At 48.8% G+C, this 141,966-nt stretch overlaps 3 protein-coding genes across 16 annotated transcripts; all 3 read right to left on the bottom strand.

Annotated features, from left to right (window-relative positions):
• Window positions 1-1,928: 1,928 nt before the first annotated feature.
• On the bottom strand, window positions 1,929-18,647 carry MBD3 (methyl-CpG binding domain protein 3). Of its 3 annotated transcripts, none has more exons than XM_053372960.1 (7): window positions 18,531-18,647; window positions 10,243-10,402; window positions 8,685-8,822; window positions 6,501-6,591; window positions 4,893-5,070; window positions 3,228-3,428; window positions 1,929-2,418 (listed from the first exon to the last, which is right to left on the bottom strand). In XM_053372960.1, the coding sequence occupies exons 1-6, from the start codon at window positions 18,605-18,607 to the stop codon at window positions 3,233-3,235; spliced, it is 840 nt and encodes a 279-aa protein (XP_053228935.1). In that variant the 5' UTR covers window positions 18,608-18,647; the 3' UTR covers window positions 1,929-2,418; window positions 3,228-3,232. The 3 variants fall into 3 exon arrangements, with proteins under 3 accessions (XP_053228935.1, XP_053228934.1, XP_053228936.1); XM_053372959.1 differs by lacking the exon at window positions 18,531-18,647 and adding an exon at window positions 16,070-16,352; XM_053372961.1 differs by lacking the exon at window positions 18,531-18,647 and adding an exon at window positions 16,166-16,349.
• A 4,298-nt stretch (window positions 18,648-22,945) lies between these two features.
• LOC128405924 (cytochrome b-c1 complex subunit 10) lies at window positions 22,946-26,592 on the bottom strand. Its single transcript, XM_053372970.1, has 3 exons — window positions 26,464-26,592; window positions 24,953-25,102; window positions 22,946-23,119 (listed from the first exon to the last, which is right to left on the bottom strand). Exons 1-2 carry the CDS (start codon window positions 26,511-26,513, stop codon window positions 24,982-24,984), a joined length of 171 nt encoding a protein of 56 aa, XP_053228945.1. The 5' UTR covers window positions 26,514-26,592; the 3' UTR covers window positions 22,946-23,119; window positions 24,953-24,981.
• Window positions 26,593-34,462: 7,870 nt separating this feature from the next.
• Window positions 34,463-123,128, bottom strand: TCF3 (transcription factor 3). 12 transcript variants are annotated; one of them, XM_053372886.1, is made up of 20 exons: window positions 122,887-123,128; window positions 110,800-110,900; window positions 105,062-105,134; window positions 76,050-76,123; window positions 75,074-75,167; window positions 69,575-69,633; window positions 67,874-68,003; window positions 64,144-64,193; window positions 60,700-60,802; window positions 59,570-59,709; window positions 58,299-58,425; window positions 54,003-54,061; window positions 53,788-53,866; window positions 52,871-52,944; window positions 51,289-51,483; window positions 49,600-49,729; window positions 47,871-48,018; window positions 36,977-37,203; window positions 35,591-35,735; window positions 34,463-35,278 (listed from the first exon to the last, which is right to left on the bottom strand). In XM_053372886.1, exons 2-19 carry the CDS (start codon window positions 110,869-110,871, stop codon window positions 35,593-35,595), a joined length of 1,977 nt encoding a protein of 658 aa, XP_053228861.1. In that variant the 5' UTR covers window positions 110,872-110,900; window positions 122,887-123,128; the 3' UTR covers window positions 34,463-35,278; window positions 35,591-35,592. The 12 variants fall into 12 exon arrangements, with proteins under 12 accessions (XP_053228861.1, XP_053228855.1, XP_053228856.1 ...); XM_053372880.1 differs by having other exon boundaries at window positions 75,074-75,170; window positions 76,050-76,126; window positions 122,887-123,127; XM_053372881.1 differs by having other exon boundaries at window positions 36,977-37,200; window positions 75,074-75,170; window positions 76,050-76,126; window positions 122,887-123,127.
• Window positions 123,129-141,966: the final 18,838 nt, after the last annotated feature.

Here is a 141,966-nt window from a genome sequence, read left to right as displayed (position 1 = left end):
GTGTCCAGAGGAGGGCAACCAAAATGGTCAAAGGCCTGGAAATGATGCCTTATGAGGAACGGCTAAGGGAGCTGGGCATGTTTAGCCTGGAGAAGAGGAGGTTAAGGGGTGAATTTTTAAAAAGGCAAAATGCTTGGTCCTTTTCTCAGCAATGTTCCTGCACCTCCCGATCCTTTTCCAACTCCACAGCCTCGGGGTTGCACGACAACTTGCATTCACGCTCGACGTTTTCTCCCCAAGCGTTGAAACACACTGGAAGAACGTACGCAAAACATCGTTTTCTTTTTTCCTTTTTAATTACAAAACTAATAGTCCCCCCCCAAACAAATATTACAAATATGATCACAGCTGAAAGGACATCATCGGTTAGTGCTAAGGAGGCGAGGCGGGGAGAAGGGGCTCCCAGATCGCTGCGAAATATCTAAAAGCTGCAAAACCGCGCTATACCCCACCCTGCAAAAAGCAGCCGATACAAAAGTCGCTTCGAGGAATAAAAGAAACTCGCTTCGGACGGGGACCACCGGGTTGTGATGAGGCGCCGCAAAAATAAGTTGTCTGTGCGGCAGGCATGAGGTTTCTACCACGGCAACATCGCAGGGAAAGAGAGAAGCTTGCTTACTGCCCGCGAAAGCTTAAGAGGAAAAGGGTTTGCGTGGAGTGATCTGAAAAGGTGGAACCGCAGGTGGAGGAAAAAAGGAGACGGAGGAAAGACAGGCATCTCTGTGTGTGTACAAAACTGGCAAATCCCTCCATTGCAAGAATTCGCCTCTCCTAACATTCCCTACCCAAAAGGGAGTCTCAAAAACTGCTTCGGAACGGAGTCAAAATCCGTGCTTCTGGGATTAACACACACACACACAAATCCGAAATGGACAAAATTCAGTAGCAGGGATGGCCAGTGAAGCAGGTGTAGGGGTTTCCCTCTCTAATGGGGAAAAGCGGCGTATCAGAAGAAGCAGCCGAGCCCCATTTTCCCCCCACCCCAAAGAAACAATCCCATATGTTGGTTTAGAAGCACCAATGGGGAGCTGGCAGGTGGGATGGCACTGGAGAGGGGATTCGGGGGGGCAGGTGCTGCTGCGCTGACCCAAAACCGAAAACTGCATGGGTCCCAGGCGGCGAAAACAAGCCAGGATTTTTCGTCACAGGTTTCCGTCATTGTGTGTGGCTCCGGAAAGAAATGGTTTAAATAGGTTCAGAACAAGCCTGGGTACAAGTAAAAGCCACGGGTTTCTGAATGGCAATGGTGCAATTTAAACCAACAGATTTTTGCATGGCAGCGGTGCAATTAAAACCCGCAGATTTTTGCACGGCGACATGCTGGCTCCTCAGGCAAGGGTTGCACTAATTCCAAGCAAGTCTGATTTGGGGACAGCTTTGTGTTGTGGGGTGTACTCCGATGCTGAACACGTCTAATAAGCCAGACTCTGCAATCGTTGCAAAACCAGATCAGTTCAGCTCGCCTCTTCTGAGGACACGCGCCGCTTTCGATCTATCGCTTTCAATTGTGTGAGACGAGCAAAAGGCCACATCTGCTGCCCAAAAGCAAATGATTTGAATCTAGTAAAACGGATTTGGGGAGGTCAGTATATGCCCTCCTCCTCACTATGCACAGGTTGTGAAAAACACACAAATGATACAGCACCCTTAAGCTTACGAAAGTTTTCTCCGAAAGGGTCTCACCCACCCCCACGATATTGCCACTGGATAAATGGACTTTGTGTGCGTAACCCCAAATGTTTGCACTTTCGAGAGTTCCACACAAACGGCTGGCAGCTTTTGGGGTGCCCGAGACGGTCACCGTTCCCCTCATATGGGAAGGAACCCCCCTGTTACACCTCTGGGAAGACTGGACAGTCTGGAAAAGTTAAGATGAAAACACACAAACGCACACACAAATCCCATAGCGAGATTTCACAGAAGGAAGGATTATCTACAACTGGAGCAACCAAACCAAGTACGGGACAGGTGGTCCCCATTTAAAAATGGCGCCTCTACCTTAAGCCGAAAGAGGACGTTAAGTTTGGGTACGTGTGTGCTACCTAATAATAGAAAACCAACAACCAGGGAAGAGGCTCAAATTGCATCCTTGCGCCCTGGAAATGAAAGACGGAGCAGTTAACGTTTGCAGTTTCTCTGCGTTCCTTCCCTGTTAACACTTGAGGAAATTACAATTGGGGTACAGGGGGTTGAGAGAGAGGAGAGAGAGAAAGAGTACGGGTTTTAGTAAAGTCCATCTTCAAGCTACCCAGGATCTACTGAGCCACTGGATTCTCAAGTATCCGGCAAATAAAGGCTGAAGACGGCCGGAGGCTGAAGGCATCTCCAGACGGCTGCGGAGACGACATGCGACGCTGTCCGGCGGAAGCTCGCCTCTTCGCGGGGCGAGGAAAGGCTAGGATTCTCAAGGGGGACTCCCTGAAGGAAGAGAGAGACTTGATCCATTAGAGAGGACTAGGTAAAGGTAAAGGTAACCCTGACCATTAGGTCCAGTCGTGGCCGACTCTGGGGTTGCGGCGCTCATCTCGCTTTACTGGCCGAGGGAGCCGGCGTACAGCTTCCAGGTCACGTGGCCAGCATGACTAAGCCGCTTCTGGCGAATCAGAGCAGCGCACGGAAACGCCGTTTACCTTCCCGCTGGAGCGGTACCTATTTATCTACTTGCACTTTGACGTGCTTTCGATCTGCTAGGTTGGCAGGAGCAGGGACCGAGCAACGGGAGCTCACCCCGTCATTGCAGGGATTCGAACCGCCGACCTTCTGATCGGCAAGTCCTAGGCTCTGTGGTTTAGCGAGATAAGCTTGCCGTTGAATGCGAACTGAATCGGCTGCCTCCTCGGTGGCTGATCATTGACGGGACTCTATATCCGGGGCAGCCGACAGTCCAATCTTTCCACCGACCGAGATGAGAAAGCAACAAGGTGGAAAGGGGAGAGGAGGCCGAGGGAACGCTCCACAAGGGAGGGGGTTCAGAAAAAGGGCGTGGGGCTGCCAGCTCTGCAGGCAAAGGGAGGGGGCCCTAACTGGGCTCCTGAGCCCCCCAGGGATGCCACAGGAAGAACGCAATTGGTCAAGGGAGCCGTGGACCCAAAAATGTTGCAAACCTCTGGCTTGCACTGACTGGCAGCAGTCCTCTAGGGATTCAGACATGGAAATAGCCATTCCTGCTTGCATGTTTTGCCACGGAGCGACAGAGTTTCCCTTGGGGCAACCGAGGGTGTTGTTACCTGGACTATACGCTCTCCACCTCTGGCCCGCGATCCACGTCCTCTTCCTCCTCCTCCTCCTCCTCCCCGTCTTCGTCCCCCAGGGCCTTCTCCTCGGGCACCTCGCCGTCCCGCGCAATCTCCTCTACGTGAGCCAGCATGTCTGCCATCAGAGCTTCTTCCAGCCTCTTTCGCACTTGTTGTACGAGTTCTTCCTGTTTCCTGTCCGGGGAAGGGAAGCTGGATGAGGCTGGGGGATGGCGGCATAGCCCCCTCCCCAAACAACCGCCTGTCTTGGCAGCTGCTCTGCAGTTTCCGCCGCACGCCTGGGAGACCACCGCGGAGACCCCTTTGCGGTCAAGAGGGTGGAACCCTCAAGGTGCAATAATAATAATAATAATAAATTTTATTTATATCCCGCCCTCCCCAGCCGAAGCCGGGCTCAGGGCGGCTAACAACAATAAAATAGTACATTCTAAAATCATTTCATTATAAAATTAATTCAAATCAAACTGATGGCAACCATTGGGCTAGAGTTCTGTGAAGATTGCCAAAGGAGGGAGTCAGGCTGCGCCCTGGCCAAAGGCCTGGTGGAACAGCTCTGTCTTGCAGGCCCTGCGGAAAGGTGTCAAGTCCCTCAGGGCCCTAGTCTCTTGGGACAGAGCGTTCCGCCAGATCGGGGCCACGACCGAAAAAGCCCTGGGCTCTGGTTGAGGCCAGAACAGAAGAACAGAAATAATGGCCATGAGAGGAAGAAAATGTTGGTGTTTGGAATACTGGGCACAGTTAAGGCCAGCTCAGCTAAACAAGGATATTGTAGAGATTGAATAATAATAATAATAATAATAATAATAATAATAATAATAATAATACAGTGGTACCTCGGGTTAAGAACTTAATTCGTTCCGGAGGTCCGTTCTTAACCTGAAACTGTTCTTAACCTGAAGGACCAGTTTCACTAATGGGGCCTCCCGCTGCCGCCGCGTGATTTCTGTTCTCATCCTAAAGCATAGTTCTTGACCTGAGGTACTATTTCTGGGTTAGGGGAGTCTGTAACCTGAAGCATCTGTAACCCAAGGGACCACTGTAATAGTAGTAGTAGTAGTAATAGTGAAAGAGAGAGAGGATGAGAGAGATAAAGAAAGAGAAAGACAGAGAGAAAGAAAGAAAGAAAGAAAGAAAGGGGGAGAGAGGGAAAGATAAAGAAAGAGGGAGAAAGAAAGAGATAAAGAAAGAAAGAGAGAGAAAGATAAAGACAGAAAGAGACAGAGAGATAAAGAGGGGGAGAAAGAAAGAAAAGAAAAGAAAAGAAAAGAAAAGAAAAGAAAGAAAGAAAGAAAGAAAGAAAGAAAGAAAGAAAGAAAGAAAGAAAAAGAGACAGGGAGAAAGAGGGGGAGAAAGAGGGAGAGTGAAAGAAAGAAAGAAAGAAAGAAAGAAAGAAAGAGAAAGAGGGAGAGATAGAAGAAAGAAAGTAAGAAAGAAAGAGAAACAGAAAGGGGGGGAGAGAGAGGGAGAGATAAAGAGACAGACAGACAGACAGAAAGAAAGAAAGATAAAGAAAGAAAGAGACAGAGATAAAGAGGGGGAGAGAGAAAGAAGGAAGGAAGGAAAGAAAGAAAGAAAGAAAGAGGGAGAGACAGGAAGAGAGAGAGAGAACTTCTCCCTGCTCCGGGGAGCATCACTGACCTGATGTCCTCGTCGGTCACCATGAAGGCTTTGCAGAGGGGCTGGGAGGTGTTGAGCCAGACCCCGGGGTTCTTCTCCACGGCGGCCGAGAGCTGCCCAGTGATGGGCATCGTGCTGGTGTGGAGGGCGCTGGCGATGGCGGAGAGGAGGGTCTCGTCGGTGCAGCCAGGCCCCACGCCTGCGGGAGGAGGGGTGCCAGAGGAGAAACGGGGCACGCGGTCACTGCACGGCTGCTGACGTTCATTCCCCCGCCCCAAAAAATATAGTCCGGCCCCCCACAAGGTCTGAGGGACAGTGGACCGGCCCCCTGCTGAAAAAGCCTGCTGATTCCTGGTCCAGGCCTTATAAACCTAGGACCAGATATTTTGGACCACAGCTGGAGGGCACCAGGTTGACGAACGCTGTTTTAGGTGTCTACATATAGGGCGGTCGACCCCAAAGCAGGCAAGGGGGGCACAGGAGGTGTAAATGACCAGCAGGCTTTGAAAAGATCTGCTAACACCAGATCGAGTCTGTCGGTGTTTGTTGACTTAATTAAACTACAGTGGAACCTCTGGTTAAGTACTTAATTCGTTCCGGAGGTCCGTTCTTAACCTGAAACTGTTCTTAACCTGAAGCACCACTTTAGCTAATGGGGCCCTCCGCTGATGCCACGCTGCCGGAGCACGATTTCTATTCTCATCCTGAAGCAAAGTTCTTAACCCGAGGTACTATTTCTGGGTTAGCGGAGTCTGTAACCTGAAGCGTCTGTAACCCGAGGTACCACTGTCCATTGTTGTAACTGGATCTTAAATAAATGGGTTACCGTTTTAAATTTTGCCGCACTGTTGCACAGTGGTACCTTGGGTTACATACGCTTCAGGTTACAGACACTTCAGGTTACAGACTCCGCTAATGCAGAAATATTACCTTGAGTTAAGAACTTTGCTTCAGGATGAGAACAGAAATCATGCTCTGGCAGCAGCAGGAGGTCCCATGAGCTAAAGTGGTGCTTCAGGTTAAGAACAGTTTCAGGTTAAGAACGGAACTCCGGAACGAATTAAGTACTTAACACGAGGTACCACTGTATTTCATAGTGGGTTCCACAAACTGTCGTTCTGAATAATGCTTTTTTATATATTAAGGTAAGGGGCACCCCGGGGGCGAGTTTACGGTGGCCCAATAAGGTTCTGCAACTGCTGTTTTTGGAATGCTTTATTATGTTTTCGTATATATTGGAAGCTGCCCAGAGTGGGAGGGGTGCAAATAATAATGCGAGGAGTGAGGTTACAGGGAACCAGGCAGAGGGCCTTCTCAGTGGTGGCTCCCGCCCTGTGGAATGCCCATCAGACGTCAAGGAAATAAACAACTATCTGACTTTTAGAAGACATCTGAAGGCAGCCCTGTTTAGGGAAGTTTTTAATGCTTAATGCTGTATTGTGTTTTTAATACTGTATTTGGTTGGGAGCCACTCAGAGTGGCTGGGGAAACCCAGCCAGATGGGCAGGGCATAAATAATAAATTTTTATTATTATATTCCCTCTGATGGTATCTAGTTGACCCCAGAGGCAGGATGCGGGACGAGGTGACGTATCGTTTATTTGCAGCGATCAAAAAGGGGCACAGTACCTTGCAAACCTTTTGGGAGGTCCATGGTTTTCACCAGCTCCTCTGCGATATCAAAGGCGTTCAGGCCACTGAGCTTCTTCTCCCAGAAGAGCTGGGAATAGGAGAGAAAAAAGAGAGAAAGAACGACCCATTAAGCACATTTCTCTGAACATCGTGAGCGCCACAAAAACACCAGCTGCCCGCGTATTTAAAAGCACATGGCGCGAATCCTTGGGAAAGGGTTGTTTGTTAAGGGCGCTGGGAACTGTAGCTGTAAAAGTGGGAAACTTTATTTCCCACGGTTCTTTCCTTTTTTTGGGTGCAGGTGGAGAGAAGCCATGTGCTTTTAAGTCTATATATGCACACAGTCCAATGCTGGCTCTCAGGCAGAAAGAATCCTTTCCAAGTGTCATTTATTTAAAATTATTAACTCCTACTTGCATGCCAACTTGCATACCAACAAAGGTCCGTATAGTTAAAGCCATGGTTTTCCCAGTAGTGATGTATGGAAGTGAGAGCTGGACCATCAAGAAGGCTGATCGCCGAAGAATGGATGCTTTTGAATTCTGGTGCTGGAGGAGACTCTTGAGAGTCCCATGGACTGCAAGAAGATCAAACCTATCCATTCGGAAGGAAATCAGCCCTGAGTGCTCACTGGAAGGACAGATCCTGAAACTGAGGCTCCAAGACTTTGGCCACCTCATGAGAAGAGAAGACTCCCTGGAAAAGACCCTGATGTTGGGAAAGATGGAGGGCACAAGGAGAAGGGGACGACAGAGGACGAGATGGTGGGACAGTGTTCTTGAAGCTACAAACATGAATCTGACCAAACTGCGGGAGGCAGTGGAAGACAGGAGTGCCTGGCGTGCTCTGGTCCAGGGGGTCACGAAGAGGCAGACACGACTAAACGACTCAACAACAACACTTGCATGCCAGTTGGATTTTATGGGTAAAGCAAGGGGAAAATATTTAACGGTTTGGAACAACAATAGCTTCCCCCTCCCCACAAAACCCCCCAGAAGATAACCACTAATGATCTTTTTCATCAACAGCTTTGAGGTTTCATCGCAACCAAGAGGAATGCAAATCGTGTGAAATAAAACACACTGCTGACCTTTTTCTGATTCCGTAACATCTGTAGTCAACGTTTACCTTTAGACAGACAGCCGTCAGCGGCAAGAATTACTAGATGCTATTCTGCATCCGTAAAGGGGTGTTATCCCTGCCACTAAAGTACCGTATTTTTCGCTCTATAAGACGCACCAGACCACAAGACGCACCTAGCTTTTGGAGGAGGAAAACAAGAAAAAAAATATTCTGAATCTCAGAAGCCAGAACAACAAGAGGGATCGCTGCGCAGTGAAAGCAGCAATCCCTCTTGCTGTTCTGGCTTCTGGGATAGCTGCGCAGCCTGCATTCGCCCCATAAGACGCACACACATTTCCCCTTACTTTTTAGGAGAGAAAAAGTGAGTCTTACAGAGCAAAACATACGGTACTTCTGAAAGGATTGGAAGGGGAAATACTAGTAATTTGCACGTTGCTGTTCTAGGCCGATGTTTCTGAAGCGACTCATGGCACAGAGGAAGCATAATATGAGGACAGGGTGTCGGTTAAAGCATATTTTCATACTGATCGATTGAGGACAACTTACTCCCAAAATAGGTAAAGGTAAAGGGACCCCTGACCATTAGGTCCAGTCGTGACCGACTCTGGGGTTGCGGCGCTCATCTCGCTTTATTGGCCGAGGGAGCTTCCGGGTCATGTGGCCAGCAGGACTAAGCCGCTTCTGGTGAACCAGAGCAGCGCACAGAAATGCCGTTTACCTTCCCGCCAGAGCGGTACCTATTTATCTACTTGCACTTGGACGTGCTTTCGAACTGCTAGGTTGGCAGGAGCAGGGACTGAGGAACAGGAGCTCACCCCGTTGCAGGGATTCGAACCGCCAGCCTTCTGATGGGCAAGTCCTAGGCTCTGTGGTTTAACCCACAGCGCCACCTGCATCCCCTATTCCCAAAATACAGGTATTCAAAAACTTCATTGGAAGGAGGACAGGAAGAAATGCCATGGACACACAGGAAATCCTGAAAATGTCCTGGGACTGGACATCATGAGCTCAGAATCCTTAATCCAGACTCCAGCTCAGGCAAACACAGACTCACTGAATACATATCACACAGGTGTGTGCCCACCAGGACCCGTTTACCTGGCGGGGTTGGTCGACTGCCTTTTGGGGGTCCGTCTTGACTTTATTGTTTGGGTGGTTTGTAATTTTGGTGACGGGTTGCTTGAAAATCGACGCCGTCTGCCGGACGGGGAGCGCCGTGTTCAGGTCGGGTTTGCCCTGGAAACAGAACGAGGGAGAGGCAGGTGACGCCAACAGATCGAAAACAGCGCACCTTGATGCTTCACCTTGCCCCTTCTCCCACTTCCTGAACTCGTGCAGCTGTCGATAAACTCGCGAGCAAGCCCTTCCTAGCCTGCGAACCCTCCACCACCCCATCGTAAATCGATAACAATAATGCCACCTCTGGACTTTTCACCCAGTGGTTTTTCTGTAATCTCCTTAATCAACCTTTGCCAAAAAATAATAATTGTACAGTGGTACCTGGGGTTAAGTACTTAATCCATTCTGGAGGTCCGTTCTTAACCTGAAACTGTTCTTAACCTGAAGCACCACTTTAGCTAATGGGGCCTACCGCTGATGCCACGCCGCCGGAGAACGATTTCTGTTCTCATCCTGAAGCAAAGTTCTTAACCCAAAGTACTATTTCTGGGTTAGCGGAGTCTGTAACCTGAAGCATCTGTAACCTGAAGCGTATGTATCCCGAGGTACCACTGTACATATTTACACACCCACCACATGTGAACGTAAGTCCCTGTTTCCTGGCATCCAAATTATCACACAAATATTCCTTGTTTCTTTGATTTGATCTGACTGCTGTTCAATACCATCTCCAAACTAAACTTATAGCTGTTTTAGAGAGGAACCTTGGATCTCAAACATCTCTGTTGACGAACAATTCAGAACCCGAACACTGACAACCCGGAAGTGAGTGCTTCCGTTTTCAAATACGCCTTGGAAGACGAACGGCTTCCGAGGTGTGCGTCTCTATTTTTTCAATGGATTTTGTCGACTGCCCTTTGATTTTCGGACATTATTCATTCATTCAATTTATATACCACCCTATACCCGGAGGTCTCAGGGCGGTTCACAAACAAGACCACAACATATAAAATCAAACCAAAAATAATCACCCAATTAAAAAAAAAAAAAACCCAAAGAACCACATTCCAATAAGATGTCAATAAGATCAACCAAAGGCCTGGTTAAAAAGGAACGTTTTTGCCTGGTGCCTAAAGGTGTATAATGAAGGTGCCAGCCGAACTTCCCTGGGGAGAGCATTCCACAGACGGGGAGCCACTGCAGAGAAGGCCCTGTTCTTCCAGAACGTTGGAAAACCGAGGTTCCACTGTATCCTTAGGGACAACTTTTTCAAAGCGCGTTTCTTGGAAGAAAGGGAAGATTTGTGCTTCTGCAACAAAACTCCAGCCCCACGCCCTCCCCAAATCTCCTCCTCCTCAAGAGGAGAGGAGCGAAGATTTATGGAGACTGCAGAGTTTAAGCATCCTTGCAAGTTTGTTTCTGTTGTTGCCTGCAGCGTAGCAGGGCTGCCTTTCGCACAAAAGGCCTGGGGAGACTGGCATGGGGAGGGTCAAGCGCTAAGGGGCTCCGGGGAAGGGGGAGAGAGCCCGGGACTCACCTTGGCCTGGCTGGAGCAGTCATAGCGCATCCTCTGCCTGTTCTTGTTCACTTTGCTCATCAGCATCTTTCCCGTCCGGAAGTCGAAGGTGCTCAGGTCCATGGAGTTGCCGAGATAACGGGCCAGCTGCGGCTTGCTCCGGAATTTCTTCCCGCTTGGGCTGGGGGGGGGGGGAGAAGGGACGGGGAGGGAGAGAAATTATGGCTTCCGGGGGCATTAGCACGAGGGCGAACCGGGTGCGGCGAAACAAAATCCGTTCGGGGCAGAGCTGCCCTAGGAAAACATCACAGCCGCAAAGCAAAGAAAAAGCAGAAAATTTCTTCCGTCTCTTCCCATCGCAGGGAACTTTTTGAGGGCCGCATGGCTCTAGGGGGCAGGGCCGTAGGCAAATTTGTCGCAGCAATGGGTGAGGCTCTTACCGTTTTTATTCTTTTGCAACGGGAGACATCCCGGCGGCACAAAACGAGGTTTCTGGACGCCAAACCCTCGTCCTTTAATCTGGGCGAGCGAGAGGAATGATCGCCGGTTAGGTGCGCATTCCAGCCAGCCAAAAGCAGAGGAGCAGGCCCAGCGAGGGGGTGGGAGTCCCAAGGGCCAGGGAAAAAAGGCTTGGAGGGCTGCATCTAATCCCTATGTCCCTCTGGCAGGTGTGCTCAAAGCCCACAAGCTCGAAAGACAAGTGCTTTACTGCTAAAGCAACTGACGGAGGGAGATTGCTGAGAGTCATTGTTCGAAATTAGCCAGGGGCCAGGCGCGTTTTGCGCCCAGCTATTGGCCGCTTGTGTGGGACACGGGTGGCGCTGTGGGTTAAACCACAGAGCCTAGGACTTGCCAATCAGAAGGTCGGCGGTTCGAATCCCCGCAACAGGGTGAGCTCCCGTTGCTCAGTCCCAGCTCCTGCCAACCTAGCAGTTCGAAAGCACGTCAAAGTGCAAGTAGATAAATAGGCACTGCTCCGGCGGGAAGGTAAACGGCGTTTCCCTGCGCTGCTCTGGTTCGCCAGAAGCGGCTTAGTCCTGCTGGCCACATGACCCGGAAGCTGTACGCCGGCTCCCTCGGCCAGTAAAGCGAGATGAGCACTGCAACCCCAGAGTCGTCCGCCACTGGACCTAAGGTCAGGGGTCCCTTTACCTTTATTGGCCGTCTGCGACCAAGCAGAGATGCCCCGGCGCCAATTGTCGCCTGACGCCTCCGCCATCTGGTGGTGCATGCCTGGGGATCCTCGGTTCTGGACCGTTTTGAAACACTTTGACCCCCCTCCTGTGGAACTCGCGTTATGAATGGCCCACGTCACTTTTAAGAAGAAGCGGGTCAGGCCGATATATAACGTTTGCATCAAAACGATTCCCAATTCGCTGTTCCTGCTCAGGCTGCGCAAAAGGATTTTCGCTCCCGAAATTCATTTTGATTGTCCAGATGAAACAGAACGGACAGAATTCTACAGGGTGGGGTCTTAAGTGTGTGAGAAAAGTCAGGATACAAGGTTCTCCAGGCATGTAACTCCAAGATGGCAGAGACACCCAAGAATCTTTACTTGATGGCCACTGACTTCTCCCCTCTCCATAAATCTGCAGGAACAAGTTTGCTGTTCAAATATGTACACAAGCATCGCCTTACTGACCTCCTAGGACCGATTCAACTCTTCCAAATGGGCTGAATTTTCAGCGCTTGTTTCCAGAGCTCTCAATTCACAACCCCCTAGACACACACACACACACATCAACACCCCACAAAAAGCCAAGCAAACGCAGAATTTTGTGCGAAAAAATAAAAGTGCGTAAAAAGCGTCCGAAACTCGAAACCCGTGCAACTCTGAAGTTTCGGACGCTTGGGGGGGGGGGGTTTGGAAGCAAGGGAATATGTCTCCCTTTTGTGAACAGCAAGCGCAAAACGACTTTTGCCTGCGCGACTCCCTGCCCCCCGGAGCCTGAAACCACTATTTTTCATTGTAAAGAAAAAGGAGAAAGCAGCTGAGAAACGATTCTGCACGCTCCCCTCCCGCTCCTCGAAGTACGCTCGCTTTGTGAGGTTTTCAATGGCTTGCCCCAGCCGCCAAGGAACAAAATATAAAAAGCGGGTTAAACCTCCCCCCCCCCTTGCAATTCTTTCGCTCTTTTATTTAAAGCGCTCAACTTGCAAATTCAGACTTTTGGGAGCACGGGGCGGGAGATTAAGATGAATGCAGCCCCTATTCAAGGTGCCCAGACAACTTTCCATATGTCCCAACTCTGCACGGGCAAGCAGAAATCTCTTTGTTCCCCTCTTTAGCGAGGAAGGGAAAAAAAAAAAGGTTTTGCAAATGGATCCCGGCTCCTATTATCAATAAAAGCCAGCTTCGTTGCACCTCCCCTTTCTGGCTCCAGACACCAGACGTTTTTCAGAGCCTAGAAAAGAAAGAAAAAACCACACGAGGGGCTTGCTTTTTTGAAGAACACCCGCCGCCACTGCAAAAAACAACAACAAAAAACCCTGAGAATTAAACAATGGATTATGCAGAGGGGCCATTTCCAAACTTTCTTTCTGCAAGGAAAGCCCTTCTGCGTTGCAGAGGATTCTGGGAAAGGCTCCATGACAGCGGCTGGATGCGGCCCCCGGGCTTCCCGTTCTGGCCCTTGGAAGTGTCTTCCATGCTCGGGTGGAAATGTTCTTGCAGGGCGAACCGGGTGGGTGAGTGTGCATCTTGCATGAAAATTATACTGGGCAAAGGCAAAAATTGCAAGCCTTTGCCCCGCCCACTTCCGCCCCTGGCCCCGCCTACCACTGCATGTGGCCCTCGGAAGGCTGCCAGGAAGGAAAGGCGGCCCCTAGGCTGCGAAGAGCTCCCACAGCCCCTGTTCTACGTCCAAAAACATAAGAGAAGACTCGACGGCATGCAGAGTTCGCCCGTGGCCCCATATCCCATCAGGTTGCATACTCCGGGCTCCCAAATCACATCCGAATAACCTCAAACCCATGGCTTCAAGTTACAAGAGATTCCGACTCGACACCAGGAATAACTTTCTGACAGTGAGAGACAGTGGAACGGTCCCTCTATTGTGGTTGTGGAGGTTTCCAAGCACAGAGGTTGGGTGCCCATCGGTCACGGATGCTTCAGCTCAGATTCCTGCTTTGCAGCGGGTTGGGATGGATGACCCCTGGGGTTCCCTCACAATTCTACAATTCAAACGCTTATTACGCCCGGGCTGGAGGATAGAGAGGTTCGCAAGTGCTTTGCCACGCTGCAAAAGGCAAAATTCGCATTGGTTCGCTGCAACCCTGGCTCCGGGAAGGCTGCGCAAAGGAGACTGCAACCTTTGGGTTGGAGAACATTCCCGACCGCGGTACAAACGACATGATTGTTGCACGAACGCTGCGGTTAATCGGAACAAACTTTGCTGCAAACCGGCAAAGGCACACCAAGGCAGCCCCCGCCACCCACCCAAAGTTTCCTGTGCAGGCAAAACATTGCAACCCGCCACCCCACAGAAACAACAGGAAACTATGCGATTTGATGAACTTCAATTTCACTGTTTACTAAAGGTAAAGGTACCCCTGCCGGTACGGGCCAGTCTTGACAGACCCTAGGGGTGCGCGCTCATCTCACTCTAGAGGCCGGGAGCCGGCGCTGTCCGCAGACACTTCCGGGTCACGTGGCCAGCGTGACAAGCTGCATCTGGCGAGCCAGCGCAGCACACAGAAACACCGTTTACCTTCCCGCTAGTAAGCGGTCCCTATTTATCTACTTGCACCCGGGGGTGCTTTCGAACTGCTAGGTTGGCAGGCGCTGGGACCAAGCGACGGGAGCGCACCCCGTCGCGGGGATTCGAACCGCCGACCATGCGATCGGCAAGTCCTAGGCGCTGAGGTTTTACCCACAGCGCCACCCGCGTCCCTTAACTGTTTACTATTATATGCCTAATGGATGAGTGAATATTTCTTTGTTTTAAACTTACTGTGACTTTTTTGGGATTGGATCAGATTGTTATCATTAACGTTTGATGTTTTATTATGTTTTTATGCGTGTTGGAAGCTGCCCAGAGTGGGGCATTAACAACAACAAGAGACACAACAACAACAACAGCCTTGAGTGCTCTCCAGGGTCGTCACAAACCCAGCCTGATTGGCGGGGTCTAAAATAATAAAACAAAAATGGAACTTATTAAGATTTTGAAGCGCAGAAATGAAGAAAACAATCAAATCTAGCGCGTGGATAAATATAATTTATCCAAATTATATCATTAGGTATTTGAACGACCGGTATTAATAATTGTATCGTAAACTGGCATTGTTATAACGAGGGCGTTGTTGAACCGTAATGGAAAACTAATAAAAATCATTATATTAAATTTTTAAAAAATCATTGTTATTCACAGCGGGGTATCCTTGAAAAACTTCAGCCATAGAAAGATGCTCTTTAACAGACCCCTCTGAATGCAACAGGCTGACACACACACATACCCCTCCCCAAATAACAAGAGGCTGCAATTGCTTCTACTGCCTGCTGGCTATAATGGTTCTTATTAGAGAGGAACCTCCCCCCCCAAAATGCCCCACAGCGCACCTATAGCCTGCACACAACCGCATATCTAACCTGCAACAGCTGCAGTCCCACCCCGCAAAAAACCTGGATGCAATAGTAATTTGAGACACCCACTTCCCGGCGAAACAACCCACACCAGGTTGGCTGGGGAAATGGGACCCCTATGAACAGTTCAGCCCCCTCCCCAGCCTGTCCAGGGGGGTCCATTAGTGGGGGATCCACCTGCCTAGATCAGCCCCCTCCCCAAAGACCCTCACCTATGCAAGGGGGGGGGGCGGAGTCCAGCACATGGCAAGGGAGCCAATGACGGAAGACAATCTGCAGCGACAGCTTCCCAATTTTTTATTTTATTATCTAAGGGTTGCATTCCTCCTTTCTAATACACAGAACTTGGTTCTGTTCCTGACCCCCCCCCCAATAATAAACCTTGGTGCAAGCAGCACCGGGGGGGGGGGGGCAGGGCTTATTATTTCCTGCATTCATCTGTCAATCCGTTGCTATGTGAACGGCTCCCGAACTGTCACAGTGTCCCCATGCAGCTTGAGTCACTATTTTCTAGGCGGAAAAGCTCCGCGTTTATGTTGCCCCTCCCCGGGGGGGGGGCGCATGCACCAGAGACACCCCTCGGCCAACGCAGACACCCCGTAACCTCAATGCAAAAAGACAGAGAAATTATATTTTCGTGGCAAGCCCGCTGCAAGAATATTCTCACTCTCCCTTCCAAGACCAGCGCAACGGGGTTGCAACCCTCAAAAGCGCACCCAGGAAATAATTCCATGTATTCTCTCCCCCCGCATTAAAAAAAATCAATAGGGTGCCCATTCAATCTGAAACTCACCCTCCAACCCGCCTGCTTCCCCCCCAAATCTTTTGCAAAATCAAAACTAGCAGTGGGTGGCGGCGATTTGCAACAGGACTATCACAAATTTTCTCTTTTCCTCCTTCCTTCTCTCTCCCTCTTTTTTCTTTTTCTCCCCCCCCCCATGGAAGCTGCGATCCCCCTGCAATGCCTCCCGCAGAACAGCCCCGATTCGTGCCAGCGCAACTGGGGGTCGCCCCCGCCACCCCTCACAGCACCCCCTTCTTGCATAAGCAAGCGGGAAGAAGCAGATCTCGCTGGACCCCCCGCCACCGTCTGTAAGCCGACCCCCCCCCCCGGCCATGCAAGGGTTGCAATGAAAGGCCATGTTCACGGTTGTTGTCTTGACAGCAGCGAGGAAGGCAGGCAGGAAGAAAGGCCGGCTGCAGGCAGCGTAAACACCCCCCTTTCCAACCCCCCCTCCTTCCTCCCGCCCCCCCCACATTCACCTATAATAATAGACATCACTCTTGCCAGCGGAGAGCCCCGATTTCCTGGTCACTTCTTCCCTTTTCCATCCCTGCGGGAGAGCTGTGCACTCCCACCTCTTCCGATCCATCGCTTCCATGAGGCCCGGCGGGTCGGATTCGGCCTCGGCCCAGCCACCTCCTCCTCCTCTGGCTCCTGCCTGCCTGGCAGATCCGTGGTCTCGCCCTGCCAGGGTTGCAGCGGTGCTTGGCTCGGCTTGGTTCTGCTTGCTTGCTGCAGCTGCTGCTGGCGACTGCAAGGTCCGCACGGGCTTGCAAAGGCCAGCCTGGCTGCTGCTGCTGCCGTTTGCAAAAGCGCCTCCGACGGCTGCAAACGGGAATGGAACGTTCCCCGGGAAAACGCGAGCTGTCAATCACGCCGTGCGCTGCTCCACCTGCTCGCTAGGGGGCGCTGCGGCGACGTACGCGCCCGACGTACGCAACGACGTGCGGTGCGTGCGCCCCCATTGGCTCGTCTCGCCCCGCCCACCTCGGCGGCTCCATTCATCATCCCGCGCGCGATTCTCAAGCGCTCCATCCTCTCGCGTGAACTCGCCCTCCGCCGCGGGCGCGCGCACGAAAAGCCGTTGGCGGACGGTTTTTTTATACCTGTAAAGCGTCCGCCTTGTTTTCCCGCCAATTCGCTCGAGGCGCTTTCTTCGAAGGCGGTATCCCTCCGCTCCAGGCAGGAAAATATAGTCCCAGGTTGTTTTCCCCTCAGGGAAGGGAAAACACGTGTCTAGCCGAAGACACGTGAACGCGCGACGAAACACACAAACACTCTTTCCCCCTCAGCACACACCGGGAATAAAAAGCACGACAACCGCCTCACATCAAAACGCCCCGACGCGCGTGAACGAAGCCGCTTACCATTAAGGCACAAAGTCCGACACGGGTGTAACGTCGGAACGCGACCAACAACGGCCCAAGACGAGTTTCGCCTTTTCCCTCACACAAAGGCGGGATACGCGTGTATACGACGTCGGGACACGCGAAGACAAGTCCCCATCCCCGCATACGACACGTATTCGACGTCGGGACGCGCTCGCGTGTCTCGCTTTCCCCCTCAGAAGTCTCTCCCCCCCATTAGAAAGCCGGACACGTGTACAACGTCACGACACGCAAATCTCGCTCTTCCCCCTCACGAGTTCCGCCTCGCAATATTCTTCCGCTCGACGCGAGAATCCCGAACGTGTGAATGCGACCACCGGCTCCCTGATACTCGTACTAAAAAAGAAACCCTCGCCCCAAAGCAAGCCCCTTCTTCTCCCCACATTTAAATTCAATAAATAATAATAATAGTCTCCCCGCCCCAGTTTTGCCAAGAAGGCTTTTCTGGAATCCCCACAGCCCCGCTATAGGGCTGGTCCACCCCACACTTCCCCGCCCCAATCACCTTCCCGCCCCCTATGGCTCCTCCCCACGTCCCCACAACTCTCCCCATGGGCCACCTTCTCCCCTAGCCCCATAGAAACCACAACTACCCCCTTGATATTAAACACCCCCCACCCCACATCTCCCTAGACCCCCTCCCTCTGCCGCCCCCTAACTGCCCCCTTGGCTTAAATGGAGCCCCTACCCATAGCCCCCTAACCTCCCCCTTCCATCCTCTGCCCCACAGATCCCATGCCCGCTTGCTCCCCCCATCGCCCGCCCCCCAACACTTGCCAGACCCCCACAAAACACCCCCACCAGCTTCCCCCACCCACCTGTTCCCTCTCCCCATAGCAGCCCCCCAACCCGCCTGCCCCCCTTGCTTCCACCCTGTAGCCCCCATCTCCTTCCCCTATAGCCCCCCACCCCCTTAGCAGCAGCCCCACATCCCAAACAAGCCCCCTGGATCTGACCCCCATATCCTTTGCCCTGGACCTCTTGCAACTCCCCTCCCTCCCAGTAACTCCCACCTGCCCCATATCACGCTCCCCCGACCCACCCCTGCCCCCCACTTTTGCAAGACCCCCTCCCCTTGCATGCACAGTGACCCACCCCCTAGATCTGACCCCCATATCCCTCGCCCTGGACCCCTTGCAACTCCATAACTCCCACCTGCCCCATAGCACGCTCCCTCGACCCACCCCTGCCCCCCAAGCTCCCTCCAGACCCACCTCCTGCCCCCCACCTTTGCAAGACGCCTCCCTTGCATGCAGTGACCCACCCCCTAGATCTGACCCCTATATCCCTTGCCCCGGGTCCTTTACAACTCCATAACTCCCACCTGCCCCATATCACGCTCCCCCGACCCACCCCCTGCCCCCAAGCTCCCCCTCGACCCACCCCCTGCCCCCCACTTTTGCAAGACCCCCCCACCTGCATGCACGGTGACCCACACTGACCCCATTGTTTGCAGCGGGACCTTCGCCCCCTTTGCATGCATGCAATGCGTGACCCCCCCAGCTTGCAAAAGTGCAACCCCCGCGCGCCCCCCAAGTTATTGCAAGCTCACCCCAAAGGAGGGCATCGGGGGCCCCCTCCTCCTCCGCCTCCTCTCGGCCCCCCAGCTCCCCCCGGCGCCTTGGCCATCTTCCTCGCCCCCCCAACCCCCGGCAGTCGCCGCCACGTGGTCCCAAAGCACGCGACCCCCGCCCCTCTCCGCCCCACAAGCCCCGCCCCACGGCAACCAGCTAGCCAGCCAGCCAGCCCCGAGGGGGGGGTTGGGGGGCAGAAGAAGCAAGAGGGTGGGATGTGTTTTGGGGGGAGAGAAGCACCCCATTCTTTAACACCCCCCTAAGAATGGGGGGCTAGGAGCTGACACCTGCAGGGTGTCAGGGACCCACTGAATTCAGTAGCCATTTCAGTGGGGCTCGTTGCAACTTTAATGGAATGGGAACCCCCCCCCCCAAAGTGGGAGAGAAGCCCCCCAAAGCAATAGGGTGGGATTCGATGGGGGGCGGGAAGGAGCACCCCACTCATTTTTTACCCCCCCCTAAGAATGGGGGGCTAGACGCTGACACCTGCAGGGACCCACTGAATTCAATGGCCATTTCAGTGGGGCTCGTTGCAACTTTAATGCAATGGGACCCCCCCAAAAGTGGGAGAGAAGCCCCCCAAGTTTCTGTTCTGCGCCCCCCAACCAAAAAAAATTACTTTCCACCTAATATGCAACATTTTGGTCTCTTTTTTTAGGGCAGGAAGTAATTCAACAGGTGAATCCATCAGTTCAACAGGTGAGGTTTCCTTCTCTCCAAGGGCAAACCATCTCGGTGCTAAGGGGGTAGACCCACTGAATTTGAGAGCCAATCATTTCGGTGGGGCTCGTTCCCCAAAGTGAAAGAGGAGCCCAAAGTTTCTATTCTGCACCCCCCTTCAAAAAAAAATATAAAAGCCTTTTCACCTAATATACACTATTCCCCCCCTTTTTTTAGGGTTCCTGTGCTGTCAGAGCAGGAAGAAATTAAACAGGTGAGGTTTTCCCTCCAAGCGGTACTTAACCGGTGAATTTCTGCCTTTCCCATATACTAGGTGCAAATTCTCCTGCTTACCTTGACCAGCTCAATATTAGTTACATCCAGAATTCCCCCCGATTCTGCCGTCGGAAACTGTTTTTGGCAATTTTCCTTTTACAAAAAGCTTAAAATAAAAATAAAAAAGGCATTTTTTTCACTAAAAAGCTGTTGAGCCAAAAAATAATAATTACAAAAGCCTTTGTGTCTGGATTTTCACGTTTTGAAATATGGAAAAAAACCCTAAATATTGGCAAAACCCGCAGTTTCCATTAGGTGTTTTATGCCTCCTGTTAATTAACAACACCATTTAATACTTATTATTATTACCCCTAAATGTTGCAATAGACGCACAAATGCAACTCAGAATGTGAAAGGAAAAAAAAAGGCTTTCTGGGACTCTTTTTACAGTGCTACTCAAAAGTAATGCTCAAAAAATGTGTCTCTTTCTTACCCCAGAGTGTCAGCCCTGTGGAACTTACTCACGAGTAGACGTGCTTATTCGGAGTGGTCTGCCAATGCATAAATTGTACGCGTTGCAATTTAGGAATTATGTGGCCTTAGCATGATGGAATCACTCTAAATTATGTATAGAAATGCTCCAAAACAAGAAAATTGTCATATATATATATATATATATATATATATATATATATATATATATATATATTTTTTAAAAAAGCTTTTGTGATGGGACAGTGATATACCCCCACATCTCGCCCAGCGACCCCCAAATTTGCAAAAGCGTCGCCCACAACTTGCCAGAGAAAAACGTAACAAACTCCATTTAAAGGACGTCCTGGCAAAAGAATAATGGGAACTAGTTTCTTACGTCTTCTTGAAGAAGCAAATATATAAACCGTAGGAACAAAAACTATATGCAAGCAATGTTCTATATCCTTACAAAAATTAAACTTAATTTATATTTTTGCTATCTCTTATTTTCTTATCTGTTTGCTAAGGTAAATTAAAATAATGTTTTAATTTCAGTTGTTTTATACCTGGTGTTAGCCGCCCTGAGCCCGGTCTTGGCTGGGGAGGGCGGGGTATAAATAAAAATTATAATTATAATTATAATTATTATTAGTGGTTGAGGCTCCTAGGCCCGCAAAAAGCAGAGATTTTTGGCACACCTGTTCGTGCAAAGCAGGTGAGAAATGCACCTAAAGGGCCGATGGCTTGAGAGCCCCATTTTGGACACCTTGCTCCCCTAAATCTGCCTCTGGGTGGAAAAATGTCTCCCCAAACATTGCTGGCTTAGAACTTCCTGGCCGTGGGCCATGCTGGGTGCAGGGGCTGATGGGAATTGTAGTCTTCCGCTGCTTTTGAGGCCCCCAAGAGATTTCTCATCAATTCTGGATTAACCAATTTACGCGCGTCCGTTTTGATTAACCAAATTTACGCTCTCGGGTTCTTCTTAAAAATGTGATTTGAAGCAAGAAAAGATGGCCACTTGCCGTCGTCCTGCGGGACAGGTCAAATGCCGCACTAGGATTGATTCTCCAGATACAAATAATAATAATAATAATAATAATAATAATAATAATAATAATAATAATTTATTATTTATACCCAGCCCATCTGGCTGAGGCCCCCCCAGCCACTCTCCTGGCTTTAAATTCAACCCAAACCCCAAAATTTCTGCGTTCAAAATCCGCCACGCACATTTCACACCCAGCTCTAAGCCCCCCTTGCGACCTGACGTCTCCGCCATCCGCAAGTGGCCTGCCTGGTGGATCCTCGGATTTGGGCCGTTTTCACGCACTTGCAATACACACTCTGTAGGATTCTACCTGCGATATTTTTACCGGGACAAATTCCAGGAAGCAAAAAGTTGTGTTGGGAAGTAAGTCTTTGGAGCAGGAGTCAGCAGAATTTTTCAGCAGGGGGGCCGGTCCACCGTCCCTTGGACTTTGTGGGGGGCCGGACTCTATTTTGTAAAAAAATATGAATGAATTCCTATGCCCCACAAATAACCCAGAGATGCATTTTAAATAAAAGCGCACATTCTACTCATGTAAAAACACGCTGATTCCTGGACCGTCCGCAGGCCGGATTGAGAAGGCGATTAGGCTGGATTCGGCCCCCGGGACTAAGTTTGCCTACTCATTATTTACACCTAGTATTATTTCATGTTAGAGCAAGATTCTAGAGACTAGATTATGAGTCTTTGTAAATTGTGTTTCTAAAGGACTTTTTGCTATCGCCAAATGCCAATGTGTTTGCATGATTCAGTTTGTTATGAATAAAAAATCATGTTAAGTTGGAGCTTAATAATTATTTCACTATGAATATACTTCTTAATTGAATTTCACAGTTAATATACTTCTTCTTAATTGTATTTCAGTTCAACAATGACTTGGATAAAATACATATTTTGTGGTGTGCAAATGGCTTGAGATACCTGTTAGGTCCGTAAATGACCATATAGCATATATTCAAAAACAGTGACAAATTGTTGTTGACAAAGGACAGCTGGACATAGAAAGGGCCTCATTACCTTCAGGAGCTGAGGGCCACATCAAACCTAAATCCGGCCCCTGGCCCTTCTGCATGGAGGCGGAAGGATCGACACCCGCACACTTTCACGAAAAAATGCATTTTAAATAAAAGCAGACGTTCTACTCATGTAAAAACACCAGGCAGGCCCCACAAATAACCCAGAGGTGCATTTTAAATAAAGAGATTACTCATGTAAAAACAGGCTGATTCCCGGACCGTCTGCGGGCCGGATTGAGAAGGCAACTGGGCCGGATCCAGCCCCTGGGCCTTAGTTTGCCCCTCCATGCTTTAGAGCAGCCGTCTTGCCCCTAAATGGCAACTAGACCTTGTGTTTTGGCCACCGCAACCCTGGTTTAAAGAGTCATTTGGCGCCTGGCTAATATACCTGAGTTTCTACCGCCGTGAATCCAGGATTGTAACGCTTCACGGGTATCGTGGAAGTAGCAGAGGCGCAAGGTGCCCTCTGCATTTAAGGCAGCGTCATAAGCAGGCATGGCCTCCTGCAAAAAGAATACCGGGAACTGCAGTTGTTAGAAGACGTTTATTCCCCCCCACAGAACTAGGATTTCTGGAATATAACTCCTCTGGAAACTCCAGCTCTGCCAGGGGAACAGGGGTCTCCTAACAGCCCTTTTCAAACTACAGTTCCCAGGACATTTGGAGGGCAAAAGCCTCAATGATTCCGCTTTATATGTAAAGGACAGATGGGACCTAAATTGCTGAAATTCTGATGGGAGGAAGAAGGCTGCGCACCCCAGTCGGCAATGTAAAAACAGGCAACCGCACAGTGGCAATTTCGAACCCCAGACCTGTGCGCAAAAAGGCTCCCACATCAACCAACGTGTGAGATTTTTGCGCCATGATTTGTGCGACATTTGACTCTGCAGGGAAGCAAAACGTCTACAAGAACAGCACATTTTCCCGTGCACTAAAAGAGGCTTTATTCATGGTGACATTATCGGTGCAGCATCTGCCCATTGGTGAGAGGAAAAAGGAAGGTTTCGGCGCCGCCGGGCAGTTTGAAGGATTCACAGTTTCGAAGCGCCAGCAGGCAGAAAAAGGAAGCTTCTCTGAGACCAAACGGGTTGCTCTGCAAAGGGAGGGAAAAGGAGAACAATTAAAGGATGTCACAAAAATGCTCTGGTGCTTTGCAGGAATCGCTCAGACAATAAGAATAGCCGAAGCAGATTTGGCACAGCCGGTGTTCAAAATGAGCATTTTGCCCCTGGCTATCGGGTGGCGCTGTGGGTTAAACCACAGAGCCTAGGGCTTGCCGATCAGAAGGTCGGCGGTTCGAATCCCTGCAATGACGGGGTGAGCTCCCGCTGCTCGGTCCCTGCTCCTGCCAACCAAGCAGTTCGAAAGCACGTCAAACTGCAAGTAGATAAATAGGTACCACTCCAGCGGGAAGGTAAACGGCGTTTCCGTGCACTGCTCTGGTTCACCAGAAGCAGCTTAGTCCTGCTGGCCACATGACCCGGAAGCTGTACGCCGGCTCCCTCGGCCAGTAAAGCGAGATGAGCGCCGCAACCCCAGAGTCGGCCACGACTGGACCTAATGGCCAGGGGTCCCTTTACCTTTATCGGGCACCTGTGAAGTGAAGATGCCCTTTGGAACGGATTCCTATGCCCCACAAATAACCCAGAGCTGCATTTTAAATAAAAGGGCACGTTCTACTCATGTAAAAACACACTGATTCCCGGACGTCTGCAAGCCGGATTTAGAAGGCGACTGGGCCGGATCTGGTCCCCACTCCTTAATTTGCCTACCCATGTTCTAGTAGCAGGTGGTTCCCCAGACTTGCTTGCCTGAACTGAAGCTCAATATGGATAAGAAAGTTCTAGTTCAGGGATCAGCAAACTTTTTCAGCAGGGGGCCAGTCCACTGTCCTTCAGACCATGTGGGGGGCCGGAATATATTTTGAAAAAAAAATAACGAATTCCTATACCCCACAAATAAACCAGAGATGCATTTTAAATAAAAGCACACGTTATATTCATGTAAAAACACCAGGCAGGTCCCACAAATAACCCAGAGATGTATTTTAAATAAAAGGACACATTCTACTTGTGTAAAAACACGCTGTTTCCCGGACCGTCCGTGGGCCGGATTTGGCCCCCAGGCCTTAGTTTGCCTACCCATGTTCTAGTAGCAGGTGGTTCCCCAGACGATGCAGCTGTCCCATACAGGGACCAAACCTGCAACCTTGACATCATCAGCACCTACGCTCCAACCGACGGAGCGATCCAGTTTCCCCATGCGCTCGTTCGTTTCTCAAGAGAAACACAAGCCGCAGACTCCCCTCGCTTTCTGCCTCGCAGCTTGCAAAGGGGCCTCGCTTGGGCTCCATGCCTAATAATAAATACCGTATTTTTCGCTCTACAAGACGCACCAGACCACAAGACGCACCTAGTTTTTGGAGGAGGAAAACAAGAAAAAATATATTCTGAATCTCAGAAGCCAGAACAGCAAGAGGGATCGCTGCGCAGCGAAAGCAGCAATCCCTCTTGCTGTTCTGGCTTCTGGGATAGCTGTGCAGCCTGCATTCGCTCCGTAAGACGCACACACATTTCCCCTTACTTTTTAGGAGGGGCAAAGTGAGTCTTATAGAGCAAAAAATACAGTAATAATAATAAATTTAATTTATACCCCGCCCTCCCCAGCCAAGACCGGGCTCAGGGTGGCTAACACCAAATATAAAAACAAATGATTGAAATATAGCTTTAAAAACAAGACTAAAATATAACATTAAAACACAGATGGGGAGTTGTTCCTGGCGCTGCAGAACCCCATTTGTGGGGACGTATCCTGGTCCCAAAGATCACTGCCTAGGAAAGTCGTGGTTTCCCCCCCCATAACCGAATCCAAAGCGCGAGAGTCGCAGCCGCAAAAGGCCGAGATTCATTATCCAAAGAGGACCCACCTTCTTGCGGAGAAGGGCTTGTTTTCTGCTCAGTCGTCCTTCTTAAACTTGCCGTTGATCCAAGGCACGTAGTCGAGGATCAGCCTCCAGTCCGTGGCCCAGACCAGCCCCACGGCGCCCACGGTGCCCCATGTGCTCAACGTAGGCACCCTGCGGGAAGGAGAGAGAACAGAAGCGGCGCTCGCGTACCTCTGGGCATGCTTGAGGCGGAAGCACGGGTGGTTTGCAATGAGCTTTTGGAACCGTAGGGGTGTTGGGAGGGACCCCCAAAGGTCATCCAGTCCAACCCCACCAGAATCTTGGCCAAAGCATCCCTGACATAGACGGCCACCTAACCTCTGTTTAGAAAGCCTCCAAGGAGTAGTAGTAATTTATTATTTCTACGCCACCCATCTGGCTATGTCTCCCCAGCCACTCTGGGCGGCTTCCAACAGAAAATTAAAAATACACTAAAATCTGCTATGCATGCAGAGGGTCTTGGGTTCAAATTCCGGCATCATCATCATCATCATTTATTATTTCTACCCTGCCCATCTGGCTGGGTTTCCCCAGCCACTCTGGGTGGCTTCCAACGAAAGATTAAAAATACATTAAAACATCGGTGATTAGAAACTTCCCTAAACAGGGCTGCCTTCAGATGTCTTCTAAGAGTCTGGTAATTGTTTATCTCCTTGACATCTGATGGGAGGGCATTCGGGTGCCACCACTGAGAAGGCCCTCTGCCTGGTTCCCTGTAACCTCACTTCTCGCAGGGAGGGAACCGCCAGAAGGCCCTCGGGAGATGGACCTCCGTGTCCGGGCTGGACAATGGGGGTGGAGACGCTCCTTCAGGTCTACTGGGCCGCCACCTCCCTCTGCACGGCCGGATGGCTCTGACTCAGAAAACTCTTTCCGGCGTTGAGTCGGAATCTCCTTCCTTGTCACGGGTGAAGCCACGGGTTCGAGTCCCACCTTCTGGAGTGGGGCAAAAAACAAGCTGGCTCTCCCGTTCTGTGAGATATTTGAAGACGTCTCTCTTACATCTTTTCTGGGCCAAACTACCAGCGAGCTGCTGTTTCCCCTGCCCCACCACCCTGCTTTGGGGAGCAGGAAGGGGACCTCGAAGGAATGCTAAGGAACCCGCTTCCCAAGCCGCCAAAGCTGACAACGGTTGCTTCTTGTGGCAGGGAGTTCCGCAGGTTAACTGGCTGGGGGGAAAATGTCATTCCTGGCCCTGAATTTCCCAGCAAGCCACTCCACGTGTGTTCAACTTCTTCCAATTTAAGGGGGGGCTTAATTCTGGGAGTGGGGGGCTTAATTTTGGGAGTGGGGGGCTTAATTTTGGGAGTGGGGGGCTTAATTTTGGGAGTGGGGGTTTAATTCTGGGGTGGTAAATTTAATTTTGGGGGTGGGGGATTTAATTTTTTGGGGGTGGGTGACCCCCCACTCTTTGGAGCAGGGCTGGGAGGGGCCAAAGCGAGGCCCCGCCCCTCCTCCGACCTTTACCCCCCCACCCCCTGCCCCCCCCTCACCAGTGGCGCAGGAGCTGCCCGTAACGGGGACCCATGAACTTGCTCAGCATCCTTCCTCGCCCCCCGGCTCCGGCGCCTTTCCGCCTGGAAGGTCACCTCTCCCTCGCGCCTGCGCACTGCCGCCCCTCCCCCCCCCCGACGTGCGTGCGCTTCCTTCCTTCCGGCGTGCGTGCCTTCCGCGCGGCTCCGTTGTTACGTCGGCGCGTGCGCGGCGTCACCACGTCGCCTGCGCCGCTCCTCGTACCTATAGAGCTTCTCTGAAGAGTCGCCAACGCGCCGCCGGATTGCGAGCTTGCTTTTCGCGCGCCATAGAACGGAATCCAGCGCCATCTAGCGGCCAAAGCCGCGTAATGGCACAAGTCCTAGGCGAGCACGTTGAGCTGGACGACAGCCCTGCAGTGTAGTCTATTATTATTATTATTATTACTACTACTACTATTATTATTATCATCATCATTATCATTATTATTATTATTATCCTATGATAATATGCAGCTTTATTATATTTATTTATTTCTGCTTTTGTTTGTTGTTATTGTTACTATCAGCCTATGATAGAACATCTCAAATACAGCTATAATAATAATAATAATAATTGGTATGAGCTTTCCTGTGCATGCACAAGAAAGCTCATACCAATAACTAACTTAGTTGGTCTCTAAGGTGCTACTGAAAGGATTTTTTATTTTATTTTATTTTATTTTGACTACGGCAGACCAACACGGCTACCTAAAAAGGTAAAGGGTAAAGGGACCCCTGACCATTAGGTCCAGTCGTGACTGACTCTGGGGTTGCGGCGCTCATCTCGCTTTATTGGCCGAGGGAGCCGGCGTACAGCTTCCGGGTCATGTGGCCAGCAGGACTAAGCCGCTTCTGGCGAACCAGAGCAGCACACGGAAACGCCGTTTACCTTCCCGCCGGAGCGGGACCTATGTATCTACTTGTACTTTGACGTGCTTTCGAACTGCTAGGTTGGCAGGAGCAGGGACCGAGCAACGGGAGCTCACCCCGTCATTGCGGGGATTTGAACCGCCAACCTTCTGATCGGCAAGCCCTAGGCTCAGTGGTTTAACCCACAGCGCCACCCGCGTCCCACATGGCTACCTACCTGTAACTAATAATAATAATAATAATAATAATAATAATAATAATATCATCATCATCACCAACTGCCTAGTCTCTGGCCCAAAGGATGTAGTGCATTGCCAGCATTTACTCATGTTGCCTTTGATGTTTTCATTTGCGATAACATGATTTTGTTGTTGAGTCGTTTAGTCATGTCCGCCTCTTCGTGACCCCCTGGACCAGATCACGCCAGGCCCTCCTGTCTTCCACTGCCTCCCCAGTTTGGTCAAACTCATGCTGGTAGCTTTGAGAACACTGTCCCACCATCTCGTCCTCTGTCGTCCCCTTCTCCTTGCGCCCTCCATCTTTCCCAACATCAGGGTCTTTTCCAGGGAGTCTTCTCTTCTCATGAGGTGGCCAAAGTATTGGAGCCTCAGCTTCAGGATCTGTCCTTCCAGTGAGCACTCAGGGCTGAGTTCCTTAAGGATGGAGAGGTTTGACCTTCTTGCAGTCCATGGGACTCTCAAGAGTCTCCTCCAGCACCAGAATTCAAAAGCTTCCATTCTTCGGCCATCAGCCTTCTTGATGGTCCAGCTCTCACTTCCATACATCACTACTGGGGATAACATGATAGAACATCACAAATACAGCATCATCATCATAATCAAATAATATAATAAACCGAAATCAAATCAAATCAAAGCATGCTAGGAATATATTAGCATTAGCATACATCAGCCATGGACTTTCAGACTCTGCCTGCAATAATAATAATAATTATAATTATAAGATTTATTATTATACTGCCCTATTCCCCAAGGTCTCAGGGCAGTTCACAAGATAAAACCACAATGGAGATTCATTGACATTGTCTGGGGATTGTTGATGAATCCCAGGCAAAAATCTCCAAAAACCACTCAGTTTGGCAGCAAATGCCCCAAATCTGGTATTCCTTTGATCTGAACGTTAGACGCTTTTAAGTATTTCTAAAATGCAAAAATATACGTTTGCCGCCTACTTTTTTGAATGGGAGAGAGAGACCACACGCAAAAATATATATACTGTATCTATATAGATATATTTTAAAATCAAGCTCGCAAGAAGACTGTAGGCGCGCGACTCTATTTAAAGAAGATCTATGGTCAAGCATTGCCCGCTTTGCTTTAACGCGCCTGCGCGGCGCTGACTTTCTGCCTCATTCCATTGCCCTCCTCGTCGAAGGTCCCCCGCCAAGTTGTTTTGTTTTCAAGGCGAGCGGGGAGTGCGCTGTCTACTGCAGTGCCTGATTAATATCAGGGAAGGGCTCCCTTTAGATATAATAATGTTGAATTTCAGCTACAACCTCAAACTCCTTAAAGCAGTATTAAGGGCAGCAACACTTAACAAAATGCCTGCAAAAGTAATGCACCAGGCATAATTTCCAAATATCCTTTTGAGGTTTCAAAACAATGAGAGCAGCCAGGATCCCACCAGCCATTTCAAAAGCTCCACATTTGTAAATCGCACCAAATGAACTTGTGCAAAGTTAATTTAAATATATATTGGTGCAATACACACACCTTGTGAAGCTGGGCCACTATTTAATTTAATTTCAATATTTAAATTAATATTTAAATTAAATAGTGGCTCAGCTGCACAAGGTTAAGTGCAACTGGTTAACTTTGCACAAGTTCATTTGGTGTGATTTACAAATGTGAAGTTTTTGAAATTTCCGGTGGGATCCTGGCTGCTCTCATTGCTTTCAAAACTCAAAAGCCTATTTGGAAATTATGCCTGATGCATTATTTTCCCAGGTGTTTTGTTAAGTGTTGCTGCCCTTAATACTGCTTTAAGGAGTTTGAGGTTGTGGCCCCATTTTAGGTAAAGGTAAAGGGACCCCTGGACGCGGGTGGCGCTGTGGGTAAAAGCCTCAGCTCCTAGGGCTTGCCGATCGAAAGGTCGGCGGTTCGAATCCCCGCGGCGGGGTGAGCTCCCGTTGCTCGGTCCCAGCGCCTGCCAACCTAGCAGTTCGAAAGCACCCCCGGGTGCAAGTAGATAAATAGGGACTGCTTACTGGCGGGAAGGTAAACGGCGTTTCCGTGTGCTGCGCTGGCTCGCCAGATGCAGCTTTGTCACGCTGGCCACGTGACCCGGAAGTGTCTCCGGACAGCGCTGGCTCCCGGTCTCTAGAGTGAGATGGGCACACAACCCCAGAGTCTGTCAAGACTGGCCCGTACGGGCAGGGGTACCTTTACCTTTACCTAAAGGGACCCCTGACCATTAGGTCCAGTCGTGGCCGACTCTGGGGTCGCGGCGCTCATCTCGCTTTATTGGCCGAGGGAGCCGGCGTACAGCTTCCGGGTCATGTGGCCAGCAGGACTAAGCCGCTTCTGGCAAACCAGAGCAGCGCACGGAAATGCCGTTTACCTTCCCGCCGGAATGGTACCTATTGATCTACTTGCACTTTGACGTGCTTTCAAACTGCTAGGTTGGCAGGAGCAGGGACTGAGCAACGGGAGCTCACCCCGTCATTGCGGGGATTCGAACCGCCAAACTTCTGATCGGCAAGCCCAAGAGGCTCCGTGGTTTAACCCACAGTGCCACCTGGGTCCCTTCCAATCCCCATGTTACACCCCCCCAAACTACATCACTCATACATCACGGTTACATCATGAAAGGGGAGGTCTGGTGGCCGTAATCTGAGCATCCTGGACCCTGCCCCATGGTTCCCCTTGCCCTCCACCAAACACCCATCAAGTGAAATAAAAGAGATATTCACATTTCCCTGTTTCCCAGCCAAGTTCATCCCACCCTTTTGTCTTCATCTGGGCTTGTTATTTCTGGAATGGCTACCTGTCTGGCACTCAGGTATCAGGATGCCAGGAATTATCACTCAGGCAGAGGGGCTGCTGAGGAGCTGAGCTCACCTGTCTATATGAATTTCTGAAGTTTCCCCAGTGATCCAGTACAGAGATACATTTATCAGTGAATTCTTACATTTGGTATCGTGCAGCAAAGGCCCTTTGAATAGATAGGAAGAAACTGCGATGAAGTGTTTCGTGGGGACAAATCACAAAAGTCACAAAATTGATTGTGCTGAATTTGGTAGTGGGCTGCATGTGCATGACATCTGCTGGAGGGGCAACCCCCCCAACCTATACATAAATTCCTGCAGCAGTGGGAAATTCCCTTATTCCAAATAGGATCCCTTGCAAGAAAAGAGAAAAGTTGACAGCTATGGGTGGGAACCGTTTATCCTAGAGCAAACTGCCAGTTTCAAATGGGAACTTTGAACTTCTTGAAAACCGGGAACTTCTGTATTTAATAGGTCTTGCTCCCAGGTAAATGGGAGTCAGGGCTGCAGCCCTCAAAAGTCTTTTAAAATACAGATTCTTTCACGGACAAAAGGAAATCCTTCTTCTTGAGTTGCCAAATAATGTCCTGGATTAAAGCGGCGAAAATGACATCCGGGTGATTTTCGTAAAATCGACAAAACGAGATTTTTCTTTTTTAAGGAAACACAAAGTTGTTGAGTTTGCTAAACTCAGCTCTGCTGAACAAAAGTGATTCCAAACAACTTCGAAATCCGGGACATTTTGCCGATTTAACAGGCTGCTTTCGCCGCTTGAATCCCAGACACGTGGCAACCTTAGATAAAAACTCCCTGAAACATCATCTACTCAGGAGTAATTCCTATTGAGTTAAATAAGTGGAATCTAGGATGGCAGCCTTTTATTCCCACCTAAAAAATAAAAGGAAGAACTGAACATTCCCGTCAAGGTTAGGAATGAGAGGGGTGGTGGAGTGAGAGAACCAGGAAAAAAATACGATTTTAGTACAAGGTAGAACCTTTATTACAACTTTTTCGTTGATAGGTATACAACATCTGAGAGACAGATACGGGGAGGGGGGGGAAGGTAATATTGTTATAAAATGTCAAATTTATTGCTACATTACTGTTATATACAGGACAGTTCTCAAAATTCTACTTTTAAAAAAGTTAAGGATTATTTAAAAATTCCAAATAATCCAGCCAGCTGTGTTTTTTTCTTGACACTTGTATAAAATTATTATTATTATTTTTTTAAAAAATGAACACAATCCATATCTTGAGGCACTCGGAAACACAATTTAAAACCCCGTGCTACCCCAACCCCAACCGCCCGATCCCAGAAATTTGTGATTTCAGTCCAAAAATGTGGGTCCATCCCCTCTATTCTGTGTTGCCCTCCCCACCCACCAAATACTCTTTTTCTTTCCATTTTCCTCCTCCTCCTCCTCCTTTTTTTTTTAAACGGGGGTTAGGCATATATATATATTTATACCATATATATATCTTTCAAAACTATAATGTGTATCTGATTTAATAACAAGGATTCTCAGCCACTTACGTACAGCTGGATTTTACAATGTAGGCAGCAAAAAGAGGGGGATAAAACAACACCCCATAGCGGCCCCCGCTCCCCAAATCCAAATTTCAGCTAGGCATGACTTAAAACCGCCCCCCCTTGTCCATTGAAAGCAAAAAAAGAGAGTTTCGTCGAGTCCATTCATTTCCCATTAAGACTTAAGTCATGGCTAACTGTACCTGGATCAGGGCCACTCACCCCTCCCGCCCCCCATGAAAAAGCAAGGATCCATTTTTATCTTTTTTTTTTAATATATATATAAAAATCCCCGATAGCAACAAAGAGAGAGAGAGAAAGAGCCCCCAAAACAATCTAAACAGGCTGAAAAGGATACACAGCCTTGCCCATCCCACCTAAAAAAATATAGCTTAACGGGAACCAAGGTACAATTTGTTCTCTGCAGTGCGCAAACCTCTTTTTTTAAACAAAAAGTTAAGATTCCCCCCCCCACGGTGCTGTTTCTCCTAAAACGCTCCCCACCCGGCACGAAAAAAATTAAAAATATGGGGTCCCCCTCCTGTTTTGTTTCATTTCGCTGGTTGTCCCTTTCTTAAATTTCCTAACCCCCGCAACAAAAATAAACATCCCAAGATCATTTGGGACATATCTATATTACAAACTTTAAGAAAGAAAGGAAGAAAAAGGAAAAAAAAAAGTTTCAAACCCGTTTTTAAGCTATCGTAGCGACCCAAATGCAGAGGGCGTTTGGGGGGTTGCAAGGAGCGGGGAGGGGGGGGCGCACGACGCAGGGAAAGAGGGGCTGCTTCTCTGGCCAAAGGATCTCTGAGCGCACCTCGCGGAAACAGCAGGATTCCTTTTTTAGATAGTTAAAACTGGTCTGAAACTGGTTTAAGAGTTTGTAGTGTAGACACGCCCCGACCAAAAAGGCGAGCTTCTCTCTCCCCCCCCCGCCTTTTCCCGAACGGAACAAAAACACAATAAAAACAGAACCAAATTGTTCAAACAAAATACAACTTTGAAAAGGAAGGGAGGCGGAGAACTTGTTTGGAGCTGGTGGACTGGAAGCTGGTTTTTTTTTTATTCGAGGGGGGGGGCATTTGAACTGGAAAAGGAAGTTGTGGCGACTCTCCTTTAGAGAGAGATTTAGTCAAGGTGGGGTGGGAACGAGGAGATCTTGTCCTCGGCTCCTGCAAAGTTGCTTTGACCCGGGCCGACCCCAGAGAAAACACCCCCCTCCCAAAAAAACTCCCAGTTTGGCGCAGAACCGCCAAGCAGTTCTGCCAGAAATCAGATTTGCAACGGGAGACAAACCAAGCTGGGCGATGGGTGGAAAAGGGGGGAGGACTGTGGCTGAGCGGCAGGTGGCACGGGGACACCCGCACCGCAAAAACAGGTGCCCTGTCCCCACCCTAGCAAGGACCTTTTCCCACCCCCCTGCATGGATCTAGCAAGGACTTTCCCCCGTCTCTGCTGGTAAAGCGCCCCCCCCCGGATGCCACGCTCTCTGCCGTTGGGAGTTGTGTGAGTGTGTGTGTGTTTCTAGCAAGATTTGCCCAAAGTCAACTTGCTGGGATATTTGAAACCTCCGAGGTTGCAGCACCCATGGGAGAGTCTCCAAAGATTTGCCACAGCCCCCCCGGAGGGCAAATTTGGGAGGATGAGATACCAGGACAAGTCGACGCGCTCTCCCAAAATCCGAGGCCGTGGCGGCCATCTCCTCTCGCTGGAAACAGCAGCCTTCTCCGGAGGGGCGCAAAGCTGCTTTCCGTCCACAAACTGGCGGGGGGCCGGAAGTATTCGCCCCACCGGCCGGCAGCTCGCAAAATGCAAAGCGGGTCCGTCTTCGGTTTGAAGTCCTGCGATTGGCCTTGGGGGGCTCGAGTGTCTCCGGCTTGGAAACCCTAGCGTCTCTCTCGCGCACGCACTCCGCACCCCACCGCAAAACCTCGCCGTCTCGCCTTTTCCTCGTTGCGGCTCGTTTGTTCTTCGTTCTGCCTCCGGCAGTTCTTTTTAACATTTTAAAAGAATCGCGCCCAACCTCCCTCCTTTTCCGTTTGTTCCGCGCTGGTTTTGCTCAGGTGCTTCTTTCGAAAAATGGAGAAGGAATTGGTGGGAACGTGAGCCGGTCCTCCAGTCGCCATCCTGCTTTTCAAAGACGGCGCTTTCTTCCAAAGTTCTCCGCTTCCCGCTGTCTTGAGATCCACATCTTCCGTAAAGAGGACTTCGCTTTCCTTGTAGTGTCTTTGCTTTCCATTAAAGGGGGACCACAGATGGCGTTTTTTTGGGGGGGTGAGGTTTAAGATGGAAGCAAAGGGCACAATATAAGACTTTTTGAGAATCGTGCGGGATGGAGGAAACTCTTCCGAATCGCTTTGCTGTCTCTTTCCCCCATCCCCTTTCAAAATTCGACAGAGACGGTTATCAATACGGTTACCCTTCGCCGTGGAAGCTCTTAGCCAAACGAACCTGCCTATTTCAATTCACGCTTGCGACATTTTCGCAACACTCTCACCGTCCGTGTCTCCCCCCCCAATTCCGTCCTCGAATCCAATTTCCGTTTTTGTGTTTCGTTTTCAAACATCCAGTCCTCTTAATACAAACTTTTAATATTTCTGGTTGATCTTAATTTTTTAAAAAATAATATGCAACATTAACTATAGAAACAGCAGCAGAGAAAAGATATAAGAGGGAAGGGGGGCGGAAATAAAAAGCGGTTCGATTGGGGGGGGAGAAACAAATCTCTTCGTTTTTTTTACACGTCTTTTTCCCTCCCCGTCATTGCTTACAAAACATATACGCAAAAGAAGCTAAAAAAACAACCCAAAACGAAACAACAAAACCCCCCCAGCTCCACAAAAGGCATTACTATGTTTGTTCTACGTTTAAAAAAAATTATTGTAACTAATGTTCTCTTTTTTAAAAAAAGAAAGAAAGAAAATAAAAATAAAATGCGTAGGCACAATTTCTTTTTTCTTTTTGCTGGCCTTATGTGAACACAAGCCATTTGTAATGTTACACATCCCCGCAAACAACCCCCCCCCCCGAAACTTGGTAACTGAAGGATATGCACTCAAAGTTCGAGAATATAGACTTAAGGCAATCTTTGCTGTTGATTTTTTTTTTCCGTTTTGAAAAAACTTGTTGCTTTTCCTTTCCTTTAGAGAGAGAGAGAGAGAGAGAGAAAGAAAGAGAAAAGTTCCTTCTAGCACGCTGAACTTTTCTCTGCCCGTTTCCCCCCTCCCCAAAAAAAGGACCGCACGTCGGTATTTGAAACAGGACTAGAGTTTCTGGTGCTGACAGGTGGTGGTTGTCGGGGAATGGAGGAGAGGGGGATGTGTGAGAGATCCAGCTTTCTCTTCTTCCTACAGATGTCTGCTTGCAGGGCGAAGAAAATAAATCACCTGCGGAGAGAGAGAGAGAGAGAGAGAGAAAGGGTGAGAAGAGAAACGGTGCAAAAGCCTGGAGGTTCGTCACGCAAAAACACAAGTCTCAAAAGCGACGTCCGCAAACTCCACCATCCTAGGCTGCGTCCGACCCAGCCCTGAATCGCTTAGCCCGGGGGTCAGCAAACTTTTCCAGCAGAGGGCCGGTCCACTGTCCCTCAGACCTTGTGGGGGGCCGGAGTAGATTTTGGAAAAATAATAATGAATGAATTCCCGCTGCTCCCAAGTAAAGACCCAGAACAGGTGCAGAGAGAGAGAGAGAGAGAGTACCTTTACATATGTCCTACAGGGTTGTGCCCATCTCCTAGACCTGGATGAGATGCCGAGAGCGCCATTTGAGGGTCCCCGACGACGCCAGACACTTTCTCCTCTTCACGGCGCTTTAGGCAGGCTGCTTTTGGGTTCAGGTTACGTTCTGAGATGAGAGGAGAGAGAAGAGGAGGGGAGGAGGAGGAAATCTGGAGGGTCTGGCAAGAGCCACCGCCAACCCCAACCCAACCCAACCCAACCCAACCTAACTCAACCCAACCCAACCCAACCTAACTCAACCCAACCCAACTCAACCCAACCCAACTCAACCCAACCCAACCTAACTCAACCCAACTCAACCCAACCCAACCTAACTCAACCCAACTCAACCCAACCCAACCCAACCTAACTCAACCCAACTCAACCCAACCCAACCCAACTCAACCCAACCCAACCCAACCTAACTCAACTCAACCCAACTCAACCCAACTCAACTCAACCCAACCCAACTCAACCCAACCCAACCTAACTCAACTCAACCCAACCCAACCCAACCCAACCTAACTCAACTGAATCCAACCCAACCTAACTCAACCCAACCCAATTCAACCCAACCCAACTCAACCCAACTCAACCCAACCCAACCTAACTCAACCCAACTCAACCCAACCCAACCTAACTCAACCCAACTCAACCCAACCCAACCTAACTCAACCCAACTCAACCCAACCCAACCTAACTCAACCCAACCCAGCCTAACTCAACCCAACTCAACCCAACTCAACCCAACCTAACTCAACCCAACTCAACCCAACCTAACTCAACCCAACTCAACCCAACCCAACCCAACCCAACTCAACCCAACTCAACCCAACCCAACCTAACCCAACCTAACTCAACCCAACCCAACCTAACTCAACCCAACCCAACCTAACTCAACCCAACCCAACTCAACCCAACTCAACCCAACCCAACCCAACCTAACTCAACCCAACTCAACCCAACCCAACTCAACTCAACCCAGCCCAACCCCACTCAACCCAGCCCAACCTAACTCAACCCAACCCAACCAGCATCCAAGGGAAAGAGGCAAGACGGAGAAAAGGATAAGGATTACACAAAGTGCGAGAGGGTTGGCATCCGAGCGCTCGGCCCCCTCCCCACCTTGCTGCTCAAAAGCTGTAATGGGGGGGGGTCATCTCTGCACAGACCGTGAACCAGAGAGCGAAGGGAGGAGAAAAGAAGCGACGCAAAACCTAGAGCCCCAAGCAAAGGAAGGGAGAGAAGCAGAGACACTCGTGCGAGCGAGCGAGCGAGCGAGAGAACACAGACGGGAGATGCGCACAAAGCGGGGGGAACGGACGAGACCTCGGGGTGTGGGGGGGGGTTGAGCCCCCGGCGCCGTACCTCGTACTTGCTGCTCCAAGCCTAATATTACTTGCACCGCTTGCTGGAGGATGATGAGCTTGGTCTGCGCTTTGTCTGTTTTTAAGTGAATTTGGCACATGCGTCCCAGCTCTTTAAAGGCCTCGTTAATGTCCCGGACGCGCACCCTCTCCCTGGCATTATTGGCCATGCGCCTCTCCCGGTCCCTCAGGTCCTTGTCTTCCAGTGAAAGCGCCTCATCTGTACTGCTGGGTTCACACAGCACCACGGGGAGGGTTAGTCTGGGGAGCGACGGAGGGACTCCGTGGGGCGGGCGGGTTCGGGGGGATGGTGCCAAGGTGGGCAGCGGGGGGGGGGGGGAACGTTCATGTCAGCAGCTAGCCAAGGCGGCACAGCACAACTGACAGACGATGAGGAAGAGGAGAGCCTTTTCGTTCCACCGCAGAGACAAGGAGCTGCTGAACGCTGCCTGTGCCGTGCGCGCCCATTTTGCAACATGGGCAAAACCAAACTCGAAAACCAGGTTGTCCCCCTATCCTCTGGGACGATACTCTTTTGGCACTTTGGAACCGTGGAATCGTAGAGGCGGAAGGGAGCCCCCCAGCGGTCATCCAGTCCAACCCCCTAGCGACGCAACGATCTCGGCTCAAGCACCCGGGACGGTTGGGCACCCAGCTTCTGCTCGCAAAACTCCAAGGGAGACCGTTCCTCTTGGGATAGCCGATTGCAGAAGCAACACAATAAATCGGGGACGGGCGTTTTTAGACTCCGGTTCCCATCTGCCCCAGCCAGCCAGCATGGCCAATGGTCACGACGGGAGCCAGAGTCCCACGAGATCTGGGTAAGTCGCTTAGCAGTTTCTCTAAGCCAGGAGTAGGCAAGCTAAGGCCCGGGTAGAATGTGTCCTTATTTCAAATGCATCTCTGGGTTATTTGTGGGCCCTGCCTGGTGTTTTTACATGAGTAGAATGTGTGCTTTGGACTGGGGAACTACCCACTACTAGAACATGGGTAGGCAAGCTAAGGCCCAGGGGCCGGATCCGTCCCCATCGCCTTCTCAATCCGGCCCACGGATGGTCCTGGAATCAGCGTGTTTTTACACGAGTAGAATGTGTGCTTTTATTTAAAACGCATCTCTGGGTTATTTGTGGGGCATAGGAATTCATTCATATATATTTTTTGAAAATATAGTCCGGCTCCCCACAAGGTCTGAGAGACAGGGGACCGGCCCCTTGCTGAAAAAGTTTGCTGATCCCTGCTCTAAAGCCTTATTCCCCAACACGACTTTTTGCTTCCTGAAATTTGTCCCGATAAAAATATCGTGGGTAGAATCCTCCGGGGTGTCCGGCTCCCCACATGGTCTGAGGGACAGTGGACCGGCCCACGGCTGAGAAAGGTTGCTGACCCCTGGCCTAAGCCTAGCTACCCCAGAGTCCCTATTTGGTGATGTTGATTTTGGATTTTTCAATAACAGCCCAGCCCAACTGTGCTGGCCTTTGGAAATCTGAACCTCGCTGTTTGGAAGGAAGGAGATTGTCCTGCCTCCAGGGAGATTCGAGAGTGAATATCCCAAGGGGGGTCTCTGTTCGGAGCTGGAAAGGGTGGGGTGAGATATGTCAAGACTGGGCAATGTCTCACATCCACCCCACAACTGTCAGGTCTACTGCGACTGGAGGAGAAGCTCGGCTAAGACCACAATCCTCCAAGGTTGCGGTCCCTCCCTAAATATTCGCCACATAAGCATTGTGCTGTTTACTCGTAGAATTGTGGAGTTGGAAGGGATCTCCAGGGCTCATCTAGACTGACCCCACGACAGATGGCCACCCAACCTCCGCTTAGAGACCTCCAATGGGAGGGAGAGCTCGCCAAATCCCAAGGGAGCCTGTTCCACTGTTTAATGGCTCTTAAAAGATAATAATAACAATTAATTATATTATTTATAACCCGCCCATCTGGCTGGGTTTCCCAGAAGAAGGTTGTTGTGATGAGTATTCGTATTATTAATAATGATCAGTGCTGTTTTTCTAGAAAAGGGTGCATGAGCTCACCTTGTTCTCTTAGAAAAAGTATCATTATTATTATTATTATTATTATTATTATTATTATTATTATTTGCAATCAAAATCATCCAACACCCCCCCATTGCAAACCACGTTTATTATCAACATCTGCAAACTTCCAGCTGTTTGCAAGGAGCGGAATCCCACAAAAGCCACAGAAATCACCCCGCACAACGTATGCTCTCAGCGGTTTTCTCCCCAAATTCGTCTGAAAAAGCAACTTAAAGAGAAGCCCGTCAAAGTTGCCTTTCCAGCGGAATTTCACCTGATTTGCAAGCAGGGGGGGCAGGTTTGGAACAATTTTGATTGCGCCTATAGGTGTTGCCTAGAATCAATCTCTCCCACTATTCTGGCATTTGATATCCGGACCAAGGCAGAAAAAAAGACCTACGGCTACGCTCAAAAGGTGTAAAGAGCATCAGAATTTCGATGCTGGATCCAGCCCACAAGTGGACAAGACTCCCCTCACCTGCGATGTGCAAAAAAGGGGTACCCAAGGGCATCTCCTGCATCCGACAAGAGGATGCGGACTGGTCCCATGTGGTTTAGGTAAAGGTAAAGGGACCCCTGACCATTAGGTCCAGTCATGGCCGACTCTGGGGTTGCGGCGCTCATCTCACTTTACAGGCCAAGGGAGCCGGCGTACAGCTTCTGGGTCATGTGGCCAGCAGGACTAAGCCGCTTCTGGCGAACCAGAGCAGCGCACGGAAACGCCGTTTACCTTCCCGCCGGAGCGGTACCTATTTATCTACTTGCACTTTGACGTGCTTTCGAACTGCTAGGTTGGCAGGAGCAGGGACCGAGCAACGGGAGCTCACCCCGTCATTGCGGGGATTCGAACCACCGACCTTCTGATCGGGAAGCCCTAGGCTCTGTGGTTTAACCACAGTGCCACCCGTGTCCCCTCCATGTGGTTTGCATGATTGCAAATTTTCGCTCGAAGCTGCCTTATGCGTTGGCCTGGGACAGGCATGTCCAACAGGTAGGTCGTGATCTACTTGAAAATTGTGGGGTGTTCCTGATAGACCTTTGACCCCTCAGAGATCTCCCCCCCCAAAAAAAAAGGGGGGAAGGAAGCTGAACAACTGTGGCTTAAAGCTCAACAACAACTTTGCCTTTCCCCAAAAATGCGCAACAACTTTGGCCCATCCACCGACAATGGGTAGATCACTGCCAGATTTTTTTTAATACTGCGAGTAGATCACAGTCTATTGGGAGCTGCCTAGGAAGTTCATATTGCATTGGGGGGCAGCTGTGCCCCCGCTGGGACTTGATGGGGGGACGGGACCTGAATTTGGACACGCCACAAAACTCTGACCTGTGCCAACATCGGACTCAGAACCAGTGCTGTTTCGGAGTCCCCCTGGTTTATTTGGTGGGAGGGACTGTTTGGGGGAAAAAAAACCCAAAACCTGAAGCAGGATTTGAGACAGAAGCAGTGAAGGGGAAATATTAGAGGGGTATATTAGACGAGAGTTTGATATATACAGTGATGCCTCGGTTTCCGATAGTCTCCGTTGATGAACGTTTCGGAACCCGAACGCTGTAAACCCGGAAGCAAACGATTCCATTTTCGAATGTGCATAGGAAGTCAAACTTCCGTTGAGTTTTCTGTTTCGAGGCTCCCCTATCGAGTTTTCGAACCTGAACGGTCTTCCAGAACGGATGACGTTCGGAAACCGAGGTACCGCTGTATATAAGGCAGCAGGAAAGGGTTCAAATGAAAACACTGGGGAGGTTGGGGGCAGGAAGCCAACCCATGAAACTATTTAATTTGAAGTCAACTTGGAATTGGAAACATGATAAACATTGTATTACTAAAGAGAACGTGGTGGTTTTGAAACACTAAGAATCTTAACGTTTCCCTTTATCTCCAGGGGAATTAATTTCCAGGGGGAAGGCTAGCGATGCATGCTTTTGTAAAAAATAAAAAAGGCTGTGATTCGCAGCAGGGGGAGAAAATGCCTAAGCCTCTCTGTGGCTACAAAAGCGAGGGGGGGGGGTGTCATTCAACGAACCTTAGAAAACTACCTTCCACCATCGGCCCATCGAGACCAGTGTCGTTTGCACAGACTGGCAGCATTCGTTCAGGGTTTCAGAGAGGAAGTATCTGCCAGCCCCCAGCAGGAAATACAGGGAATCAAACCTGCGACCTTCTGCAAGCAAGGCACATGTCCTGCCGCTGCGTCCGTTCCCCAGAAAGCTGGATGCTGGGAGATTTGGAGAAAAGGAAGCGATTCTCCACGTAGCGACATAGCTAGCTAGTCTTTGGGATGAGCTACCCCAGACAAGTTTTTTTAATTATTATTCTTAGAAAACCTGCGAACCTGAGATTACGAGCCCCGTGCTTTGCCGACTGAGCTATCCCAGCAGATGGACGGGTCTTGGGTCTGACACCGCTTACAGATCGCTCCTGATGTTCTTATAAAAAGGTAAAGGACCCCTGGACGGTTAAGTCCAGTCAAAGGCGACTATGGGGTTGCAGGGCTCCTCTCGCTTTCGGGCCGAGGGAGCCGGCGTTTGTCTGCAGACAGCTTTCCGGGTCATGTAGCCGGCAGGACTGAATCGCTTCTGGCGCATGACGGAAATCAGAGCGCATGGAAACACCGTCTACCTCCCCGCTGGAGTGGTACCTATTTATCTACTTGCACCTGCATACTTTTGAACTGCTAAGTTGGCAGGAGCTGGGACAGAGCAACGGGAGCTCAACCCGTCACGGGGATTCGAACCGCCGACCTTCTGATTGGCAAGCCCAAGAGGCTCGGTGGTTTAGACTACAGCGCTACTATCTCCCCTAAGGTAAAGGTAAAGGACCCCTGGACTGTTAAGTCCAGTTGTGGACGACTCTGGGGTTGCGGCGCTCATCTCGCTTTCAGGCTAAGGGAGCCGGCGTTTGTCCACAGACAGCTTTCCAGGTCATGTGGCCAGTAGGACTGAACCACTTCTGGTGCACGACGGAAACCAGAGCGCACAGAAACACCATTTACCTTCCCGCTGGAGTGGTACCTATTTATCTATTTGCGCTGGTGTGCTTTTGAACTGCTAGGTTGGCAGGAGCTGGGACCGAGCAGCGGGAGTCAGGATTCAAACCCAAGCCCAAGAGGCTCTGTGGTTTAGACCACAACACCACCCGCGTCCTTGGTGTTCTTATAAGGCTATTGATAACTACGAGTTACGCTGGCTGTCTATTGCTTCCAGTATCGGAAGCAGTTTTGCCAGTTGCGGAGAGCAGGTGGGGAGGTTTGTTGTCAAACTCAGGGGGCTGTTCACTTTGGGGCACCTGCAAGAACAGGATCGGCAACCCGGTCCTTCCCACACCCCACCCAACACAGTGCATTGTGATTTTCTAAATATGTATGTGCTCTTCTAAGGATTCCCCACATCCCCTTCTCTTGTGTTCATAGGGAAAGCTGCTCCTTTGGGGCTGCCTGCCTGTGTCTGGACTTCAAAAGCACTCCTCTATCTGGAGGGCATGACATTTGGGACAACCGCGTCGCGGGGGGTTGGACTGGATGATCCTTAGGGACCCCCTCCCAAATCTACGATTCCACAGGCGCCAAAAGACTACAGCCGGACAGTGGGCCAAATCGGAAAGCTCTTCAGCTGGCCGGGTTTCGGCTCAGGGGATGCCAGCGGCCGACCCGTCCCAAATGCGTCGCCTTCGGGAACGTGGCGAAATAATAACTTTAAAAAGGAGGTGCGCCAGAGACTTTAAGATTCGGGGAGGGTGCCCCTGCCTTTCTGCTCGTAGGCTATTCCTTCCCCCACCCCGCTGCTGCCCGCCTGGGTTTTCCTGTCTCTCTAAGGATGCAGCAAGTATAAGGTGCAGGGTTGAAACCACCGAGGGGGTCACGGCTGGGGTCTGTCTGTAAGAAAGCAGAGAAGGGGTGGCAGAGAGGGTGGCGGCAGCAAACCAAGCGTATACATGAGAGAAAAAGAGACCAGGGGAAACAAAATAAAAGAGTTATACATGTCGCGGCAGACGAAAAGGGGAAATTAATGGAAGCTCCAGAATGGCAGGGGGAGAAGGAGCAGAACAGAAGAACGGGGCACAGGTTCTGTACGGTTGAAAACCAGGCGCGCTGCCCCTCTGCCCGCCCACCTCTGTCGAAGACATTGAACTCAAGATGCACCCATTTCACAGATTCCAAGGAAGGAAAAGTTAAGGGCTTGCATGCACGGCCAAGCAGGGGGGAAAGACATTTGCAGAGAGGAAGGGAAAGCAGCCCGACTCTCTTCCACGGGTGCCCGCCTGGCAGAGAAATGGGCACGCGTTTTTGCCTCTGGCCAAGCTACCCTGCCCGGCTCCCCAACTATCTCTGCGCAAATGATTTCATCCCTAACTTGGCAGCTGGGACGGAGGGACAAAGGTTGCAGAGAGAGAGGGGGGTGGTTTTCAAAATACAGCCGTACCTTGGACTCCGAACGCCTCGGCAGTCGGGTCGTTTTGGCTCCCGAACGCCGCAAACCCGGAAGTGAGTGTTTGCAAACGTTCTTTGGGATCCGAACGTCCGGCGTGGCTTCCGATTGGCTGCAGGAAGCTCTCACAGCCAATCAGAAGCTGCGTCCTGGTTTCCGGACGTAAAACGGAGTTCCGGAACACATTATGTTCAAGAACCAAGGTACGGCTGTAATAATAAAAGACCAGGCTCATCTCTCCAGAGCATCTTTCGTTGGTGTAAGATGTGGGGGCGCCCGCTATGACTTGTTTGGGGAAGCTTTTAATGTTTGATGTATTCCTGTATTTTAATATTTGGTTGGAAGACATCCAGAGTGGCTGGGGAAGCCCAGCCAGATGGGCGGGGCATAAATAATAAATTATTATTATTATTATTATTATTATTATTATTATTATTATTAAAGCAAAAACCCGAGCGGCTTTCCCGCAACACAGGGGGTCCCACATGTGAATAGGTTTCCTCTCGCGCGATGGATCTTTCCCTCTCGCACACACACCCAAAGTTTTGCGGGGGGTTCCCCTAACTCTGCAGGGTACGGAGGCAAACTCACGGAGGGAGGACGGGGAAGTTTCGCTCCACAAGAGGAAATCCTCGTGCGGACGGGAGAACTTGTTTGGATTAGCATTGTTGTTGATCGAATTTGTATTTATTAAATTTGTGGCGTGCTTTGTGCAGCCCCCTGAAGCTCAGCAAATCTCCAAAGCTCAGCGAAGGGCACTCTAGAAAGAGGGCAGCCCTACTCCATTCTCTGAGTCCGAAAGTCACAAGGGATGGAAATAGTTTTATTATTTATTCCTATCCCCAGTAACGGAAGGAACAGCAGGCTACGCATAGAAGCTGGTCTCGAAACTCACTGCCGCAAGGCGCGAAACACAATTGAGTACCGTATTTTTTGCTCTATAAGTCTCCCTTTTCCCCTCCTAAAAAGTAAGGGGAAATGTGTGTGCGTCTTGTGGAGCGAATGCAGGCTGCGCAGCTATCCCAGAAGCCAGAAGAACAAGAGGGATTGCTGCTTTCACTGCGCAGCGATCCCTCTTGCTGTTCTGGCTTCTGGGTTTCAGAATATTTTTTTTCTTGTTTTCCTCCTCCAAAAACTAGGTGCGTCTTGTGGTCTGGTGCATCTTGTAGAGTGAAAAATACGGCATTTCTTTAAAAGCAAGCCCCTGCCCCGTGCAAAAATTGGATGAAAAAAGCCAACAGTTTTGGGAAAATACATAGGGATTTGCTGGAAAGGCACCCGGTGGGATCTGCGCATAACCTACATGATCTTTCCGCCTCTCTGGAAAAATAAAAAACAAAAAACACCTCTCGTCTTTGATACGCAGCAATTCAGAGCCCCAAAGAGCTGCCCTTTAGCACTACAGATGTCCACCCTCTCCTTGCAAATCAGGTTTATTATCAAAATCTGCAGTGTTCTTCAGGGGTTTGCAACAGGCATTTTCAGCTGAATTTTGGGGGAACTGCTTGGTTTGCAAACCTTTGCAAGCCGCCGGAAGCCTACAAATTTTGATTGATCAACCTGATTTTGCAATGGTTGGGGTGTGTGGAAGGATTCAGACTGTAGCTGTGTGTAGCAGTTTGAGACAGAAGAAAACGATAAATGTGGAAGCCCCCCCAGCAGAGGCGTGAGGGTTGATGGCATGCAGGAAGCGCAACGCTTGCTTTCCCTTATTTCCGGCGCGGGAAAACAAAAATGGGAAAAGCGAGGGGTGCGAAAAGGCAGCAGAGAGAAGCAAAACGACAACAACGACCCACTAAAAGCCCACGACAACAGAGACCCCAAAACGGCAAAAAAAAAAAAGGCGTGAGAGTTTCAAGGGGTTGGGAGGCGAAGGGGGGAACGTCAGCAGGATTCGGAGAGGTGCGCCAGGGTCGGATTTGGGAGACGAGACAGACAGCCCCTTGCCGCTTGGAAAACGTCACCACATCGGAAGCCTCCACTGACCTCTAACTTGTTGTTCCAGATTCAGGATAACCGAGACGGCCTGGTGTAGAATGAGCAGTTTGGTCTGTGGCTTTTCGCTGTTTAGGTGCAGCTGACACATGCGCCCCAGCTCTTTAAAAGCCTCGTTGATGTCACGGACGCGGAGGCGCTCTCGGGCGTTATTAGCCACCCTCCTCTCTTTCTCGCGCTCGGCTTTTTGCTCTGGGGGAAGGAGGTCGTCATCCTCATCCTCATCTTGACTGATGGTTTGAAAGGAGAAGGAGACAAGGGGGTGGGTGGGTGGGGGGCGTTTTTTCCCACGCGGGCCCACCTCGGCACCGGAACGCGTCGTGCACAAATATGGGGAACAGGGATGCACAAAACACACAGGGCAACCCACCACCCGCCACAATAATATTATATATTTTTTGCAATAACTGGAACGACCGTAAACCCAACATTTCCCACCCACCGACCGCACTTCCCAGGGCCGGATGGTTTGCAAAGTGTGTCCCCGAAATTCACCCCCCCCCCGAAAGGAAGAAGCTGACTGGGTAAACTGGAACGTGTCCAGAGGAGGGCAACCAAAATGGTCAAAGGCCTGGAAACGATGCCTTATGAGGAACGGCTAAGGGAGCTGGGCATGTTTAGCCTGGAGAAGAGGAGGTTAAGGGGTGATATGATAGCCATGTTCAAATATATAAAAGGATGTCACATAGAGGAGGGAGAAAGGTTGTTTTCTGCTGCTCCAGAGAAGCGGACACGGAGCAATGGATCCAAACTGCAGGAAAGAAGATTCCAGCTAAACATTAGGAAGAACTTCCTGACAGTAAGAGCTGTTTGACAGTGGAATTTGCTGCCAAGGAGTGTGGTGGAGTCTCCTTCTTTGGAGGTCTTTAAGCAGAGGCTTGACAACCATATGTCAGGAGTGCTCTAATGGTGTTTCCTGCTTGGCAGGGGGTTGGACTCGATGGCCCTTGTGGTCTCTTCCAACTCTATGATTCTATGATTCTATGATTCTATGATTCTATGATTCTATGAAAATTGCAGTAAACCAAACGCTGTTCATATTTTTCCTATGAACCGCCATAGATTTCCCCCCATGGTGTTTTGGTCACTACCTATGTAGCTATGTACACAATAGGAGAACCCTCCAATTTATGTGTGAGCCTGCGTTTTATGATATTTGGCAGGTTTTGTGTACAGCTGTACCTCGTTTCTCAAACGGAACCCATCCCACAAGTCCGTTGGGCCCCCAAAAACCGAGGAGTGGCTTCCGATTGGCTGCGGGAAGCTCCTGCGGCCAATCGGAAGCGGCGTCAGACGTTCGGATCCCAAAGAACATTTGCAAACCGGAACACTCACTTCCAGGTTTGCGGTGTTTCGGGAGGCGAAATGTTTGGGTCGCAAGGCGTTCGGGAACCAAGGTACAACTGTAGAAGTATTTACCGTATTTTTTGCTCTTTAAGACTCACTTTTCCCATCCTAAAAAGTAAGGGGAAATGTGTGTGCGTCTTATGGAGCGAATGCAGGCTGCGCAGCTATCCCAGAAGCCAGAACAGCAAGAGGGATTGCTGCTTTCACTGCGCAGCGATCCCTCTTGCTGTTCTGGCTTCTGAGATTCAGAATATTTTTTTTCTTGTTTTCCTCCTCCAAAAACTAGGTGCGTCTTGTGGTCTGGTGCGTCTTATAGAGCGAAAAATACGGTATTTTTCTGATACGGTTTGTATGGTTTTGCCATGGCCTCTGGCTAGTACAAGAAAGCTTATTTATGGTGCGTGCCCACCACCAAAAAGCCCCCGGGAGATGCTTGGAAGAGGGGGGTGTTTGCTTCGGGTGAAGCGTCCGGGAAATCTGATTCCCACCAGTGCTGCGGAAAGGCTCTTCCAACAGCTGTCCACTTTCCCCTTTTCTTGTGAGGAATCCTATTCAGAATAAAGGGATTTCCCTTAAAAAAAGGGAAACGTTGACAGCTATGGCTCTTCCATCCACCCTAGAACTCCCTCCTGGGACAGGAGACGGGGCAGTTACTCCCGGGACACAGTTTGGAAACCACCGAGCTCGCGGCTGCGGGGACGAATGTAGCGCCTTTTTGCCACCCTACCCAAACCGCCCGTGAGCAGGGAGCAAAATACGAAACACGGACACAGGCAATAAATAATGAACACACACATGACGTCCATGCAAACATCTATAGGTTCGTCAGCAGGGCTGCAAAATGTCATTGCCCCTAGAAAGCTTGGAGGGCGATCCTGCTCTTCCCCTTTCCCCAAAAAAGCGAGTCTCTCCTGGGGGTGTTGGAAGCGAGCTGGTTTCCTCGCTTTTCCATCCCTGCTCACCAAGTCGTCCCCCCCCCTGACCTCCCATCCGTCAAGGGGCTGCCCCAAAGGCCTAGGATCCTGGGGGTCTCCCTGTGCTGCCGCCCCCCCGGAAAGGGAACAGAGAAAGGGCTGAGACCTGTTCAATGAGCACCTTGTTCGGTTTCGCGACGCCTTCAGCTCCTTCTTCTCCTCCTCCGAGTTGTCGGCCACCGACGTGTTTTCATCGTCTTCCTTATCCTCACGCTTGATCTCGCTGGTGCCGGACGAGACACTGGCCCGTCCCAGGCCCCCTGTCAAGCCTGAAGAGGGAGTCAGACGGGCAAAAGTGAGAGACAAGGCAGGGGACCGGAGCCTTCGAGATCTCGGCACGTCTGCTGCAGCGCAAGAGCTAGAAATTTGCCTTTCTTTACGAAATTTCTCCCTCCAAACCCGAAACTTTTATTTCAATGGGTTAACAGGGATGGATGTCGGAGAATCGTAGCGTTGGAAGGGACCCGAAGGGTTAACAACACCCTGTACATCAGTGGTGGCCAAACGTGGCCATCCAGCTGTTTTGGGACTACAACTCCCATCATCCTAGCTACAGTGGCCATGGATGATGGGAACTGTAGTCCCCGAACAGCTGGACGACCAAGTTTGGCCACCACTGCTACACATAATGCGTTCGGGGTCTAGGGACCGCAATAAAGCTCTGTGTGTTTGCCCAGCCTCGCGATATACTGATATATCGTGACATACTGATGTATCGTGACGTCCGAAATAAGGATGGAGCTACGAAGACTGCTGGATTTACGTATAAACTAAACAAGCTATAGCCCTGCTCTCTTGGGGCCCCCAAAAAATTCAAAGGAAAATACCACTGGATGTACATTTCCAAAATATAAGATAAAAAACAAATAAAATAAAACCTACTTACAGCAACAGTGTTTTGTGTTGTGTGGGCTCCTAGGAGGTAAGAAATGGCCCCTGCCTGCTAGCCTGCTCCCTAAAATATCACCGGTTTGCCCCTTTCTATATATGGCTTGAGATTCCCATTAGGTCCATCAATGACCATACAGCATATATTCAACACAAAAAAACAGTGGCAATTTGTTGTGGACAAAGGACAGCTGGAGCTTAAAAGGTAAAGGTAAAGGGACCCCTGACCATTAGGTCCAGTCGTGGCCGACTCTGGGGTTGCGGCGCTCATCTCGCTTTATTGGCCGAGGGAGCCGGGGTCCAGCTTCTGGGTCATGTGGCCAGCAGGACTAAGCCGCTTCTGGCGAACCAGAGCAGCGCACGGAAACGCTGTTTCCCTTCCCGCCGGAGTGGTACCTATTGATCCACTTGCACTTTGACATGCTTTCAAACTGCTAGGTTGGCAGGAGCAGGGACCGAGCAACGGAAGCTCACCCCGTTGCAGGGATTCGAACCGCCGACCTTCTGATCGGCAAGCCCAAGAGGCTCAGTGGTTTAACCCACAGCGCCACCCGCGTCCCTTCCAATCCCCATGTTACACCCCCCAAACTACATCACTCATACATCACGGTTACATCATGAAAGGGGAGGTCTCAGAAATCTGAGCATCCTGGACCCTGCCCCATGGTTCCCCAACCTTCGAACCGCCAACCTTCTGATCGCAAGTCCTAGGCTCTGTGGTTTAACCCACAGCGCCACCTGGGCATCTTCAGCCGGTGTGCGCCTGGTGAATTCCGGCCAATGTTATATATATCGCCCACCCTAACGATCTCCTGGACCAGAACGCAGATTTAGCTGCGATCCCTGCAATTCAAGGGGGTTTGGATAGATGGCACTCGGTTGCCCCGGCAAGGACGCCAGGACTTTTGAGCCCCTTGGATCAGAGAGAGGACGGTGTGGCGAAACCCGCCACTCAACCTTACCGCTGAAGGCATCTGAAGACTGGCCTCTGTTGAGGTCCGGAAGCGAGCTGGGCTGGGCTGGGAGAGGGACGTGATTGTGGAGGAGAGTGGGGTTGCTGGGAATCCCGTCTTCCGAATGGCCCCCCGCCACCTGAAAGAACAAAGGGAGATCCACACGTTATTATTTTTTAATAGTTTTTATTTATACGAAGCTGAGTGAGAGATTTTACTTTCTTGGGCTCCATGATCACTGCAGATGGTGACAGCAGCCACGAAATTAAAAGATGCCTGCTTCTCGGGAGAAAAGCAATGACAAACCTAGACAGCATCTTAAAAAGCAGAGACATCACCTTGCCGACAAAGGTCCGTATAGTTAAAGCTCTGGTTTCCCCAGTAGTGATGTATGGAAGTGAGAGCTGGACCACAAAGAAGGCTGATCACTGAAGAATTCATGCTTTTGAATTCTGGTGCTGGAGGAGACTCTGGAGAGTCCCATGGACTGCAAGGAGATCAAACCTCTCCATTCTGAAGGAAATCAGCCCTGAGTGCTCACTGGAAGGACAGATCGTGAAGCTGAGGCTCCAAGACTTTGGCCACCTCAGGAGAAGAGAAGACTCCCTGGAAAAGACCCTGATGTTGGGAAAGATGGAGGGTGCAAGGAGAAGGGGACGACAGAGGACGAGATGGTGGGACAGTGTTCTCGAAGCTACGAACATGAGTTTGACCAAACTGCGGGAGGCTGAGGAAGACAGGAGGGCCTGGCGTGCTCTGGTCCAGGGGGTCACGAAGAGGCGGACACCACTAAGCAACAAATTTATACTTCTCAAGTTTACACATTTTGTGACAGTGGGACCTTGGTTCTCAAGCGCCAAAAACCCAGAAGTGAGTGTTCTGGTTTTTGAACATTTTACGGAAGCCGAACGTCCGACGCGGCAGTCGGCTATTGTTTCCGGGGCACCTGCGCCAATCAGAAGCTGCCCCTCAGTTTCCGAACATTTCAGAAGTCAAACGGACTTCCGGAATGGATGAAGTTTGGCGCTTTTGTTTTTGCTCTTTATTTTGCGTTTTTGTTTTTGAGGCTTTTTCGGTCCGTTTGTTTTTGTGACACTGTGGAACCTAGTTCAGCTCCTGATTTTGTGACTGCGGAAATGGATAAAAGCCCCCCATCCAAGCAATGACTGTCATCAGTGCAGGTAAAGAAAAAAAATGTAATTTTAATTTTTATCATCTACAATACTGTCTTATTTATTTTATAGTACAGTGCACTGATTATTGCTTTCCTTTTGTGGATCAACGGTCTCATTAGATAGCAAAATCCATGTTCAATGGCTGTTTTAGGGGTTGTTTTTAAAAGGCTGGAACGGATTAATCCATTTTGCATGACTTTCTATGGGAAAGCGCTGCCTCAGTTTTGGAACGCTTTGCTTTTGGAACGGAATCCATGTTCGATTGCTGTTTTTAAAAGTCTGGAACGGAACAATCCGTACTGCGTTACTTTCTGTGGGAAAGCACTGCCTTGGTTTTGGAACGCTTTGGTTTTGGAACGGATGAAGTTTGAGAACTAGGGGACCACTGTATAACGGTTTGAGCAACCCAACTTTCATTACAGGGGAAAAAGAGAGAATAAAATATTATCATATATCGGAAATCCCTCGCAAGAGCTTCCGAAACAGCAAAAGGATGGGCTGGCAGCCTCGTCTCGCCCCTTACCAGATTTGAGTGCCTATTGGCGATTGGCAACACAGAGGCGGGAGGGAAGGATTGGCTGAGGCTGCCCACCGTCGTGCCGTGAGCCGACGCCGCCGACGCCAGCAAGTCGTGAATATCCCTGTGGTTGCTCTGCCCCACCGCATGGTTCCGGAGGACGTGGATGGCTTCGTCCAAGTGGTCTTCCATCTTGTTTTGCTTGGGGGAGAGAAACGAGAAAGGGTATCAGCCAAGCTGGTTTCCTCCTTGCTCCGGAGGGTAGGACTCGAACCCACGACTCCAAGGGACGAGGAAGGAGATTCCGACTCAACGTGGTGGGGGTTTTTAAGCAGAGGGTGGGTGCCCATCTCTCAGCGGAGATTGCTGCATTGCAGGGGGTTCATAATACTAATACTAATACTAATACTAATACTAATACTAATACTAATACTAATACTAATAATAATAATTTATTTATACCCCGCCCATCTGGCTGGGTTTCCCCAGCCACTCTGGGCGGCTTCCAGCAAAATATTAAAATACAATAATTCATCAAATATTAAAAGCTTCCCTGAACAGCCCTTCAGATGTTGTCTAAAAGTCAGACGGTTGTAGCTACAGCCAGAGACTCTTAATCTCAGGTTTGTGGGTTTGAGTCCCGTGTTCAAGCCGAAAGAGAAACAGATTGAGGTTGAATCCTGCCAAGACAGAAGTACTGTTCTTGGGGGACAGGGGGCACTCCCTGGTCCTGAATGGGGTCACTGTTCCCCCAAAGGACCAGGTGCGCAGCCTGGGAGTCATTTTGGACTCACAGCTGCCTATGGAGGTGCAGGTCAATTCTGTGTCCAGGGCAGCACCATCTGGTACGCAGGATGAGACCCTCCCTGCCCACAGACTGTCTGGCCAGAGTGGTGCATGCTCTGGTTATCTCCCACTTGGACTAGTGCCATGAGCTCTGCGTGGAGCTGCCTTTGAAGGTGACCCGGAAACTACAACTAATCCAGAATGCGGCAGCTAGACTGGGGACTGGGAGCGGCCGCAGAGACAGCATAACACTGGTCTTGAAAGACCTACATTGTCTCCCAGGATGTTTCCGAGCACAATTCAAAGTGTTGGTGCTGACCTTGAAAGCCCCAAACGGCCTCAAAGGCCCAGTATATCTGAAAGAGCGTCTCCACCCCCATTGTCCATCCCAGACATGGAGGTCCAGCTCCAAGGACCTTCTGGCGGTTCCCTCCCTGCGAGAAGCGAGGTAACAGGGAACCAGGCAGGGGGCCTTCTCGGTGGTGGCACCCGCCCTGTGGAACGCCCTCACTCCAGATGTCAAACAGAACAAACTTTTGAAGACATCTGAAGGCAGCCCTGTTCAGGGAAGCTTTTAATGTTTGATGTATTACTGTATTTTAATGTTTGGTTGGAACCCGCCCAGAGTGGCTGGGGAAGCCCAGCCAGACAGGTGGGGTATAAATAATAAATTATTATTATTATTATTCCCACATCAGAGTGGGTTTGGGCCGGATGATCCAATTTTACGATTCTAGGAGTCTACGAATCACGTCACAAGCTCCCTTTTCCGGAAGCGGAGGGGAACCGGAAGGAATCTTACCAAAGTATGAAGTGTCCCTTCATAGCTTGGGGATAAGGCACCCTGTCCGCCAGCCCGGGGCCACTGCGAAGAACCTGGGGTAGAAGGAAAATAAGAGAGTTGGTGCCAGGGGCCCAGGAGAAAACACGGAGGACTCTGCCGCTGGCGAGATTTCTTTCGTAAAACACTTAAAACTTTAAAAAGCAACCTCAAGGCCGCTTGCGAAGAGAGCTAAGCCATGACGTTGTCGGTCAAAATAATAATCAAATGCTGCAGTGTAAAACCGTGCAAAAATAATTAAATTTAAGGGGGGGGGGAGGAGATTAAAATGAACGCCAGCACCCAACAGGTGCTGAACGTTTTGCCTGAGCAAAGTTCCCTTCTAAAATGCAATTACAGCGGTCTCTTGATACTCAAACAACTTGGAACCCAAACACTGCAAACCCAGAAGGAAGTGTTCCGGTTTGCGAACTTTTTTCAGAAGCCGAACATGCTCCGTTTTGAGTGTTACGCTTCCGATTTGAGTGCGGTCTGTCTGTTTTTGCTTTTTATTTTGTGTTTCTGTTTTTGCGGCTCTTTTTTTGTGACTGCGTGGAACCCAGTTCAGCTACTGGTGGACTGATTGCATGACTGCAGTACACTGTTTATTTTATGGATCGACAGTCTCGTCAGATAGCAAAATCCACGTTCAATTGCAGTTTTGGGGGTTGTTTCTAAAAGCCTGGAATGGATTAATCCGTTTTGCATGACTTTCTATGGGAAAGCAAGCCTTGGTTTCGGAACGGACCTCCGGAACAGATTAAGTTTGAGGACCAAGGTACAACTGCAATAGCCTTTTTCTTTTTAAAAAGCCTGCTTCAGAACAGATGATGACCTGTTCTAGGGTTGCTACATAAACCCACCCCCCCTGCAAAAATAAATAAATGCAAAAAACTCACCTGTTATTCCCTGAGGGGAGCCCACCGGTGTGGATGGGTTCGAAGAGAAATTATTGCTAGAGTGATCTGGGGAGTAGATCTGAAAAAGGAGAAAACAAAGTCAACAACAACAAAAAGGTTTTTTGTCTTCTTTCCGGGAGCCAGGCAAAGAATAGAGGGTGAGCCCTTTTATTCCCCCAAAAGGTAAAGCTTCTCTTAAACTTTTTGGGACTTACCGAAGCCAATGCTTTGCCAAGCGCATCTCCTGAACTTCCAGCAGTGGTTCCTCGGTTACCTGGCACAAGAGGAAAGGAGGAGGGTGAGGGAGGAGGAAAACGCGCGAACAAGCGAAAGGAGAATCGCCCGTGGAAATGTGGACCCGAGGCGGCTGCTTCGACCAGGCCCGATTCATTTTAAATACTCATGCAAGGATAGATTTATTCAGTGGGTTTTTTTTCCCCTGGGGGAATGCAAGGCTCGGGGGACCGAAACGGATCGTGGCCTCTGGGCTTGCACCCGTAATAAATCCGTCGGACTTTGAGTGTGGCTCGGAAACTTACTCTTACTCATTGAATTTATATACCGTATTTTTCACTCTATAAAACGCACCAGACCACAAGAAGCACCTAGTTTTTGGAGGAGGAAAACAAGAAGAAAAATATTCTGAATCTCAGAAGCCAGAACAGCAAGAGGGATCACTGCGCAGTGAAAGCGGCAATCCCTCTTGCTGTTCTGGCTTCTGGGATAGCTGCGCAGCCTGCATTCGCTCCATAAGATGCACACACATTTCCCCTTACTTTCTTGGAGGGAAAAAGTGAGTCTTATAGAGCAAAAAATACGTATTTTGTGAATCTCTGTACTTTTGTCCATTTACTGTATTTATTTCCCCCGATTTGAACTATAAAAGGGTGGTTTTCTTGAGTCAAAACGAGAGTACCCCCCAAGCATTTTTTTAAGAGAACTGGATTTAGGAACACCCGTTGCCCAAAGGCTAAAAAGGGAGATAAACATCGCAGCAAAACCAAATGGAAACTTAGGATGTCAGGGAAAAACAGGATAGGAAATAACTAGAGACATTTCAGGGTCACAATCGAGAATCACCATCGTTATTAGGTTGTTGCACCGGTTGTCGAGCTAATGGAATATTATAGGGAGAGAAACGAAGGTTCGTAACCGAAAATGCAAAAATAAAAGCCGAGGGAAAAGAAGAGAAGAGAGATTAATAGCCACCGGGGTTTTGCAAGAGAGGTTTTGCAACAGGTTCATTGCAGGGTGAGGGAGATTAGCACGTCCTGCGTTTCAGGCCCCTTCACCCGTGTGTGTGTGTGTGTGTGTGTGTGTGTTTTCTCACAACAGAGCCCCTGGCCCTTCCGAGCCTTGATCAGACCACGACGCCCCTTCCCGCCCTATCCGAGTAACCCCCTCCTCCTCATCTCGTGCAACAGGTCTGCATTTCACCCCACAATTGCTTCTTTATTTTCGGGTCTGTGTGTGGAATTTGCACGCTCAGAGACAAGCACCCTCCACCGTCCCGGGTGCAAAAATGAAAAAAATGCATCGCTCTCCCTGCAAAGACGCCGTCCGGTTACCCTGTGGCAAAGACAGGCGTGCTGAAAGCACAAATCATATTATATATATACACCGTATTTTTCGTAGTATAAGACGCACTTTTCCCCTCCTAAAAAGTAAGGGGAAATGTGTGTGTGCGTCTTATGGAGCGAATGCAGGCCGCACAGCTTTTGCTGAAGCCAGGAGAGCAAGAAGGATCGCAAGAGGGAGAGAATATTTTTTCCCTTGTTCTCCTCCTCTAAAACTAGGTGCATCTTATGGTCGGGTGCGTCTTATAGAGCGGAAAATACGGTATATAAAATAAACCTTCCGTTTCTCCTCCCGGTTTGCTGGAGAGGCGCTGAGCAGAGAGGGAGAGAATATTTTTTTCCTGTTCTCCTCTAAAACTAGGTGCGTCTTATGGTCGGGTGCGTCTTATAGAGCGGAAAATACGGTATATAAAATAAACCTTCTGTTTCTCCTCCCGGTTTGCTGGAGAGGCGCTGAGCAGAGAGGGAGAGAACATTATTTTCCTTGTTCTCCTCCTCTAAAACTAGGTGCGTCTTATGGTCGGGTACGTCTTACAGAGCGAAAAATACGGTATATAAAATAAACTGGCTTCCAATTCCCAAGCAGAGGGAGACTGTGTGCTTGCGGCTGGCGTACAAGGGGGGAGGCATTAGCGTCCGACGGCCCCTAGACAGCGGCTTAGACCCAAACGCATCTATTTCCGTAGCACTAATGGCTTTCTGACACTCCCCAAGAGATTAACCTACATCCAGCAGGAAAGGACGAGAATGGGAGGGGTGGGGGTGGGGGGGCGGAGTGCCGGCAGAAGGAAAAGGCCAGAAGAGTGGGGGTTTTTTTGCACCTGAGACAGGTGACGGAAAGGAAATAAACCTGCGGGGAACCTAGGTTTATAATTGCCCCCCAAAAGATGTTAGATTGTTTTTCTGTGCCACAACTGCAGCTAGAATTTTGTTAGCCAAGAACTGGAAAACATAAGGAGTCCCAACAGTGGAAGAATGGCAGATGAAGATGATGGACTTTTCGGAGCTAGCTGACTGGACCAGAAGAGTCCGCGACCAGGAGGAGGAGGAGTACCAGAAGGAACGGATGAAATTCGAAGACTATTTATCCAAATATGCTAAGATAACTTAATTGGAAAAACTTGCAAATACCAGATAGGCTTAGGATTTAAATATGTGACGTTAGAGAATAATATGTTTAAAGTCAAAATGGAAACAAAGAAAGATGTTAAGGGATTAAGTTAATTTTATGAGAAAATTGGTTTTGGAAAACCGTTACAGTGATGTACACTGAAATTCAGCCGGGGGAATCACTTAACAATGTTACTAAGATTGGATAAAGTACAGTTAAGATGTATGTCTGTTTGTTTGTTTAAATTTTTTTGGAAAACCAATAACTTTTTTGGGAAAAACCACAAACCTGCGGGGAACCCCCGCCCCGGTTCTTGCAAATAAACCGCCCCCCTCCCTGATTCCTTGCGGACATCAGGGCAGCTGGGAAATTCGGTTTTCTGATAGTGAGATTTGCCGGCGCACGTTAGCAATGCTAAGCAGGGTCCGGTCCGGTTTCGGATTGGATGGCATAGCTGTCAACTTTCCCCCTTTCGTGCGAGGAATCCTATTCTGGGCTGCATCAATAGGAGTATAGCATCTAGATCAAGGGAAGTAATAGTGCCACTGTATTCTGCTCTGGTCAGACCTCACCTGGAGTACTGTGTCCAGTTCTGGGCACCACAGTTCAAGAAGGACACTGACAAACTGGAACGTGTCCAGAGGAGGGCAACCAAAATGGTCAAAGGCCTGGAAACGATGCCTTATGAGGAACGGCTAAGGGAGCTGGGCATGTTTAGCCTGGAGAAGAGGAGGTTAAGGGGTGATATGATAGCCATGTTCAAATATATAAAAGGATGTCACATAGAGGAGGGAGAAAGGTTGTTTTCTGCTGCTCCAGAGAAGCGGACACGGAGCAATGGATCCAAACTGCAGGAAAGAAGATTCCACCTAAACATTAGGAAGAACTTCCTGACAGTAAGAGCTGTTTGACGGTGGAATTTGCTGCCAAGGAGTGTGGTGGAGTCTCCTTCTTTGGAGGTCTTTAAGCAAAGGCTTGACAACCATATGTCAGGAGTGCTCTGATGGTGCTTCCTGCTTGGCAGGGGGTTGGACTCGATGGCCCTTGTGGTCTCTTCCAACTCTATGATTCTATGATTCTATTCTATGATTCTATGATTCTATGATTCTATTCGGAATAAGGGGGTTTCCCTTTAAAAAAGGGAAACGTTGACAGCTATGTTGGATGGTGCCAGATGATATCCTGAGAGTCCCTTATCCTGATGCTACGATTCGACGGTAGGCGTCAGAAGGGATGTACGGACGCGGTCCAACCAAAACCAATTTTTCTGTTCCGTCCTGTGTCCCAAACGCATCATTGCGCCTAGAGGCTAATCTCCGCTCAATAGAAATATGGATCTGGTGCAGGACACTGAACTCTGGCTTTGCCTAAACTCAAATCCCCCCTGGTCTAATATCCCAAAAGCGTCTGGTCTAAAATGGTCTATCAAAAACTTCACTCTTGTGGTTTATCACCACAACAGCTACTCATCATTTAGGCGCTGACAAATTAGGCGGTTTGCTTTGCCTAAATGATATCGAGCATCAGAACAACTTGGCCACAATAAGGAAATTTTGCCCATGGTTTGGCTATTTTCCACCTTCCCATTTTGACTCCCCGGCACCCTCTCTGCATAATCTAGCAATTCTAAAATATAGACGCGCTTTGACTCTCGCGAGATTGAATGTCTTGCCCTCATCTGGACTTGAGGGACGGTTCCAACAGATGCCACACGGAAAACACAAGCGCCTCCAACTTTGGCCTGCAAATTTCTGGAATGCAATCCTCGATTATCAGCAACAACAGGAAAAATAAAATAAAAAGGAAAGGGTTTGGATACGAACCCATGACGCTCTCTGTCCCGCTGATAGGGGGCGTGTGGCTGGAGACTCCGTACTGGTTGGAGGCTGAGGAAAAGCCCGAGACCGAAGGGAGTCCGCCGTTCACTTCTCCTGAATGCATGGGGTAGTTCTGTAAGGGGACAAAAGGGTCAACCTGTTTCTTAGTAAAATTACCCCAGAAGATTCCTGGACATTTTAGCTGCCATTCGATCATTTTCATCGGGCTATATCTGGGACGCGGGTGGCGCTGTGGGTAAAACCTCAGCGCCTAGGACTTGCCGATCGCATGGTCGGCGGTTCGAATCCCCGCGGCGGGGTGCGCTCCTGTCGTTCGGTCCCAGCGCCTGCCAACCTAGCAGTTTGAAACCACCCCTGGGTGCAAGTAGATAAATAGGAACCACTCCAGCAGGAAGGTAAACGGCATTCCGTGTGCTGCGCTGGCTCGCCAGATGCAGCTTGTCACGCTGGCCACGTGACCTGGAAGTGTCTGCGGACAGCGCTGGCTCCCGGCCTATAGAGTGAGATGAGCGCACAACCCTAGAGTCTGGCAAGACTGGCCCGTACGGGCAGGGGTACCTTTACCTTTATATCTGGGAAATTTTGTGTGTATGGACTTCTGGCGGTTCCCTCCCTGCGAGAAGCGAGGTTGCAGGGAACCAGGCAGAGGGTCTTCTTGGTGGTGGCGCCTGCCCTGTGGAACGCCTCCCCACCAGATGACAAGGAGCTAAAGAACTATCTGACTTCTAGAAGACATCTGAAGGCAGCCCTGTTTAGGGAAGTTTTTAATGTTTGAAGTTTTACCGCGTTTTTAATATTCTGTTGGGAGCCGCCCAGAAACCCAGCCAGATGGGTGGGGTAAAAATAATAAATTATTATTATTAGTAGTAGTAGTAGTAAAGGTAAAGGGACCCCTGACCATTAGTTCCAGTCGGGGCCGACTCTGGGGTTGCGACGCTCATCTCGCTTTACTGGCCGAGGGAGCCGGCGTCCAGCTTCCGGGTCATGTGGCCAGCAGGACTAAGCTGCTTCTGGTGAACCAGAGCAGCGCACGGAAACGCCGTTTCCTTTCCCCCCAGAGTGGTACCTATTTATCTACTTGCACTGGCGTGCTTTTGAACTGCTAGGTTGGCAGGAGCAGGGACCGAGCAACGGGAGCTCACCCCGTCATTGCGGGGATTCGAACCACCGACCTTCTGATCGGCAAGTCCTAGGCTCTGTGGTTTAACCCACAGCGCCACCCGCATCCCTATACCCCCCCAAATCTGTGCCATTACCATCCTTTCGTGCTGATGAAGACTGCTGAAGTTGCCGGATTGCGGGAGAGGAGAGGATGACGCTCCCAGAATGGCCCCGTAATTAGACTGGCTGATGGAGGTTGAGGAATTCCACAAATCCGCCGAGTTGTGAAGTCCATCTGCGAAACATGGACAAAGAAAGAGGGTTTCTTTTCTCCTCTCCATTAAAAAAAATTAAATAGTTATGCTTTTCAAATTTATACATTTCACTAATTTTGAAAAAAATACATTGAATTTGGCATAGCTCACTCTTGCCCCCTAGTGTCGCATTTGTGTAGCTGAGTCCAGAAAGAGAGATAGAAAGAAAGAAAGACACACACACAGAGAGAGAGAGAGAGAGAGAGAGAGAGAGAGGGAGGAAGGAGAGGAAGAAATCCTCATTAAAATGTTTGTAGCTCTTGTTCTCTGTGAAAATGGGTTTTTTTTAAAAAAAAGTTTTGGAAATTACATTGAATTTAGCATAGGTTGCTTTCGCCATCTAGTGTCGCTTTTGTGTTTTGTGCTTTGCAACACATTTAAAGTGTTTTACTTGCAGCTGTGTAGCTGAGTCCAGAAAGAGAGAGAGAGAGAGAGAGAAGGAGGGAAAGAAAGAAAGAAAGAGAGAGATGAGAGAGAGAGAAAGAAAGAGAAAGACAGAGAGAGAGAGAGAGAGAGAGAGAGAGAGAGAGAGAGGAGGGAGGAAAAGAGAGAGAGAGAGAGAGAAAGAAAGAGAGAGAAAGACGGAGAGAGAGAGAGAGAGAGAGAGAGAGAGAGGAGGGAGGGAAAGAGAGAGAGAAAGAAAGAAAGAAAGAAAGAAAGGGATAGAAAGAGACAGAGAGGAGGGAGAGAGAGAGAGAGAGAGAGAGAGAGAGAGAGAGAGAGAGAGAGAGAATGAGAGAGAGAGAGAAAGAAAGAAAGAAAGGGATAAAGAGAGAGAGAGAGAGAGAAGGAAAATTGTCTTTAGGGCAGATCTGGGAACCATCAGTGACCCTCCCGAGGGCCACTTTGAGTTGCCGCCCAGTAACAGCCCGAGGGCCACAAATGCTTCCACCTCCTGGCCCCTGGGGTCAGGGTCCCTCCCCGACTCGAATCCCCATGCTCTGGAGGTCCACCTCGCAGGGGGGTCGTACCTGGCATGTAAAAGGCTCCAGGGTAGACAGTGCTGGGGGCTTTGGATGGGGGGTAGCTGGCCGGTTCCCTGCTATAGTCGTCACCTGAGTTGGGTGGATATACCTGTTAAAAGATAGAAAAACAGTCGTCACCCATTTAATCCCCAGCCGGCAGCATCTGCGGAGTCGGTGCCGAGTGCAAATCCCGACCACCTCCGGAGGAACCAGCGATTCCCGGGCCAAGGAGTTTTCAAAGTTTTATTCTGTTGTTGTTGTTGTTGTTGTTGTTGTTGTTGTTGTTGTTGTTGTTGTTATTATTATTATTATTATTATTATTATTATTATTATGTGTCCTCCCCCCTTTTCCCCCTAGAGGACCAACCCAGCCCAATGAGCAGGGCATCAAGAACAATTTAAAAATTATTAATAATTGGTGGCTCACAGATCTAATAATTATAATAATAATAATAATAATAATAATAATAATAATAATAATAAAATAAAACAGCTGTTTACTTTTGTCGTTTTCCTATGTTGTGAAGGCTGAAATTGCAGTTCAGGGGAGCAGGGTCAAGATATTAACCGATACGCATGAAATTTCATATATAGCTATATAACCCCTAGTGTAGTAAGAGAAGACCTTTGGAGGAGGCATTTAAAAAAAAGTTTTTTATGAACCGCCCTAATATGGATCCTTTATGCACTCCTCATTCCTTCTTAAATCGCACCCAGGGTGTTTTTTCGGGGGGGGGGGAACCAATTCCCGGGGGGGGGGGTTTGCACATTCAGAAATGACCGATTTCAAGACGCCCAAAAACCACAAAACCGAAACTGGCGTCAGAGTTTCAAAAGGAGCAGAATTTAGGCCTCCGGGAAGATTCTCAGACTCTTTTAAAATGACGTGGATCTTTCGCTTGCTTTGCATATATCACCGGGGGGGGGGGGAGTGGGGAGAACGGTTCGCTGCCCCCCCTCCAAGTTTTGCACCCATGCTAAACAGCTTTTTTTTTAAAAAAAATGCTTCTTCTTTAAAAATAAACAACCCACCCTACTCAAGGGGGATGAATTTGCAGGGAACCAGGAAAAAATAATAATAATAAATAATAATTCCAGAATCGTACACGCCCCCCCTCCAAGTTTTGATGATGCGAATCTTGCACCCATGCTAAACAGCCTTAAATAAATTGCCTCTTTTTTTAAAAAAACCACCCAACTTGAGGGGGGGACAAATTTGCAGGGAACCAGGAAAATAATAATAATAAACGATTCGAAAACCGTACACACACACACACACACCCTCCAAGTTCCGATCACGGTTTTTTTTAAAGGATCTTGCACCCATGCTAAACAGCCTTTTAAAAAAATTATAATCTTGCATTTTATTTTTTTTAAACCACCCAACTGGAGGGGGACGTTTTTGCAGGGAAGAAAATAAAAATACGATCTCCCCCCCTCCCCACATTTCCCCCCCTGCAGCGTGTTCTGTGTACTGGAGCGAGAGGTGCAGGGTTTTTTTTGGGTTGGGGGGGTGAAGAGGGAGAAAAAAGAGAGGGGAGTCTGAGCGGGGGGAACCGTAGCCGTCTGCAAAGAATAAGAAACCCGGCAAATTGCCTTTTCCTATAATTTGATTACATAGCAGGAGCCGGGGAGCGGAGCACGAATAATAGCTCCGTGCCATCTGCCAGGGCTTGGCAGGCTGCCAGATTTGCAGGCAGCTGTGCGGGGATGGGGGGGTGAGGAGGAGGAGGGGCGAGGCCCCCCAAAATAAAATAAAATAAGAGGGTAGAGGCAGCGGGAGAGAGAAAAAAGAGCAGCTTCAAAAACAGGGAGGTGCAAAGGGAGAAAACCCCAATATAAGGGGAATCTGCAAACAGGATGGTGTGTTTGAGCATGCAATGGCAATGCGTTGTCATTCCGCCCCCCCACAAAAAAAAATTCTGCAAACTGAAGCAAGGATGATTCCTTTGCGGGGGAAATAAAATAACTATGCAGTTCTCGAATCGGAGAAAGGAGAATTCTTTGCAGACTTGCTTTCTGCGGTCTTTTTTTGGGGTACCCCAAAATTGACAATGTGTCCCCCCCCAAAATTCTGCAAACTGAAGCAAGGGAGATTCCTGCCCCCCTTCCCAGGGAAAATAAAATAACTATGCAGTTTTCGAATTGGAGAAAGGAGAATTCTTTGCAGGCTTGCCTTCTGCTGCCTTTTTTGGGGTACCCAAATGGGCAATGTGTCCCCCCAAAAAATTCTGCAAACTGAAGCACGGGTGATTCCTGCCCCCCTTCCTGGGAAAAAATAAATAATTATGCAGTTTTCGAATTGGAGAAAGGAGAATTCTTTGCAGGCTTGCCTTCTGCGGTCTTTTTGGGGGGTACCCCAATTGGCAAAGTGTCCCCCCCAAAAAATTCTGCAAACTGAAGCAAGGGAGATTCCTGCCCCCCTTCCCGGGGAAAATAAAATCACTATGCACTTCTCGAATCGGAGAAAGGAGAATTCTCGGCAGACTTGCCTTCTGTCTTTTTTTGGGGTACCCCAATTGGCAATGTGTGTCTCCCAAAAAAATTATGATTCCTTCCCCTCTTCCCAGGGAAAATAAAATAACTATGCAGTTCTCAAATTGGAGGAAAAAAGAATTTTCTGCTGCCGTTGCCTTCTAATGTCTTTTTTTGGGGAGGGGGATAAGATTGGGGGGGCGGTTGCAGGGCTTGAGGGTTTCATTAAGCACCCCCCCCCAAAATTTTGCAAAATTCTGGACATATACCCCCTTCTCTATATCCGGAAAATAAAACAGAAAACTCAAGCAAAGAAGCATAATAACAATAACAATAACAATAACAATAACAATAATAATAATAATAATAATAATGTATACCGCCCTATCGCACTCAGGGCGGTTTGCGAGATAAAACCGCAACGTTAAAAACAGAAAATATGCCGTCGAAATAAAAACGAAAAACCCAAATAAAAATAAAACACATTTCAAAGGGGACCTGGTAGAAGAGGAATGTTTTTTGCCTGGCACCTAATCTCCCTGGGGATAGCATTTTGCAAAAGGGAGCCACCACAAAAAAGGCCCTGCTCTCGAGTTGTCCCCATCCGGACCTCTCCTGGGGGAGGCACACAGAGAAAGGCATCTAAAAGAGATCTCAGGGTCTGGGATCCCTTGATCCAGAAAGGGATCCCCACTTCCCACCTTGGTCCCGATATAGAGCTTTAATTCCCGCCCCACCTTTCCCCGCCAGGTACCCTAATGTCTCCGGCCGGCCCTGCCCACCGCAAGGGCTTCCCTCTCAAACTCACCGCATCCCTAAGGTTTGCAACCCACCAGGCATTCGGTGACATCACAGAAGCCCGGCCAATGGGGGGCCTAGGCTGTTAGCGCCCCCCTCCCTTTGACGACACAGGGGGAAAAACACATCCCAGTTGCGGCCGCCTTTGCCAGAGAGTAAAACGGAAAAATGGCTTACCGAAGAGGGAAGTCCTGGAGGAACTTTCCGGACTTTTTTCGGCTGTCCGTCTGAATTTGGGGTGCAAAGAGGAAGAGGGGGGGAAAGGGGGGGAGGGAGAAAGCGTTAGCAAACATAATTAAAGAGCCAGATTAGATTTTGTAGCGCCAGGGGTGCCTTCTGCCAACCGGAGCCCCGCCCAACCTGCTGCACCCCAGATTTATTCATTTTTATTTCCGTATTTTTCAGTCTATAAGACGTCCCTAAGACACCCCTATTTTGGGGGGACTCCGGTTTAAGAAAATGGGGGGAGATACTATCCGTGTATAAGGCAAGCCCAGATTTTGAACATTATTTTAGGGTTAAAAAAACACTGAAAAGTACGGTATTTTATTTATTTGTTGAATTCATAGAGCGCCCCAAACCCACAGATCTCGGGGCAATTCACAAGCAGATCTTGAAAGATTACAAAATGCATTTTGGGGTTTAAAGGGGCTGAACGTTGCAGCTCTAAATAATCTTGCCGACTTCTGTAGGAGTCAGAATATTGGGGTGTTTTTTTCCGGGGTGTGTGTGTGTGTGTTCTATGGGGTTGTTCTTTTTATTCTGATGGTGCAATTTTGCGGTTTTATATTCCGATTTCATTCTGCGAACTGCCCTTGAGACCTGCGGGCGGCATATAAATTCAGTGAAAAGGAATAAGTCTCCGAGCCATGCACAAAGTCCGACGGATATATTACGGGCGCGAGCCCAGAGGCCATGATCCGTTTCGAAAAAGGTCCCCCGGGACGTTTCGCTCTTCCGGTTATGACCACACAGCTCGCTATTTTGGGACGGGCTGGGGGTATTTTTAGTATTCCTGGTTTCGGTGCTGTAATCTTGAGGGTTTCATTCTCGAACTCAAGACCCGAAAGCTGCTTTAAAGAGACTCCCCCAAAACATCTTGTTCTCACGGGGAGGGGCGCAACTAGATTTCCCAATGGGAACCCCCCCAAAACTGCATACTGCTACCTGTATACAGTGGTTCCTTGGTTCCCAAACACCGAAAACCCGAAAGTGCGTGCTTTGGTTTTTGAACGTTTTTCGGAAGCCGGACGTCCGACGTGGCTGTCGGGTATTGTTTCCGGGGCGCCTGCGCCAATCAGAAGCTGCGCCTCGGTTTCCGAACATTTCGGAAGTCAAATGGACTTCCAGAACGGATTAAGTCTGGCGCTTTTGTTTTCGCTCTTTATTTTGCGATTTTGTTTTGGAGGCTTTCTCGATTCATTTGTTTTTGTGACTGTGCAGAACCCAGTTCAGCTACTGATTGATTGATTGATTGATTGTGTGACTGTGGAAATGGATAAAAGCCCCCCATCCAAACCATGACCATCATCAGTGCAGGCAAATTTTTATTTTTTTTAATCTTTATCATCTACAATACTGCCTTATTTATTTTATAGTACAGTACATTGATTCTTGCTTTCATTTTATGGATCAATGGTCTCGTTAGATAGCAAAATTCATGTTAAATGGCTGTTTTAGGGGTTGTTTTTAAAAGTCTGGGGCGGATTAATCCGTTTTGCATGACTTTCTATGGGAAAGCAGCGCGATTTTCTTTTTGGAACACTTTTGGGACGGACTTCCGGAATGTATTAAGTTTGAGAACCAAGGTACCGCTGCTTATCTCCGGGGGAGACAAAGGACTCTGTTGCCCCTTTCTCCCTGGGCGCTAATAATAATAATAATAATAATAATAATAATAATAATAATTTATTATTTAAACTCCGCCCATCTGGCTGGGTTTCCGTAGCCACTCTGGGCGGCTTCCAACAGACTATTAAAATACAATAGTCTATTAAACATTAAAAGCTTCCCTAAACAGGGCTGCCTTCAGATGTCTTCTAAAAGTCAGATAGTTGTTTATTTCCTTGACATCTGACGGGAGGGCGTTCCACAGGGCAGGTGCCACCACCGAGAAGGCCCTCTGCCTGGTTCCCTGTAACCTCACTTCTCACAGGGAGGGAACCACCAGAAGGCCCTCGGGAGATGGACCCAGGTGTCCGGGCCGGACGATGGGGGTGGAGACCCTCCTTCAGGGATACTGGGCCATTTAGGGCTTTCAAGGTCAGCACCAACCCTTTGAATTGTGCCCGGAAACGTCCTGGGAGCCAATGAAGGTCTTTCAAGACCAGTGTTATGTGGTCTCGGCGGCTGGATAGGGGCTCCGGAATCCCATAAAGTTTTAAATATCCTTTTTTTGTGTGTGGCACAACCCCCTTTGGGAGACGGGTCTCCAAAAGCTCGGCGCTAAGACCCCGCAGGCCAGAGCAGGCTGGGGGGGGGGAGGAGAGGCATTTAACGGAGTGAACCTGCTCTCCGCCAGAACAGGTGGATTTCATTAGTTCCAAGGCGGGGGGATGAAAGCGAAAAACGGGGGGAGGGAAAGGGGCAGGAAATTGTGCAGGAGGGAGACCGTTGGGGGGGGCGTGTGGTGTTGCGCAGGCAGAGCGGCCCCACGCCCCTTTCCAGACAGGGAATGTTCATGGGATTTTATTATTTTATTTCTTTGCACACACAAAAATGGTTTTGCAAGAAAATGCCTCTTTGCTGGGGGGCTGGGGGAACAGGCAGGAAGAAAGGATAATAGGGCATTTTGCAAGAAAATGCGTCTTCGCTGGGGATGGGGGAACAGGCAGAAAAAGCTAGGTTTGGGGCATTTTGCAAGAAAAAGCGTCTTCGCTGGGGAGGGGGGAACAGGCAGAAAAAGCTAGGTTTGGGGCATTTTGCAAGAAAATGTGTCTTTGCTGGGGAGGGGAGCACAGGCAGAAAAAGCATAGGTTTGGGGGCATTTTGCAAGAAAATGCGTCTTCGCCTGGGAGGGGGTCGGGAGAGACTCCCTGCCGGAAACCCCAAAGAGCTGCTGCCAGCCAGAGCTGGATGAAGCGATGTTTCGACTCGGTGCAAGATGCCTGCGCTTGCCAACTTCTGGAGAATCTCGGTTGTGTTTTTATTTCCGGGACAGCAGGTTTCTAGACCTCATTGTGCAGAGAAATCAGACTGAAAAGGGCGGCTATTGAAGGTTGATTTATTTGGGGGTGGGGTATTGTCTGCTTCCTTGACTACAGCCGCCCCAAAATAAAGTAGAATAACTTAGGCAAGGTTTAAAAAAAGGGGGGGGGATGAAGCTTGCTTTTTTTTTTTTGCACATGGCTGAGTTCTCCAGCAAGCCTCCATTCCAGAGATTCCTTTCCCGCAATGAATGCCAGATGTCTGGAAGCGGAGCGGAGCGTTTCCTGTACGCACCTCTCTCTCTGTTCTGCCCCGTAATAAATGTGGAGGGGGGGGGGAATAAATGAAGAGCTGGGGGGTGGGGAAAGGAGAGCTTCTGCCGGTCCGTGTAGGCAATATTCAGCTAGATGGGCCAATGAACAGGTCTGATTCTTGGTATCTCTGAGCAGGGTGGGAAAGGAGAGCTTCTGCCAGTCCGTGCAGGCAATATTTAGCTACATGGGCCAATGAACAGGTCTGATTCTTGGTATCTCTGAGCAGGGTGGGAAAGGAGAGTGGCTGCCGGTCCGTGCAGGCAATATTCAGCTAGATGGGCCAATGCACAGGTCTGATTCCCGGTCTCGCTAAGAAGGGTGGGAAAGGAGAGCGGCTGCCGGTCCGTGCAGGCAATATTCAGCTACAAGGGCCAATGAACAGGTCTGATTCCTGGCTTCTCCAAGCAGGGTGGGAAAGGAGAGATGCTGCCAGCCCGTGCACGTACCTATGCTGCTGTCCGCCCCTCTCCGGCGAGGGTTGTTGGCGTACGGGTAATATTGCGAACTGCCCTTCACCCCCGTCGGCGACAATGCACTGGGGCTCGAAATCCCCATTTCGCCGGGCAGGAAGCCGGGCTGCGGGGACGAGAGAGAGAGGAAGACAACAGCGTCCGTGAAAAAGAGGGAATAATAATAATAATATTTATACCCCGCCCATCTGGCTGGGCTTCCCCAGCCACTCTGGGCGGCTTCCAACAAAACACTAAAATACAATAACCTATTAAACATTAAAAGCTTCCCTAAACAGGGATGCCTTCAGATGTCTTCTAAAAGTTTGGTAGTTGTTTTTCTCCTTGACATCTGACGGGAGGGCGTTCCACAGGGCGGGCGCCACCACCGAGAAGGCCCTCTGCCTGGTTCCCTGTAGCTTTGCTTCTCGCAATGACAGAACTGCCAGAAGGCCCTCAGGAGATGGACCCTGGTGTCCGGGCTGGACGATGGGGGTGGAGACGCTCCTTCAGGTATACTGGGCCACTTAGGGCTTTCAAGGTCAGCCTCAACACTTTGAATTGTGCTTGGAAATGTCCTGGGAGCCAATGTAGGTCTTTCAGGACCGGTGTTATGTGGTCTCGGCGGCCGCTCCCAGTCCCCAGTCTGGCTGCCGCATTCTGGATTAGTTGCAGTTTCCGGGTCACCTTCCAAGGTAGCCACACGGAGAGCGCGTGGCAGTAGTCCAAGCGGGAGATAACCAGAGCATGCGCCACTCTGACCATACAGTCTGCGAGCAGGGAGGGTCTCATCCTGCGTACCAGATGTAGCTGCCCTGGACACAGAACTGACCTGCCCCTCCATGGACAGCTGTGAGTCCAGAATGACTCCCAGGCTGCGCACCTGGTCCTTCGGGTGCACAGTTGTGGCCTGGTTGTGGGTGCGAGAGCAGCAGCCAGGCAGCATATGCCATTGTGTGACCCATGGCTCAGCTTCAGAGAAAGCCGTGTGTTTCGGCTTCCCCCTGAAACCATGAGGACTAATGCCTTTGGGGAGAAGCGGAAAGTGACTCTCAGTGCAGAGCTATAGGGGCAGCTTTGCTGCTGCTGCGTTCGGATCCTGCCCCCTATCTTCACTCCCCCTCCCCACGCCACCTCCCTGCAAACAATTCCCCCCCAAACCCCACATAGAAATGCAGAACATTAAAACCCATCGTCGGCTAGCATTTATGCTCCTCCGCTTTTAAAAATTAAATTGCACCGAGGAGCCAGTCCCCACGCAGCTGTTTCGGAAACGCAACGTCGGGGGAAACCGCTGCGGGTTTTTAAGCAGCGTCTTGGTTAGAGGGAGAGAGAGTACAGGATTGTGAAGTCGGGAAGGGCCCTCCAGTGCTCATCCAGCCCAACCCGCTGCAATGCGGGAAATCCGGGCAAAAGCATCTAAAATGAGCAGGGAAATCTGATTTCTCGGGTGCAAAAAACGAAGGTGCAAAGGCATCTTGGAGTTGGGAGTTTTCGCCGCAAACCGCTGGGGGGTCTTGTCGCCGAACGAAACCTCCACGTTCTGCAGCAGTCTACCTGCAAATACCCGCAAATATCTGAGCTTTTGTGCCATTTGCTGGTGGGCTCTGGGAAACCAAACGCCTGCCAAGATCTGTACCGGCAAAACCCCGAATAGCAAAAGGAGATAGTGGATAAGTTAAAGAAGTTTTTGCTCACCTGGTTCAGAGCCGGCATATCTCTTCCGAACGGGTAGGCACCTCTTTCTGTGCCTTTCCCTAGAGAAAGGAAGAAGAGGAAAGGGGGGGGGGGAAGAGTCTGTGAGCACCCAAAACCGGGGGGGGGGGGGTTGGATTGCATGACCTCTGGGGTTCCCATTCCAACTTTTATTTTTGAGGACAGAGCAAAGGAGTGAGGGCAAACAGTCCTGGGAGCACTTGAGCTCAGGTTTTTAACCGAAGCTTATAATAATAATAATAATAATAATAATAATAATAATAATAATACCACCCTTTACCCAAAACGTTAAAACCTCCCAAATGAATGCACAGATCAGGGCGAAATCCTGCCATCCTGGAGTCCGCACTCCTTCCTCTGCATTTTGAGAAATGCATTCTGCCGAATTTTTGGAGAGGCGTCCGGGCGAGACAAAAGGAGGCGTTGAAAAACACCTTTTGCGATGAAATTGGGACTTAAAAATACACATTTCCGTATGGGTTTTCGGAAAGGAAGAAAGGAAACGCAGATTAATGTGGAAATAGGACAGGGTGTAGTTGATAATGATAATAACAAATATAAAAACATAATAAAACATTAAATCTTCAAAAAACACACAAAAAACCCTTCCCTATACAAGGCTACCTTCAGATGTCTCTTAAAAGTTGCATAGTTCTTGACATCTGGTGGGAGGAAGTTCCACAGGGCGGGCGCCACTACCGAGAAGGCCCTCTATGTCCCCGTCTATTTTTTCTTCTCTCTCTCTCTCCCCCCCTGCCCCCATTATTTGTTTTTGACAAACTGGAGGAAACGGGAAAATTTGGGGGACAACCCCACCATTTCCCCCTCCCTGTACACCCCAGGCCTTTATATCTCAAGCGATGTCAGATGAAGAAGACTGCCTTACGAAATGCGACTGCCTTTTGTCCAGACGTATGGCAAGAAGGGTGTTATTATTTTTTTCCTTCCAAAAATGCCTTCAGGTGCCGCCTAAAAGTTGCATAGTTCTTGACATCTGGTGGGAGGGAGTTCCACAGGGCAGGGGCCACCACCGAGAAGGCCCTCTGCCTGGTTCCCTGCAACCTCGCTTCTCACAGGGAGGGAAGATGGAGACGAAGGGATGAGGCCGTTTAGGGCTTTCAAGGTCAGCATCAACACTTTGAATTGTGCTCAGAAACATACTGGGAGCCAATGTAGGTCTTTCAGGACCAGTGTTATGTGGTCTCCATTCCCAGTTCCCTGTCTGGCTGCCGCATTCTGGATTAGTTGCAGTTTCCGGGTCACCTTCAAAGGTAGCCCCACGGAGAGCGCATGGCAGTAGTCCAAGCGGGAGATAACCACGATGATAATAATATAGGATAGAGAGAAGTGTGCTTTAAAATCATTCCTGTCTGAAGGGAGGGTGTCACCACCGAGAAGGCCCTCTGCCTTGTTCCCTGCAACCTCGCTTCTCACAGGGAGGGAACCGCCAGAAGGCCCTTGGGAGAGGGACTCCGGTGTCCGGGTTGGACGATGGGGGTGGAGATGCTCCTTCAGGTCTACTGGGCCGTTTAGGGCTTTCAAGGTCAGCACCAACACTTTGAAATGTCCTGGGAGCCAATGCAGGTCTTTCAGGACCGGGGTTACATGGTCTCCACTCCCAGTCCCCAGTCTGGCTGCCGCATTCTGGATTAGTTACAGTTTCCGGGTCACCTTCTAAGGAAAGCGCATGGCAAGATTCACTGCCATGCACCCTCAAACGGCCTTTCCTGGTTCCAATTTGAAGGAGAGGAAGAGCTGGGAATTACCCTGGTGTCTAACAAACAAGTAAACTGGCAAAAACGTAATATTGCTTAGGGCTGCCGTACGGCTGTAATTCCCCAGACGTAGCCAGGATCCGTCCGCAGAAAATGGCATCCGGGCGGAATTCTTCCGGAAAGCGGCTAAAATGTCCCGGGGGGAGGGGAACCCCGTCATAGGGCATTCCCTTATTGGAATCGCTGACTTTTATTTTTTGGCGACGTTCCTTTAAAAAAAGTATGTGTGTCTGTGTAAAAAAACTTCATTTTTCTTTTGGAGATTTTGCAAAAAACCCCACACAAACAAATGTTGAAATACGGCCACCCTATGCTTTTCCCCGACGCCCACATTCCCCGACTCTCTGGAGAGGCTTAGCGTTAAGTCAGCAAGAGGTCGCGGGGTTGCAGGGCAAAATCTTTTAACTGACCTAATTCCCCCCCGCCTCTGTCAAAGCGGTTTAGGAGCTAAATTTGCCACGCGGAGGACGGCCTCTCGCAGGGCCCCCCCTTATTTCTCCCTCCACTCCGTACAAAAAAATGAACACCGCCGGGTTTTGTTGCCAGATCTTGGGCCTAAATTGCCTCTGCCTGGTGAGAGAACCGCGAGTTTCCCCCTTATTTATTTTCTCACACACATACACACGCACCAGGGTTAACGCTAAACCGTGGTTAAGAAAAGCAGGCGCAAAAATCCAAAGCTAAATCGCGGTTCAGAAAAGCAGGCGCAAAACCCAGAGTTGACGCATTTGCTCAGGGTCCCAGGGACCAGAACGAAAAATGTCTGAACATCTATTACATTACAACAACAGCCAGGGTTAACGCTAAACCGTGGTTAAGAAAAGCAGGTGGAAAGCCCAGAGCTGACCCATTTGCTCAGGGTCCCAGGGACCAGAATGAAAAATGTCTGGATATCTCTCTCTCTCTCTCTCTCTCTCTCTCCTCCAGCTAAACCATGGTTAAGAAAAGCAGGCACAAAAATCCAAAGCTAAACCGCGGTTAAGAAAAGCAGGTGCAAAACCCAGAGCTGACACATTTGCCCAGGGTCCCAGGGACCAGAATGAAAAATGTCTGAACATCTCTCTCTCTCTCTCTCCCAGCTAAACCATGGTTAAGAAAAGGAGGCGCAAAACCCAAAGCTGACACATTTGCCCAGGGTCCCAGGGACCAGAATGAAAAATATCTGGACATCTCTCTCTCTCTCTCTCCCCCAGCTAAACCATGGTTAAGGAAAGCAGGCGCAAAAATCCAAAGCTAAACCGCGGTTAAGAAAAGCAGGCGCAAAACCCAGACCTGACGCATTTGCTCATGGTCCCAGGGACCAGAACGAAAAATGTCTGAACATCTCTCTCTCTCCCGCTACCAGCTAAACCATGGTTAAGAAAAGCAGGCGCAAAAATCCAAAGCTAAACCGCGGTTCAGAAAAGCAGGCGCAAAACTCAGAGCTGACGCATTTGCCCAGGGTCCCAGGGACCAGAACGAAAAATGTCTGAACATCTATTACATTACAACAACAACCAGGGTTAACGCTAAACCGTGGTTAAGAAAAGCAGGTGGAAAGCCCAGAGCTGACCCATTTTCTCAGGGTCCCAGGGACCAGAATGAAAAATGTCTGGACATCTCTCTCTCTCTCTAAGCTAAACCATGGTTAAAAAAAGCAGGCGCAAAAATCCAAAGCTAAACCGCGGTTCAGAAAAGCAGGCGCAAAACCCAGAGCTGACGCATTTGCTCAGGGTCCCAGGGACCAGAATGAAAAATGTCCGGATCATCTGAATATCTATTTTTTTAAACCAAACCAGGGTTAACGCTAAACCGCGGTTAAGAAAAGTAGACGCAAAAGCCACAGCCGACACATTTGCCCGAGGTTCCAGGAAGCAGAACGGAAAATGTCTGGATCCAATAATTCAGGCACGTCCAACAGGTAGACTGTGATCTATCGGTAGATCACGGGATGTCTGTGGCAGATCACTAGTAGATCACTGGCTCCTCAAGCGCAACAACTTTAACCCCTAAAAACAGGGTTTTCCTTGCTAAAAAAAGCTCAGCAACTGTGATCCCTGAACCCCCAAAAAAGGGGGTAGATCTCTGCCAGTTTTGAACTCTGTAAGTAGATCACGGTCTCTTGGGTATTGGCCACCCCTGCAACAATTGTATTAAAAATGCAATTTTTTTGGGGGGGGGGAGTGGCAAGAGAGGAAGGAGGCGAGATAAGGTGGAAGAGATTAAAGGCAGCGATTGGCGTGGTGGGGGGAGGCCGGGTGTGTGTGTGTGTGTCTTGGTCAGCCTGAACCGATTAAAAACCATTGTCCAATACGGTAGCGGCTCACAACGCCAGCTAGATTAGCAGGCCGGGTCTTTTCGGAAAAGGAGTTAATTGCTAGAAATAACGATCCACCCAGGGCTTATCGGCTCCCAGACTAGTTAACCGCTATTCGCAACCCCCCCCAATAAAATAAAACCTAAAATTCGTTTGTAGGTATGCAATTTTGCAAAAGGGAGCCGAGATCAATGGAGATTTGATTGGCATCTATTTATTTATCGGCGCAGGTGAATTAACAGACACCCCCCTCGGCCTTCCCTCTTTCTCTCCCCCCCCCAAAAAACCACCCGGATTAGCGGGGATTAGCAGAGTCTCAGACTCAAGAGGGGGGCGTTTCGGAAGAGGGGAAGGGCAGGATGCAAACTGTTGTGGTCGGTCAAAGATGGACAAAGGTGGCTCCCCCCAAAAAATTCACTTTGGGGTTCCCCCTTAGGGCGGTTCATAAAAAATTGTGGGTTTTTTATATATATTAAACTCCTGCTCCAAAGGTCTTATTTTACTACACATGGGATTATATAGCTATATCTGAAATTCCATGGATATCTGTTAATATCTTGACCCCCCTCCACTGAACTGAAATTTTAGCCTTCACGACATAGGAAAACAGCAAATTAAACATCTATTTTTGTGGAGGGGGGTCAAGATATTAACTGATATGCATGGAAATTCCAGATATAGCTATATAATCCCCAGGGTAGTAAGAGAAGACCTTTGGAGCAGGTATTTTTAATAAAAAGCTTTTTATGAACCGCCCTAGTAAAATAATTAAATTAAATTTTATTATTATTGAATTGATTTTGGAATGAATTGATTTTAGAATGTCTTTCAATTAATCGATTATGATTTATGTTATTTTTACCGATGTTAGCCGCTCTGAGCCTGGCTTCGGCTGGGGAGGGCGGGATATAAATAATTTATTATTATTATTATTTTATTATTCCCCGTCTTTGTGGACCGCACCCATGTGGTTTAGAGGTTAGGGCAGTAGACTAGGGCGCGGGTTCGAATCCCAAAACTCAAGCTGTCCGGCCGCAGCCCTCCCGGCTCTGTGTGCGAAAGCAGCTGCCCCGTACTGAAAAAGCTCGTTCCGGCACTCAGTGCATGCTCAGAGGCGCCCTTGTTCTCCCGTTCTGCACGCAAAGTGAAACGCAGAGCCGATCCAGCACGCCCGAAGTGACCACCCTCGGCAACCCTGAACACAGAAAGCTAGATATGGCCTGTGCCGCTCGCTGCAACAAATGTCCCATTGACTTTAGTCGTGTCTGCACTGGCTGGCAGCAGCTACTGCTGCGAAAAATAAAGTTTGGGACACCCCAGCGGACATCTAGCCCACCCCACATCGCGATGCACCTCCGGCGAGAAATTTTGGAACAGGAAGGTTTTCCCCGCCAACGCAGCGGCTCTCACCTACGATCCCAGACCCCAGGAATGATGACGAAGATAGGCTATTATGGGATGGGAGTTCTCTGTGCTCGCCGTAGTGGGAGCCCTCGCCGTAGCCCTGCTGGAAGAAGGAGAAAGAAAATATTGTAGGAATGGGTCCTTAAAAAACAAAAGCAACAGGATGGGTAAAAATCAATGGTTAAAAAAATAAATAAATCGGATTTTTAAAAAAATTAAATCAGATTTTTAAAATAAAACGCTTTTTTTGGGGGGGGGGAAGATTTTCTATTTAAGTTGCATTATAGTCCAAAGGCTACAAGGAAATAAGGATTTGTTTTAAGCTTTTCATGCGTGCTAAAACTCAGCCTAAGTTGTTTATTATTATTATTATTATTATTATTATTATTATTATTATTAGTTTTCATTCTAAGGTATAATCGTTTAACCACATCAGTTAACAAACATAGGCTACAAAGTTATTGTTTTAGTTAAATAAATTGTCCAAATTGTTATTCACGAAACGATTATTTTTCTCCTTCCAATAAAGTACAGCAGAAAATGTCGTCCGCATATACACAGTTAACTTATTAAACCTCGCCATAATTTCACAATTATCTGCCTTCTGTATTGCTAATTGTATCACCAAATCAGTAATTTTTTGATATAACTGTAAAAACGGCTCTGGAAATTTATTATTCCAAAAATGAAACCTCCATCTGGTTGTCAGTATTAAGAGCAGACCAGCAAGGCGGAGTCTTTCTGTAAAGAAAATTGATTTAAATCAAGTCTTACTGACTAGTGATTTGAACTTTTCTTCCTATTCTTTTTATATTGTATTGTTGTTTTATTACTATGGCCGACGGCTGAAACAAATAAAGATTCATTCATTCAATTGCATGCACCCCTCTTTGCAACCCCCCCCAAAAAAATGATTCTCAAAAGGAAAGAGATTATTATTAATTTTTGCTCTATTTCAAAGTGGTTTTCTAATTATCCTTACCCTGACTTGGTCAAACGTGGAGTTATTCTGATCTCCTACTGCCCAGGAACCAGAGGCCGGCCGCTCGTCCAAACCTGATGGAGAAGGGGGGGAAATAAAAATTAAACCAGCCCAGGAAATTATTATTATTATTATTATTTAAAGGAATCAGCTTTGATAAGCAGTCCCATCGTTCAAAGACAGTGTTCTCCTGAAGCTAAAATGGCTTTCCTTCCACAAACAGAGCAATATTTGGATGTTTAAGAGAGACTAAAGAGACTTTTTCCTGTTTTGCAATGTTCCCATGCAGGGATACTCAGCTTCAGAGCAGAACTGGATGATAGATTTTTAAATTCCATCATGGGATGGAATTGCATGCAGAAAGTTAGGGTGTCAGGATGGGGAAAAGGTTCTATTTTGCGTTCAAACGACAGAAAAGAGGGGAGAGGCGGGGTGAGGAGAACGGCGAACTTCCCAACTTTAGTTAAATCCATATTATTTTCAGTAGCCTTCTGAAAAAACAACACCCGAAACAAAATATTGGAGGGGGGGAGTTGCCCCACACTTAATTTGGTTAAACTGATTTCCCCCAAATTGTTATGGTTCCAGTGGTTTCGTATTCCCCCAGAAACAGACCCTATTGGCCCACGCCCTGGGCTGCTAGCTTTCTGCTTGCAGGGAGTCAAAGCAACAGCCCTCCTCAACTTGCCCAGCTGGGGAGCGCAACCCGACGGGCAGAGGCGAGGGGGCTGAATGGGCAGAGCACGTGTGCCGGGTTCGAATCCCGGCGCATCCAGATCGGGTGGAGAATGTCCGCGGCCCGAATGGCGGGAGAGATGCTGCCAGCCTGTGTTGGCAACACTGCCCTGCAGGGACACAACAGCAGTTTCCTACAGGAAGATGGGTCCATTTTATGGTGTTGCAGTGGTACCTTGGTTCTCAAACGCCTTGGTATCCAAACGCCGAAAACCCGGAATTAAGTGCTTTGGTTTTTGAATGTTTTTCGGAAGCCGGACGTCTGATGCGGCTGTCGGGTATTGTTTCCGGGGCGCCTGCGCCAATCAGAAGCCGCGACTCGGTTTCCGAACATTTCAGAAGTCAAACGGACTTCCGGAACGGATTAAGTTTGGCGCTTTTGCCATTTATTTTGCGGTTTTGTATATGAGGCTTTTTCGGTTCATTTGTTTGTGTGACTGTGCGGAACCCAGTTAAGCTACTGATTGATTGATTGACTGCAGAAATGGATTTAAAAAAACCAAACAATGACCGTCATCAGTGCAGGTGAAGAATTTTTTTTTTTTAAATTTTTATCATCTCCAATATTGCCTTATTATATAGCACAGCGCATTGATTCTTGCTTTCATTTTATGGATCAATGGTCTCGTTGGATAGTAAATTTCATGTTCAATTGCGGTTTTAGGGGTTGTTTTAAAAAATTGATCCGTTTTGCATGACTTTCTATGGGAAAGCGCTGCCTCAGTTCTGGAACGCTTTGGTTTTGGAACGGGATTTCCGGAACGGAACCAAGGTATCGCACTGTGCATGCAAAGGTCTTTGATGCACGCCCCGAGGCGAGTGTGCAAGGCTGGGTGTGCAAAAGTGCAACGCCGCACTCACACACAAAAACACCCCATTGTGTGAATCGTTTCCTGCTCCCCCTTTCCATCTTATTATTATGTGAATCGCAGCCTTCCCCATCTCCCCTCACTGTTCATTTAACCAGAAACTTCTTTCAAAATTGCAAGGCTTCCATTCCGCAGCCTTTTGTGCTAATCATTTCCCCGGAGAATCGGTGTTTAATTGCTGTCTAATTTGCATAATTATGCATATTAATCTCCACGCCTAATGAATATTCATAACCCTCATTTAGATTTTGTTTCCTAATCAAAAAATAAAAAATAAAAATACCCCGCTCCTCCTTTTTCCTCCCAATCCCTGCTCTCTCCAATGTGATTACTTTGCGGAATCGCGGTGGCGGAAAAAAAAATGTTAATGCGACTTGGGATAGTAGTTTTTTTCGGAGGGGCGAGCTGTGCATTCCTGTCGCCGCCGACAATAACTTTTGCTCTGAAAAATGCACCATTTACTCCCTCCCACCCCCTGGTGACCCCCCCCTTTATTGACGCTCCGTTCTAGAAGTTTAATCCGCGTTGGCCGAAAACGTGAAAATTTACAAAACCCGCTAATAAAAAGCAGGATTTGAGAGCTTCTGTAAATCCCTATACAGCCGGGTCAATGGACACAGGGCTCTGCCCGCAAGGAGCTTACAGATCCTACATGCTGACACAGAGGACCGGTTAAAGGAGCAGATCAAATGATAGAATCGTGGAACTGTGAAAGGGAACCCCAGCGGTCATCTATTCCAACCCCCTGCAATGCAGGAATCTCAGCGAAAGAATCCAGGATAGAGGGCGATTCAAACTTCTGCTTAAAATCCTTCGAGGGAGGAGAGTCCGCCACCGGGTGTCAGAACAGCTCTGACTGCCGTTGAGTCGGAATCTCCCTTCTCATCGCTCGAAGCCACGGGTTCGAGTCCAACCCTCGGGAGCCGGAGGAAACCAGCTTGCTCCCTCTCCCATGTGACAGCCCATATTGGAAGATGGCTCTGCTGTCTCCTCTTTCCCAGGCTAAACATCCCCAGCTCCTTCGACCGTTCCTCATCAGGCTTGGTTTCCAGACCCTTGATCATCTTGGTCGCCCTCCCCTGCCCACCTTGTCAACATCCATCTTAAATTGTGCTGCCCAGAACTGGAAGCATTATTCCAGGTGTGGTCTGACCAAGGCAGAATAGAGCGGGACTATTAATTTTGCTTAAAAAGCAGAGACATCACCATGCCAACAAAGGTCTGTATAGTTAAAGCTATGGTTTTCCCAGGAGTGATGTATGGAAGTGAAAGCTGGACCATCAAGAAGGCTGATCACCGAAGAATGGATGCTTTTGAATTCTGGTGCTGGAGGAGACTCTGGAGAGTCCCATGGACTGCAAGAAGATCCAACCTCTCCATTCGGAAGGAAATCAGCCCTGAGTGCTCACTGGAAGGACAGATCCTGAAGCTGAGGCTCCAAGATTTGGCCACCTCATGAGAAGAGAAGACTCCCTGGAAAAGACCCTGATGTTGGGAAAGATGGAGGGCACAAGGAGAAGGGGACGACAGAGGACGAGATGGTGGGACAGTGTTCTCAAAGCTACTCATATGAGTTTGACCAAACTGGGAGGCAGTGGAAGACAGGAGGGCCTGGCGTGCTCTGGTCCAGGGGGTCACGGAGAGGTAGACACAACTAGATGACTAAACAACAACAAAAATTAATTCCCATGATCTGGACACTAGACCTCTATGGTGCAGCCTAGAACTTCATTAGCTTTTATTTATTTTTTCTGCTGCATCACACTGATTCATGTTTGGCTTGTGGTCCACCAAGACCCCCAGATCCAGTTCCCGGTTCCCCCTATCCTATATTTGTGCATCTGGTTCTTCCTGCCTCAGTGCAAAACCTGACATTTATCCCTATTTAAATGCATTTTAGCTTGGGCCCAGTTCTCCAATCTGTTAAGGTCGCCTCAAATGCCGATTCCGTTTTCTGTGGCGTTTTTGGGGCCCCTCCCAGTTTGGTGTCACCTGCGAATTTGATGAGCGTCAAAAACAGAATATTCTCCATGCAGACACTCAGCCATTAAACGGAGGCGTCTTGAAAAGGAACCGGGCACAACACACGCCGGCCAACCTTACAGGGAGGGCGTTGTGGGAAATAAAGCGAAAAAGCCACGGCCCGTCTCTTTATAATGAACTAGAAGCCTCGCACTCAAGGCTGATCAGATATTCAAATAAACCCCCAAACTAATTTCAAAATTGTCCACCTGCAGCCCAACAGCATCTGATAACATGAAAACCGGCTCCTCAATCTGAGGGCTCCCTTGGACAAAAAGCAAAGACCCCAGCCAGGAAGACCAGAGCAAAACAGCAGCCAGTAGGCTTGGTCTTTATTGAAGACAGTCGCGACCGGACTCCCACCTGCCACCAGGTGGAACAAGATGGAAGCCCCGAACAAAAGAGAACCCAAATTTTATTAGCTGCTAATTCCCATGTTACAGCCCCCCAAACTATATCATGGTTGCATCATGAAAGGGGAGGTCTGGTGGCCGGAATCTGAGCATCCTGGACCCTGCCCCATGGTTCCCCTTGCCCTCCACCAAACACCCATATAGTGGAACAAAAGAGATCTTTACATTTCCCTGTTTCCCAGCCAAGTTCATCACACCCTTTTGTCTTCATCTGGGCTTGTTATTTCTGGAATGGCTACCTGTCTGGCACTCAGGTATCAGGAGGCCAAGGATTATCACTCAGGTGCTGAGTAGCTGAGCTCACCTGTCTATAGGAATTTCTGAAGTTTTCCCAATGAGCCATTACATAGATACATTGATCAGTGAATTCTGACATTTGGTATCGTGCAGCAAAGGCCCTTTGCATAGATAGGAAGAAACCGTGATGAAGTGATTTGTGGGGACAAAGCACAAAAGTCACAAAAGTGATGGTGCTGGTTTTGGCAGTGGGCTGCATGTACATGATATCTGCTGGAGGGGCAACCCCTCCCCAACCTATACATAAATTCCTGCAACATGCGGAATGCAAAATTTGCTGCCGATCTCTTACGAGGTGTCCAAACGCAGAGCTATCCCCCAAAATATCTGCGTGCCTTTGTGTGTCTGCAACCAAGGAGGACCCGATTCAATGGACCACGTTCTCTTAGCTTGCCCTTTACGCGGCAGACGTCGCCAACTGATGCTGAGCGAAATGTCGGACCTCCGGCCCATAACTCTGAGAAGAAGCCAAGCGAGGTTTCTCCTGGCAGACAAAGATATCACTGCTTTGGTAGCTTCCTTTTTAGCCACCATTCTACCCAAAAGCGTTCCCAACAAGCTATACTTTCGGGAAACAGGTAAAAGGTAAAGTACCCCTGGACTGTTAAGTCCGGTCAAAGGCAACTCTGGGGTTGCGCCGCTCATCTCACTTTCGGGCCGAGGGAGCCGGTGTTTCTCCACAGACAGCTTTCTGGGTCGTGCGGCCAGCAGGACTAAACCGCTTCTGGCGCATGACGGAAACCAGAGCGCACGGAAACGCCATTTACCTTCCCGCCGGAGCGGTACCTATTTATCTACTTGCGCTGGTGTGCTTTCAAACTGCTAGGATGGCAGGAGCAGGGACCGAGCAACGGGAGCTGACTTCATTGCGGGGATTCAAACCGCCGACCTTCTGATCGGCAAACCCAAGAGGCTCAGTGGTTTAGACCACAGCGCCACCTGCGTGGAATATAGACAGGACGCAGCAGAATATCCAAATGCACGCGACCATAGTGTGGTGTTATAACCCTTGACAGATTCACCCTTGTCCTTTTAATTATTCCAGTAACTTCAAACATTTTACACTGCGATGCCAATAAAGGTATTTGATTGATTGATAATAAAATTATTATTATTATTATTGCTGAAATGAGCAGGGATGGATTATTTTCTTCCAGCATGTCTTCTCTGAATAAAAACCTAACTGGCTACACGGTCCACTGCAAATAAAAATCAGTATTTTTCTTTAAGCAGAGACCAGTGAAATTAAAAAATACGATGGCTTCTAGCTCGCCAGGAACTTCTAAACGCACCACGTCCTGTCCAGTCGGCAGGAAGGGACAGTAACACAGGGCTCCCTTTCTCCCTCCCACCATGGCTATGTTAATAGAGTTATTAAAACGGGAGAAAGAGAGAAAGAGAGAGAGACCCCACAGATTAATTATGCATTTTAATAACCCCGATCATGAATATTCATAAAGCATTCGTGTGTTCGTGTTCTAATTAAATACGTAATAATAATATAAAATGTAGCTTGTCGGGGGGGGGGAGTGTGTCCCACCCCCAACCCCCATTTAAGGGTTTCAGAGCTGCAAAGCTTGCATGCAAACCCACCATCTACGGTTGAGAGAAAGTGGACAGACAGAGAGAGACAGACAGACATCTTTCTCCCTTTGTCGTAAGACTCAAACTCGGGCTCAGCCAAGGAAACTGAACGCCGGGAGGTTCGGGACAAACTAAAAGGAGGAATTCTTCCTGCAGAGTTAGACTATGGAACTCCCTGCCACAAGAGGCAGAGATGGCCAATAACCTCGATGGATTCAAATGAGGGTTAGAAAACTTGGGTCCCTTCCAACTCTTAAGAATCCCGGAGGATAAGACTATCAATAACGTGCAAATTCCATTTCACTATTCATATAGCCACCAATATTTCCCCGATGAAAATAGGGACGTCCTATTCCATCCCCTCCAACGTTTCTCCCCTGAAAAGAGGGACGTCCTATTCCATCCCCTCCAACGTTTCTCCCCTGAAAATAGGGACGCCCTATTCCATCCCCTCCAACGTTTCTCCCCTGAAAAGAGGGACGTCCTATTCCATCCCCTCCAACGTTTCTCCCATGAAAATAGGGACGTCCTATTCCATCCCCTCCAACGTTTCTCCCCTGAAAAGAGGGACGTCCTAGTCCATCCCCTCCAACGTTTCTCCCCTGAAAAGAGGGACGTCCTATTCCATCCCCTCCAACGTTTCTCCCCTGAAAATAGGGACGTCCTATTCCATCCCCTCCAACGTTTCTCCCCTGAAAAGAGGGACGTCCTATTCCATCCCCTCCAACGTTTCTCCCCTGAAAAGAGGGACGCCCTATTCCATCCCCTCCAACGTTTCTCCCCTGAAAAGAGGGACGTCCTATTCCATCCCCTCCAACGTTTCTCCCATGAAAATAGGGACGTCCTATTCCATCCCCTCCGTTTCTCCCCTGAAAAGAGGGACGTCCTATTCCATCCCCTCCAACGTTTCTCCCCTGAAAATAGGGACGTCCTATTCCATCCCCTCCAACGTTTCTCCCCTGAAAAGAGGGACGTCCTATTCCATCCCCTCCAACATTTCTCCCCTGAAAATAGGAACGTCCTATTCCATCCCCTCCAACGTTTCTCCCCTGAAAAGAGGGACGTCCTATTCCATCCCCTCCAACGTTTCTCCCCTGAAAAGAGGGACGTCCTATTCCATCCCCTCCAACGTTTCTTCCATGAAAATAGGGACGTCCTATTCCATCCCCTCCAACGTTTCTCCCCTGAAAATAGGGACGTTCTATTCCATCCCCTCCAACGTTTCTCCCCTGAAAATGGGTTAGAAATTCGGATGCACAGCCTAGGCTCCTTAAACCAGGAGCAGGCAACCTAAGGCCCAGGGGCCAGATCTGGCCCAATCGCCTTCTAAATCCGGCCTGCAGACAGTCCGGGAATCAGCGTGTTTTTACATGAGTAGAATGTGTCCTTTTATTTAAAATGCATCTCTAGGCTATTTGTGGGGAATAGGAATTCGTTCATCAACCCCCAAAAAATATAAGGGGTGGAGACGCTCCTTCAGGTATACTGGGCCATTTAGGGCTTTCAAGGTCAGCACCAATACTTTGAATTGTGCTCGGAAACGTCCTGGGAGCCAATGTAGGTCTTTCAGGACCGGTGTTATATGGTCTCCACTCCCAGTCCCCAGTCTGGCTGCCGCATTCTGGATTAGTTGCAGTTTCCGGGTCACCTTCAAAGGCAGCCCCACGGAGAGCACATGGCAGTAGTCCAAGCGGGAGATAACCAGAGCATGCACCACTCTGGCCAGACAGTGTGAGGGCAGGAAGGGTCTCATCCTGCATACCAGATGGAGCTGCCCTGGACACAGAATTGACCTGCGCCTCCATGGACAGCAGTGAGTCCAAAATGACCCCCAGGCTGCGCACCTGGTCCTTCAGGGGAACAGTGACCCCATTCAGGACCAGGGAGTCCTCCACACCTGCCCACCCCCTGTCCCCCCAAAAACAGTCCTTATGTCTTGTCAGAATTCAACCTCAATCCGTTAGCAGCCATCCATCCTCCAACTGCCTCCAGGCACTCACACAGGACCTTCACTGGTTCCGATTTAAAAGAGCGGTAGAGCTGGGTATTCAGTACTGAGATTCCTGCATTGCAATGGGTTGGGATGGATGACCCTCGGGGTCCCAACTCTACGATTCCACTGCTGGTTGCTCTTGAGCGCCCCCTCCAAGGAAGCTGGCCAGAAGGCGGAAGTGCAGATCCACCCAACCACGCACAATTTAAAACACACACAAAAATCTGCATTTTCTGTCCTTTCGCGGCTGGCCAAGCTACTGCTCCTTTGCAGGACATCCTTCGGGTCCACAAGCACCGGAGAATCGCACATGGGAGACGCATGGATTTTTCGTGAAACTTAAAATAGACGCATGGCAGATGTTTAAGCAGAGCGATCTGAGTTTTGCTCAGATTCCTGGGGTGTTTTTCCCCCCTTAAAGGGGGTGAGACCCCAAAGGCAGGTGGGGAAGATAATTTGATTTAGCCGAAGGTAGCAGACGGCTGCCATGATAAACACTTCCCTATTAAGCTGCTTTTAAGTGGCTAATCGGAGCTGGAATCGGGAGGAGGGGGGAGACGGTGCCGAGCGAGATTTGGGAAGGGTGGGGGAATCAATAAAAGAAGCCGGCCGATAATTAGGTTTAGCCTTCGTCACAAGCAGCAAAGTTGTTTTCCCACTATACTCTGTCCTCCCACCCTCATCCTGGACAATCAAGTTACAATAATTTAATAATGATATTTTTTTCTATATCCCGTCCATCTTATTGGGTTGGCCCAGCCACTGTGGACAGCTACCAACACGTATAAAAACGTAGTAAAACACTGCACATGAATAGTAACGACGCAATGCAAAAAGCCGCAATAACTTTGACATAAACGGCTCACGACGAACAAAGCAACATTCCACCATCGATCCGAATCGAATGGTAAACAGGAAAACCGAACGTCGGCAAATAGTAATTAAACAGGTTGCAAAGGACATGCCTCACTGGGACGCGGGTGGCGCTGTGGGTTAAACCACAGAGCCTAGGGCTTGCAGATCAGAAGGTTGGCGGTTCGAATCCCCGCAATGACGGGCTGAGCTCCCGTTGCTCGGTCCCTGCTCCTGCCAACCCAGCAGTTCAAAAGCACGTCAAAGTGCAAGTAGATAAATAGGTGCCACTCCGGCGGGAAGGTAAACGGCGTTTCTGTGCGCTGCTCTGGTTCGCCAGAAGCGGCTTAGTCCTGCTGGCCACATGACCCGGAAGCTTTACGCCGGCTCCCTCAGCCAGTAAAGCGAGATGAGCGCCACAACCCCAGAGTCAGCCACGACTGGACCTAATGGTCAGGGGTCCCTTTACCTTTACCTTTAACGGACAGGCCCATATACAGTTGCAATAGAAATCATTCCACCCCCATTGGAAATCAGGTTTCTTCTCAATATTTGCAGGGTTCCAGCTGTTTGCAAGGAGCGAAATCTCACAAGAGTCATGGAAAACAAGCTGAAACTGCAACTTGAGAGCCAGACTGGAGAAGCCAGGATAAGTTGCCTTTTCGGCTGAATTTCACCCGATTCGCGGGGTTTGTTGAATAATTTCAATCGCGTCTCCGTGTACCTGGCTTTCGGCACCTGAGATGTATATTTTGAGGACAAAAACCCGATTTCCGCGATCGTTAAATCGTAATAAAAGTGTTTTTAACATTGCGGTTTTTAATGGCTGGGAACCGCCTGCGGAGCCTTAATACAGAGGGTGGGTGATTAATTAATAAATAATAATAATAATAATAATAAATACTTCATCAGGCAAGGCTTTACTCCATCTCCCTTGCCCGATCCTCTAGTCTTCGCTTCTCAATTTGCATCGTTGCCGTAGTTTTATGGATTGCAGTCCCGAAATTATTTCTTGTAATTCTCAAGAGTTGAATTTCTGTTTAATTTTTATACGCGGATATTGTTATCCTGTACTATTCTAATGATTGCCAAATGTTACTTTTTGATGGAAGTTGCTTATTTTAAAGTTGTGTTTTATTATCACGTTTTTGCATTGCATCCAATTGTTACAAGGTATATTCTTTATTTCTTCCGCTTGTAAACCGCCTTGGGTATTGTAAGATTGAAAGACGGTATAAAAGTGATGATGATTATGATGATAACGAACACTCTTAGAGAGGCACATTTGCGCTTGCAAGAATGGCTGGGGAAACACAGGCAGATAAGGGTAAAGGTAAAGGGACCCCTGACCATTAGGTCCAGTCGTGGACGACTCTGGGGTTGCGGCGCTCATCTCGCTTTATTGGCCAAGGGAGCCGGCGTACAGCTTCCGGGTCATGTGGCCAGCAGGACTAAGCCGCTTCTGGCGAACCAGAGCAGCGCACGGAAATGCCGTTTACCTTCCCGCCAGAGCGGTACCTATTTATCTACTTGCACTTTGATGTGCTTTTGAACTGCTAGGTTGGCAGGAGCAGGGACCGAACAACGGGAGCTCACCCCGTCATTGCGGGGACTCGAACCGCCGACCTTCTGATCATCAAGTCCTAGGCTGCGTGGTTTAACCCACAGTGCCACCCACGTCCCACCAGGCAGATAGGCGGGCTATAAATAATAAAATTATTATAAATAATAAAATTATTAAGCACAGATTCACACAGAAGCACCATTCAACACTTTGCCGGAAAGACGAAAAGGGGAAAACTACACAGACCGCACGACGGATCGGAGGCCTTTAACTCAGCAGCAAAGCCCCACCTGCATTGAAACGGCGCCTACTCACGAGTAAAGGGGCTTGCCGCTCGCCTGGGAGAGAACTTCTGAACCTGGGAAGAAACACCACATTCTGGGGGGAGAGACACTTCTGAGAGTGTCGCTTCCGAGTCTGAAAGCGCAGAATCAGGCCGGACGGCCCTAAGCGAGCCCCAGCCAGAGGTTTAATGCAGCCGCTCACCTGGGGCGAATCACGGATCTCCAGAAAGAAGCCGTTCACGAACTAAACCGCAGACCAGTGGCTCCCAGTGTGGGCAGTGGCATAACTGGGAGGGGGGGCTGGAATTGCAAAAGACTAACTCCCGGATTCTGCAAAGCTTGCTATCGCTGGATCAAGTCCATCAGTTCCGTTGAATTAATTAAACGAAACCGTTTTAATTGGATTAATGTGCAATTAAGTGCCGCTGTTTCGAATCGTATTCCGTTACGCTTTTTCTTAGCAGGGAGTCTTTTCTGCATGTTTTTCACGGGATAAGGGGGCAACCGGGTATGGATTTATGGGGAAAGCTGCGATAAGGTTGCGGCCAGCAGAGTTCTACTCGATTCGATTCGATACTCCCCGACTCGATTCCCTTTCCGCACAACACAACGCCGGCCTCTTCCCTTTGAAATCCCTACAGCAAAGTTCAGCCAAATGCCGGAGACGATATCTGGCAGCAATTTGGGCTCGGTTCCAGCGATCGGTTAGACGTACGGCTCAAAATCCCATTCTGAACCAAAACTGAAAACAGCAAAAGACTGCCTTTTAAAAAATAAATAAATCACATTTTCATAGTGTGTATCTCTACCTGCAGTAATTAAAGAACCTTTTAATGAGGGTGAAAGAGGAGAGCGCAAAACATGGTCTGAAGCTCAACATCAAAAAAACGAAGATCATGGCCACTGGTCCCATCACCTCCTGGCAAATAGAAGGGGAAGAAATGGAGGCAGTGAGAGATTTTACTTTCTTGGGCTCCATGATCACTGCAGATGGTGACAGCAGTCACAAAATTAAAAGACGCCTGCTTCTTGGGAGAAAAGCAATGACAAACCTAGACAGCATCTTAAAAAGCAGAGACATCACCTTGCCAACAAAGGTCCGTCTAGTTCAAGCTCTGGTTTTCCCAGTAGTGATGTATGGAAGTGAGAGCTGGACCATCAAGATGGCTGATCGCCGAAGAATTGGTGCTTTTGAATTCTGGTGCTGGAGGAGATTCTTGAGAGTCCCGTGGACTGCAAGAAGATCCAACCTCTCCATTCTGAAGGAAATCAGCCCTGAGTGCTCACTGGAAGGACAGATCCTGAAGCTGAGGCTCCAAGACTTGGGCCACCTCATGAGAAGAGAAGACTCCCTGGAAAAGACCCTGATGTTGGGAAAGATGGAGGGCACAAGGAGAAGGGGACGACAGAGGACGAGATGGTGGGACAGTGTTCTCGAAGCTACAAACATGAGTTTGACCAAACTGCAGGAGGCAGTGGAAGACAGGAGGGCCTGGTGTGCTCTGGTCCAGGGTGTCACGAAGAGGCGGACATGACTAAACGACTCAACAACAACAACACCTGCATACCAGCACTGCAAAGCAGACCAGGCAGGCAAGGAACTGCAGGAAGGTTTCCAAGTGAGTTGGTGGCCAGGCAGCGGATTCGAACCCAGATCTCCCTAGACTGAGAAAGCGAACTAAGATCTGGGGGTGAGGAAGCTTAAATGGGGTCCTCCCCACCAGGCTGCACCCCGCACTGTCTGGCTTTGCTCCGCCCACTGGCCCCACCCACATTTTTAGATTTGGGGGTCTGGGAAAAGAAAACTTTTTCTTTTTAGGGAGAAGAAAGCCAGGGAGTGGAGGCAAAATTCGATGCAGATCGTACCAGAACGGGAAGGGAACCCCAGAGTCATCCAGTCCAACTCCCTGCCATGCAGGAATATTTTGACCAACGCAAGACTCGAACCCACAACCTGGCTCAAAGCGGTTGCGGCGCTTGGAGCTTTTGAGCTCAAGAGGATATGCAAGGAGAAGAGGCATAACATGGGTTGGGGGCGGGAATGACTGGCGGTTTTTGCTTTTTCAATAATGAATTTTGTGTTTTTATGTTGTGGTTTTATCCCGCGGTGCAGCCTGAGACCTGTGGGGAGAGGGCGGTATACAAATTTAACTAATAATCATAATCATAGGGACCGCGAAGGACATCTGGACCCCGGCAATGCAGGAATCTTTTGCCCGACTCAGGATTTGAACCCGCAACCCAGGGATAAGGAGTCTCTGCCTCAAACGGTTCCATCGCTTGGGGTGTTTTAGCTTAGAGGGACAGCAGGAAGAGGAGAGGAGAAGGTACCCACAGGGGTCATCCAGCCGAACCCCCTGAAATGCAGGAATTTATTTTCCCCGATGCAAGACTCGAACCCGCAACCCTAAGATTAGGAGTCGCACGCTCTACCCGCCAAGCTCTTCCGAAGTCATGGAACCAACCGCAGAATCACAGAGCTGGAAGGGGGATCATCCAACCCAACCCCCTGCTATGCATGGAATCTTTTGCCCTGCGCAACACTCGAACCCGCAGCCCCAAAATTAAGAAACTCACGCTCTGCCGGCACAGCCTGTAAATATAAACCCTGGCATGGGAGGGATGGGGGAAAGAGATGAGGACCGAGAACGGAGCGCAGATAAGCCGGAGGGTTGAAAACAATTAAAAATAAGAAAAGCTCTGCAGCCCCCAAAACACTTCCTGGCAGCTGTGAAAACAAGGTCGCCCCACGGTGACCAAACAAAAGACCTCAAAGGGGAACGCCGCTGAGAAAAAGGGGGGAGTTTTTTTAAAGTCAACACAATAAAATCAATTGTGTGGTTTGTTTTCTTTTTTTTTTTAAAAAAAGAACGTTAACACCCAGACGGAACCAGCCATTAAATACTTGCCCATATGTCTATGCATAGATATATAAATAAAAAATAGTTTTGCAAGTTGTGTGACCTCGTTTCCCCACCTGGATTTTTTAGAAATCCGTGATTTTAAGAATAGGGATTTTCTGCAAAGTTTTCCAGTTTGCTTTTCGAACGGACGACTTGGGGGACGTAAGTCTGGGGAAAACTGGGCTGACGTTTTTCCTATTTTCAGAATGAATTACTATTATTTACAGCTGCTAAGCTTTAACCTCTCTCCCTAACTTATACCAAAACAGCCTACCTAGCCCCATACTGTCTGCACAGACTGGCAGCACCTCCAGCTAAAATGTCTTACCAGTTCTGAATAAACCTAGTGGCAACAAGCAGTAAAACCACTAGCAAATTTGCAAAGCTAAGCAGGGGCCGGTCTGGTTTCAAATTGGATGGGAAACTCATCTCGGGGGGTGTGTGTGCCATATTTCAAGAAGTAATAAATCCAGACACAAAAAGCTGCACAGTTTTTTTTGGGTGGGGGAAACAGTGGATATCGCCCAAAGAAAGTTGTTGTTTGTTGTTGTTGAGTCGTTTAGTCGTGTCCGCCTCTTCGTGACCCCCTGGGCCAGAGCACGCCAGGCCCTCCTGTCTTCCACTGCCTCCCGCAGTTTGGTCAGACTCATGCTGGTAGCTTCGAGAACACTGTCCCACCATCTCGTCCTCTGTCGTCCCCTTCTCCTTGGGCCCTCCATCTTTCCCAACATCAGGGTCTTTTCCAGGGAGTCTTCTCTTCTCATGAGGTGGCCAAAGTCTTGGGGCCTCAGCTTCAGGATCTGTCCTTCCAGTGAGCACTCAGGGCTGATTTCCTTCCGAATGGAGAGGTTGGATCTTCTTGCAGTCCATGGGACTCTCAAGAGTCTCCTCCAGCACCAGAATTCAAAAGCATCCATTCTTCGGTGATCAGCCTTCTTTATGGTCCAGCTCTCACTTCCATACATCCCTACTGGGAAAACCAGAGCTTGAACTATACGGACCTTTGTTGGCAAGGTGATGTCTCTGCTTTTTAAGACGCTGTCTCGGTTTGTCATTGCTTTCCTCCCAAGAAGCAGGCGTCTTTTAATTTCGTGACTGCTGTCACCATCTGCAGTGATCATGGAGCCCAAGAAAGTAAAATCTCTCACTGCCTCCATTTCTCCCCCTTCTATTTGCCAGGAGGTGATGGGACCAGTTGTTGAATTTCCCTAACTCCCCCGGATGCTGATTCTGCCACTGAAATCTTGTGCAAAGCAGAATCTTGCATGAATCAGCTCAAACTTTAAGGACTAGAATCTTATTTTGGGCTTTGCATGCAAAGGTTTGAGGTTCAATCCTCTGGGTATAGGGCAGAAAATAAACTCAATAATTAATAATAATAATAATAAATAATAATAATAATAATAATAATAATAATAATAATTAATAATAATAATAATAATCCACAGTGCCTGAAACCCTGGAGAGCAGGGAACTCTGAACTCGATAGACAATTGGGTTTGATTTAGGAGAAGGCAGCATCCTATCAGCTAGTCATGAGGACTACAATCTTAGCACATTTTTACCAGAAGGAGCCGAGCCGAGCACTGCCTGCAAGAGGGACTTTGGTATTTTTTTGGGGGTGTGTGTGAAACCAAACAAGGCAAAGGTGCTTTGGGGTGGCACAGGGTCACGATTTGCAGCACGCTGTCTGTCCGACGGGTGACTCACAGAGCAGGAAAAGGAGATAAGGACTTGAATTGCTCCTTGCCAGGAAAGGGCCTATTCCCCAGCCCAGAAAAACAAGCTTGCCCCTGCGAGAAAGAAAGAAAAAAAGCCCTCTTTTCTTCCGTAAACAAAGTTGTTCCCTGGCGGCCACCTGCTTTAAACATAAAACAGGGAGGTGGGAAGAAAAGGGGGGAGACAGGCAGGCAGCCTGGGAAATCCTTTGTCTTAAAGACTGTTTTTCCTAAACTGCAGTTGCCACAACAATACGGTGAGTGCTCCTTTCTTGCCTTGCAAAGCTCTGCAAAGAAGGACCATGTTCTGTTTGCAGGTCTTATTCCGTTCCCGCATTTGCACCCTGCTTTCCTGGCCCGGGAGATTCTCCCTCCTTCCTGGCGCGTGCAAAAACACCCCTGCGAGGTAGACTAGATTGCTTTCCCTGCTTTGGAGGGCCTCGGGTCCAGGCGGCGGACGAAATCCCCCAGACAGCGTTCGAAATCCCCTTTTGCTACTGGGAACGGGGTCCAAATACGACTTGTTGCAGGAATTTATGTATAGGGTGCGGGGGGGGGGTTGCCCCTCCAGCAGATATCATGCACATGCAGCCCACTGCCAAAACCAGCACAATCGCTTTTGTGACTTGTCCCCACAAAACAGTTCATTCACAGTTTCTTCCTAACTATTCAAAGGGCCTTTGCTGCACGATACCAAATGTCAGAATTCACTGATAAACATATCTCTGTACTGGCTCACTGGGGAAACTTCAGAAATTCATATAGACAGGTGAGCTCAGCTCCTCAGCAGCCCCTCTGCCTGAGTGATAATCCCTGGCCTCCTGATACCTGAGTGCCAGACAGGTAGCCATTCCAGAAATAACAAACCCAGATGAAGACAAAAGGGAGTGATTCACTTGGCTGGGAAACAGGGAAATGTAAAGATCTCTTTTGTTTCACTTGATGGGTGTTTGGTGGAGGGCAAGGGGAACCATGGGGCAGGGTCCAGGATGCTCAGATTACGGCCACCAGACCTCCCCTTTCATGATGTAACCGTGATGTATGAGTGATGTAGTTTGGGGGGTGGGTGACATGGGGATGAGTAGCTAATAAAAGTTTGGGGGCTGTTTTGTTCGGGGCTTCCATCCTGTTTCACCTGGTGGCAGGTGGGAGTCCTGTCGCGACAGTCTTCAATAAAGACCAAGCCTATGGTTTTTGCAGTAGTGATGTATGGAAGTGAGAGCTGGACCCTAAAGAAGGCTGATCGCCAAAGAATGGATGCTTTTGAATTCTGGTGCTGCAGGAGACTCTTGAGAGTCCCATGGACTGCAAGAAGATCCAACCTCTCCATTCGGAAGGAAATCAGCCCTGAGTGCTCACTGGAAGGACAGATCCTGAAGCTGAGGCTCCAAGAGTTTGGCCACCTCAGGAGAAGAGAAGACTCCCTGGAAAAGACCCTGATGTTGGGGAAGATGGAGGGCGCAAGGAGAAGGGGATGACAGAGGACGAGATGGTGGGACAGTGTTCTCGAAGCTACCAGCATGAGTTTGACCAAACTGCGGGAGGCAGTGGAAGACAGGAGGGCCTGGCGTGCTCTGGTCCAGGGGGTCACGAAGAGGCGGACATGACTAAACAACAACAACAAGTTTGAGAACCAAGGTACCACTGTATTTATATCGCGCCCATCTGCTTTTGTGTACTTGCCCTGAGATTCCCAGAGGTCCTTTCGTCGCCTGATGATGCGTTAACAGGAAAGTTTGCTAACCTGGGGTTCTGGTCCAAATTTTGCTGAGCGAAACCCCAAACGGTAGTCCCCCAAAATTAAAAATAAATAACCGGCCGTTCATTCACCATCCAGTTTCTGGTTCTCATGTGCCGAACGACGAATGGGTGTTTTGTTTTTAAAAAATAAGTTTACCAAATTTGGAGGGGGGCATTGAGAGAGAGAATTCCCCAGCCGATTTAAAATAGAACGGAGTTTAAATTTAGGTTTCGGGCCAGCTTCCTGACTTGAAACTGCTGCTCTCCGGATCTGGAATGATCATCAGGTATATAAAAAAGACTTGGCACATTTTGAGACGCAAACTCTTGACCAGAGGAATTTGCCTGGAAGGTCCCCCACCAAGGCAGGCTTGTCCTGCTTGCAGAAGGAACGATCCAGACATCTAAAGTGGTACGTTGGTTCTGAAACTTAATCTGGAATTCCCGTTCCAAAACCAAAGCGTTCCAAAACCGAGGCGCGCTTCCCCATAGAAAGTCATGCAAAACGGATCGATTTGTTCCAGACTTTGAAAAACAACAATTCAACATGAAACTTACTATCTAATGAGACCATTGATCCATAAAATGAAAGCAATCATCAATGCACTGTACAATGAAATAAATAGGACAGTATTGTGGACGATAAAATTTAAAATGAATTTTTTTTCTTGCCTGCACTGATGATGGCCATTGTTTGGATGGGGGGGGGGCTTTTATCTATTTCCACAGTCACACAATCAATCAATTAATCAGTAGCTGAACTGGGTTCCACACAGTCACAAAAACAAATGAACCGGAAAAGCCTCAAAACCAAAAACACAAAATAAAGAGCAAAAAGAAAAGCGCCAAGCTTAATCCGTTCCAGAAGTCCATTTGACTTCCGAAATGTTCAGAAACCAAGGCGCAGCTTCTGATTGGTGCAGGCGCCCCGGAAATAATAGCAGACAGCTGTGTCTGGCGTCCGGCTTTTGATAAACGTTCGGAAACCAGAACACTTACTTCCGGGTTTTCGGAGTTTGAGAACCAAAGCATTTGAGAACCAAGGTACCACTGTACTTGAATCAGTTCTTTGCTGAGAACAATGAGGACTAGAATGTTGCTTTATCATTAGAGCAAAGGGCTGTAAATTCGATTTTGGATGCCGAAGGTTCTAGATTCCATCTCTAGCTGGGACTGGGAATGTCCGGCACCCCCCAATCTGTTTTATCATAAAACCGATTTATCATAAAACCGTTCCACGTTCCCCAATATTTTTCTTGCAAGCCACCAGTGTGGATTTGATTTAAATGAAATCGATTTAAATCAGGATTTGAATCACTAGTCAGTAAGACTTGATTTAAATCATTTTTCTTTTACAGAAAGGCTCATTCTTGCTGGTATCGCCTTAATATTTACAACCAGAGGAAGCTTTCATTTCTGGAGGCAGAATGCAAGGCTAACCTGCGGAACTCCCTGCCACAGTGCAAGCCATAATTTGCTTTTTTAAAAACCCAAGCAGAACTGCTCGCCTATCATATATTAGAGTGCGGTACAGATGTTTGATTTGGGGGGGCATCGAAAACAGGCCACCAATCTCCTCCCTCGAGAATTGCCTGTAGATGCCGCGACGAGGAAAAAGGCAAATTCCCTGCTAAAAAGAATAATTCAAAACAAAAACCATGCAGAAAACCCATGGAGATTTCAAGTCAGCAGGAAAACACAGCGTCCCCCCCCCCAACCAAACGCGCTCCCCATAGCAACCCCCAAACTTGGAGTCTTTTCAATATGGCGAAAATCCCATTTTGAAACACAGCCGGACTTTCAAATGCAAATAGCGACAGAGACGGAACATATGGTGGAGGTTAGTTCTTATTTTTCCTAATTAAATGGCACACTGCTGTTTTGTATAACAATGTTAATAGGGCATTTGCAAGCTTTCGGGAGGGAGGCCGAACTGTCTCTCTCTCTCCCCCCCCCCCCATTTTTTAAGAGAGAGGTGGCAATTGGCAGAGAAAACCGAAGGCCGCGAGACACACACATACCCCGTCCCCAATCTCCCTCGATATCAACACGGTGGTTTGGCACATTCCCAATTTAGGGCTGGCGCTGGGGGGGAGAATAGTCCCCTCACATCCCATTGCCGCTTTTTTTTGCAGACCGCTAAAAGTAAAAGATTTTACTTTCTTGGGCTCCATGATGACTGCAGATGGTGACAGCAGTCACAAAATTAAAAGACGCCTGCTTCTTGGGAGAAAAGCAATGACAAACCTAGACAGCATCTTAAAAAGCAGAGACATCACCTTGCCAACAAAGGTCCATATAGTTAAAGCTCTGGTTTCCCCACTAGTGATGTATGGAAGTGAGAGCTGGACCATCAAGAAGGCTGATGGCTGAAGAATGGATGCTTTTGATTTCTGGTGCTGGAGGAGACTCTTGAGAGTCCCATGGACTGCAAGGAGATCAAACATATCCATTCTGAAGGAAATCAGCCCTGAGTGCTCACTGGAAGGACAGATCCTGAAGCTGAGGCTCCAAGACTTTGGCCACCTCAGGAGAAGAGAAGACTCCCTGGAAAAGACCCTGATGTTGGGAAAGATGGTGGGCACAAGGAGAAGGGGACGACAGAGGACGAGATGGTGGGACAGTGTTCTGGAAGCTACCAGCATGAGTTTGACCAAACTGCGGGAGGCAGTCGAAGACAGGAGGGCCTGGTGTGTTCTGGTCTAGGGGGTCACGAAGAGGCAGACACGACTAAACAACAACAAACGTAACCCCCCTCCCTTTGGCAAAAACGCCCCCCCTCGCAGATTCGCATACCGAACATGGACATCTCCAATGGGTGAATTTTGCAATGGACATCTACAGTGGCACCTTGGTTCTCAAACTTAATCCGTTCAGGAAATTCCGTTCCAAAACCAAAGCATTCCAAAACCAAGGCACACTGCTTTCCCATAGAAAGCAAAGCAAAATGGATTAATCAATTCCAGACTTTTGAAAACAACCCCTGAAAAAGTAATTGAACATGGATTTTACTATCTAACGAGGCCATTGATCCATAAAACGAAAGCAATAATCAATGTACTGAAGTCGTGCAATCGATCCATCAGTAGCTGGACTGGTCGTGAAAATGAAACGAAAAAGAGCCGTAAAAGCAAAAAAAGCAATATAAATAGCAAAAACAGGCAGACCTCGGCGTAACACTCAAATCGGAAGCGTGGCACTCAAAACGGAGCACGTTCGGCTTCCGAAAAAAGTTTGCGAACCGGAACACATACTTCTGGGTTTGCAGTGTTTGGGTTCCAAGTTGTTTGAGTACCAAGGCGTTTGGGAACCAAGGCCTTGCAAAATAAAACCCCTGCGCTTCAAAAATGGGTTTCTGAAAATCCCAGATGGAAAAACGAAAGGAAATCCTGCGTAACAAGGTATTTGGGTTAGCATGATGGTGAGTTGCTGTTTTGAGTAAAGAAGTTTCTCACGCAACACTCCCTTTAATCTCGACTGGATGTTAGTATTCGTTTTTTTAAAAAAATAAAAATAAATAGAGGGTGTTTCTAATCAGAAGGATCCATCTTGTCAGGGCGGCACAATGGCATCTCCCAGCTCCTGCCAGCTCGGCAGGTTTGGCAAAGTTGGCATCATTGCAAAGCTAACGCCGAGAGAGAGCGGCGCTTGCTTGCCGTCACTCCAAGTGGGCATAACTTTTCCCCCCGCCCCGTTTTGCAGCAGAACCCCAAACTCTTGCTGAAATCGGGGTGGGGGGAACGGGGCCTATTTTGTGGCAGCGTATCGCTGTCAGAAGGGACACGGGTGGCGCTGTGGGTTAAACCACAGAGCCTAGGACTTGCCAATCAGAAGGTCGGCGGTTCGAATCCCCACGACGGGGTGAGCTCCCGTTGCTCGGTCCCTGCTCCTGCCAACCTAGCAGTTCGAAAGCACGTCAAAGTGCAAGTAGATAAATAGGTACCACTGCGGCGGGAAGGTAAACGGCGTTTCCGTGCGCTGCTCTGGTTCTCCAGAAGCGGCTTAGTCCTGCTGGCCACATGACCCGGAAGCTGTACGCCGGCTCCCTCGGCCAATAAAGCGAGATGAGCGCCGCAACCCCAGAGTCGGCCACGACTGGACCTTGGTCAGGGGTCCCTTTACCTTTACCGCTGTCAGATGTGGGCAAGTGGGGAGAGACGCAACCGTTCCACCTGATTTTTGGGCAGGACTTTCAAGGGGGAAATCTGGGTTGTTGACTGCAATCCAGCAGTGGAAGGGAGGGGGCTGATTTACTAGGGAAATTTGGAAGAAGGGGTTAAGCCCACTTTCTCCGAGAAATCGCAGCGCCAAGCGCAAAACACGCCTGGGGAACTCCGAGCGCCGACCAAAAGGTAAGACAAGGTTCTAGTTCCCGTGCTCCTGACTTAAATAGCAACTGTGGCTGTTGCACGGAGGGTGGCAATTTTTTATTGCGAAGACCTGGAACCCTGGGGAGACTCGACAAGCCAGAACGGGTTGCCAAACCCATTTCATTCAGCTGTTGTTCTGCAAAAATGTGCCCAGGTTCCAGCCCTCGGTCTGACTTATGCAATGTGCAATTTATGTCATTAAACAAAATAAATTTTAAAAAAAACCTTAACGGCCCAGAAGGGTTTTCTGAAAAACGAAATCGAAGGGGTTGTAGCCAGTGCTGGCCTTACTCAAGAGTAGACCCGCCGAAAACAACCGGCACGAGGTCTATTAACGTCAATGGGTCTACTTCTGAGTAAGGCAAGCGCCGGATGCAGCCTATGATTTGAATCTTTAGATTGAGCCAACACAAAGGATGAAACGAGGTGTGTTTTTTTCACTGGGGGGGGGGGCGGGGGCGGCAGAGAATGTGTTGCTAAAAAAACGAGAGAGTTTAACCAGGAAATAACACTCTCTTTTAAAGCGTGTCAACTCTAATTTGAAAAATTCCAGATTTATACGCAATTCGGAACGAGACCAGTGATCTGCTTCTCCGAATTTTGCAGCGGGTGCAAATATGAACATTTATGGTGGGAACTTGCACCATTTGCAGTAAATGACATTTTTTTAAAAAAACCTCAGTGGGCAGAAAAGCATTTATTATGGAGCACATACAGAACAGAAGCGAAAACATGAGATTGGCGGCCAGGGAATGTCGTCACGTATGGAGGCTGCAAAGCTACGATTGCCACATTTTGAAGAGAAAAAAAGACTTCTACTTTTAACTACGGATCGCTATTATGACGACTCTTGTTCTAAATACCCTTCCTATATGTAGGGCTTCAGAAACTGTGATACACCACATTTACTTGAGTCTCATGCGCCGTCGAATCTAAAGCACACTGCAATTTTCACAACATCATTTGGCCAAAAAAGGTGAGCAGTGGATTCAAGAAAACTTGGTCTTGCTAGTAGCAAAGTTCTTCACTTTCAACAACAACAAAAGAAGAATAATAATAATACCTATTGCTCCCTCGCTTGCCACGTGAAAGTATTGGGGCTCATGTTCCCCTCTTTGGGAACATCAGTATGCGCAGAACAATTTATTAAACTGTTTCACATGTATGTATGGACTTTCCTGAAGGACAAGGGGATGGGGACACTTGCCCTCCCAGACTCCTTCTCCGAAATCTTTGAGCCCCAAAGCACGGAGATCCAGCTCCAAAGGTCTTCTGGAGATTCCCTCAATGCGAGAAGTGAAGTTACAGGGAACCAGGCAGAGGGCCTTCTCGGTGGTGGCACCCTCCCATCAGATGTCAAGGAAAGAAACAACTATCTGACTTTTAGGAGACATCTGAAGGCAGCCCTGTTTAGGGAAGCTTTTTAATGTGTAATGTTTTATTATGTTTTTATATATGTTGGAAGTGTGGCTGGACAACCCAGTCAGATGGGCAGGGTAAAATTATTATTACTACTACTACTACTACTATTACTACTACTAGCTACAACACAGAGCCTAGGGCTTCCCGATCGGGAGGTTGGCGGTTCAACCTCAGAGTCGGCCACGACTGGACCTAACGGTCAGGGGTCCCTTTACTTTTACTACTAACAAAGACTAGCACATCTACAGCCAATCCATCGCGGACATGCATATATCCGCCTATAGACATAAAAACGTAAGGCTGTCGTCACGCTGCATTTTGCATGATGAAGGAAGGGCTTCATCGGCCAAATTAGAGAACTGTCAAGTTGGAGGGGACCCTGAGCTTCACCCCTGGGGCAATGGAGGAATATGCACTTGCCCCATGCAGGAATCGAACCCACAACCTAGGCGTTATCACGTTCGCAACCCGAGCGTCCACTGTACTGTTAGAGGGTGTATACATGGAAAAACCAATAAAAATATTTTTTTTTCAAAAAAGGTAGTTTTTATGCCTTTGCAAAACTGAAGTGCTGCCACCTTTAAAACGAGCTCACTTCATTTTATTTTATTATTAAGCCAGAGTGGCTGGGGAAAGGCAGAACCCTTTTGCAATGTTTTTTTATTTTCATTTTTAAAAAGCCCTCCGTTTCCTTAATCACAGAAGCATATATATTATGTCAGGCATTACCAAAATCCTAGAAAGGGATGCGGAACAAGCTGGCAACAAGCCCCATTTGAAGCTTTTGCAGATCAGGTGAACTTTTTCGCACCCCCAGCTCCACAATAAAGGGCGGAAGAGAATTATACCTAGGTGCGTGCGTACATCTAAATATATCTTTCTACGGATATAATCCAGGCATTTTAATTCTTTGTTTGGGAGAAGAAGGGGGCGGGCAGGGAGAAAGGAGTTGGTCGGAGGGGGGGGGAAGCAACCCTCAGATGCAACGCCAACCTTCCTTTTTGGAGAGAGATCAAAGTGTGTCAAATTAACAATTAAAGATGGGCAAAAAATCCACAAAGAGGGAAAAGAAAACAGGCGCTTGCTTCCTTGATATGCGGTTGTTGGTTTGGGGTTGTTGTGCTTTCTGGTTTTTGCCCAAAGGTAAGCTGCTGTTTTAGGGACGCAGGTGGCGCTGTGGGTTAAACGACAGAGCCTAGGGCTTGCCAATCAGAAGGTCGGCAGTTCGAATCCCCGTGACGGGGTGAGCTCCCGTTGCTCGGTCCCTGCTCCTGCCAACCTAGCAGTTCGAAAGCACGTCAAAGTGCAAGTAGATAAATAGGTACCACTCCGACGGGAAGGTAAACGGCGTTTCCGTGCACTGCTCTGGTTCGCCAGAAGCGGCTTAGTCCTGCTGGCCACATGACCCGGAAGCTGTGAGCCGGCTCCCTCGGCCAATAAAGCGAGATGAGCGCCACAACCCCAGAGTCGGCCACGACTCGACCTAATGCTCAGGGGCCCATTTACCTTTACCTTGATTCTTGCTTTCCTTTTATGGATCAGCGGTCTCGTTAGAGAGTAAAATTCAAGTTAAGCTGCTGTTTTAGGGGCTGTTGTTAAAAGCCTGGAACGGATTAATCCGTTTTGCATGACTTTCTATGGGAAAGCGCGCCTTGGTTTTGGAACGCTTTGGTTTTGGAACAGAATTTCCAGAACGGATTAAGTTTGAGAACCAAGGGACCACTGTTTTGAGAGAAGGCATTCCCTCCTGATAAAGAGGAGGTCGGGATACGGGGATGTGTCTGCCAAATTCTCAACCATCCCCAGGGCCAACAGACAAGGGCACTGCAACCCCTGAATCTTATCAACATCTGGAAAATGCAGACTAGAGCTTGTAGCTTTTGCTTTTATTTTGGCAACCGCTTGTTCCTGCAGTTTAGTTCAATGAGCTTTTGGCTGAAAGCAAAGGAATGAAAACTGTCCTTTCCAAACCGGTTTTTTTTTGGGGGGGTCACCCCCAAATCATCGATTTTTGTATAGGTAACTGCATAACGCACTATGAAATTGTACATAATAATTATGCCTTAGGATACAGGGGGAAAACAGAGCTTTCTGATACTTGCACAATGTTTTGTGCATTGTAAAATGGGACCTTGGTAGTCAAACAAATCGGCTCCCGAATGCCGCAAACCCGAAAGTGAATTTGCAAACGTTTTTTGGAAGCCGAACATCCGACGCGGCTTCTGATCTGAGTACAGGAAGCTCTTGCATCCAATCGGACGCCGCGCCTTGGTTTTTGACCGTTTTGGGAGCCGAACGGACTTCCAGAACGGATTATGGTACCACTGTACACCCCTTCTTACTGCTTAGAATAAATCGAGGTTGCCGTCTCTCTTTCTTTGCGCTGCAAGCACCGCAAACTTCCTGCATCGCTTGGATTGCGTGTTCTGTGCACAAATTACCGTATTTTTTGCTCTATAAGACTCACCAGACCACAAGACACACCTAGTTTTTGGAGGAGGAAAACAAGAAGAAAAATATTCTGAATCTCAGAAGCCAGAACAGCAAGAGGGATCGCTGCGCAGTGAAAGCAGCGATCACTCTTGCTGTTCTGGCTTCTGGGATAGCTGCGCAGCCTGCATTCGCTCCATAAGACGCACACACATTTCCCCTTACTTTTTAAGAGGGAAAAAGTGAGTCTTATAGAGCAAAAAATATGGTACTTCTTGGGATCTGGGGTACAGAGGACTCCTGCTTCCAGCGATTCTCCAATACCCCCAATGTTGCTTTTTTTGCAAGGTTTCCATATTTCCAACAAATTTTTGCAATAATTTTCACTGAGTTACAGCGATTCTAGCTTTTCATTTTGGGGCAACCTTTCCCCCCACAACTGAGAAGAAACAGGACCTTTTTCAGTGTTCCTAAGCCATGGGTAGGCAAACTAAGGCCCGGGGGCCGGATCCGGCCCAATTGCCTTCTCAATCCGGCCCGTGGACGGTCCGGGAATCAGCGTGTTTTTATATGAGTAGAATGTGTCCTTTTATTTAAGATGCATCTCTGGGTTATTTGTGAGGCCTGCCTGCTGTTTTCACATGAGTAGAATGTGTCCTTTTATTCAAAATGCATCTCTGGATTATTTGTGGGGCCTGCCTGGTGTTTTTACATGAGCAGAATGTGTGCTTTTATTTAAAATGCATCTCTGGGTTATTTGTGGGGCATAGGAATGTATTCATTATTTTTTTCCAAAATATAGTCCGGCCCCCCCACAAGGTCTGAGGGACAGTGGACCAGCCCCCTGCTGAAAAAGTTTGCTGGCCCCTGTCCTAAGCAAAAGCTCACCGCTTCATGATTTTTGTTTTGTTTTTTTGAAAAAGTCAAAATGTTTTAACCCAGCTGCAGACCGAAAGCAGCCTCTGGCTTCCTAGGGGATCCAACTTTGGGGCAAGACAGCTACAACAGCCCCACATCCCCACTTGGCCCTTTCTCAGATAGACTGGTTGACCACAAACTTGACATGAGCCAACAGTGTGACGCGGCAGCTAAAAAAGCCAATGCAATTCTGGGCTGCATCAATAGGAGTATAGCATCTAGATCAAGGGAAGTAATAGTGCCACTGTATTCTGCTCTGGTCAGACCTCACCTGGAGTACTGTGTCCAGTTCTGGGCACCACAGTTCAAGAAGGACACTGACAAACTGGAACGTGTCCAGAGGAGGGCAACCAAAATGGTCAAAGGCCTGGAAACGATGCCTTATGAGGAACGGCTAAGGGAGCTGGGCATGTTTAGCCTGGAGAAGAGGAGGTTAAGGGGTGATATGATAGCCATGTTCAAATATATAAAAGGATGTCACATAGAGGAGGGAGAAAGGTTGTTTTCTGCTGCTCCAGAGAAGCGGACACGGAGCAATGGATCCAAACTACAAGAAAGAAGATTCCACCTAAACATTAGGAAGAACTTCCTGACAGTAAGAGCTGTTTGACAGTGGAATTTGCTGCCAAGGAGTGTGGTGGAGTCTCCTTCTTTGGAGGTCTTTAAGCAGAGGCTTGACAACCATATGTCAGGAGTGCTCTGATGGTGTTTCCTGCTTGGCAGGGGGTTGGACTCCATGGCCCTTGTGGTCTATTCCAACTCTATGATTCTATGACTTCTCCGGCACATGGAAGCTCCACCCAGCCACAAAACAGAAGCTTCCATCAAACCTTTTGTTTCCCCTCTTTTTCAGAAAGGACGAGCGCTGCCAAGGCGAAAGAGTACAGAACCGCTCAGCCCATCCCAGAATCTCAAACACAGCTGGGGCGGTTGCGGCAAGAAGCCCAAATTATTTTGCGAAAAGCATCAAAGCTGGGAGTTGGGGGTTGAGGAAACCTCTTCAGATGTGACAAGCTCCGGGCAGAGGGAGTGGAAAGGGGTGGGCAGTTTGTTTGTGTGTTGTGGGGGTGGAAAGAAGGAGATTGCACTTTGTTGCAACCACCTGTAGCTTCAAAATTCGCAAACGTGCACCAACTCGCCCCCACTCCCAAGACACGCACGGGCGCAGAAGTCTCTATAAACACACGCCCCATATTCAAAGCAAACCCCCTCTATCAAACGAAGCACATTTTGCTTTCATGCTCAAAATCAAAGGACGCACGAAGTCGGGAGACCCCCAAAAATGTACCTTGAACTTTTGCACCTGCGGTTAAAAATAAAAAACGGAGCCTTTAGCAAACCGTTCTTGCAAACCAGGCGACAAACCCCATTGCCCTAGACCAGGCATAAGGCAAACTCCGCCCTCCAGATTGTTTTGGGACTACAACTCCCATCGTCCCTGGCTAACAGGGCCAGTGGTCAGGGATGATGGGAATTGTAGTCCCAAAACAGCTGGAGGGCGGAGTTTGCCTAGGCCTGCCCTAGACCCTTGGCCCAGCATTGGCTGCTGGAAGTTGGGGGCGGAGTCTGGCACAACCTCTGGAAGACCCCTGGGGTTTCCCCATATCCCTGGTCTGAGAGGAGGCATTCTCTGCTCTCGAGAGGGAAACTCCTCTTTATAAAAGGCGGTCGTTCCTTCGGCTCTCGGGGTTATTTGTGGGGCATAGGAATTCGTTCATTTTATATATTTTTTCCCAAAATATAGCCTGGCCCACCACAAGGTCTGAGGGACAGCCCACAGCTGAAAAAAGCTTGCTGACCCCTGCGTTAGATAGTAAAATTCATGTTAAATTGCTGGTTTAGGGGTTGTTTTAAAAGTCTGGAACAGATTAATCCATTTTGCATGACTTTCTATGGGAAAGTGCGCTTTGGTTTTGGAACGCTTTGGTTTTGGAACGGACTTCTGGAACGGATTAAGTTTGAGAACCAAGGTATAGAACTATATTTGTAACTTTAAGCCGAAAGGCTGCCTTCACGGATCGCATTGTGCTCTGCCTGATTGTGAGTAAAATTTCTTTTTTTACTTACGAATAAGACTGTGGTGCCTTTATTCTTTTAGGAGGGGTCAGAGGGTATCACCAGGAATAACAGAACATATTTCAATTTGGGCAAGCCAAATTAAATATGCTTATTGTCTTAAAGAGACTCACACAAGTCTGCAAGCAACTTTCTGTGAATGGGGGCAATGCACTCTGCTGTATAAACTTGCTAGAGCAAGTTAAAAAAAGGTAAAGGGACCCCTAACCATTAGGTCTAGTTGTGGCCGACTCTGGGGTTGCGGCGCTCATCTCGCTTTACTGGCCGAGGGAGCCGGCGTACAGCTTCCGGGTCATGTGGCCAGCAGGACTAAGCTGCTTCTGGCGAACCAGAGCAGCGCATGGAAATGCTGTTTACCTTCCCGCCGGAGCAGTACCTATTTAACTACTTGCACTTTGATGTGCTTTTGAACTGCTAGGTTGGCAGGAGCAGGGACCGAGCAACAGGAGCTCACCCCGTCATTGCAGGGATTCGAACCGCCGACCTTCTGATCTGCAAGCCCTAGGCTTTGTGGTTTAACCCACAGTGCCACCCGCATCCCTTAGAGCAAGGGTAATATTAATCAATGTATCCTCTCCTGTTTCTCGCAACATTCCTACATGTCGCCCGTCTCCAGATGTTGTGCCAGAATTCCCGCAACTTCCATCATCATCTCTGATGCTGCCTGCATCATTTATATTATTATTAATTATTATTAATTATTATTATTGCCATGCAGGAAGCTGGCATCCCGGCAACAGCAAGCACAAGACCTCAGGATCCTCGTTTGTGCAACCCTGGAGGACAAAAACCAGAAATACGGGGAGATATATTCAAGCATACCTGATCCTCCGAACTGCGTGCTAGCCAGAGTCGTCGGTCTGTTTTTCCCATTGGCTACTGGCAGCGGGAACATCTGGGGAAGAAGAAGAAGAGGGGGGAAACAGCGTTAGAAACTCAGATATATATACGTCAGGCGCCAAACGGCTCCTTAAACCACGGTTGCAGTTGCAAACACGAAAATTTCCGGTTGCCATTTTGGGGACAAGGTGGTTCTAACATCTTGATTTTTCATCATCATCAACCTTTATTACGATCCAGAGACCCAACAAATCGTTACAAAGCAATACACAATTCCTACAGCCTACCTCCAGGTTAAACAAGCATTCTGTTCAAAATATAGGGATCATTGGTTCTTGCAACCACCTATAAAATTTTTGCCACTGCTAATGTTCTAGCGTTTGTCCGGTCTTCCAATAGGAACCTGACATAGTGAGCCTCTGATTTTCCCAGGAAAGGTACCAGCAAGGGTAATATCAGTTCAGGCCTGGCTTGCTCATATTTTGCACAGTGCAACAAAATGTTTTATGGTGTCGATGTCTTGAGCACACGGGCAAAGTCCGTCCTGTTAGGAAACTCCTCTCAACACTGCAGAAGGAAAGACGTTTAGTCTGGCTTTGGTGAAAAGCCTTCGATAGTTTGGTACTGTCAGGTTTTTAATGTAAGATGTTGACTTAAAGACATGCCCATATTGGGCATTAGGTCCAGTTGTGGCTGACTCTGGGGTTGCAGCGCTCATCTCGCTTTATTAGCCGAGGGAGCTGTCATACAGCTTCCGGGTCATGTGGCCAGCAGGACTAAGCCGCTTCTGGCGAACCAGAGCAGCGCACGGAAACGCCGTTTACCTTCCCGCCAGAGCGGTACCTATTTATCTACTTGCACTGGCATGCTTTCGAACTGCTAGGTTGGCAGGAGCAGGGACCAAGCAACGGGAGCTCACCCGTCACGGGGATTCGAACCGCCGACCTTCTGATCGGCAAGCCCTAAGCTCTGTGGTTTAACCCACAGTGCCACCCACATCCCATGTGCCACCCACATCCCATAAGTGGCCGATAGCCTGGTGCAAAATGTGCCTGGCAAATTTTGAACATTGGGGAAGAGGTTACCTAGACAAGGAGAAGGGGGTGCCAGGGTGGGCGGATATAGGCAGTATTCAACACCTCCCAAAATCTGGCACAGTTTCTCGTCTCTGGGTTTAAACACACACACACACACACATATAACACAGAGAATTATAAGAGTTGGAAAGGGGACCCTTCAATGTCAATGTCCAACCCTCCTGTAGTACGAGAATCTCATCTAACGTGGCCATGAAACACAGCCTCCCAAATTCTGCTTTGAAACTTCTAAGGAAGTTTTTTTTTTAAGGACTTCTAAGGAAGTCTGTTCTGCTGCTTTTTAATAGATTGGGTGGGGAAGCAAAATTTAAAAATTTAAAAAAAACAATGCCCAGGAAATTTCTGCTCGCCTCTAGTTGCAAACTAATCTGACCACCCCCCTTGCTTTTTTAAATACGCTACACCCCCCCCAACAAGAACAAGAGTCAAAGAAGCAAAATCTATTGCTGAAAAGTCGCACAAAAAGCAGACCGCTCTGACGCTGATCAGAAATTTCAATTTATCACCTAGGGTTGAAAGCGAAAATTCGGACACAAAAGTTTAGTTGTTGTTTTTTTATGGCCAAAGTTGCAAATGAAGTTTTGACATATGGCAGCCCTAACTTCAACACACACCCCCTTTCAAAAACATTCAGATAAATCGGAAACTGCCCGTGTGATCACAGCAATATAAACATGTTTTGGCCCCAGATCAATGCATAAGCACATCTCTCCAACTCCAAACACACTTGCAGTCTTCCTGGTCAAAGTTTTGCAGGAAAGACCTGTGAAAATATGCATCTTTGATTTGTTCCTCTTCTGTGCTTTCTATTAAACACTGGGAAGATCTGGGAAGAGGAATAATAGGGGCATATTTAAATAAGGCACCAGAATTGCAATGTTGTCTGTGCAAATTAAGCCGGTGTGAATTTCTAAATAATACAGAGCAAGCAATCTTCTCCACCTTGGTTGCTACCATGATGTTGTGGGGCTAAAAGGGAGAATTTGTCCATCCCTCGGATATGGCACAGGTTATCAGCAAACAGGTGGTTTGCATGGGAAATTGCTGTGGACTAGAAACTTAAGCAGACTGCGTGGGCAAGTTGAACATTAGCAGAGTTATGGCTCCAAAGGTAATTCTTTCTGCTCAAATAAATTTTATTGAGGTTTATAGAGAAAAATATACAAAAGTTACCATATTTTTCGCTCTATTGGACGCACCGGACCATAGGAGGGGGAGAACAGGAAAAAAAAAATTTTCTTGTTCTCCCCCTCTAAGTCAAGGTGCGTTCTGTGCTTTCAAGGTGCGTTCACCCGAAGCCTCCGGAGCCCAGCGGGAGTTCCCGCTGGGCTCTGGAGGCTTTGGGTTCCTATCGACCTGCTCTTTGGGGCTGGCGGGGGGGGGGAGCGCTGCTTTTGAATTCTGGTGCTGGAGGAGACTCTTGAGAGTCCCATGGACTGCAAGAAGATCAAACCTCTCCATTCGGAAGGAAATCAGCCCTGAGTGCTCACTGGAAGGACAGATCCTGAAGCTGAGGCTCCAAGACTTTGGCCACTTCATGAGAAGAGAAGACTCCCTGGAAAAGACCCTGATGTTGGGAAAGATGGAGGGCACAAAGAGAAGGGGACGACAGAGGATGAGATGGTGGGACAGTGTTCTCGAAGTGGCCAGCATGAGTTTGACCAACCTGCAGGAGGCAGTGGAAGACAGGAGGGCCTGGCGTGCTCTGGTCCAGGGGGTCACCAAGAGTTGGACACGACTAAACAACTAAACAACAACAACAAGACTTCCAACATTGGATTTTCACAGACCTTTCAGCACTTTCTGCCCAGACACTGCTTCCGGGAACTGCAGTGTTCCGGCTACGTCCAGGAAATTCCAGACATAGGGCAACCCCTAGCGCTGCCGTTCAGTGCAAGAAATACTGCACTAGATGGACTTCCTATGTTCTGGCTTAAGATCAATTCCACCTGTGGCGCTTTAAAGCATCGTAACCAGACCAGGCTTTTAAGAAAGCAGAGATATTCCCTGCAATTCGAGGGTTGCAAAACCGCACCTTTAAATTTCCACTACACCGCCACCTTAAAATGCAGACAACCTCCCTTCTGAATCTTTTTACGCAGCGTCAGAAAAAGAAACAGATTTGCGAACGTGCAAAGGAAAAAAATTCAACAACAGAAGGCAGGAGTTCCCTTAAGTTTCTCCCTCCCTCCCTCCCTCTCTAATTTCCCATGCAGTGTGGAAAAACCACCTTCAATGCGTGCAGCGCTAGAGGACTACAGCTCCCATGATGCAGTGTGCTAAAACAACGACAACACATACACACAGAGAGAGCTGGCGCAGAAATACGAAAGGAGCCATCCGGAATCCCAAATCTACAATTCTATGCATCTAGGTAAAGGGACCCCTGACAATTAGGTCCAGTCGTGGCCAACTCTGGGGTTGAATCATAGAATCATAGAGTTGGAAGAGACCACAAGGGCCATGGAGCCCAACCCCCTGCCAAGCAGGAAACACCATCAGAGCACTCCTGACATATGGTTGTCAAGCCTCTGCTTAAAGACCTCCAAAGAAGGAGACTCCACCACACTCCTTGGCAGCAAATTCCACTGTTGAACAGCTCTTACTGTCAGGAAGTTCTTCCTAATGTTTAGGTGGAATCTTCTTTCTTGTAGTTTGGATCCATTGCTCCGTGTCCGCGTCTCTGGAGCAGCAGAAAACAACCTTTATCCCTCCTCTATATGACATCCTTTTATATATTTGAACATGGCTATCATATCACCCCTTAACCTCCTCGCTTTATTGGCCGAGGGAGCCGGCGTACAGCTTCATGTGGCCAGCAGCACTAAGCCGCTTCTGGCGAACCAGAGCAGCGCATGGAAATGCCGTTTACCTTCCCGCTGGAGCGGTACCTATTTATCTACTTGCACTTTGACGTGCTTTTGAACTGCTGGGTGGGCAGGAGCAGGGACCGAGCAACAGGAGCTCACCCCGTCACAGGGATTTGAACCGCCAACCTTCTGATCGGCAAGCCCTAGGCTCTGTGGTTTAACCCACAGAGCCACCCACATCCCTCTATGCATCTAGCAGGCACCAAATTTTGAGAAACCGTGTTAATATAATGTGCAGAATTTAGCAACCCAGGTGACCCCTTGCCTGACCAAATGGACGAGAGAAGAGAAAAGAGACCAACACTGTCAGCTGTCACTCTCTGGCTTGTCTTTTATCTCTCTCCGTGACGTGGCGCCTCTCCCTGGCCTCCTTCCAAGGCTCCTTATCTAAAACGTCAAGACCACACACCCTTCCAAGGCGGGACACAACGCTCTCCTCCGACCGCACGTCGCCCGCCGAAAGTCTGCCTCCGTTCGGCTTCCCTCAATAAAATCAGCAGAAGGCGCCCAAGAAACGGGAGGATGCGTCTTCTTAGAGGAGACATCCCACTTGCGAAAGGAGAAAACTTCCCAATAGTTTTCCCCAATAGGGGAAAGCCTCTATTTATAAGAGGCCTTCTGAGCGAAGAGAAAGCCTCTTCTTATTAAGCCAGGAATGGGAAAATCTACAACCCTCTATATGTTCGTTAACTCCCTCTTCCCACCCCAGCCAGTATGGCCAGAGACCAAGGATGGTGGAGTTTGGAGTCTAGGCAGGGCTCACAGCTCCCTCTTCCCTGGAGTAAACAAACAGCCAGAGGGTGTTGACAAAACGGGAAGGTGTGCCAAGGAGGGAGAACCAAGGCTCTGGAGACCAAGCCTGATGAGGAATGGTCGAAGGAGCTGGGATGGAAGGTGGTGGGGTGTCCTCCCTCGGAGGTTTTTAAGCAGAGGTTGGCTGGCCAGCTGCTATGGATGCTTTAGCTGAGATTCCTGATTCCTGCCTGCCTGCCTGCCTGCCTGCCTCCCTCCCTCCCTCTCTCCCTCCCTTTCTTCCTTCTCTCTCTCTCTTCCTTCTCTCTCTCTCTCTCTCCTTCCTTCCTTCCTTCTCTCTCCCTCTCTTGCCTTCCTTCCTTCCTCCTCTCTCTCTCCCTCCCCTTCCTTCCTTCCTTCCTTCCTTCTCTCTCTCTCTCCTTCCTTCCTTCCTTCCTTCCTTCCTTCCTTCCTTCCTTCCTTCCCCCCTCTCCTTCTTTCCTTCCCTTCTCTCTCTCTCTCCTTCCTTCCTTCCTTCCCCCCTCTCCTTCTTTCCTTCCCTTTTCTCTCTCTCTCTCTCTCTCTCTCTCTCTCTCTCCTTCCTTCCTTCTCTCTCTCTCGCTCCTTCCTTCCTTCCCTCTCTCCTTCCTTCCCCCCTCCTTCTTTCCTTCCCTTTTCTCTCTCTCCTTCCTTCCTTCCTTCCTTCTCTCTCTCCTTCCTTTTCTTCCTTCTCTCTCTCTCTCTCCCTCCTTCCCCTACTCCGCCCCCACCCTCTCTAAGTCTTCACAACAAGGAGACTGTAGCAATTATGTGTCCCCCTTGATACTGCGCCGAGGAACAAACAAGTTGGTACCCGCAACCGCTCGCCTCCTTGTGAGTTGCCTCCGTCCGACGCCCTCACTCCAACACACCCAATCCAGCGCAATGCCACCAGTCCTTTTGCCACCGCTCCCTCCCCTCGTGTCGACATGTGCGTAACCCGCCCCCCCCCGCAAAAAACAACAACTAGAGTCTCACTTACCATGCTAAAATCCAAGAGGTCACTTAGCTCCTTGTCGGTCCCGGCTGCGGCCATTCTCTGCTGCTGGTTCATATTCCCCCCAGATTCAAACGTAGTCCGTCCTTTTTATTATAATTATTCCGCACCGACAAAAAGGAGGAGGAGGGGAGGAAGGGATGGGGACAGAGAGGAGAGGAGGGAGAGAAAGAAAAAGAGATTTGTTTATTTTTTTAATTTAAAAGAATATTTGTGAAACGGAGGAACAAAACCACCCAGAAATAAACATTTCATTTTGCAATACTATCCTCTCTCATGCAGGGATCTGCTTTCAAATCCGCAACAAGTGAGTTATTGAATGGAGAATGGAGGATCGGGGGGGCAGGAATCGGTGGGTGCAAAATTCACCCCCCAAAAACACTTTGATTTATTTTTTTCCAAATGTTCCACCCCCGATTTCTGGGCCAAATGGACTGTGAGGTGACGCCCACAGTTCTTCCCCCCCCCATTTTTTTTTAAATAGTTTTCTCTTCTAACACACAGACAAAACATAAAAGAAAAACATTACATTTGACACAACATAAAAACTTAACAATAAAAACACACAAAATAAAAGAAGAATTTTCTTATTATTATTCCCCGGTGTATTTACATTGCTGAAAGACTTCCTCGACACCTTCCAATCTGGATTTCATCATATCACATATTTGTTGTTGTTGTTGTTGTTGTTTAGTCGTTTAGTCGTGTCCGACTCTTCGTGACCCCATGGACCAGAGCATGCCAGGCACCTCTGTCCTCCACTACCTCCCGCAGTTTGGTCAAACTCATGCTGGTAACCTCGAAAACACTATTTAGCAGTTCCCAATTTCATATTTATAACATCAGTATCTGGTGGGACGCGGGTGGCGCTGTGGGTTAAACCACAGAGCCTAGGACTTGCCGATCAGAAGGTCGGCGGTTCGAATCCCCGCAATGACGGGGTGAGCTCCCGTTGCTCGGTCCCTGCTCCTGCCAACCTAGCAGTTCGAAAGCATGTCAAAGTGCAAGTAGATCAATAGGTAGCGCTAAGGTGGGAAGGTAAACGGCGTTTCCGTGCGCTGCTCTGGTTCATCAGAAGCGGCTTAGTCCTGCTGGCCACATGACCCAGAAGCTGGACGCCGGCTCCCTCGGCCAGTAAAGCGAGATGAGCGCCGCAACCCCAGAGTCGGCCACGACTGGACCTAACGGTCAGGGGTCCCTTTACCTTTTTTATCTGGTGACGTCCACAGTTTTTGCAGGGGTGGGTGGCAAATACGTGAAATGAAAACAGGATTTTTATTTTTGCAGGAAGGGAAGACAGTGGGACATAGAGAGAATTTCTATCGGGTACCTTTTGAGGCTCTATATCAAATGCCTTTGGCCATTCTTGGAAAACCGAAAAACTATCACTACTCAAGAGAGAGGTAAAGGGACCCCTGACCATTAGGTCCAGTCGTGGCCGACTCTGGGGTTGCAGCGCTCATCTCGCTTTGTTGGCCGAGGGAGCCGGCGTACAGCTTCCGGGTCATGTGGCCAGCAGGACTAAGCTGCCTCTGGCGAACCAGAGCAGCGCACGGAAACGCCGTTTACCTTCCCACCAGAGCGATACCTATTTATCTACTTTCGAACTGCTAGGTTGGCAGAAGCAGGGACCGAGCAACGGGAGCTCACCCCGAAGCGGGGATTCGAACCTCCGAACTTCTGATCGGCAAGTCCTAGGCTCTGTAGTTTAACCCACAGCGCCACCCGCGTCCCTCTTTTGAGGATAGCAGAATGCTTTTCTCAAGTTTGTGCATTTGTGAGAGTGTTAAAGGTAAAGGGACCTTAACCAGAGCAACGCACGGAAACGCCGTTTACCTTCCCGCTGGAGCAGTAAACCCAGATATACAGTGGTACCTCGGGTTAAGTATTTAATTCGTTCTGGAGGTCTGTTCTTAACCTGAAACTGTTCTTAACCTGAAGCACCACTTTAGCTAGTGGGGCCTCCTGCTGCTGCCGCGCCGCCGGAGCACAATTTCTGTTCTCATCCTGAAGCAAAGTTCTTGACCTGAGGTACTATTTCTAGGTTAGCGGAGTCTGTAACCTGAAGCATATGTAACCTGAATCATATGTAACCTGAAGCGTATGTAACCCGAGGTACCACTGTATAAGCTTGGTGCCAATCGGCTCCTTAAACCAGAGTTGCGGTTGCCAAAACGGAACCTAAGATGGTCCTAAAGTCCTATTTTGTAAAGGATGGGCTGGCTGGGCCGGATTCTCAGCTGAACATCTGGCTGGGAGTTTGGAGGAAAACCTTGAACTGGACTAAGAGGTCTGGGAACTTAAAAGGAGGGAAGTCCCTTGATCCAAGGACAGTACGGGTATATATTGGCCTCTTCCAACCTCTGTTCTGAATGGGGACACGGACCATTCATAAGGTGGGAATATTCTTCCCAACGGTGAGCAGGGGGAAGCGAAGTCAAGCGACAAGAATTCGCTAGAATGCCGTTCGCAGCTCCTGCTCAGGCTGCACAAAAGTAGAATTTTGGTCTCTGAAATTCATTATATAATAATAATAATAACAACAACAACAACAACAACAACAACAACAACAACAACAACTTATACCCCACCCATTTGGCTGGGTTTCCCCAGCCACTCTGGGCGGCTTCCAACAAAACACTAAAATACAACAACCTATTAAACATTAAAAGCTTCCCTAAACAGGGCTGCCTTCTGATGTCTTCTAAAAGCTTGGTAGTTATTTTTCTCTTTAACATCTGGTAGGAGGGCGTTCCACAGGGCGGGTGCCACCACCGAGAAGGCCCTCTGCCTGGTTCCCTGTAACTTGGCTTCTCGCAGGGAGGGAACCGCCATAAGGCCCTCGGGAGATGGACCCAGGTGTCCGGGCTGGACGATGGAGGTGGAGACGCTCCTTCAGGTATACTGGACCAAGGCCGTTCCATTCCAATGGTCCGGATAAAATATGGCAGATAGGATTCTACGGGGTGGGGTCTTAAGTGTCCAGATCCAAGGATCCCCTGATTGTGGAGACGTCGGGCGTCATCCTGGCGTCTTCACTCGGTCGCAAGCGGCCAAAAGCAAGGTGCAAAATGCGCCTTGCAAATTTCGAACGCCGTGGAAAAGGTCACCCAGAGAAAATGCATCTTCGGATCTCCAGCACTGGCACGGACCCTGGGAAAAGGTCACTGTGGGCACAACGTTGGAGACCGCCCTGCTCTGGCTTCTAGGGTTGTCAGACCGCCAGGTGGGCTCGAATCTCCAGGTGAGCGAGAGGGTCTTTAACAATGACAATAAAGGTATTAAGTATGTCCCACAGGGGAACTTACGGTCTTCAAACAAAGACATATTGAAGGTCCCAGGCCACAGAGAGGTTAGGCTGGCCTCAACCAGAGCCAGGGCTTTTTCGGCTGTGGCCCCGATCTGGTGGAACGCTCTGTCACAAGAGACTAGGGCCCTGCGGGACTTGACATCTTTCCGCAGGGCCTGCAAGACAGAGCTGTTCCACCAGGCCTTTGGCCAGGGCACAGCCTGACTCCCTCCTTTGGCAATCCTCACAGAACTCCAGCCCAATGGTTGCCATCAATTTGATTTGAATTAATTTTATAATGAAATGATTTTAGAATGTTGTACTATTTTATTGTTGTTAGCCGCCCTGAGCCCAACTTCGGCTGGGGAGGGTGGGATATAAATACAATTTATTATTATTATTATGATTATGATTATTAAGAGGGCTGTGCCTGCAGCTTGCAAGCTTCAGTGTGGATGGAACAGGCCGCAAAGAATTGCATGGACTCAGAGAGCAAGTGGCTGCCCCCCATCACTTCCCTTCTCCCAATTAACAACCGTCTCCAAAGATTAGTGGATTGGGGGGGGGGAGAATCACCAGGGCCCACCCCTGGGTGTTACCGACTGGCTGCTTTTCTGACATACACATGCATTTGGCAATTGTGTACTGCACGCTTCAGTGTGGCAGGAACAGGCCACAAAGTATTGCATGGACTCTGAGATCGAGTGGCTGCCCCCCACCCCTTCCCTTCTCCCAATTAACCTCCGTCTCCAAAGTTTAGTGGATGTAGGGCATAGCTGTCAAGCGTCCCTTATTTGGCGGGACAGTCCCTTATCCCAGCGCCATGTCCCGCTGCTGTCCCTTATTGATGATGTCCCTTAAATAAGCTACTGAAGGTAATGGGGCCCTTTCTATGTCCAGCTGTCTTTTGTCAACAACAAATTGTTGCTTTTTTGTGTTGAATATATGCTATATTGTAATTTATGGACCTAATAGGTATCTAAAGCCATTTGCACGCAACAAAATATGTATTTTATCAAAGTAATTGTTGATCCCTTATTTTGGCTGCTGATCCCTTATTTTCGAGGCTGCTGGTCCCTTATTTTCAAACCTGTAAATTGACAGCTATGATGTAGGGCTTGTTCCTTTTACACATATTTGCTCAAGAAAACCTACACGCAACCACAGAATCAGATAATCCTTTAATATCATGCACACCTTACCAGTGTCGGTAAGACCACCACCCCGCACAGGAATATTATAAATATATCTTCCCTGGAACACTTATGTCCAGCCGGAATGAGCCCTTAAAACTCCGATAATGGGTTGTTCACCAGAGCCGGTCCTACTCAGAATAGACGCATTAGAGAAAGAAAGGTATGGCTCCCTTGCTTTCAGTGGGTCTACTCAAGAGGAGAAATGAGTTGGCCACAGCCCAATACCCTATTGCAGGCGCCCCCAAACTTCACCCTCCAGATGTTTTGGGACTACAACTCCCATCATCCCTAGCTAACAGGACCAGTAGTCAGGGATGATGGGAATTGTAGTCCCAAAACTTGGGGAATGAGCGTAACTCAGTGGCTCCAAACGTAAACAGTCCCAAATTCAATTCTCACCATCTCCATGTAGGGCAGGTGGGGTGGGGGGGAGGGAAGACTCGCACCCGAGACCCTGGACAATTGCTGCCTGTCAGTGTAATAAATAAATAAATAAATAAATAATTTATTATTTATATCCCACCCATCTGGCTGGGTTTCCCCAGCCACTCTGGGCGGCTCCCAACAGAAGATCAAAAACACGATAAAACATCAAACATTAAAAGCTTCCCTAAACAGGGCTGCCTTCGGATGTCTTCTAAAAGTCAGATAGTTGCTTATTTCCTTGACATCTGACGGGAGGGCGCCACCACCGAGAAGGCCCTCTGCCTGGTTCCCTGTAACCTCACTAGGTCAGGCGGAGAGGCAATGACTGGCCCAAAGTCACACCCAGTGAGCTTCAGGGCCAAGGGGATATTTGAACCCGGGTCTCTCACTTCCCAGTAAGTCACTCTAACCCCTAAACCATACTGGCTCTCTGATTTTCCCATCAGCCACTCTGGGCAGCTTCCAGTACATAGAAAAACAGAATAAAACTTCAAACATTAAAAGCTTCCCTAAACAGGGCTGCCTTCAGATATCATCTAAAAGATAGTTGTTTATTTCATTAACACCTGATGGGAGGGCGTTCCACAGGCGGGCGCCACCACCGAGAAGGCCCTCTGCCTGGTTCCCTGTAACCTCACTTCTTGCAGGGAGAGAACCGCCAGAAGCCCCTCGGGAGAGGGACCCCGGTGTCCGGGGTGGAGACGCTCCTTCATGAATACTGGGCCATTTAGGGCTTTCAAGGTCAGCACCAACACTTTGAATCAGGGGTCAGCAATCTTTTTCAGCAGGGGGCCAGTCCACTGCCCCTCAGATCTTTTGGGGGGCCAGACTATATTTTGGAAATAAAAATGAACGAATTCCTATGCCCCACAAATAACCCAGAGATGCATTCTAAATAAAAACACACATTCTACTCATGTAAAAACACGTTGATTCCTGGACCATCTGTGGGCCGGATTGAGAAGGCGATGGGGCCGGATCCGGCCCCCGGGCCTTAGTTTGCCTACCCATGTTTGAATGGTTCTTGGAAATGTCCTGGGAGCCAATGTAGGTCTTTCAGGACCGGTGCTGTACGGTGTAGACAGCATTGGCTAAGACAGCACAGAGAAAGGATCTGATTCAGTTTAAAGCAGTTTTCACTTTGGAAACAATGAGGACTGGAACCTTGTTTAATTTCGGGAAGAAGCGTCATGAGTACCTACTTTGAACGCTTAAGTTCCCAGGTTCTGACAGCCCCACAAGCAACTCTAGGTGGGGCTGAGAATGACCCTGGTCTGAAAATCCCCCAGGGAAGAGAATGTCTCTTCTCTTCTTAGAGAAAGGATGGGTCCATTCAGCAATAAAACGGCTGGCACCTTTGCAAAGCTCAGCAGGGCCTGGCATGGTTTGGAATTGGATGGGAGACCGTGTCTTGAGACCCCTGGCATTGCATCGGGTTGGAATGGATGTCCTTTGGAGTTCCCTTTCAACTCACAGGTTCTCGGTTCTTATGAAACCTGTATCCCTTCAGATGTTGAAGGATTTCCTCAACCACAGCCAGCATGGCCAAAAGACAGGAGTCCAGAAATACCTCGAAGCCACCAGGCAAAAAACAGCAGCTTTCCCCCCAGCACAGAAGCTGCTCCAGCAACTTCTGGATCCAACCCTCAAAAGCTGCAATCGAGTTTTTTTTATTCTACGCTCCTTTGGTCCATAATGCACCCGCAATTAAGGGTCACAGATCCACAAGTTTCAAGGGTCGGTACAGGAAAAAAAAAATGGAATTGCGGTCATTTAGTCCATGGGTAGGCAAAGTAAGGCCCGGGGGCCGGATCCGGCCCAATCGCCTTCTAAATCTGGCCTGCAGACGGTCTGGGAATCAGTGTGTTTTTACATGAGTAGAATGTGTCCTTTTATTTAAAATGCATCTCTGGGTTATTTGTGGGGCATAGGAATTCGTTCATTATTATTTTTTCAAAATATAGTCCGGTCCCCAACAAGGTCTGAGGGACAGTGGACCGGCCCCCTGCTGAAAAAGTTTGCTGACCCCTGATTTAGTCCAACCCCTTGGCAACGCAGGAAGCTTTTGCCCATCGTTGCCCTGCGACTGCGGGTTCGAGAAACACCCCAAAACTCAGGGTCACGCAATGGACAAAAGGAAACAGACGCAGAACGAAACCGGTGGAACTCCCTGCCATTAGACGTCCATTTAATGCAAAAACAAAATAATAATGTATGGAGGGATATGCTTGTTTCTGAGAAAGGCTGGGGTGGCGTTGCAAAGAAATTGTACTTTGTGCATGCTCTGTTGCCAGCAAACATTGCTGGATACACACACAGGAGAGGACTGGCTAACATCTCAGAGAATTACAGCAACAGGACCAGATCCCCAGATTTACCGTATTTTTTGCTTTATAAGACTCACTTTTCCCCTCCTAAAAAGTAAGGGGAAATGTGTGTGCATCTTATGGAGCGAATGCAGGCTGCGCAGCTATCCCAGAAGCCAGAACAGCAAGAGGGATTGCTGCTTTCACTGCGCAGTGATCCCTCTTGCTCTTCTGGCTTCTGAGATTCAGAATATTATTTTTCTTGTTTTCCTCCTCCAAAAACTAGGTGCGTCTTGTGGTCTGGTGCATCTTATAGAGCGAAAAATACGGTATTTACTTTTCATTTGTTTTGGAAGGAAGTATATTTCCTCTTGACCACAATGGCCACACTAAAATGAGATAGCTGTCGGTTTCTACTCTGGCCTCCCCAAAATGTGCTCAGTAGCTGCAAAGTGCAAAGTCAACTTGTCATTCTTCGTGCGGTGCAGTGGTTAGAGAGACTAGGGACCTGGGAGAGCAGGATTCGAATCCACCCTCCGCCCCAAAGCTGATGAGGAGACCTTGTCTCAGCCAACGTTTCTCAGGCTAACCTACCTCACAGGGTTGTCGTGAGCCTTGGTAAAATGGTGGGAGATAAATGTAATAATAATAAAAATGATGACGATGATGTAAAAGTAAAGGGACCCCTGACCATTAGGTCCAGTCGTGGCCGACTCTGGGCTTGTGGCACTCATCTTGCTTTACTGGCCAAGGGAGCCGGCGTACAGCTTCCGGGTCATGTGGCCAGCAGGACTAAGCCGCTTCTGGCGAACCAGAGCAGCGCACGGAAACGCCTTTTCCTTCCCGCCGGAGCGGTACCCGTTTATCTACTTGCACTTTGATGTGCTTTTGAACTGCTAGGTGGGCAGGAGCAGGGACCGAGCAACGGGAGCTCACCCCATCATTGTGGGGATTTGAACCGCCAACCTTCTGATCGGCAAGCCCTAGGCTCTGTGGTTTAACCCACAGCGCCACCCGCGTCCCTACTTGCAAAGCTACTAGTCCACATTAAACAGATATTTGAAGAGTGGAAGAATCAAATGGATGTTTACTCCGTGGGAAATCCCACTGGGTCCAGTGAGGGCTTACTCCCATGTAAGAAGGCTCCAGAATGCAGCACAACAACACAACATCTCCCCTGTTTATTCGGCGCAGGATGAAGCCTTGTTAAATGCGGAGGCCTTACTTCTGAGTATGCAAACCCATCCAAACCAGCCATCATTTTTTAAAAAGACAAACACACAAACCTGCTATTTAGATTGTGTGTGTGTCGTCGTCCCCAAACACAACCCAGCTTCGATTCTACATCACGTTTAAGAATTTCGAAGGGGTATCTCCAAAAACAGCTGGCAATTTTTACGTTTTTCTTTACGCCAGCCTTCCTCAGGCCACATTTAAAACTGAGAAGGCAACTGGGGATTGGGGAGGGGGCAAAAAATAATGTGTTTAAAAAATCTGTGCTCAAAAGAGATATATTCTTTGCGGATCCGGAGACCTGTGTGTTCTTGGGTTGAGAACACAAATTTACTAGCAGGTGGCAATGTGAGGGGGGGGGGAGAGAAGCAAGGTAAATATGTATCGAACCGCACGCCCTTGGGGGGGGGCGTCTGTCAGGACACAGGGACCGGTGCCACCCACAAAGAATTTCGCTCCCCCATCGAATGTTTCTACAGATATGGATATTGTTGCATGGGTGAAAAACGTAACGTCAATATTGACTGCTTCCTTGCATTCTGGGATGGTTTGGGGGGGGTTAAGCTGTGGGGAGGATTTATCCCACACATACATTCCTCCACCCAGTGGGCAAAAACCCCAAAACAGCTTATGCGTCTTGCCACCCTAAGGCGTTGCTGGAATTGTGTGGGATACCGGGGCCGGTCTGGGAAGGAGACCGGGGGAGTCCCAGGCCTTGGGGGGGGTGTTCCCAGGCCTGCTCCTTCGCTCTCTGCAAACCCCACCCCCCACGTGAAAAAGGGCAAGGACGGAGCAAGACCCAAGGGCAAAAAATATGGGGGAACGACGACACAGACAAGGCCCGATTCTGCTCTGCACCTGCCTCCGTAAAAAATAAAAATAAAAAAATTCGGTATACGGAAAGGCCACGCCTCCGCACACAAAAATGTTGTGGAATTAAAAGGGGGATTTCTGCCTTCCCGGTGCACCGCCCCCCCAAAGGAAAAAACTCCCTCTCCTATTGCACTTCAACCTGACTCAGTTCCTGAGCCTTCTCCTGCCAGGGCTGAGAGTTTTATGAGTTTAGGACAAAGAGTTTCTAGCCAGTCTCACCCAACCCTCCTCCTTTTTCGACTGCATCCCTCCGCCTTCTCCCTTCCTCCATCTCCCCCCCCCCTTTCTTGTCCTCCAAAACCAATTCCCACAGCACCCACTTTTGTAATAATATATATTTTTTAAAACCCCAGCAGGCAGGGTCACCAATACTTCGCAATCGAAGCGGAGGTCGACCCCCAGTGCAATTTAAAACACACTCTGGAAAAAAATGGGGTGGGGGCGAGGGGGTGGGGGGAGAGAGAGGAAGGCATCCCACACAAAGCAGAAGAAGGGGGCAGGTCCGGCCTCGTGTGCACTCGCAAGAAAAGTTTGCAGAGGCGCACACACAAAGCTCCTCCGTGCAGCTGCCATTCACACACAGAGAGAGCTTTTTACTAGGGGGGGGGGAATCCACAGACAGGCAGACCTCCCCCCCCAAAAAATGAGTTTAATTCAGCAGGCAAGACATCTCTTTTGCATGCAAACAGCTGCTGCCTTGCACCCCTCCAAAATAAAAATAATTGCAAAATAATTGCAAGTGCCACCATTGTGGTATTACAGTTCAGCCCACAGAGACAAATGCGATCTATCCTATTTTTGCAAGCTACACACAAACAGAGTTGCTAAATCGGAGGATCCAGTCTTATGGTGTCCGAAAGATCAGTACATATACAGAAATACCATAAATATGTCTTTCCACGTTTAAAACCTGCGAGTGTGGGCCTGGCGGAATGGCGACTCCATTAATATTAAGCCCTCATAATTCCACATGCACACAGAAATATAAATATATCTTCCGACAGCAACTTGTGCAAAACAAGCGTCCAGGTTGTATGCATAGACAAGGCAGAATAAAATGTATTTTGGACTCCCTGGTTAAGACACAGACTAGCAGGAGGGACGGGAAATTTGCACACACAATGGGACTTGGGACAAAACTTAGGGTGGTGTTGTGTGTGTGTGTGTGTGTGTGTGTGTTTTTGGGAGGGAGGGAGGAGACAGAGGAAGGCAAACTGATGCCCACAAACAGGCCAAATCAACCCAAGACAATTGCAAAAAACCCAAAAAACATCAAGCGGCCTTTTAAGAAAACCACCAATGGCCCAAACTTCCCCAAGTCATTTCTTTTTGTCCAAAAAGCTCAGCCTTATACGGGGAGCTCCTTCGTGAAATTAAGGATTGTTTTGTGCCAAAAGAGCGATATACGTTCTATGGCTTCATTTTGCTAACAATAAGGGGAGTTGTGGGGTGTGAGGGGGAAGGCAGAGAATAAAATATGTGGTGGAAAAAGGGATATTAAATTTGGGGAGCCTGTCTGGGAAAGGCTGGCTTGTGGGGAGGTGGAGACTGGGAACCTGTTAAAGAGGAATAATCTGTCCATGTGGTAGAGGCCTACCTGGGAAAACACCAAACTCAAGCCATTCCTAATTCTTATTTACTGGATCTTTCAGGGTCAGCGGGCAGGCGTGGGATGGTGCACAGTGGCTGGCAGAAATTATGGGACGTTGAGCAGGAGGAATAAAAAAATGGGGGATTAAAATGGGAGAGATTATGATGTAACTGTATACATTACTTTCCCGGACGCACCAGCCACCAGCAAGTCCGGATAGGCAGAAGTGTATATTCGAAGGGACTGTTAAAAAAACTCTCTGGAAGACGAACTCTGGATCACGACCACCTTTGGGAACAACTCTCTGGTTGCCCCACACCTCCCCATCAAAACCCTCTTTTTGCACAGGTAAATTTGTGGGGGAAAGTTTGCAGTCAGGGAACTGTACAATTCTAGAGTTTGATATAATTTGATATACCGTAGGTGGTTGTTAATGGGGTGAATTGGGTGTGAAATTCGGGGTGTCCCTCCCCCACATACACCTCAAGTAAAAATAAACTCCTGGAATTCAAAAGCTGCTAGTGTAGTTGGTTCAAAAAAATATAAGACAACAACAACACAACACACACACACAGAGCCAAGAAGCACAATGTGGCCTGACTGTATTCCATAAGTCCACGAGGCAGGAAAATGGGAAGGCTGGACCCCCCCACAAAAAACAGAACTTTCAAATAGTTCTAGATACAGTAGCAGTAGCAGCCCCCCAAAAGAACATTTAACTGGGAGGTGGAAAGAAGTCAGGGAGACCCCCTCTCTCCCCCCCCTTCGTTGCTCCCACTAACTTCCCGCCCCATAAAGTTTAACACCACTTCCGGGGGGGGGGGGGGAGAAGAGAGAGAGAGAGAAAGAAAGGGCAAGAGAGGGGGGAAGGAATCCCTCACCATTTTTAAAATAAAAAATAAATAAATTGCAGGGGGGGTGGCGATAGGGATGCGGGGTGGGGTGGGGAGAGGGGGGGGGGCCCCAGAGTAAAGTCGCGAAGAAACGGCCAAGTTAAGTTTCCACCACGGTGGGGTCTTTAAGTCTGACCTGAGCGCGCCCCCCCCCCGCCGCCCAACACAAAATAGTTCCGAGGAGGAGGGGGAGGAGTCAAAAGTGAACATTCCCCCCCCCTCAAATTAAAAGTAGCAGCCCTTCCCCCCTCTCCCCCCGGCTTACCTGCTCAGTTTGTGGCGAAATATGGGGGGCGCGGGTGGGGGGCGTCCGCGTCACATCCACGGCTGGCTCGCGTTGATCCCCGGGGCGCAGCCGGGGTGCGCGCGCCCCGGTCCCTCTCCTAAACCTTCCTATTGTTCTCCCGGCGGCGGCTGTGGCAAGGCTTGGCGGAGGCGGCGTTTCCAAACCCCCCCTCCCTCCCCACCTCTTTTTTTTAATAACAATGTAATAATATTTTTTTAAAAAAAGAGAGAGAGGTGCAGAGAGGCGAAGGGAAATGGCTACAATGTAGCAAAAATAAGCAAAACAGGGAAGGGAGCAAGGAAAGGAATTTTAAAAGAGAGAGAGAGAGGGAGGGAAGGAAGGAAGGAAGGAAGGAAGGAAGGAAGGAAGGAAGGGGAAAGAGATTAAAAGGAGGGGAGAGGACGGGATCGTTTGGGGTTCCGCGCGCGCCCCGTCCCGGCGCCCGGATTGGCCGCGCCGAGCGTTCGATCGGATGTTTGGCCCGCGCCGAACGTTCGATCGGATGTGCCGAGCGTTCGATCGGATGTGCCGAGCGTTCGATCCCTTTGATGTGCCCTCGCCGACGTTCCACTCGCTTCCCGGCGGCCGCGGGGGAGGGAAGGAAGGAAGGAGGGAAGGAGGGAGGGAAGGGGGGGTGGGAAGGAAAGTAAAAGTGCCTCTCCTGGGTTTTTTTCCCCTCCCCTCTTTTCTTTCCTCTCTTTTTTTCCTCCCCCCTTCTCTCTCTCTCTCTCTCTCTCTCTCTCTCTCTCTCTCTCTCTTTCCTCTCCCCCCTTTTTTTCTTTCTTTCCTCCGGCTCCCCCCTTCTTTTTAGGGTTTGATCCGCTGGCTCATCGTTGCAAGAGCCTTTTCGCTTCGCTTCTTTCTCTCTCTCTCTCTCTCTCTCTCCGTGGGATTCTGTTTCTCTGCCCCCCCTCCCTCCCTCCCCCGCGGCTCGCTCGCTCGCTCGCTCGCTGGGGCAGGCAAAGGCGGACGGGCGCCCCCTTCTCCTCCTGTGCTTACACACGCATCCACACACACACACACACGCGTCAAGGCCTGCCTTCCCCGACGTATCCTTCCGCCGCATCAACCACCATTACGACCAGCTGCACAAGTTTGAAAAAAAAATAAATAAATTAGAAAAATAAATAAATAAATGGACGGGGTGGGGAGGGAAAGAAGGAGTTGGGATGGCTGGTTCTGCCCACGAGGCTCCGTCCCTCTCGTCCGCCGCCCCCTCCTCTCGCCAGCTCCCAAATACTTAGGGAGAGAGAGGGGAGAAATTCGGATTTTTCATCATTGTGACTTAAAAGGGCTATCTCCCCAGAATAGGGTCTCTAGCAGGGAGCGCAAGCTTTTTCTTCCCCTTTAAGAAAAATACACACACTCTTCCCCCCCCCAGCAGATCCAAATGTATTTATTTTAATTTTTTTTTAGGTGTGCGGGGGCCCGTGGAAGAGATGCAAGCGGTCGATTAAATGGCTGCCCTCGTGTGTGTGGGTTTTTTTGTTTTTAAAGGGGACGCAGGGCTGAGGGCCGTTGGTCCGACGCTCGCCGGCCCCCCCATGCCAAAAGCACACTTGCAACTCTTCTTCCATAGGTAAATGGAGGGGTGGTGGTGGCAAGGGGTTCAAAATAACTGGTCACCCCCCTCCAGTTTAATAGAAGATCCAGCAATTTTAAGGCTCTCCCCATATTAAGAACTATATATATATTTTCCTCCATGCTCTAAAGTGAGAGGGAGGGGTGAGAGTAACGCCCCCCCCCCGATTTTAACCTTCACACTCCAGGGTCACTCTCCATGGCAGCCCCAAAGAAGTTCTGGAAGACCCCCAACTTTAGGTAGTTTCCCCTCCCTCACAACACATACACAAAGCACCACAAAATAGCCCCCATTACACAGACCGATGGGTGACTCCTGTTTCCACCCTAAAACTCTAGGGAGTTTGGGGGATGCCCCATCAGATCAGGGGTCCCCAAAACCGCACAGAACTGGCAAAGGTTGAGTTAGGGTCCTTTGGGAACCCCACAAAGCAGAACCTCCTAACTGATCCCTCACAGACCCCTCGAGTCAGCCAGCTCCTGTGTTCTGCACTCCCTGATCCCCACTGCTTGTGATCCCCAGGGCCCCCCAAAAGTGGACTTGGGCATTTGGTGGTGACTCACAGGGCCCCACAGAACAAATCTCCCATTGCAATGGTCCTGCCATCCCTGAGACCCACTTCGCAAGGCCTCCAACATTTCTCTGGTGACATTAAGGAGTCCTATTCCATCCCCTCCAACGTTTCTCCCTTGAAAAAAGGAACATTCTATTCCATCCCCTCCAACATTTCTCCTGTGAAAATTGTTGTTGTTGTTTAGTCGTTTAGTGGTGTCCGCCTCTTCTCCTTGCGCCCTCCATCTTTCCTAACATCAGGGTCTTTTCCAGGGAGTCTTCTCTTCTCATGAGGTGGCCAAAGTCTTGGAGCCTCAGCTTCAGGATCTGTCCTTCCAGTGAGCACTCAGGGATGATTTCCTTCAGAATGGAGAGGTTGGATCTTCTTGCAGTCCATGGGACTCTCAAGAGTCTCCTCCAGCACCAGAATTCAAAAGCATCCATTCTTCGGCGATCAGCCTTCTTTATGGTCCAGCCCTCACTTCCATACATCACTACTGGGAAAACCAGAGCTTGAACTATTCGGACCTTTGTTGGCAAGGTCCTGTGAAAATAGGGACGTCCTATTCCATCCCCTCCAACATTTATCCTGTAAAAATAGGGAAGTCCTATTCCATCCCCTCCAACGTTTCTCCCCTGAAAATAGGGACATCCTATTCCATCACCTCCAACGTTTCTCCCCTGAAAATAGGGACGTCCCATTCCATCCCCTCTGTTTCTCTGATGAAATTAGGGATGTCTAAGGAAAAGCGGGACATTCTGGGATAAAATCAGAAACCAGGTGGCTGGAGAAATCCAGTTTAATGGGTGAGGTATGATTAATAAAATTATTATTAATATCGTGGAACAAGGCGCCCCCTAAGACCTGCATGTATAGGATGGTATATAAATTCAATCGAGAGCTGGACCATCAAGAAGGCTGATCGCCGAAGAATGGATGCTTTTGAATTCTGGTGCTGGAGGAGACTCTTGAGAGTCCCATGGACTGCAAGAAGATCAAACCTCTCCATTCGGAAGGAAATCAGCCCTGAGTGCTCACTGGAAGGACAGATCCTGAAGCTGAGGCTCCAAGACTTTGGCCACCTCAGGAGAAGAGAAGACTCCCTGGGAAAGACCCTGATGTTGGGAAAGATGGAGGGCACAAGGAGAAGGGGATGACGGAGGATGAGATGGTGGGACAGTGTTCTCGAAGCTACCAGCATGAGTTTGACCAAACTGCGGGAGGCAGTGGAAGACAGGAGGGTCTGGCGTGTTCTGGTTCAGGGGGTCACAAAGAGGCGGACACGACTAAGTGACTAAACAACAACAATCCAATGTATGATAATGATGATGATGTGTTCCCTAACACATACAGTGGTCCCTTGGTTCTCAAACGCCTCGGTACTCAAACAACTTGGAACCCAAACACTGCAAACCAGGAAGGAAGTGTTCCGGTTTGCGAACTTTTTCCGGAAGCCAAACGCGCTCCGTTTTGAGTTTTGCACTTCGGATTTGAGTGTTACACTGAGGTCTGCCTGTTTTTGCTATTTATTTTGTGGTCTCGTTAAAGAGTAAAATCCATGCTCAATTTCTGTTTTGGTGGTTGTTTTCAAAAGTCTGGAACGGATTAATCGGTTTTGCATTCCTTTCTATGGGAAAGCGTGTCTTGGTTTTGGAATGCTTTGGTTTTGGAAGGGATTAAGTTTGAGAACCAAGGTACAGTACCACTGTACTGGGAGGAGGAATCCAGCCCTTGCCCCCCATGGACTGCAAGAAGATAAAACCTCTCCATTCGGAAGTAAATCAGCCCTGAGTGCTCACTGGAAGGACAGATCCTGAAGCTGAGGCTCCAAGACTTTGGCCACCTCAGGAGAAGAGAAGACTCCCTGGAAAAGACCCTGATATTGGGAAAGATGGAGGGCACAAGGAGAAGGGGACGACAGAGGACGAGATGGTGGGACAGTGTTCTCGAAGCGACCAGCTTGAGTTTGACCAAACTGCGGGAGGCAGTGGAAGACAGGAGGGCCTGGCGTGCTCTGGTCCAGGGGGTCACAAAGAGGCGGACACAGCTAAACGACTAAACAACAACATCCATAGCTCAGTCGGTAGAGCATGAGACTTATCAATCTCAGGGTTGTGGGTTCAAGTTCCCCCAAAATTCCTGTGTTGCAGGGAGTTGGGCTAAATTGACCCAACTCAACAATTCTACTGGGTTTTTTTTTTTTTTTGCAGGGGGAGTGTTATTGAGTTGTTTGGTTTTCATTTATATATATTTTGTGGTTTTATATTCTGATTTCATCCTGTGAACTGCCCTCAGACCTGCGGGTATAGGACAGTATATTATTATTATTATTATTATTATTATTATTATTATTAGCTCTTCAGCAGTGGAATTGTCTGCAGGTGGCGGACTCTCCTTCCCTGGAAGTCTTTTAGCAGAAGTTGGGTGGCCATCTGCCACGGGATTCTTTAGCTGGGATTCCTGCATTGCAAGCGGGTTGGGCTAGATGACCGCTGGGGTACCCATTTCCAACAACCACCTTTCTACGATTCTACAAATTCCAGCGATTCTACTGGATTGCAATCCAATAGAAATATAATACGTAATAAAAGTAAGATCAACAGAATCGGTTGCTTTCTTGCTCGCTTTTTAAAATTAAAATTATTTTGCGTTCTTTAAAATTCACATATACCGAAAAGGGAAAAAAGAATACATAAAAGAAAAAAAGAAATGAAAATATTTGTCAAATACACAACGTTTTTTAAGGACTACAAACCATCATTTGAATAACCTATACACAAAATTTTAAGAAATAAAAGGAAAAAGGAAAAAAAATTCTCAAATGCACATTATTTAAGGACTACAAACCATCATTTGAATAACCTGTACACAAAATTTTAAAAAATATGTAAAAGAAATAAAAGGAAAAAGAAAAAAAAATTGTCAAATGCACAACATTATTTAAGGACTACAAACTATCATTTGAATAACCTATTCCCAAAATTTAAAAAAACGTGTAAAAGAAATAAAGGGAAAAAATATTTGTCAAATGCACAACCTTATTTAAGGACTACAAACCATCATTTCAATAACCAAACACCAAATTAAAAGGGAAAAAAATTAAAAAAATTGCGGGGTGGGGGTTAGGAGAGAAAAGCCCGCAAAAAAAAAGGCAAAACAAAATAGTAAAAAATATATTAAAAAAATACATTGGGGGTGTGGCTCCCGAGAGTGGGCGGAGCGAGGAGGAGCCACGCTAGAAGGTGGAGAAATAGGGACTACTTTTCCTCCGGCGGAGGGACACGAGCGAGGAGGAGCTGCGCTATGCGGCCAGAGCAGCAGCAGCAGCAGCGTGACGAAATGGGAGCACCGGAGAGAGAGAGAGATGGAATGATAAGGCCGCGGGGCAGGGTCCAATGGGAGGGCGCGGCGGCGCGGAGTAGCGTGAGCGCCGGCCAATGGGAGAGGCCCTCCCTGCCCTCCGCCCCTCCCCTCGGCCTGCCAGCCCTTCTTCGCCCACTGAGCAAGGGGGAGGGGCCCCGCGGGCAGCTGCCGCGATTCTTCGTTTCGCCTGCGCCGCCCGCGCCGCCTTGGCCGGCTCGGGCGTCAATTGGTTTAGCGCTATCTCGCCTGCCAATATCCAATATATATATTTATTATTCTACTTTAATGTCCTGCAAGAAGACAGGTTGTAGCGTGTGAAGGCAGTCCTGTTTAGGGAAGCTTTTAATGTTTGACAGACCACTGTATATTAATACTTTGTGGGAGAGTGGCTGGGGAAACCCAGCTCCCTGCCTCCCAATATCCAATTTATATATATTTATTATTCTACTTTAATATCCTGCAAGAAGACAGGGTGTAGCATCTGAAGGCAGCCCTATTTAGGGAAGCCTTTAATGTTTGACAGACCACTGTATATTAATACTTTGTTGGAATACTTTGGGGAAACCCAGCCAGATGGGCGGGGTGTAAATAAATTATTATTATTATTATCATTATCATTATTTATTGGAAAAATGCAGAAGAGCTAGGGGTGAACCAATGGAGGGGAAAGTAGGAAAAATATTATAATCTTAGAAAGGGTTTAAGGTCAGTGAGAAAGGAGGAGGGTTGGTTTAAGAAGATGTTGAATTATTTGGGCAAGTTTGAAAAATCTGGGGCAATTTAAATGTTAAAAGTTAAATCAACCTACTTTAATATCCTGCAAGAAGACAGGTTGCAGCATGTGAAGGCAGCCCTGTTTAGGGAAGCTTTTAATGTTTGACAGACCACTGTATTTTAATACTTTGTTGGAATATTTTGGGGAAACCCAGCCAGATGGGCGGGGTGTAAATAATAAATTATTATTATTATTATTGGAAAAATGCAGAAGAGCTAGGGGTGAAAAATTGGGGAAAATATTATAATCTTAGAATATCTAACTGTGAAGATACATAAAATGAAAGGGTTTAAGGTCAGTGAGAAAGGAGGAGGGTTGGTTTGAGAAGATGTTGAATTATTTGGGCAGGTTTGAGCAATCTGGGGCAATTAAAATGTTAAAAGTTAAATAAACCTTGCGGAGGGAGGAGTGTTAAGGTATACAGAATTGTACATGCGGTTGATTTGAATATGTTATTATTGATTATGTATACCCAATGTATCAACCACTTAGGGGTTTCACTGTTTGTGTTTTGGTTGCTGGTAAAATAATATCCTGCAAGAATGTAAACTCTTCCTTGAACTTCAAGAAATGTATCTTCTGAATGGGCCGTCTACTAAGAATGTATCTTTTTTTTGGTTGTATCTTTCTTATTGACTTCCAGAATATATCTAAACGTATCTTTGCTCTAACTGCTGTATCTGTTTCCTGAATGTATCTAAATGTATCTTTTATCTAAATGTAATCCCCCCCCACTCTCATCGCCTAGAGAATGTACCTTAATGTAACAATCACTTGTTTCAGTTGTATTTGATTGTTTGATTCAGCAGTAAACGCAACTTTGGATTTGCTGAAAGTCTGCAACTTTTGATGATTTGCGACGGGGGGTGCAAATTTTAATGGCCCTGCTAACAAAAATGAATAAATAGGAATGAATGGGGAGGTTTGCGGGAATTACCGTATTTTTTGCTCTATAAGACTCACTTTTCCCCTCCTAAAAAGGAAGGGGGAATGTGTGTGCGTCTTATGGAGCGAATGCAGGCTGCGCAGCTATCCCAGAAGCCAGAATAGCAAGAGGGATCGCTGCTTTCGCTGTGCAGCGATCTTGCTGTTCTGGCTTCTGGGATTCAGAATATTTTTTTTCTTGTTTTCCTCCTCCAAAAACTAGGTGCGTCTTGTGGTCTGGTGCGTCTTATAGAGCGAAAAATACCTCCCCTGTGGTTTCTGCTTTTAAAGAAGTCAAAATTTTAGAATTTGGTCCGCCCCAAATTCAGCAGGAAAATGCAACTAGATTTGCTCCTTGCAAATGGCAGAAAGTCTGCAAATTTTGATGATTTGCAAAAGGTTGTGTGTGGATAATTTCGATGGCAACTGTTATGTAAGGGAAGACCTGTTGGGATCGATGGCCTTCACAGAGCCGCAGAGGTGGAAGGGCGAACTAGTCCCAACCCGGAACTCGAATCCGTGACCCTGAGCTTAGTAGAGTCGGCTGTCTTTGTGGATAGATTTCTGCGGGTCTGCTCTTCAGTTTGACTGCAGACAGAATGCAGGCCCAAAATTCTACTTTTCCAAAAAAGGCTTTTTTTGGGGGGGGGGAAGCATTTTTTTTTTTTTTGCTTATTCAATATGAACCTCATTAAATATAATTTATAGGATTGGGTGCTGTTTGGATTTCTGCTTTCTGTTTATTTAAACATTTTATTGGTGGTTTTTAAAACTGCATTAAAATAAGGTGATAGGACCACACCAATGCTTACAAAATGGGTGATAATAATGACAATAATTTTATTATATATATGATTCCCATCTGACTGGGTGCAATACGGACGGCTCCCAATGGAATATTAAATAATGATATATAAAGCGCCTTGATGCCAGGCATTGTGCAACCCAAATACAGTTGCCAACTTGCTAAACAGCTTGGGCTCCTGTGCATTCACTTTTCAGCTGTTCTAGGAGGAGACCATGTTAACAGTTCTGCGTTGTTGCTTTTGAGGGATGAAGGTAAAGGGTAAAGGGACCCCTGACCGTTAGGTCCAGTCATAGCCGACTCTGGGGTTGCGGCGCTCATCTCGCTTTATTGGCTGAGGTAGCCGGCGTGCAGCTTCCAAGTCATGTGGCCAGCAGGACTCAGCCGCTTCTGGCGAACCAGAGCAGCGCACGGAAATGCCGTTTACTTTCCCGCCTGAGCGGTACCTATTTATCTACTTGCACTGGTGTGCTTTTGAACTGCTAAGTTGGCAGGAGCAGGGACCGAGCAACGGGAGCTCACCCTGTCGTGGGGATTCGAACCGCCTTCTGATCGGCAAGTCCTAGGCTCTGTGGTTTAACCCACAGTGCCACCCACGTCCCTTGAGGGATGAAACAACCTGCTAATTCCTGCAGATAAAGCTATTGGCTGAAGCTTAGGAGCAGTAACTCATTTCTTTCTTTCTGGTAAGCTGGCAACCCCCAAAAACAACTCAGCAAAGGCGAACAATCTCTGCAATAGCTACAAGGCTCTGAAATAAAAATCCATAATCGAAAACAATAGTTTTTTTACTGGAACCAGCTGAGGTGTCACCAAAGAGCGACAAATTCCAGAACTGTTCTAGAGAGGTTGGACTCTCCTTCATTGAACGAAACCTTAGAAGGTTTGTAAGAAGATCAAACCTCTCCATTCGGAAGGAAATCAGCCCTGAGTGCTCACTGGAAGGACAGATCCTGAACTGAGGCTCCAAGACTTTGGCCACCTCAGGAGAAGAGAAGACTCCCTGGAAAAGACCCTGATGCTGGGAAAGATGGAGGGCGCAAGGAGAAGGGGACGACAGAGGACGAGATGGTGGGACAGTGTTCTCGAAGCTGCCAGCATGAGTTTGACCAAACTGCGGGAGGCAGTGGAAGACAGGAGGGCCTGGCACGCTCTGGTCCAGGGGGTCACCAAGAGGCGGACACGACTAAACAACAACAATGTTGATGGGAGAAATGTTGGAGGGTACGGAGTTATGCAACCCTGAGCCAAGGATACAGCCTTTAGAAGACACCTGAAGGCATCCCTGGATAGGGGAGTTTTTCGACGTTTAATGGTTTATTATATATGTTGTAAGCCTCCTGGAGTATCTGGTGCAACTCAGGGCACTGCCTGAAAGCCTCAGACAGGGCGATATCCTGTACCTGTCTACTCCGTGGGCCTTCGTCCCGGCTTAGTGTGCCCAGCACTGCATCTTTTGAATTCCTGTTTCGTTATTTAATTTGACTTTCCAGCCCTACCCCTTTCTTTCCTCCGGCAGGCCCCTGGTGACAAACAAAAAACCAATCCGTCTGGTTGTTTGGGGAGGCTGATTCATAGACCAGAGGTGGGGAGAAAAGAATGAAAGAAAGGAGGAGTGGAAGGGGGGGTGGAGTGCAGAATCACTTCGGAGGAAAATATAGGGGGAGGGGAGAAGACAAGAGTTGGGTTTGTTAAAGTTGTAGTAACATCCTGACCCCACCAACCAAATAAACTCTCTCGCATCCAGACTTGGCGCTTCATTCCAGAGTCAAGAAATTTCTCCTGGTTCTAAATTGCCTTCGTTTATATTATTAGGGCATTGCGAAGTTCCTCAGATGTTTCTCAGCTGCCGTTGCAAGGAAAGGCCCCCCCAAAAGCTGTGCCACAGTTTTCTTGGTTTTTTTTCCAAAGTTTGGAAACCTCTTAACTCGTTTAGGGCTTCTCAAAGTCCTGCTGGCGGACTCAGATGCCAAATGGCGTTCGTGTCCCCAAGGATTGAGCTCTGGGGAGCGTGGAGAATGACCTCGACGCTTCGGAGTGAGTCGTCGCGATCCGGAAAGAGATCGGGGACTCAAACAGAGAAGCGACGGGGAGCCTCCTCCCGGGGCTGGCGGTTCTGCAATGTTCCCCCGCGCTGAGGGCAGCTGAACGACACACTTGCACCTGTCGCAGAGACAGAAGGGAATCGCCACTCTCTCCCCTGCAGAGACTCCTTCAGAGACACCGCAGGCAGCCTCCTCTGAACGTAATCCTGCAGAGTCTCTGCAGTGGGAGGGACTGAAAACGATCCAATCAGCTCCGATGGAGGAGCTGACGAGAATCGTCCCCTCCCGCAACTGGCATAGTTTCAGTTTATTGGGAAAGAGGGATCTATGCCCTTCGTAGTAATAGGAGCAAAATTGGAGCAGGGGAAAATACTGTATTTTTCTGTCTATAAGATGCCCCCATGTATAAAGGTAAAAGGACCCCTGACCATTAGGTCCAGTCGTGACCAACTCTGGGGTTGCGGCGCTCATCTCGCTTTACTGGCCAAGGGAGCCGGCGTACAGCTTCCGGGTCATGTGGCCAGCAGGACTAAGCCGCTTCTGGCGAACCAGAGCAGCGCACGGAAACGCCGTTTACCTTCCCGCCAGAGCGGTAGCTATTTATCTACTTGCACTTTGACGTGCTTTGGAACTGCTAGGTGGGCAGGAGCAGGGACCGAGCAACGGGAGCTCACCCCGTCGCTGCGGGGAGTCGAACCGCCGACCTTCTGATCGGGAAGCCCTAGGCTCTGTGGTTTAACCCACAGCGCCACCCGCGCCCCTCCCTCATGTATAAGACACCCCCTATTTTGGGAGACTCCGATTTAAGAAAATGGAGGGAGAGGGCCTCCGTGTATAAGACGCCCCCACATTTTTTTACATTATTTTAAAGGGGGGAAAACTAGTCTTATACACTGAAAAATACGGTAGCTGTTTAAACCACAGAGATTTTTTTGGGTGGTGGGTGGGAGGGAAGAGCAAGTCTCTGACCGATCTCGACGAATTTAACAAGTGGATTGCTTGAACTTGGTTAAAAGTGCCCCTACTTCGAAATCTTTAGCGGGGAGAGTGGATTATTTCTGTTTTCGTGCACCAACCGCGGCAATTACAGTCTGAGAAATATTTCGAATGCTTCTTCTCATGCCCATGTCAAGCCCTTCCGAAACGCCGCGTTTAGAAACGTGGTCATTTGGCAACTATCTCCCCGATGAAACACCCAGCCCTGTTATTCCCCCTGTTTGTTTCCCATTCTGAGTGTGAGGCCTAGGGTAGGATTATATGTCCATCCGTTTTCGGATCTCCTGATGGGTTGCCAACTCACTGCGCCTCAGCCCTGTTCCTGCACCTTAAAAGCAGCAGCTGGAAACACTCTGAAATGTGTTTGGAGATTTCCCGCCATGTCCTCCTCTGCCTCTGCTCAAAAACTGGAGAATTGCCCTTGCAGGAACCCCCAGGCCTCCCCTTGCTAAGGTAGACAGCCTCTGTTGAGAAAGCTTTGTACTGGCTTGAAAAAGCTCCTGAGCCTTGGTTTTCCCTCTCTCCACTCCAAGTGCTCAAAGGCTTTCCTATTCTGGCCATAGCTGTCAACTTACAGATTTGAAAATAAGGGACCACAGCCTCGAAAATAAGGGATCAGCAGCCAAAATAAGGGATTTTCAGAGCACAGGTGTGTTCTACTTCTGAGCCCCTCCGAGCCAAAGGCAGAAAGCCCAGCCAGCAGCCAAACGAAGCCTCAAGCGGTGGTTCCCACAGCGCAGCAACCTGGCAAAGGGGATGCAGCAAGGAAAACCACCGTCCCCTCTCCGCTGGGAAGCGCTGAGCAAAGGCGAGTCCCCAGGCAACGCGGCCAATTTGATCGGCACAAGGCATGCAAGCGCCACCCCCCAGTCGTTCTTAGACTCCTTATTGGGTGAGCAACGCAGCCAAGCAACACCGTTGGAGCCTCCCTCCTCCCTGGCCGGCAGGGAGGGAGGGAGATGAGCTGCTTCCTTTGAAACCCAGGAAATTTGAGGGACATCATCAATAAGGGACAGCAGCGGGACACAGCGCTGGGATAAGGGACTGTCCCGCCAAATAAGGGACAGTTGACAGCTATGATTCTGGGCTGCAGAAGCGTATCGCCGCCTAGCCAGCTGCCCTGGCCGAGCCTCTGAGCTAGCTGTCGTCTGGCTGGTCCCCTGCAATCCTAAACCCCGGAGGGTATCCTATTTTCCTGGGGGATTTGGGTCTGGGATGGAAACCGGGGCCCCAGAGGCAAGGAAAGGCAGCTCAGGACCTCGGACAGCTCCCAATGGGCTTTTGCTGTGGTTGAGCTAGAAGAAAACGTTGTCTCAGCAAAAGCCCAGAAGCTCGTAAAGACGCTGGACCTTTCTGAGTGGCTCCACCATGCGGACAGGACTGTTTGCAGGATCCGAAGGGGCTGCTACCGATTCTGGAGTGCCACACACCTCTCTGGCCGCAAAGGAATCCAAGTCGGAGATTTGTGCTAGGGACACGTCCTCAGGCCGGCAGTAGTGTTGGCAGTGTAGGAAGATAGGGCTGATGGCTTCCTTCCATTTGGGGCGGAAGATGTGTCATCATCTTCTCAGGCCAAGACAGAGACCCCCCTTTCTCCTCTTCCCCGGAAAGAAGACCAGAGAAAGAGTTGGGCGAGCAAGAGAAAACGCTGGATTGAAAGTGGGTAGAAAGAGGGGTGTCTTGCCCACTTTTAACCTGGACAGAAACCATGACCACCACTATGTGGCCCTGGCAATGTGGCCCTCTGGACCCCTCTACCTGGCCCTCGACAATCTCCCCAGCCTATGACTCTCGCCAGCTCTCTGCTTTCTCTGGCTAGAACGTGGACTCTGTTAAGGGATTGTATCCAATGTATGAGAGTCCCTTGAGAGTCCCATGGACTGCAAGAAGATCAAACCTCTCCATTTGGAAGGAAATCAGCCCTGACTGCTCACTGGAAGGACAGATCCTGAAGCTGAGGCTCCAAGACTTTGGCCACCTCAGGAGAAGAGAAGACTCCCTGGAAAAGACCCTGATGTTGGGAAAGATGGAGGGCACAAGGAGAAGGGGACGACGGAGGACGAGATGGTGAGACAGTGTTCTTGAAGCTACCAGCATGAGTTTGACCAAACTGCGGGAGGCAGTGGAAGACAGGAGTGCCTGGCGTGCTCTGGTCCAGGGGGTCATGAAGAGGCGGACACGACTAAGTGACTAAACAACAACAATCCAATGTATGATAATGGTTATGATGTGTTCCCTAACACATACAGTGGTCCCTTGGTTCTCAAACGCCTCGGTACTCAAACAACTTGGAACCCAAACACTGCAAACCAGGAAGGAAGTGTTCCGGTTTGCGAACTTTTTCCGGAAGCCAAACGCGCTCCGTTTTGAGTTTTGCACTTCGGATTTGAGTGTTACACTGAGGTCTGCCTGTTTTTGCTATTTATTTTGTGGTCTCGTTAAAGAGTAAAATCCATGCTCAATTTCTGTTTTGGTGGTTGTTTTCAAAAGTCTGGAACGGATTAATCGGTTTTGCATTCCTTTCTATGGGAAAGCGTGTCTTGGTTTTGGAACGCTTTGGTTTTGGAAGGGATTAAGTTTGAGAACCAAGGTACCACTGTTCTGGGAGGAGGAATCCAGCCCTTGCTCCCCCCCCCAAAGTTTGCCGGCCCAAGATCTCCTCTTCTGAAAAAGTGTTGAGCTTATTCCATACCGAATGGAGCAATTTTTAAATATATATATATTAAAAAATTGCAATTACTGCGATGTTGTTGTGAGGCACCTGATCTCATAAACCCTCTAGCTGTCATTGGCCAGCCTGCTGTGGTGTCATGGATGGTGCTATGGGAGAGAAGGGAAGGGTTGGGATTTGATTTTGGGACTCCGCAAGCGACGCGGGTGGCGCTGTGGGTTAAACCACAGAGCCTAGGACTTGCCGATCAGAAGGTCAGCAGTTCGAATCCCCGCAATGACGGGGTGAGCTCCCGTTTTCGGTCCCTGCTCCTGCCAACCTAGCAGTTCGAAAGCACGTCAAAGTGCAAGTAGATAAATAGGTACCGCTCCGGCGGGAAGGTAAACGGCGTTTCCGTGCGCTGCTCTGGTTCGCCAGAAGCGGCTTAGTCCTGCTGGTCACGTGACCTGGAAGCTGTATGCCGGCTCCCTCGGCCAGTAAAGCGAGATGAGCGCCGCAACCCCAGAGTCGGCCACGACTGGACCTGATGGTCAGGGGTCCCTTTACCTTTACCGCAAGCGACCTTTGCCAGAGAGCATGGCATTAAGGTGGATCACGGGCTCCGAAAAGGTTTGGTCTTTTGAGAAAAGGTTTTCAAGGGCTCTATAGCTATGCATCTGCTTTGTGGATATGCGGATAATTCAGTACCACTCTTTGAAGCCCTGGGTGGAAAACCAGACAGCAATAAAGGATCGATGAAGGCCTCGCAGACGGGAAGCCCAACAGAGTTGGCAGAGATGGACGATGCCGCGGTCCAAATAGGGAAACTGGGGAGGGACGGAGGGAGGAATCCGTCCACTGAGGAAAAGATAATTGACAGCGCTGCTTCTCCACACAGACCTCAAAATTCCTGCGCATGTGGGATCATGCTTCCAGCAAGCCAAAGGTGCCAGGAGGTAGCCAAGATATCGCCTGACGACGTTTCCAAGGACACAGCGAAATGTATTCTGCAGATACTCGGCTGGTAGCCTACGATATTCCTCGGCCTGTCTGGTTTATTGGGGAAGGAGGGAAATCACAGACTGTTTCTCTGCGGAGGGTGGATGGCGCATAAACAGACTGAGGTTGAATCCTGACAAGGCAGAAGTGCTAATGGGTATCTCAAGCCATTTGCACAGTACATTGATTATTGCTTTCATTTTATGGATCAATGGTCTCATTAGATAGTAAAATCCACGTTCAATTGCTGCTTTAGGAGTCGTTTTAAAAAGACTGGAACGGATTCATCCATTTTGCATTGCTTTCTGTGGGAAAGCGCGCCTTGGTTTTGGAACGCTTTGGTTTCGGAACAGACTTCCGGAACAGATTAAGTTTGAGAACCAAGGTACCACTGCATATAGAAAAGAGCAAAGCAGTGATATTTGAGGGAGCAGGCTAGCAGGCGGGGCCCATGACTTACATATTAGGAGCCGACACAACACAAAACACTGTTGCTGGATGTAGGTTTTATTTTATTTGTTTTTTATCTTATATTTTGGAATTGTACACCCAGTTTTTTCCATTAATTATTTTGGGGGGGCCCCAAGAGAGTGGGACCCAAAACTAGAGCTTGTTTAGCTTATACGTAAATCTGGAACTGCCTTTGATCCTCGCCCAGATTTTCTGTGCCAGCTTCTCTCCCCATCAGGGCAGCTCCGTGCGATAATATTTTTTTTTTTTAGTCATACGGTGAATCAGGCATCCCAAAACTTCTGTGGCTAACATACCTCAGCGCTGACTTCTCTCTTTTTCGGACAGATGGTCTCTTTCCTTGTTGACTCGCCTCCTTTCGGTTCCCCGTACTTGATCAGCATCGCTTTCGGGTTCCTTTCCGGGTCAAGTCCGAGACAGGTTTAGTCCTGTATCCTCTTCGACACAGTGACACAATAGAGGCTTCAAGAATCTCCTAAGAAGGGCTTAAGACTCCTCCCTACTGTACTGTTTGTCCTCAAGGCTCCAAGGTAGACTGCCTTGAGCACTGGGTGCTCAACAAATATAGCCACCATAAGACTATCCATGGCAAAGAGCCATACGATATACAATATCTTTATTGTCATTGTCCCATGCAGAACAATGAAATTGAAAAACTACATAAAACTACTACAAAACTACATAAAAACTACATAAAACTACATAGAACATTCAAAAACCCCTAAAAACTCTGAAACCCCATTTTAAAATACACTATACTATAGAGACCCCTTATGCTGCGTTTAGAACCAGAATTGCATTTGGGTAGAAACTGTTTCTCAGGCGGCTAGTCCTGGCCTTTATAACCCTATATACCTTCTTCCAGAAGGCAGAAACTGAAAGAGATCATTTCCGGGGTGCGCACTATCCTGCGCTATCTCTGCCGCTTTCTTACGGCACCTGGAAGCGTAGATTTGATCCAAGGTGGGAAGAGTGCACCCAATTATTCTCTCTGCAGTCTTTACAACCCTGGACAGCATTGTTTTTTCCCTGGCCGTGCAGCTCCCAAACCACACACACAGACCATAAGTTAATACGCTCTCCACAGTGCAATGGTAAAATGCCATCAACAGGTCTTTTGAGAGATAAGTAGTGGCTAAGTTCTGCCTCTACTTGCTGGGAATCACAAATGGGGAGCGTTGCTCTTGAACGCAGGTCCTGCGACCACTGGGCAACTGGTTGACCGCTGTGATAACGGGTTGCTGGACTGGGGCTGATATAGCAGGGAAGTTCTGATGTTCTTAGAAGTCGTCTTCTTCTTTGGCGATCCCTCATAGCCAAGTAAGATTGTCTTCCATAAACATGGTTTTAGCAGTGAGTCCATAAGTGACTGTGGAGGCCAATTCTGAATCCACACGTCCTTCCACAGTGGGGGCATTGGTTTCAGGGCGGGAGTTGATCCAGGTGAGGGTTTGCCAAGTGTGCCTTCCTCTTAGCACGTTTCTCCCTCTCGTCCTGAGTTCGAGTGTCTTCAAAGCCCATGACACCTTTGGGAAAGGCTGTTCTCTCCAACTGGAGAGAACATCCCAGACCCAACTGTTCTCTCCAACTGGAGCGCTCGCAGGCCAGTGTTTCCCAGTTGTCGGTGTTTATACTACATTTTTAAAGATTTGCCTTGAGAGAGTCATTGAACCTCTTTTGTTGACCACCAGCATTACGCTTTCCATTTTTAAGTTCGGAATAGAGGAGTTGCTTTGGAAGACGATCATCAGGCATCCGCACAACATGACCAGTCCAATGAAGTTGATGTTGAAGAATCATCGCTTTGACACTGGCGATCTTTGCTTCTTCCAGGACACTGGCATTAGTTCGCCTGTCTTCCCAGGTGATGTGTAAATTTTTTTGGAAACACCATTGATGGAATCTTTCGAGGAGTTGGAGATGGCGTTTATAAGTGGTCCATGTTTCACAAGCATACAGTAAGGTTGGAAGTACAATAGCTTTGTAAACAAGCGTTTGGGTTTCCCTGCGAATGTCCTGGCCCTCAAACACTCTGCACTTCAATCTTAGAAGGACCTGTCTTGGCACACTAAATCTTGCATTTGATGGACCTCTGATGTGATGGAAGATTTTGGGGTTGGTACTGGTGAATTGTCGGTGGCCTTGTCTATTTCTGGTCCATCTCATCAGTGGCCCATGGTCATGATGGGTATTGTTGGAGACAGTCAATGCCTCGGGGTAGGACTCGAACCCATGGCTTCAAGTGACAGGAAAGGTCCTACAGGGGGCACAGTTACCGCATTCAGGGCCAGGGAGTCCTCTACACCTGCCTGCCCCTGTCCCCCCAAAACGCCCCTGTCTTGTCAGGATTCAACCTCAATCTGTTAGCCACCATCCATCCTTCAACCAAAGGGACACGGGTGGTACTGTGGGCTAAACCACAGAACCTAGGACTTGCCAATCAGTAGGTCGGTGGTTTGAATCCCCGCAATGACAGGGTGAGCTCCCGTTACTCGCTCTCTGCTCCTGCCAACCTAGCAGTTCGAAAGCACGTCAAAGTGCAAGTAGATCAATAGGTACCACTCTGGCGGGAAGGTAAACGGCGTTTCGTGCGCTGCTCTGGTTCGCCAGAAGCGGCTTAGTCCTGCTGGCCACATGACCCGGAAGCTGTACGCCGGCTCCCTCGGCCAGTAAAGCGAGATGAGCGCCGCAACCCCAGAGTCGGCCACAACTGGACCTATTGGTCATGGGTCCCTTTACCTTTTACACCCTCCAACCACATCGCACGGAACAAACATTGCTTGAGCCGCGTTGCCCGCGGACGGCAGCAAAAGTGGTCCCTGCGAGACTGGCGGAGGCGCCAACAAGCGCTCTCTGCAAAGGATCATTAATTTTGCTTGGTGGCTGTTCAGAAACCTTCCTTTGGGGCTCGTTCATTATCAGCGACAGACTCTGACAGGCTCTGGGAGAGTGCTGGAGCTGCTTCGGCGCTATTATAATTCTATCAGCTGAATTATGACAGTAAATATCTCCCTGTGGGGAGGAGAGGCAGGGAGGGAGGAGGAGGAACGGGGATCGATCCAACAGGAGTCTTGAAGAGTGACCAGCAGGGTCGTTTTTCCAAGAGGAAGATGTTGCAGCCAGAAGGTGTTTTTGGGAGAAAGCCTCTTCTGCCTGCGGACTGTCTGGCCAGAGTGGTGCATGCTCTGGTTATCTCCCGCTTGGACTACTGCCATGCGCTCTCCATGAGGCTGCCTTTGAAGGTAACCCCGAAACTGCAACTAATCCAGAATGCGGCAGCCAGACTGGGGACTGGGAGCGGACGCCGAGGTCCTGAAAGACCTACATTGGTTCCCAGGACGTTTCCAAGCTCAATTCAAAGTGTTGGTGCTGACCTTGAAAGCCCTAAACGGCACAGTAGACCTGAAGGAACATCTCCACCCACCTAGTCCATCCCGAACACCAGGGTCCCTCTCCTGAGGGTCTTCTGGCAGTTCCCTTCATGCGAGAAGCGAGGTTGCAGGGAACCAGGCAGAGGGCCTTCTCGGTGGTGGCACCCACCCTGTGGAATGCCCTCCCATCAGATGTCAAGGAAAGAAACCACTATCTGACTTTTAGAAGACATCTGATGGCAGCCCTGTTTAGGTGAAGTTTTTAATGTTTGATGTTTTGTCAACAGAATATGTTTTAATATTCTGTTGTGAGCTGCCCGGAGTGGCTGGGGAGGCCCAGCCGGATAGGTGGGGTATAAGTAATTTGTTGTTTAGTCATGTCCGACTCTTCGTGACCCCATGGACCAGAGCACGCCAGGCCCTCCTGTCTTCCACTGCCTCCCGCAGTTTGGAAAACCTCATGCTGGTCTCTTCGAGAACGCTGTCCCACCATCTCAACCTCTGTCGTCCCCTTCTCCTTGTGCC

Source organism: Podarcis raffonei, chromosome 18 (assembly GCF_027172205.1).
Source record: "Podarcis raffonei isolate rPodRaf1 chromosome 18, rPodRaf1.pri, whole genome shotgun sequence".
In the NCBI taxonomy this organism is placed as follows: domain Eukaryota; kingdom Metazoa; phylum Chordata; class Lepidosauria; order Squamata; family Lacertidae; genus Podarcis; species Podarcis raffonei.
The sequence above is the reverse complement of the archived record's forward strand: the minus strand, read 5'-3'. Positions and strand labels throughout refer to the sequence as shown.

Excerpts from the sequence above, each read along its gene's own strand:
- LOC128405924 (XM_053372970.1), bottom strand. The coding sequence starts at position 26,513 with ATGCTGAGCAAGTTCATGGGTCCCCGTTACGGGCAGCTCCTGCGCCAC. Across the intron at positions 25,103-26,463 it reads GGGCAGCTCCTGCGCCACTG|GGTGCCTACGTTGAGCACAT; the intron begins GTGAGGGGGGGG and ends TCCTTCCCGCAG.
- MBD3 (XM_053372959.1), bottom strand. The coding sequence starts at position 16,188 with ATGGAAGCGATGGATCGGAAGAGGTGGGAGTGCACAGCTCTCCCGCAG. Across the intron at positions 10,403-16,069 it reads AGTGATGTCTATTATTATAG|CCCAAGCGGGAAGAAATTCC; the intron begins GTGAATGTGGGG and ends CCCCCCCCCCAG. Across the intron at positions 3,429-4,892 it reads GTGACCGACGAGGACATCAG|GAAACAGGAAGAACTCGTAC; the intron begins GTCAGTGATGCT and ends TTCCCCGGACAG.
- TCF3 (XM_053372874.1), bottom strand. The coding sequence starts at position 110,871 with ATGAACCAGCAGCAGAGAATGGCCGCAGCCGGGACCGACAAGGAGCTA. Across the intron at positions 64,194-67,873 it reads AGGGGCGGACAGCAGCATAG|ACGGACAGCCGAAAAAAGTC; the intron begins GTACGTGCACGG and ends CCCCAAATTCAG. Across the intron at positions 54,062-58,298 it reads CGGGACAGAGAGCGTCATGG|GTAACCGAGGAACCACTGCT; the intron begins GTTCGTATCCAA and ends CTCTTGTGCCAG.